The sequence below is a fragment of the Microtus pennsylvanicus genome, chromosome 10, assembly GCF_037038515.1.
Source record: "Microtus pennsylvanicus isolate mMicPen1 chromosome 10, mMicPen1.hap1, whole genome shotgun sequence".
Lineage (NCBI taxonomy): Eukaryota > Metazoa > Chordata > Mammalia > Rodentia > Cricetidae > Microtus > Microtus pennsylvanicus.
In genome coordinates, this window is record NC_134588.1 from 70838699 (window position 1) to 70982084 (window position 143386).

General features: G+C 44.9%; 4 protein-coding genes across 10 annotated transcripts; 1 reads left to right on the forward strand and 3 right to left on the reverse strand.

Moving 5' to 3' along the window:
* Window positions 1–3564: 3564 nt before the first annotated feature.
* Window positions 3565–27795, reverse strand: Nr1d2 (nuclear receptor subfamily 1 group D member 2). 2 transcript variants are annotated; one of them, XM_075988644.1, is made up of 8 exons: window positions 27644–27795; window positions 20231–20497; window positions 18845–18933; window positions 15450–15594; window positions 13309–13937; window positions 9941–10126; window positions 7842–8052; window positions 3565–6089 (listed from the first exon to the last, which is right to left on the reverse strand). In XM_075988644.1, exons 1-8 carry the CDS (start codon window positions 27657–27659, stop codon window positions 5893–5895), a joined length of 1740 nt encoding a protein of 579 aa, XP_075844759.1. In that variant the 5' UTR covers window positions 27660–27795; the 3' UTR covers window positions 3565–5892. The 2 variants fall into 2 exon arrangements, with proteins under 2 accessions (XP_075844759.1, XP_075844760.1); XM_075988645.1 differs by lacking the exons at window positions 18845–18933; window positions 27644–27795 and having other exon boundaries at window positions 20231–20366.
* An 18464-nt stretch (window positions 27796–46259) lies between these two features.
* Rpl15 (ribosomal protein L15) lies at window positions 46260–49377 on the reverse strand. The gene is made up of 4 exons (XM_075988650.1): window positions 49249–49377; window positions 48683–48864; window positions 48430–48566; window positions 46260–47782 (listed from the first exon to the last, which is right to left on the reverse strand). Exons 2-4 carry the CDS (start codon window positions 48852–48854, stop codon window positions 47477–47479), a joined length of 615 nt encoding a protein of 204 aa, XP_075844765.1. The 5' UTR covers window positions 48855–48864; window positions 49249–49377; the 3' UTR covers window positions 46260–47476.
* On the forward strand, window positions 49370–57159 carry Nkiras1 (NFKB inhibitor interacting Ras like 1). Of its 4 annotated transcripts, none has more exons than XM_075988652.1 (4): window positions 49370–49762; window positions 53082–53192; window positions 54664–54905; window positions 55698–57159. In XM_075988652.1, exons 2-4 carry the CDS (start codon window positions 53099–53101, stop codon window positions 55938–55940), a joined length of 579 nt encoding a protein of 192 aa, XP_075844767.1. In that variant the 5' UTR covers window positions 49370–49762; window positions 53082–53098; the 3' UTR covers window positions 55941–57159. The 4 variants fall into 4 exon arrangements, with proteins under 4 accessions (XP_075844767.1, XP_075844768.1, XP_075844766.1 ...); XM_075988653.1 differs by having other exon boundaries at window positions 49370–49572; window positions 55561–57159; XM_075988651.1 differs by having other exon boundaries at window positions 49370–49572.
* Window positions 56535–110601, reverse strand: Ube2e1 (ubiquitin conjugating enzyme E2 E1). 3 transcript variants are annotated; one of them, XM_075988649.1, is made up of 6 exons: window positions 110444–110601; window positions 109676–109860; window positions 105395–105445; window positions 59256–59388; window positions 58248–58395; window positions 56535–57312 (listed from the first exon to the last, which is right to left on the reverse strand). In XM_075988649.1, exons 2-6 carry the CDS (start codon window positions 109825–109827, stop codon window positions 57215–57217), a joined length of 582 nt encoding a protein of 193 aa, XP_075844764.1. In that variant the 5' UTR covers window positions 109828–109860; window positions 110444–110601; the 3' UTR covers window positions 56535–57214. The 3 variants fall into 3 exon arrangements, with proteins under 3 accessions (XP_075844764.1, XP_075844763.1, XP_075844762.1); XM_075988648.1 differs by having other exon boundaries at window positions 57110–57312; window positions 109676–109764; window positions 110444–110566; XM_075988647.1 differs by lacking the exon at window positions 110444–110601 and adding an exon at window positions 109895–110406 and having other exon boundaries at window positions 57174–57312; window positions 109676–109764.
* Between the last annotated feature and the right edge of the window lie 32785 nt (window positions 110602–143386).

Sequence of the window (143386 nt, forward strand, 5' to 3'; positions counted from 1 at the left end):
TATAGGTCTATTTAAAATTATTTATCTGATCTTGAGTTAACTTGGATAAAGTAGTACCTATGGAGTTAATTACTCATTTCTTTTAGATTTCCCAATTTTTGTAGAGAATAGGTTTTTAAAATATGTCCTTATGAGTCTCTGAATTTCCTTGGTCTCTACTGTTACGCTCCCCTTTTAATTTCTGATTTTATCAATTTGTATCTCTTTTAATTAGTCTGAATAGGGTTTATCTTGTTGATCTTCTCAAAGAACCACCTGTTTCATTGATTCCCTGTATTGTTCTGTTTCTATTTTACTGATTTCAGCCCTGCATTTGACCATTTCTTGCCATCTACTCCTCTTGAATATTTACTTTTTTGTTCGAGAGCTTTCAGTTGTGTTACTAGCATGATATCTCATTTTTTTATGTAGGCATAAAGTGCTATGAACTTCGCTCATAGCACCAATTTCATGTGTCCCGTAAGTTTTGGTAAGCTTTGATTCATTTTCATTTAATTCTAGACAGTTTTTAATTTGTCTTGACCCATTTTTCAGTAGAGCTGTTCAGTTTCCATGAGTTGGTAAATTTTCTGTTGTTTCTGTTGTTGATATCCATCCTTAGTCTGCGGTGGTCTGACAGGAGGCAGGGAATTACTTCAAACTTCTTGTGTCTGTTGAGACTTGCTTTGTAACTGAGTATGTGGTCAGTTTTGGACAAAGTTCTATAATGTACTGAGAAGTTATATGTTTTTGTGTTTGGGTCAAATATCTTTTAGGTTCATTTGGTTTAGTCTGCTAGCTCCAGTATGTATGTTCAATTTTTGTCTGGATGACCCGCCCATTGGTGAGAATAGGGTATTAAGGTCTCCCACTATCAGTGTGTGATTTAGGATGTAGTATGTTTCTTTTACAAAAGTGGATGCTCTTGTGTTTGGGGTATAGATACTAAGAAATGAAATGTCACTCTGGTGGAATTTTCCTGATGGGGGAAGAGTCTTCTGGCTTGTGTTAATTTCACTGGTTAAATAAAGAGACTGCCTTGGCCCTTTAATAGGACATAAAATTAGGTAGGCAGAGTAAACAGAACAAAATGCTGGGAGAAAGAAGCTGAGTCAAGGAGTCACCATGATTCTCCCACTCCAGGCAGACACAGGTTAAGATCATTCCTGGTAAGCCAGTTCGTGGGCTACACAGATTATTAGAAATGGATTAGGTCAATATGTAAGAGCTAGCCAATAAGAGGCTGGAACTAATGGGCCAGGCAGTGTTTAAAAGAATACAGTTTCCGTGTAATTATTTCGGGTAAAGCTAGCTGGGTGGTGGGACACAGCCCAGCCTTGCCGCTCCTACTACAACATTTTCCTTTAATTAGTATGTAGTAGCCGGGCGGTGGTGGCGCACGCCTTTAATCCCAGCACTCGGGAGGCAGAGGCAGGCGGATCTCTGTGAGTTCGAGACCAGCCTGGTCTACAAGAGCTAGTTCCAGGACAGGCTCCAAAATCACAGAGAAACCCTGTCTCGAAAAAAACAAAAAAAAAAAATTAGTATGTAGTATCCTTCCCCATCTCTCACTAGTTTTGAAGTCTATTTTCTTAGATATTAAAAATGCTCGCTTCTTAGGTCCACTTGCTTGGGTGATCTTTTTCCAACCCTTCACCCTGTAGTATCCATCCTTGGTGTTGAGGTGTTTCTTGAATGCAACAGGGTGAATGGTTGTTGCATCCACTCTGTTAGTATGAGTCTTTTTACTGGAGAATTGAGACCATTAATATTGAGATACCAAAGATTGTTGATTCCTGTTACTACTTGGTTGTGGTAGTGGTGGGTATGTATATGCTTCTCTTCTTTTGGTTTTGCTAGTGGGAGATTATTTCCGGTGTTATGGGTATAGCTAACCCCCTTAGGTGCAAGTTTACCATCTACCACCTCCTGTATTCATTGATATTGTTTAAAATTGACTTTAACATGGAGTATCTTATTTACCCCATCTATGGTGATTTAAACTTTGGCTGGGTATAGTAGACTGGACTGGCATCTGTGGACTCTGAACACATTTGCACAGACCCTTCTGGCTTATTATAGAGTCTCCATTGAGAAGTATAATTCTAATTGGCCTGCCTTTATGTTACTTGCTCTTTTTCCCTTGCAGCTTTTTGTAATTTTGCTTTGTTCTGTACATTTAACTTTTATTATTGTGTGGCCAGGAGACTTTCTTTTCTGGCCCAATCCACTCAGTGTTCTGTATGCTTCTTGTACCTTTATGAGCATCTCCTTTTTAAGGTTAGGAAAATTTTCTTCTGATTGTGCTGAAAATATTTTCTGAGCTTTGAGCAGGAATTCTCTTTATGCTAATTCTAATAGTCTTAAGTTTGGTCTTTTTATAGTGTACCAGATATGATGCTGGATGTTTTGCATCAGGAAAGTTTTAAATTTAACATTTTCTTTAGTCAATATGATAGTCTTCTATCATATATTTCAATGCCTTAGATTCTCTCTTCTATCTTATATTCAGTTGGTGAAGTTTGCTTCTATAGTTCTTGCTCAAATTCTTAAATTTTTCATTTCCACAAGTCCCTCAGTTTGTGTTTTTTTTTTTTATTGCTTCTATTTCCACTTCCAGGTCTTGAAAGAATTTGTTTTCTTCAACTGTTTTTCTTGGCTTTAAGGTATTTACTCACTTTGTCTAAATGTTGTGTTTTCCCAGCTTTCTTTAAGGGATTTATTCATTTCCTTTTTAAAGACCTCTATCATCTTCATATAGGTGGTTTTAAAGTCTGTGTGTGTGCATGTGTGTGCGCACGCACTTGCACTTGTGCGCTTCAGCTGTTAGGGCCTGCTGTGGCAGAACAGCTGGGTTCTGGTGGAAACTTATCCTTAAGCATCTGGGTTTAGGGAGATTATAGGTGTAGACTTTGATTTCTGGGAGTTCAGGATGGGATGCTATCTGGGATCCACAGGAAGCATAGACAGGGAGGAAGGAAGGCTGCAGCTAGGATGAGCCTGAGGGATTGGGTCTGCTGAGGAAACACAAAGAGCAGAGAAAGTCTACAAGCAGCCTACAGACTGAGCTGTGGGCTAGGATACAATTGAGGGAAGGAGTGTAGGAAAAGATGTTCTGTGAAATCTACAGGAAGTGTGGATGGGGAAAGGGAGGCTGCAGCTGGAGTTCTGTTGCAGCACTAGGGGTGAGCCTGAGGGATTGGGTCTGCTAGGGGAACAGAGAGCAAAACAATAAACTCTTTTCTTATACATTCAGCAAACTTTATATTGCAAAAAGAGAATGAACAATTGAGACAGGTGTTTGCTCCGTGCACAGGAATACATCTATCTGAGCTCCTCTCACAGTTCTGCCTTGCGATGTTCACATAACACACATCAGTTCTGACCCAATCACAACGGTTCTTAGAATTTAGATATAAAATCTATACACTAATCTACTGAAATACTCTTTAAACTTTTTAATCTGCAATTAAACCATCACCATGAGAACAAACTATCCCAAAATGTATCTCCTTTCCCTCAGCTACCACTCTCTGAAAGCTGGAATTCTCTCAGATCACATAAAGACACACTAAAAGCACAGAAAAAAAAAAAAGTTCATCTATAATGCCAGTCAGGTGAGATAATGCCCATATTTTAACCTTGAACCATAAAGTCAGAGTTTACACATCACTTAATTCATACAGTACATTATTAATTATCAACAGTGTCCCACTGACTCAGAAGTTCCCTATATCTGGCCCTTGTCAATTGTTTAACCATGACTCAATCAAAGGGTGTGCTTGTATTAGGCTGCTGGTTTAATTTAGAATTAAAACGCTCGTATTTGGGCAGTTTTCAAATACAGAAATACTACATGTGGCATATGAACTATGGATTTTTGTTTCCCACTACTACAGGAAGAATTTATTAAAATAAAAGTTTACGAGACAAAATGCAAATCTACATGCTTATATTTAGGTGTGCACATGTATATACGAACCCTAACTAAAGCATTACAAGCAATACTAACAGTTCTAGTTACATATTCCCAAAGACTTAACTACTTTAAAGATACATGTTATAAAGACACTTACATCAAAGGCAAAAATGATGAATCAACATAATCTTTGAGGTTTTCAGTATTACTTCAAAAAGCTCTCTATCCCCCACAGAAGAAAACTATGCATTTGTTTATTCTAAAAAAAAAAATATAAAAGGATAATGCTATCATGTAAAGGATTCACAAAACCTAGTTATATATCCCATGAAAGCCATACCCACTGAAGGTAAACAGCAGTTATGGTCCCTACTGTATGACAGACACACCATCAGCTTTCCTCTTTGACAACAAGGGTTTATCTTTTTCAAGCTCTCTTAACTGTGCCACAGAAATTCAGATCCTGTAGCAACAAGTTAAGACTACAAAATAAGGCATTCTGATTACATGTCACAAAAGTAACAGGCTTAAAATAGTAAAGCATACTCTTAACATCTTTACAATTACACAATCCAAACATTATACGGAAAGTCATTTTACCCAAAAAATATGATTAATTGCTATTTTCCAGGAGGGAAAAATGTTCAGAAATCTTCGACTTTGGCTATCCTTCCTACCATGAGCTTTAATCCTGTATGTAGGTCACCCATTTTTCCAATTGTATTATACCTAATTTGACAAAATCCCTATAGTGTTATTTAGGGAAAGGAGAAAAGTGGACTTGGCACAGACATGCCAACAGAGTAATTAAGTTTCCTTAAACAAAACTCCATTCTCCACATAGAATTCCAATCTTCCATCCACCCGCAGCAGGTAAAAGGCAGCAATACCACCTCTATCAACACAGGGACAAAGCTGAAATGCTCAGAAACACTTAGTACCTTCACCTGCAGGCTCTGCACCAAAGATGTACTATTCTACAAGTCCTTTTCTGAAATCTGGATCTGACTGCCCATCACATTTTTACATTAAATGTTGCTTAAACAAAAATAGAGCATAATTTCAGTATTCTACCACCTAAAGATTGTAAAGCAAAGGTTATACATCAGCAGCAGCAGGTAAAACGCACCTAATTTGGGTCCTTGACACCTCTTGTTTAAGTTTATTGTATGATAAAGTTCTTCACAGTTTAAAATATTGTGAAGTAAGATTTTATATATAATTATATTCAACATACACACTATGTACACATACTATCTGAGGTGTTCATAAACCTGGAATATGTGTTTATCGGTAGGGTTCCCCACTTGAGCAGGAACCCTGAACAGATTGGTGTGGACTGTCAAACAAGTTTCCAAGAAATGCTTAGAAATAAGACAAGAATATTATGAGCAATTATAATAAAAACTTTACCTTATTTACATAGTGCCTATCTCCCAAGAGGTAATATTCTTCATGGATATTTTTCAGTATCTCTATGAGACGAGATACTATCAATTATCATTTTCCACAACCCAGCGACTACCAAGACCATGCACTTTGACAGTGGTAAAGCAAAATCCAAACACGTAAGACCTCTTGGCTTTCAATCTCCCTTACCACATTTCAGTCTTGTGGGACAGCAGGATTCTCAGTACACAGAGCTAATGTCTAAGTCCTCCTGTATCTGCAATGTGTGTTAGATTTATACGACAGGGAGATCAAATGGTATTTTGGCTTTGGCAGATGAAAAAGTCTAACATTCAGTGTGATTATAACTCAGTGTTACTTCTCCAATCTAAGTACAACACAGCTGATTGGTCTACAGGGGAGCGAGGGCCAATGTCTACCATGGCAATGAGTTCTCATCCAAACAGCTACTGGTAACTGACTACAGAGACAGCCCAGGACCTGGCACTGTCTAAGGTCTTTTCTAATTCCACATATGGTATACACATATAAATAAGCATCTTTACATAAAATGTACAGTTAGCATCAGTTCACGCCCCAAGGCCTTACGGGTGAACTTTAAAGGCCAAGAGTTCCTCAGAGTGCATGTTGTTTAAAGATCGAAGATCTGGCAACTTTAGAAGTAATTTTGTAAAAATGGAGGCTTCGTTGGGATGGTTTTTCATTATTAAGGTCCTTAGTGCACGGATGAGCGTTTCTTGCAAAGCTTCCACTGAGTTGACATTTTCAATTCCAGACCGATCTAATGGGAAGTAAGGAAAAAAGAAGTGTGAAGGGAAGGACATATTAGCAATAAATAGTCTTACTTACTGATCAGCACCAAATTCAAAATAGGGTTTTATACACTGTCATAAACACAAACTTAAAACTGTAAAAATTCTCAGCCAGGCATGGTAGCACATAACTCCAGCACCTGAGAGGCAGAGGCAAGTGAATCTCTGAGTTCAAGCCTAGGCTAGACTACTAAGCAAGTTCCAGAACAAAGATACCCTACCTCAAATTAAAAAAAAAAAAAGAATTTTCAATGGAATATTTTTGCTTATTCTGCATGTATCTCACATTTGGTAAATCAGAATTCTTTAGTAGTTGGAATTTTGTTCAAACAAGTTTAGAGTTTTGATTTTTCTTTTTTTCTAATGTATGTGGGTTGCTTGCAAGTATGTCTGTGCACCATCTGCATGCGTGACGCTGAGGAATCCAGAAGACCCACTGGATCCCCTTGAACTGGAGTTACAGATGGTTATGAGCCACTGCGTTAATACTAGGAATCAACCTAGTTCTCTGGAAGAGCAGCCATTGCTCTTTACTGCTGAGCCATCTCTCCAATCCAGAGTTTCTCAGCACTTAAACTGGATGCTAACTTCCCTACTTCTAACTGGCAAGATAAAATAATGTAGTGCAGAGATATCCCTTACCACGTATGGACCACATCCCCACCTCCATGCCCAGTAGAGTCCCTACTCTACTATTCACACCTCGTACTGTCCCTTCTTGAGAGGGTGCTGAGGGAATACTCAATCACACTGTGAATTCCAAGTTAGCATTTGTATTAATTAAACAAAATTAACCTTGGGTCTGGAGGCTGAATTAGCAACTAGTTGACAGAAAGTAATCATAGAGCATAGAGGGCACCTGGAAGATAGAGATGCACCAGAAGTAGATGCCAGCAAGGAGAAGAGGTTAGCTAGGTGCTACTCAACCTCTCTGAGCTAGCAGGTTTTCACCCCAGCGTTTGAATCTTGAAACTATTTATAAAAGGATCAATAGAGATTTAGTTAAAGCTATCTTTAGCAGCAGCAGCAGCAGCAGCAGAACTAATGCCTGCAGGGACAGAACTCCCATCAGGCTACAGCCTGATTGGTCAGGACTCTACCAGAAAAGCAGCCCGGTAACAGAGTCATAATTGCTGGATGAAACTGATGAAATAGCAGTAGGTTAAGGTACAGCCACTGTGCTGAAGAGAAAACAGGAGGGCTGGTTGCCAGGCGGTGGTGGCGCACGCCTTTAATCCTAGCACTTGGGAGGCAGAGGCAGGCGGATCTCTGTGGGTTCGAGACCAGCCTGGTCTACAAGAGCTAGTTCCAGGACAGGCTCCAAAGCCAAAGAGAAACCCTGTCTCGAAAAACAAAAAAAGAAAAAGAAAAAAGAAAACAGGAGGGCTAGACTTACTGGTTTCCATATAATAAATAAAATGTGGCCGTGAAGAGGGGCAACCTGCACCTTAATGGCTACTATCTGAATGAGATACCTTGTGAGGAACTTGTTAACCTAAATGCAAGGTGCCAGAGAAACTGGGAACATCACTGTGAGTCATGAAGAAACACCATGTAAGGACTCAGACACCCTGTCACTCAATTCAAACAGCAAGTAACCCCATACTCAGTTCACATTAGACAACACTTTTTTCTGACAGGGTGTAGAATCTGAGGCACAGAGGATGAAATTACCAGTCACTAGTTAAAGGGCTAACCAGACTTTGAGCCAGCCTGCTTACCTGCAGATACCAGAACCACCGCTGTGAACAAGCTCATCTCCTCATCACTGAGCTGGAGGGCATTCAGCTTCTCACTAAACTCAAACATAGAGCTGAGCAGATCCCCTGCTCCCATTGAGTGCAGGTCATCCACACTGTACTTCTTCCCACTTAGAAAGGTGACAGTCCGTTCCTTTGCATCAAATAATGAAGCAAATCGTACCATCAGAACCTGGAAGGCAGAAAATTCAAATGTATTTAGAGAAGTTCATTCAGAAAACTAAGATGTAACTATTCATGTCAGTTAAGAAACATCTACCTATAAAAGAAACTTTATAAAGAAGAAACTGAATTTATATCTAGAACCACTTTAAAGGCAAACTCTCCACAAAAGCAATAAATATCCCAACATCAGAAGAAAGTCTAGATAGCAATGACAAGTTGTTAAAGACTGAACCCCTATAAGCAAACATTCAGAAATGCAAATATAAAATTAAAGTGAACAATGGAGTCTGACCAAAGGTATTCAAGAAACTCTTCAGGGTCCCAAGCATGTTTCAGGTTTCTCTCTATGCCCTGAGGGAAATCCTATTTCAACGGAGTATCATTCAAAATACCAAAGGCAGCCAAGGAAAACAGCACACAAGCTCTACTTAGACCCAGAGTCTACACCTAAGACAGCCATCACAGCAAGTGACTCAAGCCAGTCAATGCCTCTATCTCACAACTAAGGCATTCCCCCCACCCACTCTCTGACACTGTCTATGTCTCTTTTACAACGGAAGATGCACTGCACTTTCTTCTATTAAGGCCCCAAGCAAAGGTGGATTGCTCAATTTAAAAGAAGTGATATCTCCTGTGATAATCGTACCAATTACTTTGGAGAATAGTCAGAAGGTGGAAGAAACATAAATCTTGAAGCCCAGGACCCATGTTGAGGTCCTGGACAACCCAAAAGTCTCTTCACCTCTCTGGGTCACAAGTTCCTCTCCCAAGCCAAATCTGAGTCAACCTCTGACTTCCTTCTGACTTGACAACTTAGGTCTCACTGTATTCCTTTACACTGAAAGGCCCAACCTGTGTTGCTACTCGATTACTCTATGGATGGTTTATTATCAAAATGGTGCTTCTATGTTCTAGTTCAGGCGGCCTAGGAAGCAGAGCCTGACGCAAAAGCTTCTGTGGTCAGCACTTAACACCAAGAGCACCTTACAGTTTAATTCTGTAGGACTCACCAGGGGATAGTCAATATATGTTTGGTCTATTCTCACACTGCTCAGAGTTCAGAAGTGTGGCCACTAGATGTTCACGTCTTACTGTCCCTCAGATTTCAGAGCTCCCACCTAGAAGCCACCAGTTGCCAGCCCACCTACACAACAGGCAGCCATGGCAGTCCAAGTGCAGAAACAAAGCATCTCTGCCAGAGAAGCTGGACTGGAGAGTGAGGAAAGCAGGGCATCATGGCACACCTCTAACTCTACCAAGTAGGAGGCAGAGATGGCACCTACAGCATTTGAGGCATTCTAGGCTACACAGACTCTTCCTCAAAAACAATGATGAAAACAAGCAGTCAAAAACTCTAGAAAGGGCAGCAAAAGGGGTCTACTGAGCCCCTAAAAAGCCTACAATCTCCTCAAAGTAAAACCCTATTCTAGTCTCCTTTCTCAGATTTTGGTGTGTGTGTGTATGTGTGTGTGTTTTGGAGACACGGAGTCTCATTATGTAACCTGGCTTTCCTGGAACTCAAGAGATCCACCTGGTTCTGCCTCTGCCTCCTGAAAGCAGAGACTAAAGGCATGCACCACCAAACCCAGCCCATTCTTCTGTATTGAATGTATTAAACACCAGACTCAGCTTTTAAGCATCTAACACTAAACAAAAAACCAGTAAAACTACACCTAAAACCACCATGAGAATTTGGAACTCACATGCTGGGTGGAGTTCAACACTTCCTGTCCCAAGAAGCTCAATGTACCTATCCTTTCTTCAGAGCCTTTGGAGAGTCATTGCTTTGTTAGAGACTCTGAACTATAAACATTTATTTAGAAAAGAAAACAACAACAAAAAAACAAGGTAGGCAGGTGGGCTTTGGGTCAACAGTCAGAATAAACAAAACCTACCTCAAAAGTGCCAGCTTTTAAAAGGTTGACCTGATCATGTTGAGACAGATCTCGGAACCCGGGAATGCGTTTCGCAAACTCCACCACTTCCTTCACTGCGGGTGTGAAACTCATTGAAAATTCTTCCCAGACTTCGTGCCCAGACTTCTGAGGATCCACATACGGAGACTTGCTCATAGGACAAACCTAATTTACAGGAGACAGAAAAACTCTTCAATTGTGAGGGGTGACAAAGAACTCAAAGTGTCATCTCAATCATGAGAAACCACAACACGAGAAACTCCCTAACTCAAGCAAGGTCTCCAATTACCCGTTCTCTGTGTGCATCTCCTCAACAAAGGAAACCTCACAGCAGTAAATACAGTTACACAAGTCAGGGTAGTAAGGAAATGCGTGAATCCTAAGCAACGTAAGGTGGGTAAACACTTTTAAAACAGAGGCTTTACAGATCACATATTCAGGCTGGAGATGACTTAGCAGTAAATACTGCTCTTCCAAAGACCCAAGTTCAGTTCCCAGCACACATGTCCAAGGCTCATGACTGCCTGTTAGCTGTGGCTTCAGGGGATCTAACATCTCTGGCCTCCTCCAGCACTTTCACACATGTGCACATACCCACACGCATACACACACATCATTAGAAATAAAAATAGCCAGATGTGGTGGCACATGAGTTTAATCCCAGCAAAAGGGAGGCAAGGGCATGAAGATTTTGAGTTGGAGGCCAATTGGTACACACAGTGGGTTTAAGGTCAACCTTAAGAATACAGTGAGAGGCCGGGCGGTGGTGGCGCACGCCTTTAATCCCAGCACTTGGGAGGCAGAGGCAGGCGGATCTTTGTGAGTTCGAGACCAACCTGGTCTACAAGAGCTAGTTCCAGGACAGGCTCCAAAGCCACAGAGAAACCTTGTCTCGAAAAACCAAAAAAAAAAAAAAAAAAAAAAAAAGAATACAGTGAGACCCTGTCTCAAAACAAAAACAATAATAAATGTTTTAAGTAAAATAGAAATCACATATCCTTTAAATTTAAAAAGCCTTGTGCAGGGCATTGGTGGCACATGCTTTTAATCCTAGCACTTGGTAGGCAGAGGCATAAAGAGCTCTGTAAGTTTGAAGCCAGCCTGGTCTATAGAGTGAGTTCCAGGACACCCAGGGCTATTACACAGAGAAACCCTTTCTTGAGTAATAATAATAATAATAATAAATTAAATAAACAAATAGCCTTGTAAAGCTATGAGTAGTGGCTCACACCTTTAATCCCACTACTAGGGAAGCAGAGGCAGGTGCATCTCTACAAGTTGCAGCCTGATTTACACAGTCCCAGACCAGTCAAGGCTCTACACACAACCTTGCCTGAATGAATGAATCAATGAATGAATGGGCAAGCCAGTCAGCCCTGTAAACCAAGTGTGATGACACACACCTTTAATTTTAGCACTAGAAAGGCAGAGGCAGGCAAATCTTTGAGTCCCAGTCCAGCCAGGACCACAGGAGACCCTGTCTCAATTATACTTTAAAAAGTCTTAAGGCAACCTAATTTAAACAGCCATGGATGTTTAAGGGGTAACCTAGGAAAAAGCACTGTCTAAAACAAGCTATTTCAAAACCCTCTTGCAAGGGCCTAAGTGTACTTTACACCACTGCTGCCACCTCACGTAGGCATGAAGTTTTGAGAACAAATCTTCCTGTGTGTTTCTCACCCTGGTTATTATGGCCAAGTGCAATGATCTGGGAATCTGGTATTCAGAGCTGCATCTCAGTCCCTAATTCTTTCCTCAGATGAGTAGGAGCCTCAGAAAGGCTTGGTGCCTTATCCAAACACAAGTGAGGTCATAAATCTCTACTTACTTCCTGCTTCAGAACTCCTCTGTATCTCAGTAAACAAACACACTGCACACTCTAAAAAAAAGGCAGCATAAGGTCCCTCATTTAAGAGGGTCACTGGTCCTTTATCTCACTAACAATAGTGACCAAGGACCTCCACTGCTCAGTTAGGAAACAAAGGGACTGGATACCAGGTACACCTTCCCAACAGGAACTGAGGGAAGCCAAAGTAGTTGTAGAAACATTAAAGCGACATGAAGCATGTATCATATAGTCTATTATTAAAACTAACCTTTATTCCAATTTCCACTAAACACAGGAATCCAGAAATTGAGATGATTCTTAAGCCTGGAGACTGCTATGAAACCAGAACCTAAAAGTCCCCAAGTGTCTGAAGTAAGAAGCTAAGGACGAGCATAACCAAGTGTAAGGGCACCTTCCAGAGTCACACTCAGACACTGGCAAGAGACAAAAGAAAACCGAACACGAACACTGGCATAGAATCAACTATTTTTAAGATGGAAAAAAAAAAAGATAATGTAATTACCTGGCAGTTGAACAATACAAGCACTATCAAAGGATCTCATGGTTTAAACTAGAAGTGGCATAGTACTGCTGCTTTGATGAAATTCTGGCTGAAACACTGTATTTTTGTGGAGAATGTTGAATTTGATGTAAAAAAAATTGAATGATATGAATAACATTACCTTATCTCAGGATAAAATCTTAGAAACTAGGCGATTAAATTATTCTTTAAACCATAAAATAGCTATCTTCAAAGCTCTTTCTACATTGTAACTAAAGAGATTTTAAAAAACCTCTCTGCTAAGCAGTGCTGCACCCTGAAATCCCAATGATCCGTTAGATCACTGGAACCCAAGGGTTCAAGCCAGTCTGGTCAATACAGCAAGACTGTCCTGGCCAGGCGGTGGTGGCGCACGCCTTTAATCCCAGCACTTGGGAGGCAGAGGCAGGCGGATCTCTGTGAGTTCGAGGCCAGCCTGGTCTACAAGAGCTAGTTCCAGGACAGGCTCCAAAATCACAGAGAAACCCTGTCTTGAAAAAGAAAAAAAAGGAGAAGAGAGAATAAGGGAAAAAAAAAAAAAAAAGAAAAAGAAAAAAAAAAAGGGACTGTCCTCACAAAGAACAACAAAACCCTCTCCAAAGAAGCTAAAAGAGATCAACCCTTTTGAGAAAGATCCCAAAGCTAATGAAATACTAATTGATCAGAACACCTAAATTTCCAGAGATTTCCAAGAATTATAGAATTAATTCTGTATAAATTATATTTTATACAAATCTTAATTAACCCTACAGTAGTAATGAAAGCACAAACTTGTACCTATTGCTGTATGAAATTAAGTTACTCCATAAACACTGCTTATTAACATTATTCCACTAAAAAATACTACACAAAGGTTTCTATAAATCCCGCTTGAGCTTTCTGACCCACCTCCCAAGTAGGCATACCACCCCACCCCCAAAAGAAAACCTTCCAAGCTTTCCTTGATACAAGGCGAGCAAAGAATCGATTTCACTATACCAGATGCATCCTCCCTCCAGTGTTGCACAGGTAACTATTCTTGTTCTCATTATGAGAAAATCCATCTACTGGAACTCTATCACAGACTCTGTGAGTATAAGCACTGGAGAAGTTCACACAGTGTCCATTTGCAATACAAATGGCATGCCCACTTGGGTAATGCATTATGTTCCTCCCTTTGTACTGTCCACTGAGATGCTGTTGACTCTCACTACAGGGAAAGTGGCTGTGAAGCCCGCTGCCACAGTGATCATGATTTAAATTATATTGCTCCATGTTCCTAGGGATCCGTTCTCCTCTCTGGGGTGGCATGCTCTCAACTGAGTTTTCTCGATGCTCTTGATTATAGAGAAAGGTATCCTTGTGGGCTCTGGTCACCAGGCCAATCACTTCCTCTTTTGCAAAATCAGAAGAGGGAGGAGGAGAACTTTTGAGGTTTTCTTGCTCCAGCTGGGGCTTGGGCCGTAGCTGTTCCTGAGCTGGTAGGGATGACTGTTCATGACACTCTGCTAAGGTGTCATTTTGCAGGTGGCCACTGAATTGGCTGTTCATCATGGTCTTCATTGCACTTTGCATTTCAATTAGCATTCTCTGCTTTTCACGCTTAGGAATCCGGCCAAATCGAACAGCTATCAAAGAAAAAGATAGTTAGCATCTACATTCTAATTAATAAGCTCTGTTTATCTAAAATAATGACATAAAACTACCTCTGAAAGCCATGGCCTCTTGTTATTTAAGCCACACATATCCTTGGCTTAAGTTTTTCTAGATTTGGTCTTAGGAAGTAGGAAAGAAGAGAAAACTTCCCATTGTTTTCTCTCCCAAAACAACATGGAAGGAAAACATGTACTTCTTGGGTATTTCCAAAGCAAAACCTCTAGAAGCATGGAAATAATAACTAATAAATAATTCACCACAGTGGAGAGTACACCAGGACCTTACGAAAGACAGACACACCACACAGCACTCTAGTCAATCTCTGTGGGTTCCAGAACAACCAGGGCTACACTGCGAGACCCCATCTCAAAAAAATTTTTTTAAAAGACCGAGATAGCTGAGAAGATGACTCAGTAGATAAAAGTACTGTCCCCAAGCTGATGACCTACACAGAAAGGACAACTCCCAAAAGTTGTCTTCTGGCCTTCACATGTATGCGAAGTTACACACATGCCCACATACATACACAAAATAAACATGACGCAAAAAGGAGCTGGAAGGATGGCTCAGCAACTAAGAGCCCTCATTGTTCTTGCAAATGACCTGGATTCAATCTCATCACCCACACGGTGGCTCTTAATCATCTGTAACTCCAGTTCCAGGGACTCTTCTGACACCATCTTCTGTCCTCAGCAAATACTAGGTGCCCACATGGTATGGTATGAATATACACATACACACATACAGCTCAAAAAAAATACATAAAGTAAATAAATCTAAATAAGAAATGGGCTTCTTAATAATACCAAGAGACCAAGAAGACAAAGTCAAAAATTAAATCTTTAAAAAAAATGACGGTGTCTGCCTTAACTCTTAGTACTTGGGGAGGCAAACACAGGTACATCTCTGAGTTTGAAGCCAGCCTGATCTACATAGAGAATTCAAGGTCAACTAGGGCTATACAGTATAACACATAACACATAGTATAATATAGTACATAACATATATATATATATATTATTTTCATGTGTATGAATGCTTTGCCTACATGCATATAAGTATGCCATGTGTGTACAGTGCCAGAGATTACAGAAGAATGCATCAGGCCCCAACACTGGAGTTACAAGCAGTTGTGAGCCATCATGTGAATGCTGGGAACTGAACTAGGTAGGCTCTCTACAAGAGCAGTGAGTGCTTTTACTTACCGAGCAATCATTCTACACCAAATGACCCCTCCCCCCTAGAAAAACTTAAACTCACTTAGGAAAAATGGAAGTCAATTTACAAGAAGCAACATAAAAAGGAGTAATGCCAACAGCTGCCTCTGAGATGGCAGCCCTCACCCCACCATGAGTTTCAATCCATAACATGTCACAATGTGCTTCCCGAAACCTGCACTTACCGACTTACGAGGCTCTGGGAACTGCTGACAGCTCAATGACCAACTTTACACTTTACAAAAACTCTCTGAACTGGGAACATACCGTCTCTGGACATTCCCACTGACAGACACTTCTTGAAGCGGCACTGCTGGCATCGGTTCCTGTTCATCCTCATGATAGAGCAGTTCTCATTCTTCAGGCACTTCTTGTATTGGATGTTTTGCTGAATACTCCTCCGAAAGAATCCCTAAAATAAAGGAAATGTATCCATCCATGTAAAAATAGCTAGCTGCACAAAGTCCCCACAAGAACTATTCCCACATCAATCTACTGTGTGTGAAGCTGGGCCCAGATCAAAGAAAGCAAATACTGACACAGAATTTAACTGGATCATTACTGGTATCATCAGCAGCTACAAAACACAACACACCAAACCCTTCTTCCTGCTGAGTCTCTGTGCCGGCCAGAGTACCTACTTATAAGCACTCCTGCTGCTAGACCTCAGCTGCAGCCACATGCTCTACCTTGAAAGCAACTTCCTCAAAAAAAAAATTTTTTTTTAGAGATGGACCTCTGCAGCCCAAGGTAGCCTTGAACCCACTATATAGATTGGGATGGCCTTGAACTCCTGATCCTCAACCTCTACCTCCCAAGTGCTGGAATGACAAGCATGTGCCACCATACCCAGCTTTCAAAACTTGTGAGACATAAATACTGAGTTTCGGAAAGCTGACAGAGTTTGACAGTCAAAAAGAATTTTGTTTCAATAGCAGAGCTTTGTCATTTCTGGATCATTATGTGCGGACACCAACAAAGTCTACATATACACACACATGCTAGATGCCCTGGCCATATGTCAGCAGTCATGCTAGAGCACATGCCCAAAGAAAGATTCCCAGCTAGAAGACTATAAACAGCTATCTTGACTACACAAATCACATGCTCTATGCCAGGTCTTCAGCCAATGCTCCCAGGGAAAAAAAAAAAAAAAAAAAAAAACTTGAGAAAAACTACAAAATCATTTCAAACAGTATTTCCCCCAATAAGATAAATATCTTTGTTAAACACTGATCAGATATAACACATTTGCTTCTTACTGCTGTGATACAATATACTTGATTTAAACAACGCAAGAACTAAGAATAATGCATTCTTAAGAGGCTATTGAGGGCTAGGAGGTAGTTCAGTGGCAAAGCACCTACCTAGCCTGTGAGACATTGGGTCTCATTCCCAGCACTGCCCCAATGGCATTCACTTGGCAAGATATGGTGGAACACTCCTAAAATCCCCACAATCTGGGAGACTGAGGTGAAATTGGAGTTCTAAACCAGCCTGGGCTACATCACAAGACCTAGTCGCAAACAGATACCACCAAGATATTAATCAATTATTTGTACTTATCAATACAGTGCTGGAGAGATGCCCTAGTAATTAAGAGCACCAGCTGCTCTTCCAGAGGATCAGCACCCACATGGACACTCACAACCATTTGCAATGCTTGTTCCAGAAATCTAACAACTTCTTCTAGCCTTCATGGGCACCAGGCACACAAGGGGTACATAGACACACATGCAGGCAAAACAGTAATGTACATAAAACAGTAACATACTTTTTTTTTTTTTTTGGTTTTTTCGAGACAGGGTTTCTCTGTGGTTTTGGAGCCTGTCCTGGAGCTAGCTCTTGCAGACCAGGCTGGTCTCAAACTCACAGAGATCCGCCTGCCTCTGCCTCCCAAGTGCTGGGATTAAAGGCGTGCGCCACCACCGCCCGGCCAAGTAACATACTTTTTAAAGAGAATATATAAGACATTTTATTTTCTAGCTCTAAAGTGAAAATGAACTTAGCTTAAAAATACTTCATTTCCTTTAAAATATATATACATATGTGTGTGTGTGTGTGTATATATATATATATATATAATTTACACAATTCTTAAAAACAGAAGAGCTACACCTACAGAACACACTTACTAGACTTACTAGTCAATAAAAAGCTCCCAGATTCGTCTCATTCAGAACTGTCCCAGAAGAAACTAGTTTCATCATGAATGTTCCTTATCTTATTCGCCCTGCCAAACTGTATTCCTACTCTAACTGTGCTGGATTTAAGAGACGTTCCTAGATGTAGATAAGGAGGTAGAGCCACTTCAGTGAGGCTACCTAAGGCTCTCTCCTTCAATCACTAGAAATAATCAATTTACAAATTAACTCTTTCCTGAGTGTTCCATTCGAATTCAAGATGATCTGACTCTACTTGTATTACACTGTTTGTTGCTATTATTTACTTTTGCTTATCTTGTGTTTAGGATAAGGTCTTGCTAAGTAGCTCAGACTGGCTTAGCATCAACAATCCTCTTCCCTCAAGCATTACTTCTCAGCACACTACATTTTGGCAAATACTTAGCAGTTATTCCCAGCCCATAGTACCTAACAGGATAAGATCTGGTATAGTTTGAATACATTCCCCAGAGATCATGTTCTAGAAACTTAACTCTCAATGACATGACACTGAGTGGTGGGACTTCATGAGTGGATCACATGTGCTCTGCTTTCTTCAACGGGCTCTTGTTAATATGAATATAAAAAAGTAAGCTGGGAGCCAGGCATGGTGGTACACACCTTTAATCCCGGAAGAAAAAACAAGTGGATTCTGTGAGTATGAAGCCAGCCTGGTCTACATAGTGAGCTCCAAGGCTACAAATAGAAACCTGCCTCAAACAAAACAACAAAAAAAGTTAGCTAGGCTCATTCCTATACACACTCAAGCTCACATTCTTATGCATGAGCATTCTGTTTGCCTTTATTCAATGTCTTCCATCCTCCAACAGTAAGGCCCTCACAAGATACAGTCCCCTAAGTATCCAAAATTCTGAGGCAAATTAACTTTACAAACTACCCCACCTGTGGTACTCTGTTTCAGCAAACAAAATAAACTAAGACTTAACTCAAATCTTGATTTATAGGCATGGTACTCATGCCTGTAATCCCACCCCCTTGGAAGGAAGCAGGATTGCAAGCACTAGCTCATTTTCCATTGCCCTAAACACAGGAAGTACTTAGGTCATCCTCCCATTGCCTTACAGAGCGAGTACTATATTTCCCTCCACTGCTCAACACAGCGAGTACCATATCATCCTCCACAGCTCTACATAACTCCACTACCATACATTGCAAGTTTCAGGCCACCCTAGATCACCCTATAGACCCTGTCTCTAATACACAAAAAGAGTAAAAAGGGAACTGTTCCAACAAAGCAATGCAGCCCCTAACATTCTGGTTCATACCTGTTTCCTGAGCACAAAGACCTGTACCTGACTGAACAGCGAATGAGGCCGAACTGCCACTGCTCCACACCCTGAGTCACTGATCAGACTCTGAAAGCTGAAGAACAGCTGATTCCTCCCTCCCTTCTAAATAAACTGTGGACACTCACAAACTTAACCCACTTTCTTTAGTCCCAGAATTAGATTGGTAGTAAGAAACAAAAGCTTGCGTTACCTTACAGCCTTCACAAGCATGAACTCCATAGTGGAATCCTGACGCCACATCCCCACAGACTTTACACAGTAGAACCATGCCACTAAATTCTAGGGCACAAACAGACAGGAAATAAAAAGCTGGAAAAATCATTCAAGTGCTTTTCCCAATTGAATATTTTATCTCGTTCAATTTGCAAGTGTTTTAAAACAATACATTTATACCTTTGTAGCACAGAAAATAATCTCTATACCAAATTAACAAAGGAAAACCAGTCTTCCTTTCTCCCCTTCCCCCAGTACTGGGCACTGAGCTAGAGGCCCACAGTAGGCAAGTGCACCAAGCTGAACCCAAGCAACAGCTGGCTTTTTCCTTTTTGATTTTAAGTATCCATGGAAATTTTGTAAATCTGTCGTTACCTTACACCATACATGCAACAAGAACTAAGAAAACAATTCTCCTAGATTAAAGAAAAAATTCAAGCAGAGAAATTAATCAATAGAAAATGGAGAGGGGGTCCTGAGAAATGGCTCAATGATTAAAAACACTTGCAGGGGACTGGGGCTCAATTCCCAGCATCCACATGGCAGCTACCAATAGTATGTAACTCAGTCCCATCTTATCAGGAGGGTTGCCCTCTTCTGATCTCTAAGGACATCTACACGCATCTACACACACACACACACTACATGCATCTACATACATACATACATACACACACACACACACACACACACACACGGTGCACATATATTCTTCCAGACTCACTCGTGTGCGCGCACACACACACAAATATAAAAAAGACAATAAATAAGTAAACCTTTTCAAAACAAGAAAATAAAAAGAAGGCTGATAGTATGGTTAGGTGAAGAGTGCTTGCCTAGTGAACATGAGTCCTGAGCTCATTCCCCAGCTTCATAGAAAAAGAAAAATAAATTAAAGGTGCAAAGATTTTGAGTTGTGCTGCTTCAATTCAACAGCAAGAGCTGGGCAAGCCCCATGGCTTCTCTACTAGCCCTGCTAGCCTGGTTCCACCCACACTCACTCAGGTAAGCCGTCTCATTGGTCAGTACAAGCCTGCTTGGTTTCCTAATCCCAAATGTTCCCAACTCTGTCTTTACGAAAGTAAACCCTCCCCACAAGCAGAGACAAGGTTCAATACTAGAAGTCCAGCAGAAAGGTCCCTGCAAGGGTGTAGTAAAGGAAGACGAGATGTAACTGGGCCACACAGATATGACAGCCAGCCCCTGGCTGGAACTTCTAAAACGATCACTGGTGTTTTGTCTAATCACTAACCATGGTTACCAGAGGAAGAATAAACTAGAGTGGCATCCAAATGAAAAGCCTGGGATATAAAACCCATCTGCATCAGTGAGTAGCCACAATATAGAACACTAACAGACTTACTTGTCATACCGCTGTGACTCTTGGTCATGCCAGGAGCACCAGGTTTGCCTGTTTTCACAGGACAATCTGTGTGATCACTCTTCAAGACACTGTCAATGCCAGAGAGATCACTGTTCTTCAGATTGCCGTTGGCATCAGAGTTAGAGCTATTTGGAGAAGATGGAACAGACGAGGACGAGGACTGGAAACTGTTCTCAGAACCCTCACTGTGACAAGAGGCAGGGCTGGAGGCAGAGCTGGAGGAACTGATGTAGGCAATCACACCTCCTAGAAAGCAGTACAAGTAGACAATTAGATACAAGATGATACATGTATTTGATTTTTGTTGGAGAAGGCCACTTGTTTCATTCCTGGCCCCCAAATAATCACACAGAACTGTACTAATTAAATCACTGCCAGCTTCTTATTGGTTAGCTCTTACATATTAATTTAACCCATTTCTATTCATTTGTGTATTGCCATGAGGCTATGACTTACTGGAAAAAGTTCCGGCGTCTATCTCAGGCGGGGCTACATGGCTTTTCTCTGACTCCGCCCTTCTTTCTCCCAGCATTTAGTCCAGTACTCATGTAAATATACTACATTACTAAATCGTTAGAAATGTCACTAACTTCAGAAACACTGATTGACACTATTTCTGTTTACACCAAAAGACTTCTTGTTTCGTATTACTCCTTCCGCAGAGTTCAAAGTTGTGTTAAGTTCCTTTGACTTATTTAACCATGAGAAAGTCTTCAATAGCTTGTTTGTCATAAGCACACAACATACCCAAACCTAACCTCTGAATGCCTTGACGGCTCAAACCAGCAAACTGCTGTAGACAAACCTGCACTGGTCCTCTGCCTGCCTCCCTGGTACTCCAGTGCTTGATTCCCCAGCACTTAGCTGAGACACAAGCTAATGGGAACAGGGGTTCCATTTGGATCTTAACGCAGGGAACCTTTCCCAGCTGCTGCCCTGACACTCCCTGAAGACAGGATCCCCCGAGTCCAGGGCCCACCCCCTTTCTGGGCCTACCCACCACTGCACTAGTGCACTCATCTCTGTGCAGTTGTTAGGGATTCAGACACACTGTGTGTTCTTCTAACACACCATTACAGGCCACATTAAAGAGACGGGCAAAAGATACACTATGCAAGAACAACAGTAAGGCAGAAGCTAATCTTATCCACCAGACATCCTATCCGTTTGCCGAAAACAGGACAGTTAAGTTCATGGAAGTAACCTCCACAACCCCTCAGCAAACTGGCCTGGGTCTCTGCAAAGCTATAATCTGCTCGGGATGAGATAGTGTTTAAAAGTGTTCTTAGGGTATAATTTTAAACTTCTTCCCTCAAAGAGATAAAATACTACAGAAGTAACCTCAAGGCCAAATATATTATTTCCCAATTCCAGACCAAGCAAGTAATTCTCCTGTTCTCTGCCAAGGTCCACCGTGGTTTCTCCTGCCTCCATTATCAAACATTCACTGGCTCCTCGATGTACAGCAGGAACAAGAGTCACCTTTCCCCAGCACCGTACTCCAGTCACACTGCATCAACTGTCTGCCTGTTTCCACGCTTTCACCATGTTTTGACTAGCCGTAAGCATCCAGGTGATGCTATAATCCTCAGGACACTTTACAGAGATGAACCCTGCCGCACACAATTTTGACATTGACTTCTGCCTTTGTGAAATCCATGCTGACTAGCAGATTCCTCACAGTGTAAAATATAAGTGGGTAACAGACATGGGGCTCCTGACAACGGTCTAGATGATATATGCACACAAGGAGATGTAGATTTCAAGTGCAATGGAAGCATTAACTTAAAAATAAAAAACAAAAAATGTATGCTATGGCTCAGTGGTAGCACACTTGCCTAGTATGGATGAGGCCTTGGGTTCAATCATCAGTACTGAGAAAAGAAAAAAGTTTCCTAACGATAACAGCTCTTTGGCCCATCTTTGACCCAATTTTGGTAAAGATGGAATCTGTTTATCAGTTGTTTAAAAAAAAAATGAGGTGAAGGAAGTCTCCACAGGCAACGTGCTTGTGATACACATGGTGAGACAGTTCAGATTCCCAGCTCCCAGATAAAAGACAGGAAAGGCTACAGAGATGCTTGGCCATTAAGAGCACCTTTCTGATCTTGCTGAGAACCTCTGAGTTTAGTTTCCAGCACCTACATCAGGCTGGCCACAATCACCTGTAACTCCAGTCCCAGGAAATCCAACACCCCTCTTTTGGGCTCCAGTTACCCCCTGCGCACACACACCTAAATATACATAAATCTCAAAAACAAATGTCAGAGGGGCACGGTGGTCCACCTGTAACCAAGGTGCACAGGAGGAGAGTGTGAAACCTGGAGTCAGAAAAGCCCAACTGATCAGCAAGAGGGTAGAGAGCAATCAAGGGACACACGCAACACCAATCTCCACATGCATGTGTACCAGTGCACATGCCAACATACACATAGGCACACACACATACATACACAATAATAATACAAATAAATAAACAAACCTTACAGCAAAAGTTGAAGCTCAAACAATCCTCCCAAATTCAGAAACTTTCATTTACAGACAGGAGGAAAAAAACAGCATGAGAATTTAAATCACTTTCAGTCTACTGTTTTGAAGGCAGCTGTCAGCTGTGTACTCAAGCACCAATCATCCACATCCAGATTGGAAACCTGAGGAGCAAAGCGCAACCACAGCTCTCAGGAAGCTGCTACAGCCCAAAAGATGGGAGTGTCTCCTTAGCCGGGGAACTTCTCTGTGTGTGGAAATTCAATTGCACACACTTTACAAGATTTTATGTGCCTATGTTTGTGTTCATGAATATATGCCTAGTGTATGTGGGTATCCACAGAGTCCAGAAGAGGGCATCAGATCCCCTGAAGCTGGAGTTACTGGCAGTTGTGAACAGCCCATATGGATGCTGGGAACCAAATCTGGTCCTCTAAGTAGAGCAGGAAACTCTCTTAAACACTAAGCCACCTCTCCAACCTCTACACTTGAAAGACAAATTTAATAATTCACTAAGCCAGGCATGAAGGTATATGCCTGTAACCCCAACACTAAAGAGGCAGACAAAGGGGTCCTGAGTTATACATAACAAGTTCTTGCATCAAAACCAAAACAAGCAGAAAAAACAAAGCAGAATCAAATTGTCAGTTATATAGGTTAATGTCTACTTACCACAACTGCCCAACTCAGTGAGAACCTGCAAATCTATTCTGTCTGAAGAAAATCATGTGTGAAGAAACTCTCTACTGTCTTTAAAAGCTTAAGAGATCTGCACATTATAAATTCTAGGGTTAGCAAACTGCTCCCGGGTTTACAGGTATCTCTGATCAGAACAGGACACCAAGAGAAACATGTTATTAGTAGAGTATCTCACAGCTCTGTGTCTGTAGGAAATACAGTCGTAGCCATTCAGTATACACCTACTATCTGAAGAGGACAAAAACTAGGCTCTTCCTTGAGATGACCTTCCTAGGACCAACACTGGAAATCATTTATATTCACAAGGCCTTCTGAGTATCTCTCCTTAGAAATAAATATTTAGCCTATAATGCCAAGTCAGGAAGCCAAGGTAAGAAGATTGACAAGTTCAAGGCCAGCCTGAGCTACGTAGTGAGATCTTATCTCAGAACAACCTAAAGGTGCTTAAAGGGGGGGGGGGGAGTGAGGCAGGCTAAGAAGGTACCTCAGTGGCCAAGAACTCTTGCTGTAGCAGCATGAGGATCTGCCATCAGATCTCAAGCACCCACATAGAAAGTCAGCCATGGTTCTGTACAGCTGTGACCCCTACCTGTGAAAATAGGAATATCACTGAGGGTTGTTGTCCAGTCAGCCAGACTAATGAGGAGTACGGGGGTGACAGCACCTGTGTGAGGGGACAAGGGCTCTCTAGGGTCAGTGAAAGGCTGTGTCTCAAGAGAACTGGGTGGACAGCAATGGAGAAAAGCCAGCCCGTCCTCTGACCTAGCACAAGTGCACACATCACACTAAATAAACAAATGCACACACCATACACACTAAATAAATTTTTAGAAATCTGAGTTAATCCAGACTGTTTACCACCAGCCAAATACACTGCTGCCATGATGGTATTAAAACTTGCTTTGTAAAAGCTCCAAAATAAAACATAAGAAAAACTCCTGCACTGACATTAATCCAGCTCATATCTAACTGCAGTTTTTAGGGGATTCAGATGTTTGTAGTCAACACCTTAAAATCACTGGGGCCCATCTAGAAGGAGCATCCTTCTTCCAGTCAGACCTTCAAGATCGATATTTTGTCCTCATCCTCTACACACCAATCCACCAAGCTCAAGGTTAGCAATGCAGAGGTTAAATGTAAACTCCCTAGAAGATAAGGCTTTCCTCATGAAGAAAGGAAAACAAAGCTCTGAAGTCAACCGTGAAATGAACACAATCTCCTGGACACATCTCAGCCTTCTAACTTCCCATTTTGTAAATGAGGCAGCTGGAGCTGAGAAAGATCGAATAAAACAGCTAGGAAGCAGTAGAACCAAATACAAAAGTCACTGAGCTAATGAGCGAGTACACAAGATCATTGAGACCTAACCAAGCAAATTTCTTCCTCACCAACCCTGAGTCATCACATAAAAGAGAAATATCTGGCAGTAATTGCAAGACTAAAATGAAAGTGTTCATAAAAGGGATTATATATACATATTTTTATGCACACAGTTTCTGATGATAAAGCAAGAAACGTAAAATCCCTGATCCAGCAAATCCCAACACTTCCAGAAACAAGCAAAATGCACTTCTTAGAGCCTTGAGCTAAAATTAACCCAGGCAGCAAGCAGTCCTCTCTATTTTTAGCTGAAGGGGAGTGGCGCTGGGCCAGGTTCCCAGTCAGGGCTTACCCAGGAGTCTATGCCCTCCTGCAGGCTAAGGTCGCCTCTCTCCCTTCCTGGGCTTACCCCTCTTGGAAAGGAGGCTTGCGGCCAAGTCAGAGCAATAGTTTCCTGTTTTGTGCCTTGGAACTCAGCACCTTCCCACCAAGGATGCTTACATTCTTATCACAGAGCGATTTATTAGTGAGCCTTCCTCAAAGGAAGGCTAGGTAGATATAACTGAAGCACTGTTTCCACCTGTGCCTGGGCTCTAGGGCACAGCGTGGTCTTGTCCCCAGAAAGCTTTAAAGATGAAGCGGAGAACTGTAAGCAATGGTGCACAAAAAGAACTGAATGCTGGGGACACAAGAGCAGCGAACAGGGTAGAGATCAAGGGCAAAGATCTTAAAGAATGCATCCCTGCTACAAGATGTGGCTGTGAGAGGTTTTTTTTGTTTTTGTTTTTCGAGACAGGGTTTCTCTGTAGCTTTGGAGCCTATCCTGGAACTAGCTCTTGCAGACCAGGCTGGCCTCGAACTCCCAGAGATCCGCCTGCCTCTGCTGGGATTAAAGGCATGCGCCACCGCGGCCCAGCGAGAGGTATTTTTAAGATTACAAAGCAAGGTCTTAAATTATAAAACAAACAAACAAACAAAACAGTATTTTTGTTATGTATGGGGGGGATGTTGACATCAGGGACTGGGACAGGGGTACCTGAACCTTTTCTCAGCCACAACCCTACTCCTCTACAAACTGAGTGGATCCACACTTTATTTTTTTTTTCATACTGTACCTCCTTCAAGCTCCTCTACTTCAAGATTCTGTAAGCCAGTGAGTGGTTCTAGACCTTCCCAATGCTGCAACCCTTTAATACAGTTCCTCATGTGGTGGCTGTAAACTGCAAATCCCTACACTTCAGATCAGGCAAGTTCTGAACAATGGATAATCTAACTTAAAATACTTCCCATGAAAAGGTCCCAGCTGACCCCAAGGTTACTATGAGTCAGCAAAGCAATATGCCAAAAAGAAATAGGTGTGTGTGTGTGTGTGTGTGTGTGTGTGTGTGTGTGTGTGTGTATAGAAGGGCTGCAAATAATTCATTTGCAGCAGGGCCCAAAGCAAGGCACAAACCAGGAACTTGGGAAATGCCCAACCACTTCCACAGTAGTCTATTCACTTCGGGGAGCTACATCCCAGAGGGCAAGGGGGATTAAACAGGAATAGAAAAAACGCTGGACCAAGAGAGAATTGTAAAGGGGGGAGGGGGAGTCATGCTCACAATTTGTGGCACCAAGTCTCCAAAGGCCCAAGCCAGAGAAACATCTACCCACCTGACCCAAATACATCACAGTTAAAACCTGAAGAATTCACGTGGAGGGCAGGGTTAGAAGAGGCTGAATCCACCAACCTCTAAATTGCTAGTGAAAAAAATCTTCACCCCCTGAAAGATTGAGTCTTTCACGCGGCAACGGCTAAGAAAAACCGTATGTAATCAAAACTATTTTACTGTTGGTCTAAAAATTTATAAAACATTCGTTACAATAGGCATGATTTTAAAAGGTGCAGAAAACTCAAAAAAAAAATTTTCAAAACGAAAACATCATTTGCTTCAGGTGTGAGGGCCATCACTGGGGTGCACGAAAATGAAGGGGGTGGGGGGAAAGTGGTATTATTGTGACCATGTTGCAAGAAATGTAGCATCTCTTTTGGGTTCAGGAAAGGTCGGTCCTGAAATAAATGGGGTTTTGTTTGTTCTCTTTTGGCATTTGAGTTAGGATCTTACACTATCCCATGCCTGTAACTTTCGGCGGTCTCCCGCCTAAGCCTCCTGACCGAGGTTAAAATGTTTTTAATACAAATGAAAGTTTTGTAAGGTTCTGAAATCTAGGACCACAGACAGCCCTCGATCACAATGAGCCGCAAGCAGAAAAGTCCCTCCCCTCCAAGCTCGAGGAAGCTTCTGGACGATGTCCTCCGGGAGGCGGGATGCTCAGGGCACGCGGTCTGCCCATTCCGTGGGTACCGCAGGCCTCCGCTCGAGAATGACCCACGCACTCCCGGCCCAGCAAGGTCAGCCCTGCCGAGGTCACCTGGGGACGCGAGGGCCGCAGCGCGCACTGCGGCGGGACGAACGCCCGGCCTGGCGGCAGGGGCGCATGCGCGGCGGACTCCGCAGTGGGCAGCGGCGGGAGCCCCGGGACCGCGGCCACGTCACGGCGGAGGCCCCGGAGGCGGAGCCTCGCGCAGGCTGCGGGCTCCCCGGCGGCACCGCCCCCACGTGTCCCTGCAGCCCCGGGGAATGTGGGTCACCGCGCGGCCTCACGTGTCCCCGCCCGCCGCCGCCCAGCGCGCATTATGTAATGCCGCGTCACGCGCCCGCGCAGCCAACCGGCGCCCGCGCCGCCGAACGTAAACACACCGTGCACGTGGCCCGCGCGGCCGGGCCATGTGAGGGGGGCGGCCGGCGTGCGGGGAGCCCCGGGCTCGGGATCCCGGAGGCCCCACGTGAGAGGCGGCCGCACAGACGCGCGACCCCGCGCCCCGCGCCTTCCGCCCGCTCTTACCCGCGTTCAGTTCCATGGCGCTCGGCGGGGTGCGGCCCTCACCGCGCCGCCCAGGGCTGCCGGCGGTGGGGCTCGCGGGCCCGCCTCATGAGCACCGGGCACGGGCGGCTCCTGCGGGCCACCCGGCAGCAGCGCTGGGCAGCGGCTTCCTGTGGCAGCGCTCGGCGGCGGGCACGGCAGCTGACGGGGGAGGGCGCCTCGACCATGTGACCCGCGCACACCCCCCTCCTCCGCCGCCGCCGGCGGTGCAGCAACTCCGCCCGCTCCTCCTCCTCCTCCAGCCGCCCGCTCCTTTTTTCCGACTCCGCCCACTCCTGCCCCCGGCTCCGCCCGCTCCTCCTCCCCTCGACTCTCCCGCTCCTACTCTTGGCTCCGCCCCCTCCTCGCTTCAGGCTCCGCCCCCATACTCCTCTTCCATTCCTAACACTTCGACTCCGGACGCTCCCTTCGCCAGGCTCCGCCTCCTTGTATTGGCCCCGCCCCTGGCTCTCAGCCCGGTCGGCCCCGCCCTCTCCGGCAGCAACTCTCCAGGCTTCTCCCCCTTCGCCAGGCCCTGGCCGCGCCTTCCTCCAGGCTCTGGCCGCGCCCACTCCACTTCTTCCCTCCCGGGCTCCTCTCGCGGCACCCCCCATCCCCAATCCCCACCCCTGCCTACTGATCTCCCGCTGCTAAAGGTGCTCTCTCCCCTTACCCCTTTGCGGTCTTCTCCGCCGTCCACAAGGTTCACAGCCGCCAAGCTTTCCAGGACTCTGAGCTTGGCTAGCTTGACCTGCCTGTCTCCCTCAATGCCTAGCTTCCGGGGACACCGACCCTTTCTTTTACCGCTATCCCCTTAGATGTTTCCATCCAAGCTCATCGCTTAAATAAATGTGTGTTGTAACGATGCTCGCATTCACATTTTCACATTTCCAGGGAAGACCTCAGCTTTGAATTCCCATGGTCAGCAGCGGCTTGGTTACGGGACCCTTGACCTCTCAGTTTAGGACCATACACAGGTACACGCACACATTCTCACAACTCAGCAAACGTATACTAAAGATTGGTGCATTTCACACTGCATGTAAATTTTCTATCAGACTAAAAACAGAAACAAATTGGCTGCATGCTGAAGTGACTCCAGGAAGGTGTGCTTTGACGTATCCATGCAAATGCGATGCAGAAAAAAGATGGGGTGACATCGGCCCCGACACATAGACAGTAAAACGAAAAGTTTAGGTGGTGGATTTGACCCTTGTAACAAGCATTTCTGTTTGCACTGAAATGATTCGCTGTAGAATGTTGGAGCGTGTCCTAGAATAGACACGTTTACATGTGAATACTCTCCCACCTCCCCACACAGAAGTTCCCTCGCTGTAGCAATTTTTGGTATGCTGGCTAACCAGCCTGAAGTCATCAATTTAAGTTTCTAACATGCCCTCTAGTCGTTTTTTATACTCTATTTAATTCTTAACAAATCTGAGCTGGTCTACTCTCAAAATATCTCTACTGCCCCCCCACGGGGGGTGGAGCATGGCCTGGGATGCTGCAACAGCTTCCTAACTATGGTCTGCTCCTTGGGCCACCCACAGTCTTTTCTCCCCAGCAGAGTGTTATTTTTAAAATAGTCCCTATTGCCCTGCCTCAACAATGAAAAAACCCCACGGTCTTCCCTAAATCTGTACAGCCCTGTTAGGGCCGTGCCTCGCGTCTCAGCAAGGGCTCCGACCTGGACGTCCTCTTCTTCCTTGCCTCTGGGCTGTATCATCCCCGAGTGACATCAATGCAAATTTCCCAGCTTCTATTACAGCTTGCCTTTGCCTTGAGATATTGACTCCCATCTACCTCACAAGTAAAATGTGGTTAATGCAAGCCGTCTAGAGAGACAGAAAATCATGAGTGGCTTCTGCTCTTAAAAGGCTACCTACTGTTTTATAGCTACATGGCGTTCTGGATGGCAAAACTACAAGTAGGGGACAGAAATGATCACTGAGCACCAAGGACTTAGAGGTCATTGACGCTTCCATAGGATACTGTTACACTGAATACATGGGAGTGTGTGTCTGTCAAAAACCTATAGCTGTCTAGTGTCAGAAGTTAACTAGAGCCTCGGTGGTAATGATGCATTCACGTGCCTCTGTGGGGCAGGATGTTGACTGTGGGCAAGTTGTGTCTTGGTGGGGACCGAAGGTACATAGGAACTCTTGGTACTTTCCAAGTTTTTGCTGTGAACTGAAAACAGCTCTGTGTGTGTGTGTGTGTGTGTGCGTGCGTGCGTGCGTGCGTGTGTGTGTGTGTGTGTGTTAGGTCTCAAGCCTGGGACAAATGGCAAACCACCATATCAAAGTAGATCTGGCTGCCAGGTTCTCCCAGCATCCCTCAGTCCCTACCTCATCCAGGGTATGCCTGGCACACCCTGCCCCTATCTTAAACTTCTCCAGCCCAGGAACTAGGCTGCCCTTCCCCCAGCAGCTCTTCCCTACATAATCCAGATATTTTGGTTACCTTATATCAACCCTTAGCAACCCTGACAGTAAATAAAGAACTCTGGAGGAAAGAGGCAGGCTTTTTGGTTGATTGATTGATTGATTAGTGTATGGGTATTGCCTGCTTGGGTGTGTGCACCACAACCATGGAACACATGCAGAGGCCAGAAAAGGGTGTTAGATCACTTGGAACTGAAGTCACGGAAGGTTGGAAGCCACCACTTAGGTGCTGAGATCAAACCTGGGTCCTCTGGAAGCCAGTGCCCTGAAAATGACTCTGCCCTGCCCCCACGACCTTGCTCTCCTCCCTCTGGTAGTTACAGGACTTTGACAGAGTGCACCACCAAGGGCTTCCAGGTCATATTTTGGCCTTGGAGTGTAAAACAGCTATCAGAGCATTCAGGATTCAGGGCAGGTATTCTAGGCTCATCAGAGGCTGCATCAGCTCTTCTGACTAAACCTCTTGGCTAGGACAAGGCGATCACAGCGCACACACGCACACACACACATACACACACACACACACACACACACACACACACAAGAGGGGACACAGACCTTACTCCAAACAAGGATTATCAAGCTCATATTCTGGACAGAGTACGGGAAAGAATATACCACAATCACGGCTATTCAAACAGTACAGCAGTTTTTAAATATTCCTTAAAAGATATGGGGGGGGGGTGGGGGTTGTTATTTTGTTTTGTTTTAAGCAAAGTCTCACTGTGTAGCCCTGAGTGGCCTAGAATTCACTATATAGAGCAGATTGGACTTGAGCTCACAGAGATCCTCTTGCCTCTGCTTCCCAAGTGCTAGGATTAAAGTCATGTGCCACTATATCCAGTTAAACTTTTTTTTGGTTTTTTGAGACAGGGTTGCTCAGTAATAGACTGGCCTCAAACTCAGAGAGATCTACCTTGTCTCCCAAGTGCTGGGAGTAAAGGCATGCAACACCACTGTCTGGCCGAGGCTGCAGTTCTCCAGGTGAGCATTCTCATCCTCTCTGAGAGGCAGCATTCCCCAAGGGAGGAAGTAAGGAGAACAGATGACCCAGAGAAAGTGAAGAATCAAGAAGAAGTAAGAAGCCAGGCGGTGGTGGCGCACGCCTTTAATCCCAGCACTTGGGAGGCAAAGGCAGGCGGATCTCTGTGAGTTCGAGACCAGCCTGGTCTACAAGAGCTAGTTCCAGGACAGGCTCCAAAACTAGAGAGAAACCCTGTCTTGAAAAACCAAAAAAAAAAAAAAAGAAGAAGAAGAAGAAGTAAGGACCCACCCTGAACATTCTGCCCTCCCCACTCCTCGCCTCACACAGTGGCTCCGTGGCCTACAGCCCCGTGTGCTGAATGGCTGTTCTCCCTCATGGCGGTGCTATTTTTGGAGATTCTGGGGAGTTTTGGGCTGTGAGGTATCCACCAGAGAAGATTGCTCAGACATGAGTGCCTTAGTTATGTGCTGTTGCTGTAAAGAGACACCATGACCGCTGTAAGTCTTATGAGGAAGTGTGGAATTTGCTTACAGATTCAGAGGTTTAGTCTGTTGTCGTCCCGGCAGGAAGAATGGTTGCACATAGGCAGCCATGGTGCTAGAGGAGTAGAGAGCTCTACCTCCAGATCCACAGGAGGCAGGAAGAAAGAGCCACCAGGCCTGGCTTAAGCATTTGAAACCCCAAAGCCCACACTCAGTAGTAACATACTTTCCCCAGCAAGGCCACGCCTCCAGTCAAGTAACACCACTCCCTCATGACCAAGCATTCATATAGAAGCCTATGAAGGTCATTTCTATGGTTTTAAGCAAATACAAAGTCTTTATTAACTGACCGGCACCTCCACTGAGTGTTCGGGATCCCAGTGTAGCACTGAGCCTTTCTCAGGGTGAGCTCCTACGCACAAAAACCATATCCTGGGTTGACAATCTTCAGTTAACAAGAAGCGGGACTGTAGAAGCCAAAAGTAAGATTAGTATAATTAGAGCCTCCCCAGGATGTCGGGAGCTATGCAGCCCAGTCTCGGATTAGCATGTGACTACCTGTTGTTCAGTGGGTTTCTGTGGGGCGAGGCATCTGTGGAAACAGACTCTCGCTTGACAAAGCACCAATATAGTTCGTGGGACAGGGTAGGAATTTGCAAAACTCCTGCAGTTTGCAGGCTCTTTTCTCTCATGATATTGTTGATTCTTTCTGCAGTTTTTTTCCCCCTAACTTTTACTTTGTCAGTCACACATGCAATAGCTGTAATTTTCCCCAGAAATTCTGCTCTTTCTTGAATATTTTCCCCCTAAGAGTCAACGGGGGGGGGGGGGGGGGCTAATGCTTCTCAAACCACTTATCTGGAATTACTAACCACAACTCCAAATCCTGGGAAATTTTCTGACTCAATAGAGACCATTAGGTACATATGAGAAAACAACACTTGGAACATAAACCATGGCCCACAGTTCTGGAAAGGGGAGGAAGGTATGCATACATACATAGACTAGGAAAATGTCTCAGGAGTGCGCATGTTGCCATCTGTTGAGAATAAGTTGCCTGGATACCAAACGTAAGAGTTGGGAGGAGGTAGTGGGGCAGGGAATCAACATTTAGTGTCTTTAAATCCTGGTCCAGGTGTGTTGCCCACTGTAACGCCCCTCTGGGTCTGTCCATTTAAAAGCAAAGATGGGTTGACTCACCTCTGTCAATGGGAAGCTGAAGAAAGCATCTTTCAGATCCACGATAGTGCACGCCTGTTTCTCTGGAGAAATCAGACAATCAGAGGTCCCACGCTTCTTCACAGGGAGAAGAGGTATATTCCAGGGTGACTCGAAGTCAAGTGATGTGGCCTGAAATTTTCTTTTTTTGTTTCCAGGGTTATTCTGTATATTTAATCTAGACAAGGGTAGCTGAATTATTAGGTGAACAATTATATGGGATCTGGAACATCTCAGGTTGTGCACAATGTCCATCTGTCATCGTCCCTGTCATGTGTCACCCCCCCCCCCATGGCTGCCAGGAGTTCCTTGGCCACCACACTTTTTCCTGCTCTGAGGCCTCTGGTGTCTCCAGGCCTGGTCTCTGGGACTCTCACTGCCGTCTCCAGAAATGCTGAGGGGTATCCACCATAGAAAACTGCTAAGACACAGGTTTAAGTCAGCAAAGCAGTGTTGGTGCACACCTTTAATTCCAGCACTTGGGAGGCTGAAGCAGGCAGGTCTCTGTGAGTTCGAGGCCAGCCTGGTTCTTTTTGGTCCTGGTCCTTGATCACTTCTCCACTCTGCTTCCTGTGTACCATGAGGTGATCAGCAACCTCCTCCTCCTCCATGGGCTCTCGACACCATGACCAGCTTCCAAGCATCCGGCACTGAGCCCTCTAAAGCTCTGAACTAAAATAAATCTTCCCATTAAGTTGTTTATTGCAGGCATTCTGCCACAGCAATGATAAAACAAATACACACTTATGTACTATTTAGTTATTTATATCTATTTAGCACAGGGTCTCACTGTATAGCTTAGGATGCCCTCAAATGCTACATTCTCCTCCCTCTCCCTCCCAAGTATCACACTCAGTGACCACAGTCCTCCAGGTATAACATGACCCCATCGTCATTTTAAAATCATAACAACTGTGATTATCCACATCAGATTTGCCAAGATTGCACCCATGAATAACAGTCCCTCATGGTTGGGGCTCATGAAGTCCCAGACTTCCCAATGACATGAGATTGGTTGCTAGGGAGTGGAGACTTTTCTTCAGTGGTTAATTTCCCATTCACTGCCTGTGGAGGTAACCCTTCATCCATGCTCATGCAAGCAACCCCAGTTAAACTCATTGGTTCACGGAGCTACACTTGGGTGGAATCAGTTCTGCAGTCTATTGGAGATACTTTCTCTGAGGTGAGTGATATTTCTCCCTGTCTCCTCAGGAAAACTTTACACAGCACCCAGTTCCTTTCTTAGTTTTGTTTTGCTTGTGTGTTTTTGCCTTGTTTTGTCTCAAAAGTAGAACAAAAAAAAAAAAACCAAAATCAAAGAAGGCCAGGCTGGCCTCGGATTCGCAGGGATCCGCCTGCCTCAGTTTCCAAAAGTTGGGATTAAAGGCGTGCAATGGCACGCCTGGCCCTCTTTCTGGTTTTTGGGTTCATACTCTGTGGAGTTGATCAGTGAAATATTTCAGATAGGAGCCCAATTCTTTGTATTGTGAGACATCATTTTCTGGCCAACTCAGACCCTTGCATTCATGTGCACACAGCCTCCCCATCAACTCACATATAATTAAAAGTAAAATCTGGCCCAGTGGTGGTGATGCACGCCTTTGATCCCAGCACTTGGGAGGCAGAAGCAGGCAGGTTTCTGTGAGTTTGAGGCCACTCTAGTCTGCAGAGTGAGTTCCATGACAGGCTCCAAAAGCTATATAGAGAAACCCTGTCTAGGAAAAAAAAAAAAAAGTAAAATCCGGAGAGATGGCTCAGTGGTTAAAAGCACTGGTTACTGGTTGATTTTTCAGAACCTACATAGCAGTTCACAACCCTCTGTAACTCCTTCCAGTTCTGGGATATCAAACATCATCATCTGGTCTCTTTTGATACTGCTGGCCTGTGGTGCACAGACTACATGGAGTTAAAATATCCGTACACATAAAAATAGCAAATACATCTTTAAACTTTTAAAAATAAAATATGTAAACATTGTATGAAAATATAAGACAATTCCTAACCAAAACAAAAAACAGCTGGCCAAGATGCATCATGGGAGGAGAAAACCCACTATCCAGGTCTGAATGCATTTATATCCATAAAGTCTAGGAGACACTCTCCTTCCTGCTTTGTTTTGAAACAAATCACTAAGTAACCTTGGCTAACCTGGAACTCACTAGGTAGACCAGGCTCTGCCTCCTCATAGATTTGTGCTGTGTTAGGCCACTAAATTTTCGGCAATGAGCTAAAGCACAATCGTAAGCGAGTAGAGGCGCCACAGAGTCACTGAGGTAAGACAAGAAAAGGAGAAGCCAGGCCCACAGCTGGTTTATGAATTGGTGTGTGGAGAAAGCGCCAAGCCTCTTGGAGCACTAACTTCACTCAGACCATTGCGTTGTGTATGAATCAACCTGGAACACTGAAGCATCTTTAAGGTTGCCTGAAACAAAGAGAAAAGAGGTGAACTGGAGGGGGTCCTGCTGAGTGACCGCCACATTTTCTAGCCCTTATCCTATTGTCTAGAGATGTTTTTAAAAACCTGTTAGTTGGGGGCTAGAGAGCTGGAGAGATGGCTCAGAGGTTAAGAGCACTGGCTGTTCTTCCACAGGTCCTGGGTTCAATTCCCAGCAACCACTTGGTGGCTCACAACCATCTCTACTGAGATCTGGCACCCTCCTCTGATGTGTGGGCATACATCAAGGCAGAATGTTGTATACATAATAAATAAATAAATCTTAAAAAAAAAAAACCAAAACCTGTTGGTTGCCTGGCAATGGTGGAGCACGCCTTTAATCCCAGCACTTGGAAGGCAGAGGCTGGTGCATTTCCGTGAATTCGTGGACACCTGGTCTACAAAGCAAGTTCCAGTACAGCCAGGTTTCTCTGTTAAACAGAGAAACCATATCTCAAAAAACCAAAACCAAAACAAACAAACAAAGACCTGTTAGTTAAGAAGTCTTCTAATATGTCCTGAAAGAATTTACTTTTTTTTTCTTTCTTTCTTTCTTTCTTTTTTTTTTTTTTTGATTTTCGAGACAGGGTTTCTCCGTAGCTTTGGTGCCAGTCCTGGAACTAGCTCTTGTAGACAAGGCTGGCCTCGAACTCACAAAGATTCGCCTGCCTCTGCCTCCCGAGTGCTGGAATTAAAGGCATGCACCACCACTGCCCGGCCCAAGAATTTACTTTTAAAAGAGAGCAAAAATGGATGCTTTGGGTCAGCGAGGTGGTTCAGTGGGGAGGGTGTTTGCCACCAAGGTTGACCGCCTAACTTTGATCACCAGGACCCATGCAGTGGAAAGCGAATGGACTTCTGAAAGTTGTCTTCTGAGCTCCGGTTGCAACCCATAGTACACCCTTCCCACAAGAAATGTTATTTTAAAAAAATTAAAAATAAGCTGGTGTTGGTGGCACATGTCACCATCACTTGGGAGGCAGAGGCAGGCATATTTCAGGGAATTCAAGGCCAGCCTGGTCTACAGAGCAAGTTCCAGGACAGCCAGGACTACACAGAGAAACCCTGTTTAGAAAAAACAAAAAAACAAAAAATAAAATTAGAAAGATAAAAGAATGATACTTCCATTGCAGGGAGGAAAGCACCCTTTTTTCAGGCTTTCTCAGGAAGACAGGCAAGCTGTGAACAATCACCATTATGGTTAATGCTAATTCTTGCAAAATTGGTCCTTATAGGTCAACCAGATCCCTTTCTTTTGCTTTATAAATTGAACTGAAATCATTCCTGCTGACCCCGGAATGCTGGCTGCCTGCCCAGAAGTGTCACCCTTGTTAGTGCTCAGTGTATAATGAGCCTATACAAAGGGCTGAACTCAGCATAAATAAAAGTTGAAACTGGAACTTAAATTTTTAACACATCTGCAGTATGGAAACAAAATAGCCAAGGGAACTTCAACGCGATGACATCACTAAATTAACCAAACAGTTACTTTAATTGGCCAAAGACCCAGTATCACAGGGGACACGTCATTCCAACAGCTGCCTAACCTGCCAATGCTCTCCCACCACTCCAGAGCATCGGGATGAATAGGCTTCATGTTCAGCTTTGGCTTATGGGGGCGGGGTGGGGGGGAACAAGACATTCCAGTTTTCTGTATGAGATAGAAAAAAGAGAGAAGAAAGAAGAGGAGGAGTAGAAGGACGAGGAGGGGGAGGAGGAGGAGGAGGAGGAGGAGGAGGAAGAAGAAGAAGCACTGAGAAGCACTGGCCATCACAGCACTTGGAGGTGGAGGCAGGAGGATCCCAAGGCCAAGAAGAAAAAGAAAGATAAGTGAAGATCAGAGAAGAAGCAGGAGGCAAGGGGAGTGGGTACAGGGAGTCTTCGCATGTGAGCACTTGCTTCCCAGCCCCGTGTGTAACACGAGACTGCAGACACACAGAGTAGGGTTTCCTGTACAGTGTTATTAGTTTTAGTGTGCACAGCTACTTGTTGGGGTCATTACGATATTTGCCACTTTTTCTTGTTCTTATGAAACAGGATCTCATTATGGAGCCCAGACCGGCCTGGCACTTGGGGTCTTTCTCCTCCCTCGGCCTCCTAAGTGCTCGGATTCCAGGACTGTAACACTGGGCAGAAGCATTTCCGGGTCTTTGGCAGTGTCCACCAGCTCCTACTCACTGGACTTTGGGAGGAAAACACCAGTGTGGTGTGTCATACAAAAACGTCTCCAAACATTGCCAAATGTCCCTGAGGGGCAAGCCCTCCGTCTCAGTGGAGAGCCCCAGGCTTACAGAGGGGAAAGGTTGTTAGAGCGTGTGGGAGGAGAAGAAATGGCAGGTATAGAAGTCAGAACAATATGGAACTCGGTTTTCAATTTGTTCAATAAAATACCACAAACTGTGGTTAACAAAACACAGGTCTATGGTTGCGTGCCGTGATTGTAGGCTGCGGGTTCCAAGGCAGGTCTTGCTGGACAAGAACCCAAACGTGGGCAGGACTGTTCCCGGTGGGTACCTAGGCAGCCTCTGTAGGTGATCCTGTGGTCCCTGGCTCTCTGCAAAGCTGGCACTGCCAGGCTGAGTCGTCATCACGATGCCATCTCTCTGGCTTTCAGCTCTCCTGCCTTTTCACCATTTAGAGACTCCCAGGCCATGGAAAATTTCCCATGTTAAAGTCAGCTGATAGCAGCCTTCATCCTGTTTGTTTTGAAACCCAACATGTTCACAGGTTTCAGGTCTTTGAGTGTGGACAAAGTTAAGAGGACCAATATTATCTTAGCAACTGTTCTGTTGCTGTGAAGAGACACCATGACCAAAATAATTTATAAAAGGAAGGATTTTCCGGGTGGCGGTGGCACATGCCTTTAATCCCAGCACTTGGGAGGCAGAGGCAGGCGAATCTCTGTGAGTTCGAGGCTAGCCTGGTCTACAAGAACTAGTTACAGGCTCCAAAGCTACAGATAAGCCCTGTATTAAAGATCTAAAAAAAAGGCAGGCGGATCTCTGTGAGTTCGAGACCAGCCTGGTCTACAAGAGCTAGTTCCAGGACAGGCTCCAAAACCACAGAGAAACCCTGTCTCGAAAAACAAAAGAAAAAAACAAAAAAACAAAAAAAAAACAAAAAATAAAAATCAAAAAAAAAAAGGAAGCATTTAATTGGGGACTCTTGATTATTTTCTAAGGATGAGTCCATGACCATCAGGGTGAGGAGTGAGGTATCAGGCAGGCAGGTGGGCATGGTTCTGAAGCAGTAGGTAAGAGTTTCCATAGCAAGACCCTGCCTCAACTGAAAACACACACACACACAGCCCTAAATATTAACAAGTTAGAGAACTCTCATATTGAAGTGAGAATAATATTGAAAATGCTTTCGTTGTGGTCATATTAATGGTGGGTGTGCTATCAGTGATGAATTGATTGCAACAGGTTCAACCTACAGATACCAAACGGGGGACCAAGAAATCCATCTTAAATGTAGTTGATCTTTCGAAATACTTTGAGTTATTTATTTTTAACTGCTGAACCATTTCTCCAACCCCAAAGATGATTACTTTTTGAATATTCCTTTCTGATGAGTGAAATAATCCCGCTCAGTTGATAATTAACCTCTGGACCGAAGTAGTAGGCTTATACTCTCACAGACAGTCTAGGGATTAGACAATGCATAAAATGCATAATCACACTCCCCACCGGTGGCTCCTAAACCAGCACGGGCCAATAACGAACCTCCCTGAATAACAAGGAGAGATGCAAGCAAATTAGTTGAGGTGTTTATAATGCCAATTAAAGGAAGTTATTAATTGTGAAGGGATGAGGTGCTCTTTACTGCAGTTTGAAAGTATACTGTATGTGTGCCAGGTACATCTTCAAATGCATGGTTTTTTTTTCTTTCTGGTTTTGGTTTTTTGAGACAGGGTTTCTCTGTGTAACCCTGGCTGTCCTGGAACTCACTCTGTAGACCAGGCTGACCTCGAGATCCGCCTGCCTCTCCCTCCCGAGTGCTAGGATTAAAGGCAAGAGCCACCACAAGTTGCAAAAGCATGCTTTGGAGCGCTTTATGAAACCTAAAGCACAGACCAACTATGATATCTTGGCAGAAGATTTGTTGCTGTGGGTTTTTCTGGGGAGTGGAGGGTGTAGAGGCAGGGTCTTGCTATTGCTATGTAGTTTAGTCTGGGCAGAATCCATGCCAATCTTATTTCAGCCTCCTAAATGTTGGCATTACTTCTGGCATTACCATGATTTTTAAATTTATTTAACTTTTATTTTATGTGCATTGCTGAGAAAGTATCAGGTCTCCTGGAACTGAAGTTGTTGACAGCTGTGAGCTGCCATGTGGGTGCTGGGAATTGAACCGGGGTACTCTGGAAGAGCAGCCAGTGCTCTTAACCACTGAGATATCTCTCCTGCCCGGAGAGGGATGTTTAAAGGAAACAGTCTTTCCTACCAACAGCCCCTATTTGCCCTTATTTCACTGCATGTCTGGTGGCAGTGTTCATTGCGAATCAATAATTAAAATCTTCAAACTGGCCAGCCTTCCCAAAACTGAAACAGGAGTGATGACAGGGGTTGGAGAGAGGACTTCTGGGTAAAAACTGACACTTTGCGTTATTCTCTGTGAGGTGGCTGTTGGTTAAAACATAGCTTGAGCTGGGCAGTCATCCCAGCACTCGGAAGGCAGAGGCAGGTGGATCCCTGTGAGTTTGAGGCCAGTCCAGTCTACAAGGCGAGTTCCAGGACAGGCTCCGAAGCTACATAGAGAAAGCCTGTAAATAACAAATAAAATAAGACATAGCTTGTACCTGTGTATCACCTCACCCAGCTCTCTCAGGCCAGCTTCACTTTGCAGAACAAACTTACAACAACTGTCTCTTCCCCAAGTGAAGAACAGTCAGAACACTGATTTCATGCATCCCAAACCAAAGCCAAGGAGGTCAGTTTGTTTTTTTTTTTTCTCTTTTTGTTTTTGTTTTTCAAGAAAGGATTTCTCTGTATAGCCCTGGCTGTCCTGGAACTCCCTCTGTAAACCAGGCTGGCCTCAGACAAGCGCCATTGCTGGGTTTATAGGCCAGAAGAAGCTCTATCACATAAGAAAGCTGCGCAGTTGTGTGCAGGGGTCCTGCTGGCCTGTAACCCTCCAGGAGGGGTTGAGGGTGGAGTCAAGATCATGGAGGCTTGCTAGCTAGCTCATGAAAATTCACCAAGTAAACCATGCGGTGGTGGCACATGCCTTTAATTCCAGTACAGGCAGGCCAATCTCTGTGAGTTCGAGGCCAGCCTGGTCTACAGAGTGATTCCAGGATAGCCAAAGCTACACAAAGAAACCTGTCTTGAAAAGCAAAAGCAAACCAAAAGGAAAGCAAAACCAACCAATCAAACAAACAAAATCCAGTGACTTCCAGGCTCAGTGAGACTTGGACTTACAAGGAAGATAGAGCACTAACTACATGTGCAGCCCTCCTGTGGGCCTGCTCTGGCATTTGTACATGCTCGCATGAGCACACCCATGCACGTATACACACACACACACACACACACTCTTGACACATAAATTAGATTCTCTTGTCTCTGCTTCTCAAGGTATGCTCCACCATGACCAGTTAAGTCTTTATCACTTTAAGCCCCTGAGAGCCGGGGGCTATAACCTACCCTATTCTAGCACAACAGCTGTACGAATGTGGCTTAGGAATTTCAGAGTTTAACAGTGGAATCTGAATGATGAAGAGTTGAAAGGAACAAAGTTATTGTATAGAATCTTTATTCATCTTTAAGAAACTTTTGAGCAGAAACATGATAAGAAATTAGCTAATAGTAGCAAGTGTTCAATAGAATACAGCATCCCAGGCATGATGGTGTATACCTGTGATCTCAGCACTTCAGAGGTCCAGGATCACGGTGTATACCTGTGATCTCAGCACTTCAGAGGTCCAGGCACCATGGTGTATACCTGTGATCTCAGCACTTCAGAGGTCCAGGACCACGGTGTATACCTGTGATCTCAGCACTTCAGAGGTCCAGGCACCATGGTGTATACCTGTGATCTCAGCACTTCAGAGGTCCAGGACCACGGTGTATACCTGTGATCTCAGCACTTCAGAGGTCCAGGCACCATGGTGTATACCTGTGATCTCAGCACTTCAGAGGTCCAGGACCACGGTGTATACCTGTGATCTCAGCACTTCAGAGGTCCAGGCACCATGGTGTATACCTGTGATCTCAGCACTTCAGAGGTCCAGGCACCATGGTGTATACCTGTGATCTCAGCACTTCAGAGGTCCAGGCAGGAGGGTCAGGAGTTCAAGGCCATCACTGAAGAGCAAGTTCTAAGTAAGCCTGGACTATAGAGGCCCTGTCTCAAAATAAATGAGAGAAAGAAAGAGAGAGACAGGGAGAGGGGGAGAGAGAGGGAGAGAAGATTCTGGGTAGCAGGATTCAAGGAAAAGAGAATTCTCTGATGGGAAAATAGACGAAGGCCCTAGTGTGGCGGTGCACATGTGATCCCAGCACTCAGGAAGCAGAGAACTGTAAAATTGAGGCTAGCCTGGACTACAAAGGAAGACCTTACCAAAACAAAAAGCAAACAAACAAACCAAACAGTAACTGGAGACCAGGGAGATGGTTCAGCATGCTAAAAGTGCTGCTGAGCAAGTCTGATGACCTGAGTTTGACCCCCAGAGACCATGTGAAAGGCCAGATGGTGATGGTATGTACCTCTAATCCCAGCATTCCTATAGCGAGTTTGGAGGCAGACACAGAATTGCCTGCAAGCTCATGGGTCAGCCTGGAGACTCTGTTTCAACAAAGTGGGAGAATTCCCAAAAGTTTTCCTCTGCCATCCACACCTCTGCATATCCATGTCCAAGTACGCATGTCTCTCCTGCCCTCTGAACATACACACTAAGGCAAAACAGAACACACACACACACACACACACAAAGCCCCCAACAAAACCCAGGACTGCATGTAGCTTAATGATGCAGAAGTTGCTTAGCAAAAAAAAAGAAGAAGAAGTTGCTTAGCATGTTCAAGGCCCTGAGTTAGATCCCTAACACCATACACACAAACTAAAGAAAAATTTAGGGGGCTTGAGAGATGGCTCAGCAGTTAAAAACACTTGTTCTTGTGGGATGGTGGTGCAGGTCTTTAGTCCCAGCACTTGGGAGGCAGATTCTGTGAGTTCAAGGCCAGCCTGGTCTACAGAGTGAGTTCCAGGACAGCTAGAGCTGTTACACAGAGAAACCCTGTCTCGACAAACAAACAAAACAAAAAGAATACTTGTTCTTACAGAGAACCAGGTTTGATTCCCAGCACCCACATGGCAGCTCATGGGAATCTGATACCTTTTGCTGGTACCAGGCATACATGAAGAATACATACACACATGCAGGCAAAATACTCATAACTATAAAAAAATAAAAATTAGGCTGGAGAGATGGTTCAGTGATTAGAAGCACTGGCTGCTCTTCCAAAGGAGCTGGGTTCAATTCCTAGCATCAACATGGTTCTCACAGCTGTCTGTAACTCCAGTTCAGGGAATCCGACATCCTCACACATACAGACACGCAGGCAAAACACCAACACACATAAGGCACATGCCTTTAATCCCAGCACACAGGAGGCAGGGACAACCTGGTCTACACAGGACAGCCAGGACCGTGCAGTGAAACACTGTCTTAAATATTTATTTATTTATTTATTATGTATACAATATTCTGTCTGTGTGTATGCCTGCTGGCCAGAAGAGGGCACCAGACCTCATTATAGATGGTTGTGAGCCACCATGTGGTTGCTGGGAATTGAACTCAGGACCTTTGGAAGAGCAGGCACTGCTCTTAACCTCTGAGCCATCTCTCCAGCCCCTGAAACACTGTCTTGAAAATGAAAAATAGATTAATTAAATTAAAAGGTAGTAACAGGTTACTGAAAACATAAGACCCATTGCTTATTTTATTTTATTTATTTATTTTAAATACTTATTTATTATGTATACAATATTCTGTCTGTATGCCTGAAGGCCAGAAGAGGGCGCCAGACCTCTTTACAGATGGTTGTGAGCCCCCATGTGGTTGCTGGGAATTGAACTCAGGACCTTTGGAAGAGCAGGCAATGCTCTTAACCTCTGAGCCATCTCTCCAGCCCCCCATTGCTTATTTTATAATCAGAATCAACATAGGCCATGCTTCCAGGAGAGCAGGGCAAGCGCCAGTCCCTAGCGCAGTGAAATCTTCCTCTGGCTGGCAGGGTTGAGCAGTTCTCAATTTGTAGCTGTGCCTTCTGGAGCTTGGGCTTCTTCTTTTTCTTTCTTTCTTTTCTTTTCTTTTTCTTTCTTTCTTTCTTTTTTCTTTTCTTTTTTTTTTTTTTTCTTTTTTTGAGACAGGGTTTCTCTGTAGCTTTGGTACCTGTCCTGGAACTAATTCTTGTAGACCAGGTTGGCCTCAAACTCACAAAGATCTGCCTGGCTTTGCCTCCCAAGTGCTGGGATTAAAGGCGTGCACCACAACTGCTCGGCTTGGAGCAGGGGCTTCTATGGTTATGTGCAGTTTGGGAAAGCAGGGAAGGAGTGTCTACTCTTGTCCTGAATTGCAGAATAACTCGTAAGACTTCTACCTAAACAAGAGTTTAGCCGTGTATTCTGGTGGCAAGAAGCTTTGGTAGACATGTGGTGTTGTCTTTGCCACACTCAGAGGGCAACAATAAAAGTATCTAACGGCCTTTTCCACAAGACTGAGAGAAATCCCAAAATTTGATAACATGACGGGTATAAAAAACAAAAGTCCCCTCATACATTGCTGGTGGTTTAAATTGGTACAAACTCTGTGGAAAAAATTGGACAATGACTTAAAATTGATTTTTTTTTAAATTTATTTTTGTGTGTGATTTGGTTGCATGCATGTAAGCGCACTATGTACATGCCTGGTGCCCATGAACCCAGAAGAGAGCATCAGATCTCCTGGAACTGGAGTTAAAGACATTGTGAGTTGCTGTGTGGGTGCTGAGAACCAGGGACCTCCAGAACAGCTAGTGCTCTTAATCTGAGTCATCTCTCCAGCCCCTAAATAAAATTGTTATTTTGAGTCTAAGTCCAAGTTTACTTTTATCTTATTTCTGTGTAAGTGTTGGTGTTAGGATGTGGACATAAATGTAAATACTCCTGAAGGCCAGAGGAGGGTGAGGAATCCCCTGGAGCTAGAGTTTCAGGTGGTTGCCAGTTGTCTGATAAGGATGCTGGGAACTGAACTCTGGTCCCCTCAAGAATATTAAGTGTTCTGTGCTGGTTGGTGGCGGCACATGCCTTTAATCCCAGCACTTGGGAGGCAGAGGCAGGCAGATCTCTGTGAGTTCAAGGCCAGCCTGGTCTACCAGAGCTAGTTCCAGGATAGGCTCCAAAAAGCTACAGAGAAACGCTGTTTCAAACCCCTCACACACAAAAAATAGGTGCACTCACTAGCAGAGAACACTGCCTTTCCCTTGGATCTTTTTATAACTGGGCCACTCCGAGGGGGATCTTCTGCAGTTCACGCAGGGTTCTCAACCTCCCTAGTGCTGCAGCCTTCATGTTGTAGTAACCCCAACCATAAAATTATTTTCAGTGCTACTTTACAATTGTGATTTTGCTGCTGTTACAAATCATAATGTAAACATCTGATATTCAGGATGGCTGATATTTGACCTGTATGACAGTATCCTTCAACTCCCAAAGGGGTCTCGAAATGAAGGGAATGAAGCTCTTTGTGGACAAATAAGCTCCTAGATAACGATGCAAGGAACTTATCATGTATAATACACTGCAATTGGGGTAAAAATAACTAATAGACATCTTAATATCTCCTGAGCCAGGTGTGATGGTACATACATGCAATCCCATCACATACAAGGACTGCTGCCTGAGGCCAGCTTGGGATCCATAGCAAGACTCTCTCACCCAGAAGTTATTTCTTCTAGTTGGAAGAGTGCTTGCCTAGCACACACAAGGCACTGACTCTATCCCGAGCACCATATAAACTGGGTAAAGTAGATGTGGCAAACACCAGCAGTCTCCATCCTCCAAAATGTCAGTTCAAGGCCTATTACTATCTCAAAATCTAAAGTCAAATCCAAGAAACTGATCTCACCTAATGCCTTCAGAACAGGAATCTGGGAGGCAGATTTAGAGCTCTCTGTAGACCAGGCTGGACTTGAACTCAGAGATTCACAGCCTCTGCCTTCCAAGCACTGAGATGGAAAGGTGTACAATTAAGGCACTTAATGCAGAGCCTGCTACTCACAGCCTTTTTTGAGACAGGCTTGTACTGCTGATCCCCTTGCCTACCTCCCAAGTGTGTGGATAAAAGGTGTGCTCTCTGGTACACCATTTAAGCATATACTTCAGTGGCAAAATCCATCAGTTATGTACCCGTTCCTTGTTAAGTTGTGAGACCAATTACTAACCTCAGTAATTGAGGTCAACCTGGGTTATACATTAAGACTGTCTCATAAAGAAACCAAGAGTGTGCAGGCAGAGGTAGGTAGATTTGAGTTCCAGTACAGTTTACATAGTTCCAAACCAGGGCAACATTGATCTTTCCTCAAGACAAAAATAATAGCTTGCATGTTGATGCATGCCTATGATCCTGGTCCATGTGAGGTGGAGGCAGGAGTTAAATGACGCCTCAGATAACTGAAATCATCTGAAATAAAACCGAAAGCATTAGCAGTGATCACAGACCATCTGCTAGGATTCCAATTGTCTGGGGAAAGACTGAGGAACTGAGGGGGCAGCACAGGTATTTGCTAAGGATTTTAGTTTGCATAACAAAGACTAGGACAAACTTAGGACCTCTAGCTGCTGTGTGGAGAAATCTCAAGGATGGCAAGGATAAAGGCAAGCTTCTGTAATGCCGACAGGCCTTTAGCAGACAATCTTTCCAGTGCTGAGCCACAGTGCCAGGCCCAAGCAGTTTCCTTAGTATACATTTTCTCTCAAATGATGCTTCCATTTCTACGGTAAGCATCTTGTGCAGGTTTTCATTTGCTTTTACATAAATGATAACATAAGGTACACTTCTTTAATAGACATTTATTACTTTAGTTGAACAACCTCTATACAATTTGTTTTGCCGAATATAAAAGAATTCTAGGTCAAGATTTTTATCTAGTATTTTCTGGAAATCAGTAAAATCCTTTAGAAATCTGAAGAGAAAAAGTTTAAGAAAAGCTTCAATTAGATTGTTAAGCCCACCAGCCCAGATCCCTGACAAGGGCTGTACTGTCTATTCATTCCACACTCATCCTGGGACCTAGTCCAAGGCATGGCACAAACAAAACTTGGTAGTTGTGTGTGGCCTTGGTGAAATGTCAACCTCTGAGAAATATACCTGGGACAAGTACCACCAACCACTACCAAAGGAAAGACTAATGAAATCATATGGCCAACTGCTTTCCTTACCCCCAAGATGAATTGACTGGTCCAGGATTGACCTTTAAGTACCCAACCATCCTTGTTATGTGGCTAGAAGCTTCCTAATGGCTGGATACTTACTATCTTAACCACAACTTTTTGGAGTTCACTTGGCTGGCATTAATTGAAGCCCACGTGGCACCCATCACTGGACTACAAACGCTAAGGGAAATAATCTGCCGAGGGCAACCTCACCATACCATTCCAAAATAGGCCTCACCCCACCCAAAATTCAATCACCACCACCTTTGAAACAGCAAGGTGTCAACACCGATTACTGGACATCAAGCTCATCCTCCTGAGATCCAACAGAATACGGAAGCCTTTTCCAATTTTACCTGGTTCTTCTGAAAATGGGGCACTGGATTCAATCTCAAATTGTGGGTTGTAGCTGAACTCCCTCGTCTAAGCATGTTCACAAAACAAGCTGGAAGCTTCTCTTCCTACATTTCTAAGCAAAATCCCAACTCTAAAGCAAGCAGCCACTTCAGTGACTAGAAGATTTTATCATCCCAAGAAAGCTGCATTTCTATCACATGCACCAAACACTTCTACAGGGCAAGTCCTTCATACATAGGATACCACATGGTGTAAACCATACACCGAACCCCCTAAGCAGGTAATGCAGACAGAAAGGTCACCAGAAACAAGATATACCATCACTGTAATCTTCAAACATCATTGCACTTTAACCGCTATAATCCACAAAACACTCATGACAATCTGCGACAGTCTTAACAGACAAATAACACCTTTAAGCAGACAGGACGGTCCTAAATTGTTTATTGGGTATGAATTGTACAAACATTACGTATATTAGCGGTAACGGTGGAGCTGCAGAGTGTTGCGCCTTCTCCAGGCTGCACGGCGAGAGCCACCAATAGTGTGGTGGAACTTGTGGCCCTTTCCAAGGCCACGGCTCTTGCGGCCTGCAGACGTCAGCCCACGCATCTCTCTGTGCTTGTGGACCGGTTTGGTGATCCATTGGGTGTCAGGGTTTCTTCTGATAGCTTTATGGAATGGATCGATGAGGATAACCTCAAAAAATTTGTATGTGGAATCTTCGCCAACCCAGTAAGAATTCAGGACTCTCAGAGCCCCACAGTGGCGTCCAGCTCTCTCCTAAAACAGAGGGAAAAGCCCAGTCAGTCTTCTGTATTGCCCACAGCAACAACTCAGACAAAAATCCTTCCTCCCAACTCTGCATCACCAGAGACCAAAGCAGGCCAAGTCCCCCCACACTAAAGCCCAGTGTAAAAGACAGGTATCCAGACAGAAACATCATCCTTCTTATTCTCCCGCCCAACAAAACCATACAAACACCGGGCATAAAGTGAGTTCTGTCACAGTCCCCTCCATCAACAAGGGTCAGGGCCATGGCCTTATACAATTGTCAATGAATAAAAAGCTTCCAGCTTTTGGAAAGGGGTCCCTGACCCCAGAACACAACTTAGCAGTCCAGAAGAAAAACATTATATTAGCAACATAACTAAATGTAATATGATAACTGCTCAAAACTTTACCGCCTTCCAAAGCTTAGGCTCTGCCAGGACCTAGCTCACTAAAACAAAAATCTTCTTAGTATAAACCTAAAACCTAAGCACCAAGCAGTAGTAAGAGTTTTGATAATAGCTGCTCTTTGCCAAGGTTAAGTACAAGACACCTCCAAGCCCACCTTGCGCCCAGTCAAATTCCACCGTGGTCCCCATTTCTTCCAGCCCACAACCCCTAACGGGTTGCCAGGACAACCAGTACCCCGATCCGTTTACCTCAGCAACAGACTGAAGGCTTCGGGCAAACTTTAGCTGGTTCACACCATGATGGACAGGCTTGCCGTAGGTCGCACCCTTGGGCACCGGGCGTTTGCGGCCACCACGGCGGACGCGAATCCTGTATATGACGTAACCTGGACAGGGACAAACCCACCGCCGACAGGTGAGACTCAGCACCGAGCTAGAGTGACCGCGGGAGGATGGGGGAACCAGGGATCGCCCACTCGGGACATCTCGGGCCACCACGCACCTTGCTTGGCCTTGTAGCCCAGCCTCCGCGCTTTGTCGGGCCGGGTGGGGCGGGGAGCCCGGTGCAGCGCGGACAGCTGGCGGTACTGCCAGCAGCGGACCCTCAGCAGGAAGCGCATCACGTCCGACTGCTTCTTCCGCCACAGCTCCTGGATGTACTTGTACGCGCCCATCTTGGCTCACCTTCGGGGGGGAGAAGAAGCACATCGCAGGGCGATGGCGGTCAGGAAGGCGGCGACCAGAACCGCTCCGTCCACGGGGAACGGGAACGGCTCGGCGCTAGCGGCTGGTCCGAGGAGCCGGACTTGGGGACGCGATAGTCACCGCCGGCGAGTTTCGCTCCAGCCAGGCCTTCTCTAGGCCCGGGCCCAGCTCGGATCCTGCCGCCATCGCGTCTCCCGCAAGCCTCCCGGACGGCTGCGACTCCGCGCCCGCTCCACCCCGCATCCTGACTGAACGCTCGCGGGAGGACGAAGCTCAGAGGCGGCAGTGCAGCCGGGCCCGGATGGCTGAAGACCGGCGCGATTCGCCACGGATAGAAACGCAAATCCCGCCCGACCTGCCTACCTGATGGCCGCCGTCAGAGGAAAGGAAGAAGCCTTTCTCCCACAATCCCTTTTGTGGCTCCTCCCTCCGCCTCGGCGGTTCTCCTTCCGGTGGGGCGGGAGTGGCCGCGCAGGGCCTCATGGGGCATGTAGTTCCAACATCCAAGCCGGTGGTTTTCCACGCGTGTCCACCCCCCCACCCCCCGCGCACTCTCAGCGTCGCCTCTGAACTGCAAAGGCTGCGGGAGGCGTTGAGCCCTGAGGCGTCACTGCTGCGGTTCCTGAGGAGGCAAGTCGGGGACCGCAGTGACTGGCGTGCCTCTGTCTCACTGCCCCGTGGTGCCAGGTTGGTGTCTCCGCCGGCTCCGCTTCGTGAACCCGGAGCAGCTGACAGCAGGACAGCCACCGGGTGGGCGTAGGCGCAAGTGGCTGCACGCGTAGGCCCCGTGCGTGTCCGTGAATCCCGCCGGGGATCTGCGGGACCAGGCCGCCTCCTCCTGCCCTTCCTGGGGTGTATGGGAGTCGGAGGTGCTAAGGTCAGAACGATGGTTTTAGTATAGCAAATTCTTCATTTGCCAAGCCTCCTTAAGTGCAACTGTTTCAGGAAGAAATGCCCAGGATGCTGGCATTCTGCATTGCGTTCCTTATTAAGAGATAATGGTTTGCTGGCGTTTTTGCAGCTCCAGAATTTTCTTTTTTCATATAGTCGTGTGGTTTTAACAAAGTCTGCTCTTGTTTGTGGCCAAGGTTGGTAGGGGTAGGGCAGAGGGAATGGGAGGAGAGGAGGGAGCGGAAACTCTAGTGGGATGTAAAATAGATTAGTTAAATTTTAAAATATGATTTCTCTTTTAGAAAATTCTTGTTTTCTTTAAGATTTATTTTTAGTTTATGTGTGTTTGCTTGCATGTATGTATGTGCACCCCAGAACTGAACCACACATGTAGGTGCTGGGACCTGAATGAGAAAGTGCTCTAACTACCGAGCCTCCCCAGCCCTCAGGATCAGATTTTATTTTCCTATGTAACGTTAACTGTCCTGGAAACTTGATGGATCGTCTAGACTAGCCTCAAACCTGCACAGACCCTCTATGCTTTCCCCTCAAGTCAGGAGGCTGTGCTCTCCCTGCCTGGCCTCTACAGCAATACGTTTAATGGCTCACATAAAGCACTCATCATTTTATAGATTGTAATCAGAAATAAAGCTAGGTGAAAGTCATGGTGTTGGGGTTGGAGAGATGACTAAGTAGTTAAGAGCATTGACTGTTCTTCCGGAGGACCCGGGTTCAATTCCCAGCACCCACGCAGCTCACAACTCTCTGTAACTTCAGCTCCAGGAGTTCTGATACCCTCACACAGACATACATGCAGACAAAATACCAATGAACATTAAATACAAATAAATTTTAAAAAATTCAGGGTGTCAGAAAGAACAGCAGCCCAAGGCCGCCTGCCTCTCTTGGCTGTTGGCGTCTCTCACCTTGCACTCAATCATTCCCTCTCCTTAAAACTTCTCATAAATACCCCTGTGGAGATCTCCACCTCCATCTTGATTTCTGTGTCTCAAGGCTAATTCAATCCACATGCAAAATTCCTTCTAAAGTAAGGTCTCAAAGGTTTCCAGGATTAGAAGGGGGGGGGCATTTTTGGGAGTCCATTTCTATAAATTGGGGGTGGAGAGCTAGAGAGGTGGTTCACTGGTTTAGGGGACCCTGGTACCCACATTGCAATTTAGCTTCAGTCCCAGGGGATCTGATACCCTCTTCCTGGCTTCCAAGGGTACCAGGCATGAGTATGGCACACACTGCTGGCAAAAAACCCTTATACATTAAGCCACTGTGTAGGTGCTGGGAATCAAACTCAGGTCCTCTGCAAGAACAGTTGGTTGCTCTTAACCATGGAGCTATTGCTATGACCCCTTAAAAGGTGTTTTGTTTTTGGTTTTTTTTTTGGTCACGCAGAGTGGTTCACACCTTTAATCCTAGGATTTGGGATGTAGAGGTAGGAGAATCTCTGAGTCTACATAGTAAGTTCTAGGACAGCCATAGCTACACAGTGAGACCATTTCAAAAATTTTCTTAAATTACACTTATTAATTTGTGCATGCATGGCCGGTTGTGGTGGCGCACGCCGGTAGGATTTGCTGAAGGAGGCAGAGGCAGGAGGATCACGAGTTCGAGGCCAGCCTGGGCTACACATTTAAAAAAAAAAATTTGTGCATGCATGTAAAGGTAGAAGTTGAGAGGACAACCTGTGGGACTGGGTAGCAGGTATTTTTCCCCATTGGTGAGCTGGGTTTTGAGACAGGGTTTTTCTATATACCTCTTGCTATATAGCAAGTCCTGGAACTTGCTATATAGACCAGGCTCTGTCAAACTCACATGCCACAATTAAGGACTGCACCACCATGCCTGCTGGCTTACAATTCGACCTTTTTCTCTTTATTATTTTCATTGGTTTTACATACATTGGTCTTTTGCCTCTATGTATGTTTGTGTGTGTGTGGCGGGCGGGTATTAGATCTCCTGGAACTGGAGTTAGACAGTTTAGAGCTGCCATGTGAGTGCTGAGAATTGAATGAACCTCTGAGGCATCTCTCCGGCCCTACCATATGACTTTTTATTTTCTTTTATTTTTACTAATTTATTTACTTATTTTGTTTTGTTGAGACAAGTGTCTCTGTAGCTTTGGAGCCTGTTCTGGAATTCAGGCTGGCCTTGAACTCAGAGATTCACCTGCCCCTGCCTCCCAAGTACAGAGATTAAAGGCGTGCACCACCACCACCCGGACCATTTGACTTACTTTTTTTAAATATATATTTATTATGTATACAATATTCTGTCTGTGTATATGCCTAAAGGTCAGAAGAGGGCACCAGACCTCATTACAGATGGTTGTGAGTCACCATGTGGTTGCTGGGAATTGAACTCAGGACCTTTGGAAGAGCAGGCAATCCTCTTAACCACTGAGCCATCTCTCCAGCCCCCATTTGACTTTTTTTTTTTTTTAAATATTTATTTATTTATTATACAATATTCTGTCTGTGTGCATGTCTGCAGGCCAGAAGAGGGCACCAGACCTCTTTACAGATGGTTGTGAGCCACATGTGGTTGCTGGGAATTGAACTCAGGACCTTTGGAAGAGCAGGCAATGCTCTTAACCACTGAGCCATCTCTCCAGCCCCCCCATTTGACTTTTTAAAAGTGACTTTTCTGCTGTTCTACTGAACCATTTACCTTAGCTGCCACTATCCTGTCTTTTGGAAAAACAAAAGCCTTAAGGAAAATGGTACCTTATTCATGGTAATCCTCCAGTCTCAGCACTTTTTGCGTCTATTCCAGAGGGTTGGGATTGTAGGCATGAGCAGCCATGCATAGATATCAAAAGCCAAGTTGGTCTCTAACTATGTAGCTGGCACTGGTCCTCCTCTGCCTTTCGAGTGCTGGGATTGCACACATCTCCATTCAGGTGTCTTTAGAGTCTATCCAGACGATTCTGTGGCAATCTATAAGACACTCTTTTTTTTTTTTTTTTTTTTTTTTTGGTTTTTTTCGAGACGGGGTTTCTCTGTGGCTTTGGAGCCTGTCCTGGAACTAGCTCTGTAGACCAGGCTGGTCTCGAACTCACAGAGATCCGCCTGCCTCAGCCTCCCGAGTGCTGGGATTAAAGGCGTGCGCCATATAAGACACTCTTAACAGAGAGCCTGGGGAATGGCATGTGGAAAGATTATCTTATTCTCTATCACCCTTCTACTGTTTGGAGTTTCCCCAGTATTACTGGTTCAACTTAAAACTTTAAGGAAGAGAAAGGGATTTATTTCAGCGTGTCCAGGATAAGGTGCCCTCTCTTTTTTCCACAGTGCTGTCGCAAGAGAAGATGGGAAAGGGCTGCAAGGTTGTCGTTTGTGGGTTGTTGTCTGTTGGGAAAACTGCCATTCTGGAGCAACTCCTTTATGGGAATCATACTATTGGTAAGATCATCCTTCTTCATTTCTCTCTAGATCTGGAACTGGTGCAGGACACGTGTTGGTCACGCTAAGTGGTGTAAAGGAGACCGAGTAGGGACAAGGAAATTGGGTTTTGTTGAAGTCCAGCAGTGCTTCTGCAGGTTATCTAGCAGGTCAGAAACAAGTGGCAGGCAGACATGGATAATATGAAAACGGGCGCTGTGCACCTGCATCAGCAGGGTCTAGGAACCCTAGGGTATCTGCGGTAGCAACACCGATGCCATTCTTCAGTCACAGTGGTCTAGTGCTGTATAGGCTTAAAAATGAAAAAATGGTGTTTGCTACAGTGTGACCCAACTTAGTAACCTGGGACTATCTCATTTATTCCTTCGATGAGCAGTTTCCTGTTTTATCATACTGTATATGACAATGCTTTATAGATCTGCAGAGGTGAAGATAATGTTTCTGGCTTAAGTGAGGTCATGATTTTGGTAGAGAAGTTAAATGAACTTAGGTTTATGTAAAAGAGTAAATACAGATCTTTAAAGCATTTCTTTCTTGGTACATAGCTTAGAGCACATTTTATCTTTTATTATTTTGATGACTTTTTTTGTTTTTTTCTTGAGACAGGTTTTTCTGTAGCCTTGCCTGTCCTGGAACTTGCTATTAGACCAGGCTGGCCTTGAACTCAAGAGATCCGCCTGCCTCTGCCTCCTTGAGTGCTGGGATTAAAGGTGTGTGCCACCACTGCCTGGTTTTTTATTGTCATTTTTATATAGAAGATAAAAATTTACATTTTTTGTAGACCTAATGCTAGGCTAATTCTAATAAGGCCAAAAGAAAGTTTTTGTTTGAGACAAGGTGTCATGGAGCTCAAGCTGGCCTCAGATCCCTACAAGTTGAGGCTGATGTTGACTGGGCCTCCTGTCTACACCACCAGTGCTGGATGCATAAGTGTGTCACTGTAGACCAGGCTAACTTTGAAATCACAGAGATCCCCATGCCTCTGTCTCCCAAGTGTTAGGATTAAAAGTGTACACCACTGGCCGGGTAGTGGTGGCGCATGCCTTTAATCCCAGCACTCTGGAGGCAGAGGCAGGCGGATCTCTGTGAGTTCAAGGCCAGCCTGGTCTACAAGAGCTAGTTCCAGGACAGGAACCAAAAAGCTACAGAGAAACCCTGTCTCGAAAAATCAAAAAAAAAAAAAAAAGGTATGTGTGTGTTTTGGTGGGTCGACGGGGCATGTGTGCCTCTGAAAAGATTAAAGGATGACCCTGTGGAGTCAGTTCTAGCTTTAGTAGGTCCTGGGAATTGAACTCAGGTCACTATGCTTGAGAGCCATCTTGACGGTCCAAAAAATACACTTTTGGATGAATAACTACTTTTCATTTTGAAGAAATCAGTAAAGTGTGATTATTGCATATGGAGACCTAGAAAGTCAGCTCAGTGGGAAAGGGAACTGGTGAATAACTGACCCTGGTGCCTTCTAATGCAGGCATGGAGGACTGCGAGACGATGGAAGACGTGTACATGGCCTCGGTGGAGACGGACCGCGGGGTGAAGGAACAGCTCCACTTATACGACACGCGAGGCCTGCAGGAAGGCGTGGAACTGCCAAAGCATTACTTCTCTTTCGCTGACGGCTTTGTTCTAGTGTACAGTGTGAATAACCTGGAGTCCTTTCAAAGGGTGGAGCTTCTGAAGAAGGAAATCGATAAATTCAAAGACAAGAAAGAGGTGAGTGGCTATTTCAGATCTGTTAGAATTGTAGGGTAGGGTGCACACACTTAGAAACCAGTTGTATTAGCAGTATCTGCAGACACAGGGTGTGGGGACTGGCTGAGCCCATAGCGCAAGCATCACTTTCTGCCTTTTTCTGGGTTACACTGTCCAAGGTGCTTTTCTCACTTCCCAGCTCAGGCCCTACATAGTTTAGCCATGTGTGCCATCATTGCTTCTTAGTCATGTGTGCGATCATTGCTTCTTCAGGCTTTTAGGATGTCTGTGGCAAAATAGGGCTCTTGTCATTTAACACCTCCCCCTGCCCCAAAGCTAATAACCAGTCATCAGCTCCCACCTATTTGCCACTTTCCTTCTGCCTGGAATTCTCTAACCACTGCATACATAGCAAATAAATAAATCTCAAAAAGAGGAAAAAGAAATAATAAACCTAAACCTTTAAAAATTATATACAGACTGTCTGTATGGACTCAGGAAAAAGTGAGGTGATGCCTTCTCTTATTTCTCTCATACCTAAGGACACCAGCACCAGTTTAGTACTGGGATTAATCTGGCCTCATGCTTACTAGTTAAATTCTCTACGTCCCCAGTCTTTTAGTTTTTATACTTTGTTTTTGGCAGGGTCTAACTAAGTTGCCCTTTGAATTTTCAGTCCTCCTGCCTCAACTCCAGAGCAGCTGAGATTACTGGCTCTGTCATTTAAGTAAAGCAGTTTGCCAAGTGGAGGAGCAATCCTTGTTTGTCCCTTTCGCAGTGTCCCAGTGTGGTCTTCCCACCATTTTCCCTCAGGTGGCAATTGTCGTGCTGGGAAACAAAATCGACCTCTCCGAGCAGAGACAAGTAGACGCTGAAGTGGCACAGCGGTGGGCAAAAAGCGAGAAGGTGAAGCTGTGGGAGGTGACGGTGACAGACCGGAGGACGCTGATCGAACCCTTCACTTTACTAGCCAGCAAGCTCTCCCAGCCCCAGAGCAAATCCAGCTTCCCTTTGCCCGGCAGGAAGAACAAAGGGAATTCCAATTCTGAAAACTGAGTCAGATCTTGAAATGTCTGTAGCATGGCACAGTTATGATGTAGCATGGCCCTTTACAAAACCACCTCCGGGCCTAAGTGGTAATTCAATGCACTTTACACTATAATTAACTTATTGTGCTTATTTATTACTGTTAGACATATTTTATCTTTGTTATTTATGTTGTACTTAGTAAAATAAAATATGGAATGTATGCAATGTTCCATGGGAACCTTCCAGCCTGTCAGGAACTGTCATACTCATTGTAATTTCATGCAGATTCCTCACTGTGAACATAATTTCAAAAAGGCTTATTCCTGTATGTCTAGGATGTGTGTGTGCAGCATCTTTCTTCTTCCCTCTATGCCTAAGTTCCAGAGGCTGAACTCAAGCTGCTGGACTTGCATGGCAAGCACCCTTTCAGTAGCAAAGGTTGAATAGGACTGGAAAGATTGGTCAGTAGTTAAGACTGATGCTCTTGCAGAAGACCCAGGTTCAATTGCTAGTACCTACACGGTGGCTCACAACCACCAGTAACTGATTCCATGGGATCCAGTGTCCTCTTTTAGCTTCTTCAGGTACCGCATGCACAGAGAGGAAATGAACACAGCCGGGTCAGGGTTGTTCTTAATATTGTTTATTAGCACAGTAACAAATGCAGACGTAAGAAGTCTAAAACACATAACCAGTCCACTGAGCAGTTCCTATTTCACGCCTACAGTTAACAGCTTAAGGTATTTCACTACAGGGTTCCACAAATCCTGATTCAACCTTTAAAGTAACTTGCATATGAAATAAAATACATTACCTACTCGTTTCCTACATGGTGTCTCATAGCCAGGTGTCCATTTTACATATACGAGGTAACAATCTCTACAAACTGTTAAATACCATTGTTTTCCTCTAAGAAGGAAAAACAAATTCCAACTTTTTAAAAGAAGAAAATAGGACTTTGCATCAATGGCCAAGTGTGTAACCTATACAAATGTAAGCTCATTTAGAAATTACAGTAGACTACACTCAATGAAACCCAAGTGTCTACACGCGCATTCTTTCCTGTTGTACTAAAAGTAAGCTAATCTCGCAAAACTGACAGCTCTAAAAGTCACTATTACCAATTTGTCTACTGTAGCAAGATACCTTAAGTTACAACAAAATCTTAGGAAGTAAGACTGAATAATATCTGTTATAGAAATACCCTACTCTTTACCAATTCCCACCCTCCCCCACCCTTTCAAAATCATAAGCAGCTCTCTTCTGTGACAGACAGATAATGTAAGAACTGAAAACCCAGTTTATGTAGCGTATCTCTTGGTCCACTGTCTGGCCATTCTGTCGTGTTCTGCTCTGTTGGTCATGTACTGAGTGGCAATACTTCCCACCAAAGGGTCAGCTGAAAGAAAAAGGTGTAGACACTTTAGATAGAAACATACAGCAAACAGTTATGACCATGCCCTATGCCTGAAACACTCACCAGGGGGTTTTCTTCTAATTGTTAAAAAACAAATTTAAAAAGATTTGTTTTATGTGTATGGCTACTCTGTCTGCATGCTGTAGATGTGGGCTGCTATGCAGGGGCTGGGAATTGAACCTGGGCTCTCTGCAAGAATAACTGCTCTTAACAGATGGGCCATTTTTCCAGCCCCATCTTCTAATCTTAATATAAAGTAAAACAAGGGAGGATGAGAGGAGTCTTGGTAAAAAATGGAGTGGCCTGGCTGTATTTTCTTATTCTTTTCTCTCCCAACAAGTAACACTCCTGTTCTTCATGTGTATGACCAAACTTAGAAGTCTGGACATCCAGAGCTCCGGGACCAGCTCTGCTCACTGATTAGAGCACTGTGGATGCTGTGAAGTCTTTGTGCCCAGTGCAATTGACACTGTCTACTGTACTCTGTATATATTGTACTCTGTATCCTGGAGAAGGCCAAAGCCCAGACCTCCAAATAGAAGTGCTTCTCTGAAAATGGAATGCCTAATAAATTTGTATGTGAAAGCAGAAAAATAATTTCTTTTTATTTTAAAATGATTAGTCCCAGTAAGATTACAATTCTGCAATCACCACATACTTGGCAGAAAAATACCACTTTCAAAAGTGGGAACTGTCTGTGGAGCAAGTGCTCACTGAACCACTACCCAAACAGGGAGGCAACAGAGTCACCCACCCACCCACCCAGCCTCAGTGCTAACTTAGAATAGTTGCTTTTTCAACTAGTGGGTTAAATTCTCAATTAAAATGTCCTTTGAAAATTTGGGTCTTAATTTATGTGGAAGACAAGTACCTTTTCATTTAGTAAAAAGCAAAGCACTGAAGATGATCAGCCTTACCAGGATTGCAGTCTGTAAGGAGTGAGCAGATAGAGAGGAGAACTTTCGAGATGGTTAGTGCTGGGCTCCAGTTGTCTTTCAATATGTCCAAGCAAATAACTCCTTGACTATTAATATTACAGTGATAAATTCTTGTACGAAATGTAACCTAAAAATAAGGTTATTGTCAAAGAGCATTCAGGTAGGAGACTTTGTACTGTATTTCAGCTGACTAATCCCTAAGATGTATAAGACTTGGCTGTAAGGCTACAGAGCTTGCTCACACCATCTCCTTTCATTTTAAGGCAATGCCAATTGCCAAAGGCAAAGGGAGTCCAACACTTACTCTATTCTTTTTCTTTCTTGCTTTTTTTCAAGACATGGTTTCTCTGTGTAACAGCCCTGGCTGTTCTGGAACTCACTCTGTAGACCAGGCTGGCCTCGAACTCACAGAGATCTGCCTGCCTCTGCTGGGATTAAAGGTGTGTGTCAACACCGTCAAGCAGGGTTTTTCTTTTCTCGATCAGGCTAAGCTCATACTATGTATCCCAGACGAACTGCAAATGTTTGATCCTCCTGCCTGCTGCCATTTCCAGAGTGTTGGGATGACATGTTTAGTTTAATTTTAATGCTTTAAATATGAGTATTTCTAAGTTTGAATTGTTAGTTGTTTACTGACCTCTTGTGTTAGCTGGTAGTAATACACTGTTTTTGAGTAAGCTACACATCTCATAAGACTGACTATGAACAGCACAGGTTTTCAGCACGTACCACTAGACATACCTATTGCCAACTGAGGAGCCAAAATCAGCAGTCACCACATTCACTAAAACTAGCAAACACTGCACACCCAAGAAGCTCAGATCTGGGCCGTACCTAAATCATAGACTTTACTAAAATGGAGTGCCCATGGGTAAGGAGGACACCAACACAAACAGGGAAGAAATCTAGCTTTTGTGACTACATTTTAAAAGTTTTAATGTATCTTTTACAGAAACAGTCAAATCTGGGAATATGTAGATTTCTTACCTTTGGAGGCTTGAAGGGATACTCTGGTGTAAAAGTTATATCGAGGAAGAACACACCACCTTCATACACAGATCCCGGGGGCCCGAGAATGGTTGATCTCCACTCATAGATGTTGTCGCCTTTGGGACCAGCACTGAAAAATAACACCACCAGCAGATAAAGGACAGCGACACCGTCTCAGAAAAGAGCCTCCCCCCATCCTTTTGGTTTAATGTCTGGATACTCTTCATAAAGACTGTGGTATAAACTCATCATCCATCAGAAAGTAAACCATGACAGAATAACATCTGGTCCATGCTAAGCTTACTAGTTATAACCAGACATACTTTCAACTCTCAAACGTCTTTACATGTAAGGTAACAGCAATTAAAGATGTGTCTTGGAAGCTAAGTTGGTGATCTCAAGAAACCCAGAGCAAGTCTCACTCACTCAGTATGTGTGTCTCCTCCTAGCACTTCTCATCCCTCCCCCTCCCCTAAGCCCCTCCTTCCCAGGGGCTGGGCTTCCGCTTCCCTTCCCCCAGCTCCACCACATTATAACTCAGCTGTTCTGACTATGGGCTCTAGGTTCACGAACTCTATTGGCTTTTCTGGTTTCTCTCTTGGTTCGCTTGCCCTTGTCTCTCTTCTTTCTCATCTCCCTCACTCCTGGGCATGGCCCTGTTTGGTCTGCTGGCCAGCTTCAGTCTGGACTCTCCCAGATGCTTCTGCCTGTTCTCCCCCTTCTTCCTACAATAAAGCCTTCTCTTCAACCACGCCTAGGACAGATCATATCCTCATCTGTCATCCAGTGACAAGTTTTCTCAGAGCTGCACCATCTCTTGTAACTATCGCTAGTGCCAAGAGTCTCATTTTCTGACTCACAGACTGACTCTTCCTTGTGTTCTTTCTCCATAATCTTCGCCCTACTAAAGTACTTGGCAGAGTTTAGCCAGGCTAACCTATTAGTGAACTCCAGATTGAGATAAAGACATACACGGTTGACTTCTAGTCTCCACATGCACATTTATGAACATGTACACACACACACACACACACACACACACTACTGGTTTAGCCAACAGATTTAAAAGCTCCTCCACTTTTGGTCCCCCAAGACAGAGTGGTCCAGGCTGGCTTAGAAGTCATGATCCTCTTGACTCAGCTCCCACAAATGCTGGGTCATCTGTAATCCCATCTTGTTGACTAGACTTTTTACTTTATAAACTAATGTGAATGAGAAAGGAGAATGTCAAGTGTGTAATCAGTTTTCACTTTAGTGAAACTTGAATAAGCCATTAACCAAACCCTATTCTTGTTAAATATGTTTGGTTATACCCTCATTTGGCTAGAGTATCTTTCTTAAACATTGCATTGGCTTCCAGAGTGCTTTGTATCCAAGCACCTTAACAAAAGTAGTAAAGCTTCCCCTCTAATTATAAGATCTATGAAGAGTGTAATACAACCTACATCAGTAAGGAAATGACTATGGCAAGGACAAGAGTTGGGAAACAGTACATTCTGCATGCAGCCAGATGGCACCGGAGCAGACAAAACTATTCCTCTCGATCCCCAGACAGATTTCTCTGTGTAGCTTCTCTGGCTATCCTCAAATTCAGGGATCCTTCTGCCTCTGCCTCCTGACTGCTACAATTAAAGGCGTGTGCCACCACCTGGCTCAAAACTGTTCTTCTTAATACACCAGATTTGCTCAAAATTTCAATGAATGCTTACACACAGGGCAGAGTGTCAAATGTCCATGTTTGGGGGCTGGACAAGACAAATGTCCTCAAAATACTTCTCTGTTAACTAATTCAAAGCCAGTCCCCTCCCCCTCAGGGGACAGAGATAAAGTAGAAAGGAAAGGGAACAGAAGACCACTTGTAGAATACTCCTTAAAACTAAACACACATTTTCTTCCTCCTGTTTGACTCAAAGTTAGGATGAGAGAAGGAAGAAAATAACATGACGAGAACAAGCTGGGGGTGAAAACATTTAACACTAGTGACGCTGGGACTGTAAAATATGGGCCTGACCAAACTGGGGTCACCATGTGCAGCAGGAGCCCAGTCACAGCCCTGAACACTTACTCTGTAACCCTGAGCAAGTCACTAAGCCAGTTCAAGCTCTCCTCAGACTCAGCAGCATTCAGGAATGAAAGGAACTGAGGGCAACCCAAGACTGGCTCCCGGGCTTCATTGAAGGTGGTGGTCACCATTAGTGATAACTGGCTCAGACAGTACAACCTTTAAAACCTTTTAGTGGTGGATATGCCCAAGGACTCAAAGCCAGTGTGGTGGATTATAATCCTCCTTAGGCTAAGGCAGGAGGCTAGCATGGGCTGGAGACTTGCTTTAGGTTAGATACCAATAGAAAGTCACTCATCTATGCATACACAGAACTGATATCATTTTCACAAGGTGGGGTGCAGGGAAAGACTTTTTTTTTTTAACTCTTTTTTATTGCTTTACAAATAATACCATTCAAACTTTCTACCTCCTTCCCTGTTGAGGGAGCTGCACGGCTGCGTTCCTGCCATCCAGCTCCTGGCTGCCTGGCTAGCTTATGCCCCAAAATAACGACACACAAACTGTATTCATATAAACACTGCTTGGCCCATTTCTATTAACGTGTGTAGCACCACAAGGTGCGCTTACCAAGAAAATTCTAGCCTATGTCCATCCTGGGTCGGAGCTTCATCGTGTCTGCCCCAGAGAGGAGAGCTAAGATGTATGAGCTCACTTCCTCTTCCTCCCAGCATTCCGTTCTGTTTACTCCACCTACCTAATTTTCTGGCCTATCAGGGCCAAGGCAGTTTCTTTATTTAACCAATGACCTTCCTCCATCACTTCCCTCCTCCCCCATTTGCCCTCCTCTTTCCCCCTCCAGTCCTAAGAAAGGGCAGGGTACCCTGCTCTGTGGGAAAGACTTTTAAAAAAAACTATGTATTTCTACTTATGTATATGTGTCTGAGTGTGTGTGTGTGTGTACACGCGCACACACATGTACACACACACAAGCCTTTAGGTCAGCAGAGGGCATGGGATCCCCTGGAGCTAGAGGTTCTCTGTAGGAGCATCAAGTGCTCTGGCCTGCCGAGCCACCTTTCCAGCTGCACCAGTTGTCTCCTAGAAACATGCTATGACCCCTGGGGTAAAGGTGTTAATTTTACTTCATCTCCCGAGTACAGAAAGGGTTCTAAGTCATAAAAAGCTAACATGTTTGTGTCTCCTACTTAAACTCCAGTGGAATGGTACCTAGGGGGTTGGACTCTTGGCCAGTTAGGTCAAGAATGTGGAAGTCGTTCTATATGAGCTAAAACAGACCTCACCAGCAGAACACTAGTTTTCTATCTGCCACACGAGGGCAGTGCCACAAGACAGCTGTCTGGAAACTAAGAAATAATCTCTTACCATACTAAACCACCAGCACTTAGGTCTTGGGTTTCTTATGTGCCAAACTAACAGGAAAGCTAAGCCCTTTAAAGTTTAATCAACACTATTCCAAATCGTCTTCTAGGAATATTCGCTGTCACAGTGACAACATGGCTCAGCAGGGAAAGATGCTTGCTGCTAAGCCTGACAACCTGAGTTCACTCCATAGAACTAACTTTCCACATACGTGTAGACCAGGCTGTCTGTGAACCTAGAGATCCAGCCTCCTCTGCCTCCAGAGTGCTGGGATTAAAGGCATGTGCCACCACAGTCAACTTTTAACCTTTTTTAAAAAGTAAAAATACTAGGCTGGAGCCAGGCGATGGTGGCACACGATGGAGGCAGAGGCAGGCGGATCTCTGTGAGTTCAAGGCTGGTCTGCTCTATAGCATGAGTTCCAGGACAGGCAGACCTGTTACACAGAGAAACCCTGTCTCAAAAAACCAAAATCAAAACAAACAAAAAAACTAACCACCAGGAGTCATACTTTTAAAAATATCTGGCTTGATAATGCTAAGAAGTCAACCTAGAAAGAAATAAGAAGGCCAGTACCCTAGAATTGACATTGCCTCTTAAAAACAGAGCTTAGCAACACGCAGACTCTAAATGCAACTGATGGTCTCAAACTTGACTGAACATCAGAATAAAACATGGAGCTAAAGGTTCCTTAGCTTCCTTGGCCGGCTGTACTGTACCGAGTGTGTAAAAGATGCTCCAGTTACCCATATGGAGACACCACTGCTTCTCCTATAGGAGGTTCACAAGTGGACTTAAGTACAGGTCACTGGAAGTTGAGCCTGGACCCTACAGTCTACCACCTGGGACACAACTAGAAACGGAATCAAGACTGTTCCTTTGTAAGCTTGAGAAAGGTGTAGAGAAAGAGTTACAAATCCAGGAATCAATACAAACAGTTTTGTGCAAAGAAAAAGCTGTGTTGCACCATTGTGTTATATTTCAAAAAATGAAGACTAAAGGCCGGCCATATATCCTAAGCTGCACAAGGAAAAGGTCTGTTCACACCCTCCCTCCAGTCCTCTTTCCTGAAACAGTATCACTGTGTTGTCTGGGCTGATAGTACTCTGATGGTGACTCTCCTGCCAAGGCCTCCAAACGCGGCTGGCATGATAGATATGTGCCATTGCACCCAGCTGCCTGTCCATTTTCGGCAAAAATGGCTGAGCAGGTTTACACTAAGGCAGCATCTCCACTGAGTCAACAATGACCCCAAGCTGCATGTGACCCCATGGCACATGCTCACCTCATTAATGGTACATTGCTGACTATAGTTATTTATTTAAATATTTATTGGTTTTCAAGACAGAGTTTTTCTGTGTAACAGCTTTCGCTGTCCTGGAACTCACTCTGTAGACCAGTCTGGCCTTGAACTCACAGAGATCTGCCTGCATCTGCAGGGATTAAAGGCATGCGCCACTACCACTCGACTGCTGAATTCTTAAAACTACCATTGGCAGTAACTTCTGCTCAACACATGTGGCTTAAAGAGAATTTAAGTCATTTATGATACAAGCCTAAAAGCAAGCAAGCAAACTGTTGGACAAGGACAAAAAAGCCCTGCCCATGGGAGCAGTCCTAGTAGGACCTGATGCAATGCACTCTCTGGATTGACCCAAACTTGTGCAGTATAAAATTTCCACAAGAAACAACTTTTGTTTTATGGTGACTTCTGAGAGTCCTCCCTCCTGCACGATCCAGCTCTTCCAAGCACAGTCAACCCAGTTACCTAGTTTTCAAAGGAGAAACCCTGAAGCAGGGGGTTACAACCCACTGTAACTGCACTTCTATCTGTCAGCTTTAAACTTTTATTAGGAGACAGCACAAAAGCCCTATATCTGGTATAAACCTTCAGGTTTCATTTTTGAGGCAGTTCCGTTAGTTTACAATCTTTCCTCCTCCATCTCTGAGGGCTAAGATTATAGGTGTAAATCAGTGAATCCAGCTATTTCAAGTACAATTCTAAAGACTTAGTTATCTGCTTAAAAAACAGAGGTCATGGGGTTGGGAAAAGAGGACAACGAGGCTGAGCTAGAAGCAGGGTGACAGACATCAGCAGGAAGTGGGAGGAAATGGCAGCGTGGTCCACTGAGCGAGCGTGTTTCAAACAGATCCCAAGTGATTTCCGGCATCCACGACTGGATGGCTACTCCATAAAATAAAGAACCAACATCCCCAGGGTGCAAGAGGCTGTAAAGACTGCCACCTGGCTGGTTCCTCCATGGGTCTCCTTGATAAGAGTTAAGGTGGCAAGCAAGCCAATTCTATAAAGCACACCATTCACACACAACATGCCACCCAGTCCCACATTTCAAAATAAGTCTCAGTGCAGTAGGTGACAGCCAGAGGCTACCGAAGGCTAAATTCAACCGTGTCACCGTCATTTCACCGTCATTACACCTGAGGGGGAGGACGGCACTCCTAGTGTCTGGCAGATACTAGGATCAGACAGAGTCAGAGGATGTGCTACTCAGCATCCTCAAGTGCAGACAGGGCACCCAACAGAACCATTCCAGGTGCGGACTCCAGCAGTGCCAAGGTCAGGAGAACATGGCTCAAGGTCAAGCCTGGAAAGGAAAGGGTTTTAGCTGGTTACAATAATACCCAACATTATTTTACTCTTCTGTGCCTACTACAGGAAAAGAAATACATACATATTATTACTATTGGGTCTGCACGTACTCTGAATGTCCTACGAACTTGCTACTCAAAGTATAGTCCTAGGCAATCAAGTAACATCAACATCCCTCGGGATCTGCTAGAAACGCACACACCAGTCTTTGTCCTAGATCCAAACCACTTGCTTTTAACAAGATCCTAAATGATTCCTGAATACACTCAAGTTCAGAAGTCAGCTATAGCAGGCATTAGTGGCAATAAAAAGATTTCTAATAAAAAGTTTTACTTTTAAGTTATTGTATTTAGCTCTTTCCTTCCTCAACTCTGCAGTAAGACAGCTCAACCCTCAAAATACTTAGTTCTGTCACATGGCAAATGCTCAAACACTACTCAAAAATCTTTTCTTCCCCTACCCCCTTGAGTCAGGGTCTTTTACTATGTAGATTCTGGAACTCACTAAACCAGGATGACTTAAACTCACAGAGATCTACCTGCTAGGATTCAAGGCATGTGCCATCACCGCCCAACTAACCACCAACTCTTTTATTCAATAACAGTGACTTGCAAGGTAGATTGGGGTGTGTGTGGAAGGAGACTGAAATTCTAGAAAACTTCACCAGAGACAAAGAGGCCTGACATAGTGGCATACAGTCTATAACCTCAGTCATGGAGAAGCTGAGGCAGAATGGATGACCGGAGTGAGTCAGACAGTCTGGTCTAAGAGGCTAAGAGGGGAGAGACATGTTTTAGTGAGCACCGTACAAAAGAGTACAAGATGAGCAGAGAAGAGGAGGATGCTGGGATTGCTAGAGCTGCAGTCAGGCACCATCTAGTGGAAAGAACTTGGAGACCAAAGGCCATTCACAGCAAGACCTTAAGACTGTGTCCAGGGACTCTGAACAGCCTCACTAGCCTCACTAGAACAGAGTGGGCCAAGGCCATGTATCTTCCTCAATAAGGGAAGGAGACTGACCTAGGCACCCAGCCAAAAGTGGCACCCCACTAAGACTTCTAATTCCTGTCACACCAACACTTAATTATCCAGCAGGAGAGTGCCCAAAGGAAGTGAACAAATCTCAATGCATCCAAATTGTGTGGCTTTCAGAGTAGTTAAGCAAAACACTACATGGGAGTCACACCTCAGCGATGTTATTATTATTTTATGTGTATAGGTGCTGCCCCTGCACATATGTCTGTGCCATCACCACATGCATGCAGTGCCTGCACACATCAGAAGAGGGCGTAAGACCCCCTGGAACTGGAGTTAATAATAGTTGGGAACTGTCACGTGGGTGCTGACAGTTGAACCTAGGTCCTCTGGAAGAGCAGTCAGGGCGCTTACTGCTAAGTCATTTCTCTGGCCCTTTCAAGATATTTTTTCTCTTATCTTTTGCAAACTATCTCAAGTAGAACAGGCTGACCTTGGAATCCTTCCTTCCTCTACTTTCTAAGTATAAATAGAGATCATATATATGTTTTTTGAAACAGGATCTCTCTGTAGCTTTGGTGCTTGTCCTGGAACTAGCTCTTGTAGACCAGAGCTGGCCTTGAACTACAGAGATCTACCTGCCTCTGCCTCCCGAGTGCTGGGATTAAAGGCATGCAGCATCACCGCCTGGCTTTTAATATAATTTTTTATAAAGCAGAAGACTGACTTGTAGCCTACAGATGCTGTAAAATAGAGATTTTTACAATGTATTACAAACTAGAAGGAAAAATCTATTTGAGCTATTACACAGGTATGATGCCAGTTATCTGGCTACATATCTGTCTTACATGTCTCTAGAGAGTGGTAATTTCCTCCCACACATACTACAAGACCTGCAATATTAGTGTTCAACAATATTTCATCAAAAGGTCAAATGTGCACTGCTGTTTAGGATACGGCACCACCTTCTCAGTTCTTACCCAACCAGTCCTTTGACTGGCGTTTCACTATATATATATATATGTATGTATGTATGCTCTGCATGATAAAGTAATGACAATATGATGCACCTGGAAATGTCCACTCAATCTGATGTGTCTATGAAGAAAAAAAGTCATATTTTAATTACATTTCAGTTTGTGCGTGCATGTGTAGTGGTCAGAGGACAACCAGCACGTGAACTTCAGGGCTAGAACTCGGGTGCTTAGGCGTGGCTGCAAAACCTCTACTGGGTAAGCTATCAATCTGGTCTGATCAGATTTAAAAAGAAAACAATGTCCAGTGTGATTTGTAAGCAGAGAGGCGGAGAAAGAACGGCTGGACTATCTTCTGGTGACTGAAATAAGCACTGTGGTTTCCTCTCTGGTCTGGCAGCACATACTGTGGGCATGGAGAAAGCAAATGAAAGGACAACCAGTTCCTGACCAAAGGCTTGAAATGGAACTGGTCAGAGAGTCAGGAGAGGATTCCGGACACGAGCACACCTGCAGCACCGAGCACGAGGTGATGTCACATGTTCTCTTTTCTGGGACAGCCGAGGACAGTGTGGTACCTGGGGTCCTGCATCAGCCTCCGAGTGCTGGGATGCAGGTATGTCCTCCTGCGCCCAGCTTTGTTCAGACTTTTGGTGTTGTGCTGAGATGTCCAGTGTCTTGCTCTATTGTTCCCCACCTTATTTTCTGAGCATTCTCTGCCCAAACCCGAAGCTCACTGCTTTAGCTCTAGGCTGGCTATCCAGCAAAGTCTGGAACCAGTCTATCTCTGCTCCCCAACACGGGAATTAAAGGCACACACGGAGAGCTGGGTATTTGAATGCAGGCTCCCCTGCTTTCACAGCAAGAGCTCCCCCTCACTAAGCTGCGTCCCCAGCACAGCCGCACTTTCTGGCACACTATGACCGTGTCTTTGGCTAGTGCTGCCTTAGGGCAGCCGTGCCTGCCACAAGGAAAGCTGATAAAGAAACTTCGAAACCCTCACAAAGGAACCGACCAAGGCTTGGTTTGTGGGATGATTTAGAAACATCTTTGATTATTCCTCCTCACTGCCCGTGCAGGTTCCACGCTGCAAATGTTGCCAATATCAGAATGCAAGTGGGGACCGAGCTGGGGTTGGAACCTTACTACATAATTTTTAGTCACTGACAGTGTGACATAAAACTGATTTTTAAGCCGGGCAGTGGTGGCGCAGGCCTTTAATCCCAGCACTTGGGAGACAGAGGCAGGCGGATCTCTGTGAGTTCGAGGCCAGCCTTCAAGGCCAGCCTGGTCTATAAGAGCTAGTTCCAGGATAGGCTCCAAAGCTACAAAAAACCCTGTCTCGAAAAACCAAAACAAACAAATAAAAACTGATTTTTATTGTTCAGCAAGATTTTTATTAATAGTAGCAACAATTTTAAGTGACTTTGCAGTCCCTGTCGCTCTAAAAAATATCATTTATATGAAATTGTCTACTTTGGGAGGGGATTTCAGAACACTTCCATACTTTGCAGTCAAGCCTAGAACTTTCTTGCCTTCCCCTCCAACCTGCACGCCACCCTTGCAGGATATGCAGATCCGGTCCACGTAACATCCAGAACTCAACTGGACTTCTTTGGAGGACAGACATTCTTTAGGGAAAGCTGGCATTTATAAGGTCAGCGGAAAAAAAAGCCCTGCAGAGCTCCTACAATCCCATTCAAGAAACTCACAAGGTCAAGACTTTTCACAAGTGCAAAACGCTCTTTGTCATTTTCACTCAGAACTTCCAGGGATTTTCCAGCGCTGCAGCTGTGCAGGGAAGGAAACGAGGCAAAGAACCCAGCTGTCTTCTATTACGACATTAAAGAAACTTGCAAATGTGTAAAACAGCACCGCTCTGTTAAGGTTTTTTAATTTTGGAAAATAGTTATTTTCATTTAAAAGGCTGTTTATATTAATTGTTATTTTAAAATTAGATTTTAATGTTTGTTTGAATTTGGAATACAGCAAAGTTCCATAATTATTAGCTATACAATCATATTATTGGGTCTAATGGAATGGTCTAATAGTGTTACGGAATATTTGTTTTAGTGGTACTAACGCTTAAACCCTGGGACCTGGTTACTCTACCCATTACCACACAGCCCCAGCATTTACAGAAGACTTTCTTTTGCCAGAGATGGGATACTGCTGTATAGCCCAGGAGGGCCTGGAGATCTGTAATAGTCATGAGACACCATGTCTAGCTCTTGTCAGTCTCTGCTGGGGTCTTGAAACCAAACCATTTGAGAACAAACTAAGTAAATTATTTTAAATGTTAGTGAAATTAGCTAAAACAACTGGGCATCAAACATGGTGGTGAACCTGCAATTCCAGCATCAGACGATAGGCAGGCACAGTGATGTATCTCAGATTAGGCCAGTCTGAACTAGACAATGAGCCCTCTCAGAAAGCAAGGACTCTTTGTCTCCTCATATTATACTGTCAGAGAGCAGAGGTCCGGCTCTGGAGACAGACCACAAATGCTACAACAGATAAACCAAAGGCAAATGTACTCCAAATCAGCTTTCAAACCCAAACAAGCAAACAAATAACCCAAACAACCAGCAGCAGCAGAGACTCTGAAAGCCAGAGGGGAGCCCATATACCAGAAGAGGGCGATCTTTTCTGCTCCAATGCACAAGCAACAAATGGGCCAGTCGATGCTCAGTTAATTAGATGAACAAAAGCAGTACACAAAATTGAAGACGAAAACTACATCTCCAAATAAAAGCAAATTAAGTTTGGAATTCGGTCCTCCAAAATTTATTAGTTTGTTCTGGTCTAATATTTGTGTTTAAAAAACCATTTTTAAGAACCAAATTAAACAAATAAGTAGCCTACTATTATCAGAAAAGTAGATATTTTTAAGTTATTTTCTTAACATTAAATTCTTTTGATCTCTATCAGACTCTACATATCAGGAAAGGTAACATTACTGCTACTTAAAAAACACGGACCTCCACTTATATGGGGTTAAGTTATGTTTCTGAACCACAACTGGCCCCCAATTCCAGCAGCGCCTCCCCCCACACTCCCTACTACGCTCAACCAGAGGCCACACCAGCTGCCAGAACTCCACATCCAGAGCCTAGCCCAATCCTCATCTGAGAGGCTTCATCCAGCAAGTGATGGGAACAGATGCAGAGACTCACAGCCAAACATTAGGAGGAGTTAGGGGATTGGAGGGTTAAAAAGAATTGTAGGAGCCAGAGGGGTCAAAGATACCAGTAGAACATGGCCCACAGAATCAACTAAGCAGCGCTCACAGGGGCTCAGAGACTGAAGTGATAACTGGGGAACCTGCATGGGTCTACATTAGGTTCCTCTACATACATGTTATGGTTGTTAGCTTGGTGTTCTTGTGAGACTCCTAACAGCAGGAGTGGGGTAGCTTCTGACTCTTTTGCCTGCTCTTGGGACCCTTTTCCTCCTACTAGTTTGCTTTGTCCAGCGGTGACATGAGGGTTTGTGTCTAGTCATGTTGCAACTCGTTATGTTGTATCAGGTTGATATCCCTGAGAGGCCTGCTTGCTCTTTTCTGAAGGGAAACAGTAGATCTGGCAGGGGTAGGGGTGGGGTGTGTGCTCGACATGACAGATTAGAGGACTGGAGAGGGGAAACTGTGGCAAGGATGTAATGCATGAAAGAATAAATCTCTCCATTTCTCTCTCCTCTCCCCCAACACACACACACACACACACACACACACACACACCCCACTATAGAATGAGCTGAGGGTATGTAGCACAACAATGAATGACCAGCATGAGTGAAGTAGTGGGTTCCATCTCTAGTACCACCAATTATGTGTTATGGATTGAATTATGATTCTTGAAAGAATTGTATGTTGAAGTCCTAGCCAGGCAGTGGTGGGCGCACACCTTTAATCACCTTGAATCCCTGTGAGTTTGAGGCCAGCTTGGTCTACAAGAGCTAGTTCCAGGACAGCTAGGGCTGTTACACAGGAAAACCCTGTCTCGAAACAAACAAGCAAACAAACAAAAAACGACAATAGCAACAAAAAAATGCATGAAGTCCTAAATTCCAGTGCTTCATCTTGTAACTTTATTTGGAAATAGGGTTACTGCAATAACACAATTGATTAGAATGAAATCCCTTCAGTAGGTTAGGCCCCAAATCCACAGTAATGTTCTTATAAAAAGGAACTTTAGATTCTAGGCATGCATGCACACATGCACACACAGCCAGGGGTTGGGGAGGAACGACACCAGGTGAAGAGAGCAAGTTGATAGGATAAAATTATTAGAAGCCAGGCCAAAGTGAGGAAACAGATTCTAACAATCCTCAAAGGAACTACCCCTGCCAATACCTTGATTGAGCAGGTCAGGCAGAACACAGGATGTGCAGGCCACACTGTCTCCAAAGGGTGGATGCTACTTATGTGGAATAAAGTCAGATGGACACAGTGGTGGGTTGGCTTATGGATATGCGTTCCGGTCCAGGTCTGGAGTTTTAGGATAGATCTGGACATCAGGGAGGGTGGTGGGGAGTAACAGTCAAACTTCCTGGGCAAGACCCTGGACCCAAACGTGCAGGACTGCGCTGAGTGGAAAGCCAGTATTCAGTGCACAAAGGGCCTCTCACCTTTTCCTTGAATTTGGTTTTCAAACCGTGGATTGTCATTTCTCCTAGCCTTGTTTGTATTTTTCTGGACATTGCTCAGGTAGTATTTATTCTAAGTTCACTTGGGCATGAGTTACTAGTTTTCTTAGTTCTTTGTCAGATACAGACACAGCTGGTTGCCAAAGAACACAAGAGATGCAAGACAAGTTGTGTCTGAAGGGTGGGTATGGTGGATGGGATGAAATCAGGTAGACACAGCAGGCTTGGCTGCTGCACGAGATGTGCATCCTGGCCCAAGCCTGGAGGTCAGTGGTAGTGTGGAATGGGCTCTATCTAGGGGCTGCTGAGGGTGTGTGAAGGGGAGGATGGTACAGTCGCCACACTGCTACAAGATGTGAGTCAGGACTATGATCGATGGTGCTAGCTGGAGGGGTTGGAATAGAGTTGAGGAGTCTAGGTTCCCTTGCTAGGAATGGGGAGCAGGCAGGGACTGTCAGAAAGGATGGCTGGGGCTAGTGATACAAGTTGGAATTCCCCATCTGAAGAGTTGTGTGGGAAATGGCACAAGGTCACAGGTAGGGCTTGTGTTTTTAAGGGCATGAACCAAAGGTGGGTCTGGAGTCCTCCCTTACAGGTAGGTGTCCTATGGAAGGGAGGGCATGGCTGGGGTGCAAATCACTGGTGTTTCTGTTTAAAAACTTAGAACCTGGAGACTTAGAGAAAAAATTATGGTGCATGTATTCTGTACAGAAGTATATATATGAAACATGAACCCTGAGCCAACTCATTGGCTCCTGAAAAAAATATTAAATTACCCTTAATTCTACCACCTAGTTGAGAAAAGAAGGAAAAAGAAAGGAAGGGAGGGGGGGGAGTAAGAGAGTTAAAGCCAGTAAAGCCAGGAACTCTGGCTCAACATTCTGCTTTCTGCCTACAGAGATAGTTCTCTCCCCAATAGTTACCTGTGCTGAGGTTCACCTAACATTGTCAGTCACATTGACCTTTGCTTCTCCAACCCTGCTTAAACAATTTCATGTTAGGATTAAGCAAAGATTATTTTGTGATCTGCTAAAAGGCGTTACTAAAATTCCCTAAATAAACAATTCAGTGCTGGTCATGCAACCATGAGAAGTGGGGTTCAGATCCCTAGCACCCACATGAATGCCAGGCCCTATAAGCCCAGTGTTTAGGAGGTGGAGACAGGAATCCTGGATCATGCTAGTAAGCTGTACTGGCTGAATTTAAGAACTTTGGGTTCAAAAGAAAGAAATTCTACCATGAAATACAAGGTTGAGATTGATCCTGGAAGACACTTACAAATTTACACACACACTTACACACATCCATACACACATTTTATTTGTAGAAATGCAATGGGTGAACTACACATGCTCCACAAGGAACTGTGTGGAGAAGTTTCTACAACCCTGTGACAATGTGAAAAGGAAGGCCCACCTTCATGGAGATCACAAACAGCTGGAGGCTTTAAGAGTTCAAATATTATGTATGAGTTGCAAAGAGAAGAAAAAAACACCGTCTACTCTCATCTCCAAGGTCAAAGGGGAGACAACACCTGCTTGCCCCATCACAAACGTCAGGGGGTCTCAGATGCAGCCTGAGAATACTGCCACTTTCCTCTGTTGTGTTCCAGCTTGTAGGCAGGGACTGAGAACTCTGACCCTTGCTGAGGATACAGTGTCACACACTGCTGCAGCAACCTCAGGGAAGATGGGGCCTGGACCTCTTTGTTTTCTCCTACTCTACTCCACTCCACTGCTGAACCCACAAACACAGAAATATTTACTGCACGTGAAATGCTATCTTGTGTCTGCCTGCCTTGGCTTCAGATGGCCAGAGGGAAAAAGGGAAGTAGGCAAAGAGACCAAATGAGTAAAAAAGGAAATGCCCTGTAAAAGTCAGGGCTGGCTTGGGGCTGGCTTCAGTGGTTCCACCCTGCTGTCTTCACACAGCCGCTAGCTGTGCCCCAACACAATCTAGGTGCTACAGCACCTCCTGGAGGCCTTCATGTGAAACACCGCCATGGAACACTTTATAGGTGCTCAGGTTTACTCTTACAGAGACAATCAATTAAATTTAATACCAAAAGAATACAAAGCAGGGTCCTGACTAACAAGAATGTTCTAGTATATGACTTTCCACTATGAAGCATGGTTGGTCTGGAACTTCCTAATTAGACTGGGCTGGCCTTGGACACATAGACAGCCTGTCCCGGTCTCCTGGGTGCTGGGATTAAAGGCCTGCCACCAAGCTTGGCTTGTTTTTTCATGAAGCATAGTCTCAAGAGAACTAATGGTTTAGATATGTGAGTATTCCATAAAGGTTCATAGAAAATGCCAAAAAGTAAAGCAAAAAAGATTTGATGGAAAGGAGACAATTACTCTCACTCCTGTTGCGGGAGGTCCTTCTGCTCCTCCAGCCAATAGCGGCTGAGATACCAGCCCATTGGGGCGTGGTCTCTCTCCCTTTAAAAAAGGGGCTACTTCCCTTGCTCTCTTTGCTTCCTGCTCCGGTTCCGGCAACTAGACTTCTACCTGATTGCGCAGAGGGATGTTGTCTGGGACGGTTATCTGTAAGTTTTTTCCCCTTTAAATAAATACCATCCTATTAATCATAATTCCAAACTGGTGTGCATTGTTTGTGACTTACGCCTTCATCTGGCGCCCAACGTTTGGTTTTAGGACCCCTCCTTCTCCCCCCATCGGCTGCCGGCTGCGAGTTCGGCTTGGCGCAAGCCCTCCCTTCCTCAGCCGCAGCCTGTGCCTTGCGGCCTGTGCCTTGTGCATGGCTTTAGGGTACGCTGTGGGGTTAGGGGCACAAACGCATCCCTAAAGAAAACAAAAACTCAAGAGTAAAAGGAGATAAAAATAAAGCACAGGAAGAATTTTTTTCCTCCTTAAAAGGAAGTAAAATAAGGATGGCATAATGAACACAGGCGGCAACTGTTACTCCTCCAATATCCACCAGCATTGCAGTAAGGGTTTTTAGGAAGCCGTATACCGCCAAAGACTAGACTGGGCAAGAAGACAACAGCAACAGGCTTGGAAGTTAGGAAGCAGACAATGACAAAGGTTGCCAGGAACCAGGACAGGTTCAAGTCCATGCAGTCAACACAGCCTCCAAAGACTTAGGAATGACGGTGCCTCTGGAGGCTGGGAGTGCTGCAGAATGTTAAGATCAACTGGCGTCCAGTGGTAAGGGGCAGTCACAAGAGCCTCTGTGACAGGTGGAGTTCCAATTCCAAGATGGGCTGCTTGAACTTCCTTTTAGCCAAAGCCACATCAGAGACTGGGCTGTGCTTAACTCACACAGACTGTCTTTACTGATAGCAGAGCCGCCTGCTAACTTTGCTGTGATACAAACTCCCCACAGAGGCCAGAGAATTACAAGTGGCTGCTATAAACTCCAGGCCTCAGTCTCACAGCAGTGAGGAACCAGACTCTGCCAGTGACTGTATAAGCCTGGCTTCTATCGAGGACATATGACAACCAGCTCTGGACTGCAGACTTAGAGACCCTGAGCAGGAGGCCGAGCTAAATGGACTTAATGTGCACAGTTTGCAATTGCTACATTTGCAGTAAGCTGTTAGGGAGCAACAGAAATTTTGCTAGATTGGCTGTATTTTCTAGAGATGAGGGAAGAAAATCAAGAGTCTCTACACTAGGGTCATTAATATGGATGAGGGCAGAGGTGCCACGCTTAACAGGAGCTTAAACAATCTGGACAATAAGACCCCCAGCTTCCTTCAGCTCCCAGAAGGCAGTCTAGCTCTTTCCCCAGGCAGTCTCTGTTAGGAAGCAAGAGCAGACAAGATGAAGCTCTCAATACAGGCATTACATCTGCAGTAGACAACGAGAAGCACAGGGCCTCTCTAAAATAGAATTCAATGATCAAAACTAGAAAGCAGCCAGCAACATGAAACTGAAATTGTAGACAAAAGAAAATTTCAAGACAAAAATATTTCTTTCCTTTTGGAAATTAAAAGTGCAGGCAAACAGATCTCAAAAACTCCAGGGAGAGTCGGCTGAGGTCTCATAACAAAGGTAAAAGTTTCAAAAGAAGCTTCAAGAAAGACAGAAAAAAATGTTCCCTAGAGGATAAATACAGGCCTGGAGGTCAAAAAGTGGTAAGAAACCCCTTGAATTGGGTGTGGTGGTTCATTTCTATAATCCCAGGAAAAGTACTGGAAACTGAAAGCCAGTATGAGTTACAAAGTGAGGGAGTGGGAGTATCTCAAACAAAACAAAATACTCCCTCCCCACAAACACACAGCAGGCGGGGGGATGGCTCAGTGAGTAAGGTGCCTCCCATGTGTATGAGCTTGAGTTCAAAGCCAGATATGGTGGTGTACATACACAATCCCAGCAATGTGGGGCCCAGACAGGTAAATCCACAGGAGCTTGCTGGCCAATTAGCTAAAATGACAAGATTCAGCAGGTTCAGTCCCTGTCTCAAAAAATAAGGGTTGGAGCGTGACTAGAAGACACCACACATGGCCGTCTGACAGCACAAAGGCATGGTGAGGTAAGATGCTCACTCGCAGGGTGGATACTAAGCTGCCGTTCCCCTCCTGTATACCTTTCTCTGGACAGTGAACTAAAGGCAGCAGCAACGTTCGCCACTTTGGTTTGTTAATGGTGTTTACGCTGACAATGACCACGAGAGGACACAGGAGGGCAGACACTGCTAAAGTGATAAAATCAGAGCACCCAAGACTCTCTTGGCAAGATGTCTGTCATGAGGTGTGGCTGCCAGCACTGGGGCAGCAGCTGCAGCACTAGTCCCCAGTCCCCAGAAACCTGAACAGGGGACAGAATGTTCATCTCCAGCCAGCCAGGGCAGGCAGAAAGGAGCACAGGCCTTTGTCCTTGGGCTGCTCCACCAGTGACAGCAGCTAGAACCAGTCTCCACTCTAAGGCACACAGTGGTCTTTCCACAGAGCACAAAGCCCAGATCAGCAAGTATAAAGTACATTCTTGTGTGTTGATAGCAGTGCAGTAAGCTAGCTGTCCAGAAACACCCACGCAGACCTTACTATCTGGCTCTGGTTAGATAGTTCTAGGCTAGACACTAAAGTCTGATTGCAGGGTGGACAGCTAAGGACAAATCATAAAGGGCCTTTAAAGAGCCAAGAAGTTTTTGGATAAAGCAAATCCATAGTAGGTTCTTTATAAAATATCACTCTGGAGAGAATTTTCCCACATTTTGTATCAAAGAATCAGGCCTTTTGGTAAGTAACCTTTACCTACCTATAGCCACTCGGCTATTAACTGGAAGAGGCTAGATGCAACTCTATATCCTGAACCTTCTTCTCTTACACACAGCATCCTACTGCTCAAGGTAGGAGAAGCTTTACCTCAGCTAATGTTCAAGTGAGGAGCCTAGTGTAATCCCAGGAAATTATGATATCAAAGCCAGGAAGATGGGTCAGGTAATGCAGAGTCAAGAGGCATATTTTCTTTGTGCTCTAACAAATAAACCTTGCCTGAAGATCGGAGGGCAGAGCTAGCCACTAGTTAACCATAGAGCCTTGGCAATGGTGGCACATGCGTTTAATCCTAGCACTTAGGAGGTGGAAGCAGGAAGATCAGGAGTTCAAGGCAACACTGGGCTACAGGAGATTTAACCAGACTAAAAGAAAAACAGAGCTCACATCTTTGATCTCAGCATTTGGGAGGTGGACACAGAAAGTGTTCGGCTGGGCAGAGAGAGGACTATAAGATATAGGAGGAGACATGAGCTCAGCCTTTTCAATCTGATGAATTTGTAGAGGTAAGTAAGAACTCCAGTGGCTGGCTGTTCTGCTTCTCTGATTTTTCAGCTTTTACCCCCTAATATCTGACTCTGGGTTGCTGCTGTTATTATTATTTGTTTTGCTTTTAGAGGCAGAGTTTCTCTGTAGCGTTGGAGACTGTCCTGGAACTAGCTCTGTAGACCAGGTTGATCTCAAATGCCTTCCAAGTGCCACCACCAGACCGGATTTTTATTATTAAGACCAATTAGAATTCATGCTACAGGCATGTGCTCAGAAGGGGGATGGGGTGGGACCTATGCCTCTCTTAGCTTTCCTTAAGGAAAAGAAGCAAGATTTAATGAGAATGAAAGGACAGCCACGAGCCCATTTATCTGGGAAAGATGGAAAGTAGGCCAAGGAGTAAGCGCTGCCTTTCTGGAGCAACCAGGCTTCCTTTGGACAGGGAGCAGAAGGTGAGCTGAGGCTATGAACCTGACACAAGAAACGCTTGACCAGGAGTGTTTGGAAGTGACTAGGAACAAGAGCGGACTAAGAGTCACTTTCACTTCCGATCAATACCTAAGGCCCAATTTAAACACAAAAGTGGTAAGTGAGAGCCCGCTCACAGACAAGCAGTAAGAGTCTCTAGTAACCAGGAGAAGACGCTTCATGCACGTGGTGTTGCTTAAGTAAATGTGAGGTCACAGAGAAAGGTTCCCAAATACACAATGACCAGAACCTAACTCAAACACATAAGGAAACGAAGGTATTTCAGGGATCGCAAGCCTTCACCGAAGCCTTCACTTGGAGCACACAACACATGCACGTTATTGCAAACAGGCACACAATGCTAGTTAACACCGTCTCCGACCCTTTGGCTGGGGCGCCAGGATTGAGACTACTGTAGTTCATGACTGCACTTTCTATTGTACAGGGAAAGTTCTGTGCTGTAACAGAAACAATGCTTTAGTTAGGGAAAACGTATTTTTTATATTTTCCCATCATTCCTTAGCATGTAAGTATAAAATTATTACTGTCTAGGAATTGAACTGCACTACAATGTTTAGGTTTTTAAAAATACTTAATTCTCCAAGAATTTCATATAATGTATTTTGATCATATTCACCCCCATTCCTCCAAAATCCACTCTTACCTCCCTGTGCCAACTTTCTGTATTCTGTTTTTATAATGTTTGATTTTAAAAACTGTTGTTGAGTTGCTAACCTGAATCCCACAATAAATAGATTAAGAAAAAAACCTGTTTAATGAATGTTAGCTGGAAACAAGGAAAGAATTTCTGACGTTCTGAAATGGTCTTAAATATAATTCTGCCATTCTGTATGATGTAATTATGGAAAGTATTTTCTTTCTTTCCTTTTTTTTGTTTTGTTTTTCAAGACAGGGTTTTGCTGTAGTTTTAGAGCCTGACCTGCTCTTGTAGACCAGGCTGGCCTCGAACTCACAGAGATCCACCTGCCTCTCCCTCCTGAGTGCTGGGATTAAAGGAGTGCACCACCACCGCCTGGCGAGAAATATTTTCCTTTTTTTTTTTTTTTGGTTTTTTTCGAGACAGGGTTTCTCTGTGGTTTTGGAGCCTGTCCTGGGACTAGCTCTTGTAGACCAGGTTGGACTCGAACTCAGGGATCTGCCTGCCTCTGCCTCCCAAGTGCTGGGATTAAAGGCATGCACCACCACCGCCCAGCTTAAAGGCTAGGCTCACAACCAAAAATATAGGCGAGAAATATTTTCAATGACGATTATAAAATCAATCTATGTTCTAGATCCCACAAAATCCAATATTCATCTAAGATATAATTCTTAATCTAAAATAAACCAGCACATCCATCTCATTAGTTTATGCATTTGCTTTGTCTTTAGGAAGTGGTAAAAGTATATCTATATCAGAGAGCTGCTTTAAAATACATTTATGATTTATTCTCAGCAAATATTTGATTTTATATCTATTTTATACACCTATATATTCACCCAATGATTCTGTTAAAAAAAATCTTGAAGAAAGGGGTTGTATAAGTGAAAAAAAAAAAAAAACCTTGAGTCCTGCTTTAGAGGATGGGTCAAAGGGAGTGGAGTAGTTGTGAGCTCAAGCGAGGGGATGGATTTTGACCTGAGCCCAACACAGACTTCTCACATCAACAATTTAGCTGATAAGAGTGAGAAAAGGGATTTTTCAACTTAGTTTCACAGACTAGTTGTTTCAAGTTTGTATCTATAGAGATAGGTGTGTGCACATGCATGCGCATTTTACATGAGCGGTCAGACATGGATGCTGGGAAAGGAACTCAGGGTCCTCTACAAGAACAGCAAGCTCTCTCAATTGTTGAGCCCTCTCTCCTGCAGGGACTTGCCATCTTAATATGCTAATCAAGTGACTGACTTGCCTCTTGTACTAGACTGAAGTACTTCATAGCCTACTATTTAACAGACAGAAGGAAGAGCAGCCCAGTGCGAACTTGGTAGGCACGGTGGAGGCAGGGTCCTGTCACCTGCCCTGGGCTAGTGAAAAGCCAGCAGAGCAGTGTGTGCTGCTCCAGCCGCACTGTCTGCTGTGTGCCCTTAGAGGCAGCCACACTTCTCTAGTTTGTGTGTCCTCATCTGTAAAATGAGGAATCAAACTAAATCTACTCCTCTTTCCATTTTAAAGCTTCTAAGAAAAGTCAGCATCTCTTGGAAAAAGTACTAAAATTTTAGTTGAAACACTGTACGTTTGTACAGAACAGTTAGAGGCTTTTTGGTTTTTTGGTTGTATAATGTGACCTCTATTCCTTCCTTAGACTGAAGCTCCAACACAGCCAGGCCCTAACTTTTCTGCTATGTATTCCTAACACCGCACACAATTCTGGGGAAGGCTTGTGGACAATAAGAAACCAAGAAAACATTTATATAGTGCTGATTGCTTATTTCCCACATCCCACAGGCAGGCAGTTCATTTTATCCACTGGTTATTTATTCTAGATATTCCTGTAGTGAGGAGCAGCGGAGCTGCGTCCCGCCACCGAGCTCCCACACGGCTAGCTTATGCCCCGAAATAATTACACGGAAACTGTATTCTTTTAAACACTGCTTGGCCAACCTCTTATTGGCTAGCTCTTACATATTGATCTAACCCATTTCTAATATTCTGTGTAGCACCACAAGCTGGCTTACCAGGAAAGATCTTAACCTACATCTGTGTTGGGTGGGAGAATGATGGCGACTGCCTGACTCGGCTTTCTTTCTCCCAGAATTCTGTTCTGTCTACTCTGCCTATCTAAGCTGCTGTCCTATCAAAAGGGCCAAGGCAGTTTCTTTATTAACCAATAGACACATGACCATCCTCCATCATATTCCTACTTTAGTCACAAAGTCAGACTGTGAAGACCTCTGCAATAAGCCTCTTGATGATACTACAATTTCAACCTCTCCAACCTCCATCCAATGGGTCATGTTCCAAAACCCTACTTTAAAAAACAAAACAAAACAAAAACCCCTCCCACTTGTACAGGAAGAAGGGGAAGGGAAGGAAGCGTTTACATGAGGAAGTGGAAGAAAAAAACTGAGGAGAGGAGAGGGAGATCAGAAAGAAAAAGCAGGAAGGAAGACATACCATTCTTAAAACTTAATAACCCTTTTTACCTGCACTGCAACCCAACAGCAAAAGCTCAGACTATTAGCAATAGCTAACACTGGTATGGGACAATTCTGTATTCTGTCAATTATGTTTTAAATAAACGCTGATTGGCCAGTAGACAAGCAGGAAGTATAGGCGGGACAACCAGACAGGAACTAGAGGCGGGACAAGGAGAACAGGAGTATTCTGGGAAGAAGGAAGCTCTTTCTGCAGTCCTGTCCAGACACAGCAGAAGCAAGATGTCACCTGCCCTGCCTAAAAAGGTACTGAGCCATGTGGCTAACATAGATAAGAGTAATGGGTTAATATAAGTTATAAGAGCTAATGCGAAGCCTGAGCTAATGGGCCAATCAGTTTTATAACTTATGTAGCCCTTCTGTGTGATTCTTTGGGACCTAACAACTGTGGGAACCAGGCAGGACAGAAACCCCAACAAGCAAACCCTCACGTTACATAACACCTGGGAAAAAATAGAAGTTAGCCCTTTTCCCCCTTTCTCTAATGCCTTTTATTTCAATGCTTATTTATGTAGATTAACTACAGACAAACCAAAATTTAATGTCACCTCAATTCACAAGAGCTCTTCAAACAATAGCTTACAAATTGATGCAGCTGTATCCTTTACCCTAAGGCTTTCTTTTCTCTTTGTTCTGTGGCAAGGTCTTCACATGCTCTTGCAGGACTAGGCCTCTGCCTCTTGAGTGTGCCATCGCACTTGACTTGGCAGTGGCTTCTAATAGCTAAAGTAGGATGGAGCTGGGATGGAACTCAGAGGTACAAGCATATGCCTAGCATGTGTGTAGGATCCTGGGCTTACACATACACACACACACACACACACACACACACACACACACACACACAGAGAGAGAGAGAGAGAGAGAGAGAGAGAGAGAGAGAGAGAGAGAGAGAGAGACAGAGAGAGAGAGAGAGAGAGAGAGAGAGACAGAGACAGAGAAAGAGAAAGGGAGGGAGGGAGGGAGAAGAATAACACAAACTTTAAAAAATAAAGAGAATTTTATAAAATTGAATTTCTTTTAGCTTAGGATGCTTTAAGGACAGGTGCCACCACTCCTGGCCCTAAAACCACTTTTATTTATTTACTTTGTACGTGTGCCCCTGAGCTTAGGTTGGGTTCCAGGAACTGAACTCAGGAAGCAGGGTTTGGTAGTAAGCTCACTTCCCACTGAGTCATCTTCTTTGGCCTGTGCCTTGGTTCTTAACCCTGGCTTCTGAGTTTTCTTTTGGTGTCCATGGGTGAGCTTGCCCTGGCTAGTGGAGTTGGGTCCCTGACCTGTTTTTATTAAAGCATTCCATAACACAGACAGCAGCCCAGGCCGAGCCCGCAGTGCTGACACAGACTGTTAGGCCAGAGCTCACCATGGAAAGAAAACCCAAACATAATGATTCACTATCTGTTCTTTTCCTCAACTGTGAAGGAACTCAAGTTCTGAGTTATTTGTTTTTTCTCTGTTCCAGGGACTATCACCAAGCCATAAAAAAAAAAAAAAAATCCAGTGTTAGTTCACTTTAATCTTAAAAGAAATCCCTTACCTTCAGGGGCAGAAGAGTGCAGTGTCTCATTTTCAGAGCTTCCCAGCACAATTCTGTTCTCAACTACCTACCGTGGCCCAGTAGCCTCCACACTCACGCGTGAAGCATGCCCTCCCCAAGAGATAACAAACCCTGAAAAAGGACTAACGCTGCACCCTCTAGGAAGGCTCCTCATGCTGTGGTGACCAACCACAAAGCTACTTTGTTGTACTTTGTAATGTAATTGTGCTACTGTTGTAAATCACAATGTAAATATATGGTATGCAGGATATCTGATATGTGACTGCTGTGTAAAGGGCATCGCCCCCCCCAAAGGGGTCGCGACTCACAGGTTGAGAACTGCTGGACTGCATACTGGCTGGGCTTTACACATCGGCAAAGACACGTTGGCTGGCACCCAGCAAGTTATGGACATTATAGCTGATATGGTTAAAGGAAAACTTCCCAAGTAACTATTCCCTTTATAAAAATACTCTAGGCTGGGCATGGTGGCACATGCCTTTAATCCCAGCACCGAATGGTAGATCTCTGTGAGTTCGAGGTCAGCCTGGTCTATAGAGTGAGTTCCAGGACAGTCAGAGATACACAGAGAAACCTGTCTGGGGGAGGGGGGGCGCAAACAAACAAACAAACAAACAAAAACGGGTAAATAAACAAATAAAAATACTCTATTGCAAAACAAAACAAAATTGTAAGAAAATATTATCCCAAAGAGCTTTTCTAGCATTGAAGAGGACGTGGGACTGAAACTGGAGGGCGAGGGCAGCAGGCTAGGGAGACAGGGCAGGTTCTGGATCTGTGAGGACAGTGAGTCATGCAGTGTCTGCAGGGAGACAGTATCCACACAGGGTTCCAGACCCACAGCAGAGACTTGAGCCCATACTCTAAGGCCCTAAACCAAAAGGGATGATTCTATGATAATAAGCCATGGGCAGCTTACACCTAAAGACATTCCAAACAACATTCTGAATAGTGAAGCAAGCATTAGCCTGTTAAGTCATCTTATGAAAAGCTCTCGTTTTCTGATGTGAAGCTTTTGGCATCTTAAATCAACCTCAATTATCTCTAAATACAGAACACAATTTGTGTAAAATGTAAGAAATTATTCTCCCTCTAGCTTTGCCAACACAGCCCATTTCCAAAAACCTTTCTTTTCCCATCTGCATAAGATTTACAGTGTTAAGGATTGCTGAGGGGAGCCTCTAGACACCCTGAGGCTTTCTCAGTCGGAAGTTATTTGTGTCTTCCAGCCTGGCTGGACTAATTTTCTAAGAATGAGAGAACACAATTTACCTAAAATTTAAAAATCAATATAGTTTCTCATCAAACACTTTGATTCAGCTAAGGTTCACAGCACACAGTTCATTTAGGTTAGGAATAAGCAACATAAAGCTTATGTTCACAAAATACAAAATATCTCCATTGTACCCACTGCTAGAGGGATAAAAACATTTGGGAGAATAAAAGAAAACCACTGGACATGGAGAAAGGCGTGTATGTGTGTGTATGACTTAGCAGGACAACAGCCAACCACTGTCCACAGGCATGTTGACTACTGTAGCCTTTGCAGGTCTTCATCACTAGAGCCATCAAGAGATGGAGGCCACTAGCAGTATAATAAGCAATGGCCGAGACCCTGTATCACCCTGCAGTCTCATCAGGAGTACTGGAGGACTTCTTAACCACCATTCTGAAGAAGGCTCCTTAGAGGCCAGCATGGCTCAAGGGAACCTGCATTTAACAACTGGAGACATAAAGAACCTCAAGCAGTTTTTTAAAATGTCATGATTTTAGACCTATTGTTTGGCTAGAAATGTTTCACGGGGCCTCTCTACAGTGATGAGCACATCTACGCCCACAGACACACTATCAACAGCTTCCTTTTCCTCTTCTTTCTCTGCCTACCTTCCAGATCTAGGTTCTTGTTCCCTGCCTCTCATGAGCTCACTTCAGACCTTTCAAAAGCCTATTGAACAGAAGAGATAGGGGAAATCTTCCCAGCTGGTGTTAGCCCTCCCCATGGTGAGCTTATGATAGTGGTTATTATTTCCCTAATTCATCTCCTCTAGACCCCATTACTGAAGACCCGTGAAGTCTTGGACTGGGACCGGAGTAAGACTAAAAGTCACTACACCAGACACCTACGGGTAAGATGAAAGAGACTTAAACTCACACCCTTCTCTGGTCACTAGTCTCGGGCTGAGAGCATCTGAACACTTTTTGTCTTCTACACAGACACACTCAATACCCAGTTTATAGTTTTACTTCAACAAACTGTTGTTTCCCAATGGTGCCTGTTACCCTCATCTACCTACCAGTGTCTACAAACAGCCAGATGAGCTGCCTCCATGCACAATCTGACCTACACAGGGTTCATCACTGGGCAAACTGTATTTTCTTAAAAATCAGGACAATAAGCCAAATATATGTCTATAATCCTAGTGCTTGCATGGTGGAGACAGAAGTATCACAAATTCAAGCACAACCTAGGCTATAATAGTAAGATTGTCTCAAAAACCTAACAAACAAAAACCCCTATTTAAAATGTACAAGATTTGTGTCATGGTGGACGCCTTTAAGCCCACTACCTGGGAGGCAGAGGCAGGCAGATCTCTGTGAGATCCAGGACAGCCAGGGCTACACAGTGAGACCAGGATTCACTTGTAAGCACCCACATGGCAGGTCACAACCATCTGGAGCTCCAGCTCCAGGGGATCTGACACCCTCTTGGCCTCCTCAGGAGCCAGGCACACATATGGTGCTCATATATATTCTCTGGCAAAACACTCATATACTAAAATAAAACTAAATCAATCTTTAGAAGAGCTCAAATCATTTCTAGACGATAAGACTAAAACTAAAGATCCAAGTTTGGATCACTTTCAACTTGACATTAAATAAATGACAACTACTACAAGTTATTTTCATAATTCCAATTTTCTTTAGTATCTTCAGATGGTAGGTACAATAAAAACGTAAAAACCAAATCAAACCAGAGAGGCACATGTTTTTAATCCAAGCACTTGGGAGGGTAGAGGCAGGCAGACCTATGTGATCCATAGTTCATTCTAGGCCAGCCAGGGTTACACAGTTGGACCCGTCTAAAAATAAAAAAAGAATTGTATGAAATTCTCAAAAAGTAAGAACATTCTATCTATACTGTTTTAAGGATTTGTTTTTGTTCTTTCATGTATGACTGCTTTGCTTCATGTATGCACGTGCACCATGTTTGCCTGGTGCACGAGAGGCCAGAGGAGGCATGGGATCTGAAGCTACAGATGGTGTGAGACAACAGGGCACTGAGATTTTAACTTAGGTTCTCGGCAAGAGCAGCGAGTGCTCTTAATCACTGAGCCATCTCTTCAGTCTCAAAATGTTGTTGTTTAGAAATAAAAATAATCAGATTTGAGGCCTGCAGGGTGACCTAGAGACTAAAGGCACTTGCCACGAAGTTACATGATGCCTAAAAAATATAAAACTACTTAGAACTTTTTAAAATAAAAAAGCCCAAAACAAAAGAACCCAATCCAAAACAAACAACCCATAAAACTTGGTCTAGCTGAGCTTTTATGCCTGCAGTCCCAGCACTTGGGAGGTAGAGGGAGGCAGAGTTAAGATGCCAGGCTACTCTAGATAGCAAAGCCTAGTGAGTCACTCTCAGAAACCCTCCCCAAATAAACCTCAAACACTCAGGTTGGTTAGAATGACAAAAATAATTATAACCTCATGTGATTCTAGATACATATATAGTGCATATACATATGTGTATATACACAGTACATGTATATACGCACATGTGTGTGCAAATGTGTTTGTGTACACATAAACTGCCCCAGGACACAGACAAGCTGTGTGGATAGAGTAAGAACACCTCTTTTGATATTGAACCCAGGGTCTACTACAACCTAGCACCAGTGAGGACCATTTTCCTGTAAACTCTAGAGGATGATGGTAGGGGTTGGGAAAGGGAGCTCTGCAGGGAACAGATGAGCACCATGCAAGTGGAGAGGGAGAACGGGGCGGGGCGGGGCAGGGTTTGCTATTATAGAAAGAATTCTGAGGACTTGGGTTTTTATTTTTGAGACAGCATCTCATGTAACCCAGAACAGCTTCTAATTTACTGTTACCAAAGGTGACTTGAACTTCTAATCCTCCTGCCTCTGCATCCTGAGTGCTGGGTGATCTAACCCAGGGTCTTGTTCATACTCAACATTCTTTCTACCTTCTGAGCTACAGCCCCAGCCTTTGAGGACAATTTTAAAGAGAGATGGGGCCCTACATTTTTATTCTTATGCATTTACTTACTGTGTATATACGTGTGTGTTGGGATTGGTGGTGCACGTGTATTGATCAGATGACAAACTTTCACGTACAAATTCTCTTCTTCTCCATACAGGTTCCAGGATTTTTACTCAGGCTGTCAGGCTAAACAACAAGCAGCTGTCTTTCCCCACTGAGCCATCTCATCAACCCCAAACCCTAGGTTTTTAATTAAAAGACTAACAGCTGCACATGTCAGCACTTAGGAGGTAGAGTCTGACAGAACTGTGAGTTCCAAGACAACCTGGTACATGTTGTGAGTTCTAGGCCAGCGTGGTCCATATCGTGACTTCCAAGCCAGTCAGGGCAACATGGTGAGACTGTCTAAAAACAGAAAACCACTATGATAACTAAACCTACACTAGAGAACACCAGAGGCATATGATGAAAACCCATCAGTGGCTCTAAATTTACATACAGTTCTGTATGAGTAAAGCTGAACACAGCAACTTCAAGTGAGGTTGACAACTCAGAACCACAAACACCCCAATAGAGCACAATGGTAAGGCACAAGTCTTTGAAAGGTAGAGATCAAATCTGTAAACATCCCCACTTGGGAGCCCAGGGACTTGGGTCACTTAATACTTCTATGAAATGAGAATGACAACCACATTGGCAAAGCTCATAAGGCTTACTGCTAGCATGAGTTCAGTTTTATTCTATTTTTATTTGTTTGTTTTATTTCTTTGTCTGTTTTGAGGCAGCCCTGGCTGTCCTGAAACTCAGACCTGCCTGCCTCTGCCTCCCACAGCACTGTAATTAAAGGCGTGCTTCACCAAGCCAAGCTACTAGTTTTGTTCTCACAACACAAACTATGAAGCTAAGATAACTTAAGTCTCTGGGTTGTCTAGAATATAACAAATCAGGCCTTCTGTTGCCCCTGCATTCTGTATAAAGAAACTTGCAGAAGTATGTACACACGAATTACTTCCAATCCCCTCTACAGTCAAGGACAAGCTCACAATCCTGTTGCTTTGGTTGCATTATTACTGAGGTTGTTTCTGAGTAAACATTTCTGTTTATACTTGAGTTTTGTCCCCTTAACTGACACACAACCTGTCTGTATTAGCTAAGTGAAAAGTTTTCACTATAGTCCTTTCCTTAATTGCTTAGTAGCTCAGAGAGTGGACAAACAAACCAAAAACAATGAGAAACCATTCCTGCCTGGAAGTGTGACACACCTGTGAGGCCAGCACTTGGGAGACAGAGATAGGAGGATCATCAGTTAAAGGCTGTCCTTGGCTACACAGAAATCAAAGGCTAGTTGGGCTACATGAGACCCTGTTCCAAAATAAAGCACCACCACGAACAAAAATGAACATGATTTTATTACTCTGTGTATGTGTGTGTGTGCATGCGCTGGAGTTCTGGGAGTTGTGAGCCACAAATGTGCTGGGAACTGAACTCAGGTCCTCTGGAAGGGCAAACACCCTAAACATGGAACTCTCTCTCCAGTCACAAGAAATATCATTTCATATCAATGCAACACTAAGATGCACTGCAATCACACTGCATGTTGTCATTTCTACAGCCCAGAATGGTACAGCTAGGGGGTTGGAGAGATGGCTCAGTAGTTAAGAGCACTACCTGCTCTTGACTTGGGTTCAATTCCCAGCACGCACATGGCAGCTCACGACTGTCTGTAACTCCCAGTTCCAGGGAATCTGGCACCCTCACAGATAAACCTGCAGGTAAAACACCAATACCCATGAAATAAAAACCGGAACAGTTAGTACCTGAAGTTTCAGATACACAGAGACGGCACTGCTACTCCACCACTACATCTTCTCACATGGTTCCAACCTCCTCTAGGTCTGAGGCTTATCAACTGGGAATCAGCTGTTGGTTTTGTGCTTGCCTAGCATAGAAATGAGGCTGAGCTCGATCCCAACACTACATAAAGCAGGCTGCACTACTGTAGCCCCAGAACACGGTGCATGTTGTACAGACATGCACACTCACGCACACTGCACACCCTCCATCTGAGAGTTCCCACTGAGCAATTCAATTTGTCCATGTCACAAGTAAGCATGTTAGGATTAGTGGGCATTGTGGCCGTTGTCTCACAGTTTTCAAGCTCTTCACGTTTCTTGGTCCCTACAGTCCTTGGTCCAGATGGGTAGGATCACGTTTGCTGCTCTAGCCTCACTTCTTCCTACTCTAGGGGTAGAAGGCCAACTGCGGGATACTTTTCAACTGCTGGACTCCAGCTGCCAAAATCTTTAATATATAAATAAGCAAATAAATAAGGATTTGTATGTGGCTTTCTTCAAATGTAGGCCAATGGTAGTAAGGGTTATTGAGCACTCCTCCATGCAGGACTCTGCCCATGGGCTTCCAGATGAAGCTATGAGAACACCCTGCCCTGCCCATCTCAACCCCACTTTTCTAGCTGTTGCCAGTTGGCCTAAAATGCCCTTCTCATAGCTGGATTTTTGTCATCCAGTGTCATTTCCCCCGCAGTGGCACTAGCCAACGCCCTAACTAGCCTGCTAATACCCACCTTAGGCTCCCAGTGCAGTCACTTTGCACAGTATAGAATGTGCTTCCACATATGAACAGGCCACAGTGAAATAAAGGAGAAACTGTTTATATCAGACACAGGTTTCTCTTACTGCCCTTCTTCTGTGTGAATAAATGCTCTCCGAGAACAAGAACACCACCTTCTCTAGCACATCACAGCAACCACTCAGTAAATGCTAGAAAACGTTAGGAGTGGGAATATACTTGAAGGAGTCACTGTCCTTAGTTGTGACTTACTTACTCAAAGCAAAAGGGCACAGGAAGAAGTGAGCTAAGGCAGCAAGTACCAAAGTAGTAACAGAGCTGCAACAATGCAAACCTCTCAGATCAGGTCATGAAGACACAGGCAAAGGTTACAGGTGGGGCAAGTAGCAGACTGCTGGCCACTCCAGCCCAGTCACTGACAGTCACGCAACCTCAAAACAATGTCAAAAGCAGTAATGACGTAACTGAGTGAGCATCAAGCTGCTGCTTCACAGACAAGTCTCATGATGCAATGTAAGTATTTTGTATGCTACACATTTTAAAAACTCTTTCAAAATTCACTAGCCCTGCTTAGTGTGGCACATTCTTGTTGCCCTCCATGGGTAGGCTCCTGAGAATTAATATTCACGGTCTGGTACATAAATATTCTGTTGTACTGTTTTTTAAGCCTCATGTCCCAGGCTGATCTTGAACTTGCTACATAGCCAGCAATGACCTAATTTGGATACTCCTGATTCTCCTGTGGTGGGATTTCAGGCATGTACCATTTCATCCATTTTATTTGGTGCTCACGATCAAACCCATGCTCGGCAAGCACTCTAGCCACTTAACTATTACTTGGATTCATGCCGTGTTTTTGGTTTTGGTGGTGCTGGGAATTGAACCTAGGGATTACAAGCACTCTGCTGCAGAGCTATAATCAAAGGCAGATACATCAAGTTTTATCTACTTCATGAAAATTCAAGCAACAAAATATATTCTGGTTAAGTGAACAGGTTAACAAAAAATTCCTTTTGAGAAAGCTGGGTGTGGTGGCACACACCTTTAATCCCAGCCCCAGCACTCAAAGGCAGGGGCAGGTGGATCTTTGAGACCAGCCGGGTCTACAAATTGAGTTAAAGGACAGCCAGAGCTGTTAGACAGAGAAACCCTGTGTGTGGGGTGGAGATTGGCCACAGTTTTCTTAAAAGAAGGGAGCAGACCAGAATAGAGAAAGAAATGAAACAAGAACTGTCAGATTCCAAGCACGAAGGAAAAGGATACTATATATATGGAGACTAGACTCGGCCCCTGAAGCAACAGGATAGTAAATATTTTTTAAAATGCATCTTCCTGAAACTGAAAAGCTTCTGTAAAGCAAAGGACATGGTCAACAAGACAAAACGACAGCCTAAAGAATGGGAAAAGATCTTCACAGACCTAAGCAGAGAACTCTTAACAGAGAAATCTAAAATGGCTGAAAGACACTTAAGGAAATGTTCAACATCCTTAGTCATCAGAGAAATGCAAATCAAAACAACTCTGAGATTCCATCTTATACCTGTAAGAATGGCAAGATCAAAAACACTGTTGACAATTTATGCTGGAGAGGTTGTGGGGGAAAGGGAACACTTCTGCATTGCTGGTCAGAGTGCAAGCTAGTACAACCCCATTGGATGTCTGATGTAGAAGGGTCTTTATCTATCTGTTGTTTCATTGGTTAATTAATTAAGAAAACTGCTTGGCCTGATAGGTCAGAACATAGGTGGGTGGAGTAGACAGAACAGAATGCTGGGAAGAAGGGAAGTGAGGTCAGACGCCATGGAGCCAGTAACCAGGTCAGACATGCTGAATCTTTCCCAGTAAGCCACCACCTCGTGGTGCTACACACATTATTAGAAATGGGCTAGTCAAGATGTGAGTTAGCCAATAAGAGGCTGAAACTAATGGGTCAGGCAGTGTTTAAATGAATACAGTTTGTGTGTTGTTATTTCGGGTGTAAAGCTAACCATGCGGGAGTCGGGTGGGATGAAAAGCAGGCCTGCTCGCCTCATCTCTACAGATAGAAAATTAGGAAACAACCTTCCTCAAGACCCAGTAATACCACTTTTGGGTATATATCCAAAGATGCTTAATCGTGCCACAAGGACATGTGCTCAACTAGGTTTATAGCAGCTTTGTCTGTCATAGCCAGAACCTGTGGTACATTTACACAATGGAGTACTACACGGCAGAAAAAATTAACGGCAGCTTGAATTTTGCAGCCAAATGGATGGAGCTAGAAAACATTATTTTGAGTGAGGGAACCCAGACACAGAAAGACAATTATCACATGTACTCACTCATTGGTGGTTTTTAAACATAAAGCAAAAAAAGCCAGCCTACAAACCACAATCCCAGAGAACTTAGACAACAATGTAGATACTAAGAGAGACTTACATAGATCTAATCTACATGGGAAGTAGAAAGTAGAAAAAGACAAGATCTCCTGAGTAAATTGGGAGCATGGGAACCTCGGGGGAGGGTTGAAGGGGGGAGGAGAGAGACAAGGAGGGGAGCAGAGAAAAATGTAGAGCTCAATAAAAAGATATAAGGTCAAATGGCAATAAGCAAATGTGACCATCTCACACCTAGTGTTCCCGCAGAGGCCTGAAGGGCACTGTGAGGCTTCAGAGGTGGAAGAGGACAGCTCTAGAGGGGCCATCAGCCCAGAAGCACAAACCTGTGGAACGCAATGACAGCTGGATTGCAGCAAGTCACTAAATGTAGAAAGGTTTTAGCAGTGGCTCTGGGAAAATAAAAATAAGACAGCACCAGCCACCAGGAGACAGAGGATAAAATGACCACGACCCTCCTGTGTGGTTAAGTCGACAGTAAAGAACGCTTCTCCACAACTCCCTGCTAATGCACAGCTCAGAGGGAAGCTGGGAGGCAAAGAAGGCAGGGGAGAGTTGGTCCTTCCCACCTGAGAATACTTGGCTGGAGGTCGGAATACCTTCACCTTTGCCCACAAACATGTTTCAACATGCAGGCAACACACTACAGAAAGCACATCCACATCTGTCGGTGGGCAACAGTGAACTAAAGGAGGAACTCCCTCAGGGACACAGACACCATCCGTGGAGAGGATGGACACCAGGTCCAGGTTCCGGTGAACAGGAAGCACGTCCTCAGGAGGTTTCCTTAGAGGACCTTCATCAGTCCACTGCACTCACCCTGCATGTGAGAACACCCCAGGAAACTGTGCCAGCCTCACTGCAGAATGATGCTCTTCAAGAGGGCTATGCAGACATGGCAAAGGGCAATGCAGCACAAAGTGCAGCTGCAGCCCACTGCCAGGCTCCGGGCACACACATAAGCACTAAACAAACATTCTGAAGTATTTACTTAGGTTAGAGGAAAGTTATCAGTCATGTTTTAGAAATCCTCTTGGGTGCTAACAATAAAACAAACGTCTTCTTTGAGGGTCTTTTATGTAAACCAATTGAATGATCTTCTATTAGGATAAATGTGCACCAGTAAAGTCTGCCAAGAAATAAATTTTTATAACACCAATTCCAGAAAATTATGTTTAAAAGCGAAATGTATTCCCACAGAGAAGGTGAGGTTATGGTAATGGAGAAATTTAAATTACTTCTGTAGAGAAACCCCTCTGCAGACTGACACTTGTGCCTCACCTGTCTACCTGTTTTCCTCAGGCAGCACCAAAGGCTTTAGTGACCAACTCCCATTCCCAAATATTTCCAAGTGTTACCCAAATTAATGAGGTTAAGCAAGACCAAGAGAACCTGCATAATCTAAAATTGGTATGGCTGGCTCAGCTGTTTTAGGATCATGGGAAGCCGGGCATGATGGCACAAACCTTTAATCCCAGTGTTTGGAAGACAGAAGCAGGAGGCTATCTTTTTTTTATGTTTTGTTTTGTTTTTCGAGACAGGGTTTCTCTGTAGCTTTGGAGCCTATCCCAGAAATAGCTCTTGTAGACCAGGCTGGTCTTGAACTCACAAAGATGTGTGTGCCTGCCTCTGCCTCCCGAGTGCTGGGATTAAAGGCATGCACCACCACTGCCCAGCAGGAGACTATATTTAAGTTCCGGGCTACCCTGGTCTACACAGCAAGCTCCAGGCCAGTCAGGGTTGCATAGTGAAACCCTCTCTCGAAAATAAATTCTCGGGGGGCTGGAGAGATGGCTCAGTGGTTAGGAGTGTGTACTTACTGCTCTTTCAGAGGACCTGGGTTTAGTTCCTGGCACCTGAACTGGGAGGCTGAAAACCACCCATAAAACTTGAGCTGCAGGGGTTTCAACACTTTCTGAACATTTTTTGGGTGAGTACCTGCTTATGTGACATACGGATTCATTCATTCTTATTCTCTCTCACATACAAGTCAAAATAAATCTTAAATAATTCTTGGAATTAGTTAATTTTAAAGGACATATGAAATAATTAATCACTTTTCTGGATAAACACAATGAAATCTTTAACTGAGAAGAACAGAAATATCTTTCTGTTTTAATTGAAAACCATCCCCTTTCATTTTGTTACCTAGCGTGGACCTGTGTAAGGTGGTCACCACCAAACCTGAAGTTGTGCAGAGATGACTTGCTGACCTTCCTGTGTGCCTGCTTGGGCGTCATTTCAGATTTGACGATCGATCACTCTGCTCGGAACACTTTCCGGTCACCACTTCTGATCCCCGTCACCCTCTTCTCGGCTTCTACTATCAGTATCTAAATGTGAGCAAGATGCCCCAGCTCTACCCAAAGTTCTTTTATCCCTTTTGTTCAGGGTAAGCCACAGGCTTTTCCTACTTGCGAGACTCACAGTGAGCTCTCCCAGATGGCTCTAAACTAGTCCTGAGTTCCAATCCCTCATATCTAACTTCTATTTGACATCTTAGTTTGGATGGCTGGTGGAAATCAATCTCACACCTACTCTGAGCAGCCATTTCCAGTCTGACCGCCTCCCTGCACACACAGCCGGGCTCTACGCCAGGTTTCTCACTATCAGCCAAAAGTCACACCGTCTAGCTAACAGCAAAACCACAAACTGGAGGAGCCCTTTATGCTCCTGTCTCCCAAGTGCAACCCAAAGAGGTGTAGGTCTTCTACTCCCATCTCCACTGTCACCCTGAACACAGCCCCACCTTCTCCACTCCTGCCTTTCCCAACTCTGCTCCACATATGTGACGGGTAAGAAAAGTCCTTTCGACCACTCCTAACTTCAAAACCAAGAAGGCTCTTCCCAACTCCTTACTGGACCTGATTCTCATGGCTTCCCTAGCTGGACCCCTACTAGAATACTCTTACAGGACTTTCCCTAGCTTCTTCCTTTGCCTCATCTGTAAGGTCTTTGCAGGTCCCCCACCCACCCTACAGCCCTGTCACTGCTCCATGACCTTCCTTCCCACCAGTCATCACAGCGTACAACTCCTTTGACTTGCTGTGCTGGCTAGGTTTCTGTCCACTTGATACAAGAGCCTTCTGGGAGGAGGGAACCCCAAAGAAGAAAGAGCCCCTGACAGACTGCCCTGCAGGCAAGTTGTGGAGCATATCTTGACTAATGGCTGGTGTGTGAAGACCCAGCTCACTGCAGGTGGTGCCATCTCTGAGCATGTGTTCTAAGCTGTGTAAGGAAGCAGTCTGAGCAAGCCAGAGAGAAGTATTCCTTCAGGGCTTCTATTTCAGTTCCCGCCCTGACTTCCCTCAGTAATGGAGTGTGACTCCAAGCTGCATGGTCTCTATCACAGCAATGAACACCTACTAAAATCAAGTTTCACAGCAGACAGCAGCTCTGTTTAGCTCCTACAGAACAATGCCAGTCCCCAGCACACTTGACTGATTTCATCACCTGCTGCCACTCTCTACAACGGTCAGATGTCAGATGTAACACACCCATCTATCCCAAGCTACTTTTTTTCTTGTTTTTTATTTTATTTTATTTATTTATTTTTTGAAACAGAGTTTCTCTGTATATAGCTTTGGAGCCTGTCCTGAAACTTGAGCTGTAGACCAGGCTGGCCTCAAAATCACAAAGATGCCCGTGCCTCTGCCTCCCAAGTGCTGGGATTAAAGGCCACCACTGCCCAGCCCAAACTACCTTTTTTCTAGTTTTTTTGTTTGTTTTAGAGGAAGAGTCTTACTCACTCTGTAGCCCAGGCTACACCCCAATTCAAGGCAGTCCTCCTGCCTCAGACTCCCAAGTGCTGAATTACAGTCATGCTAAGCCTAATGTCTTTTTTTATAAGACTTACTAGGGGTACACCCCACATCAAATTTCCATCTATCAGTTAGAAAAGACACAAATCCCTAAGGTCCTGACAATGCTAAGAGCCCTACTGAGGCCACAACATTGGTTATTATTGCTTGAAACAGTACTGACTGAGGTCAGACTGGAGAATTCTGCTGTGATTCCAGAGGTCAAGCTGCTTCTGAACACTACACAAAGCTAGATGACATCAGTCTCATCTGCCAGTTTACCAACTTGTTCATGTGGGCAGCACATTCTCTGACAAGCAGACAGAACTGGGTTTTTAACAACCCTGGGCAGGACACTGCCCAAGACAGCACAGTGAGGAGCAACTGCCAGTTATCTGCTTCTCAGGACAGTCTCTGATACTGTCTCTGCAGGGCAGGAGACATCACCCTGGCCTTCCGCAAAGGGTGCAGGGATTCTGGAGAGCGTATGCTCTGAACAGAGCAGCTCCTGGACTGGTCTCTCAAGCAGAGGCTTGGTGAGCTTCTCACCTCCCAGAGGAGGAGGTGGTCCAGAGGGTGAGAGGACACCTGCCTCAGTGGTTAGGCCTTTTGTTTCACTGAGAGCATGGCTAAGTAAGAATGGGCTTCTTATGAAAGCCCTGTTTCACTTTACTGGTGAAAGGGAGCACATCAGATGTCTTAGGAGGACTGGTTCCTGTCCTTCTAGCCATGTGGACCAGTGTTAAGATACAGGATGGCATCCTACATTAATGCTCTTTGCAGGGACTTTGTAAGATGAACACATGCACCAGAGACAAATGATTTTCTTTATCACAAACCAGTCTGGTCTGAAGAACAGAACACATCTTTTGTTGTTGTTTTAAATCACCCTGGCTGATGTGATTCTGGAAGGGCCCAAACTGCCAACAATGCTTGGGGCCCTGGAGAGCTGTGAAATCATTTGTGACAGCAATTTCCCCAGTTCTTCCAGCCGTTTCTTAAAAGAATGTAATAAGATGTTCTGGAAACCCATCAGGTCTTTTAAGGTGTGTTGCTTTTGTTTATGCTGCATTTGTTTAACTCTGTGAAGTTGTGTTACTGTGCCTGTCTAAAACACCTGATGGTCTAATAAAGAGCTGAACGGCCAATAGCAAGGTAGAAGCAAGAATAGGCAGGCTGGCAGGCAGAGAATAGGAGAAACAAGGAAAAGGAGGCAGAAGAGAACAAGGAGAGGATGCCAGGGACCAGCCACGGGAACAAGAGTGAAAGTAAGATACACAGAAGAAAAGGAAAAGCCCAGAGGCAAAAGGTACTTGGGGATAATTTAAGGAAAGCTGGCTAGAAAAAAGCCAAGGCCAGGCATTTACAATTAAGAATAAGCCTCTAAGTGACTTATTTGGAGGAGGGTGGTGGGCCCCTCAAAAAGCCAAAAGAGTAAAACATCATACAAACTACACTGTCATTTAATGCACACTGTGCGACATTTTGTTTGTGTTCTGACAAAGCTTGCCTGGAGATCAGAGGGTGGAACTAGTCATAGTTAACAATAGAGACTAGGCACAAAACTTTAATCCCAGCACTTGGAGAAGGAATCAGGCAGATTAGGAGTTAAAGGCCATCCTAGGCTACATAAGACTAAGCCAGTCTAAACGAGAAACAGAGCCAGGCTGTGGTGGTGCAAGCCTTTAATTCCAGCATTAGTGAGGTGGAGACAGTAATATAAGGTGTATGGAGACAGCATCTTGGCCACCCATTTAGTCCGAGGATCTGTAGAGACAGGATGCCCCCCCCTCCGCCCCTTTCGGTCTGCGATTTTGTAGAGATAAGAAGTTTCTGGTGGCTGGTTGTTCTGCTTGTCTGATCTTTCAGCTTCACCCTCAATATCTGACTCCAGGTTTTGATTGCTAAGACTAATTAGAATAGAGCTTCAAACGCACAATGATGATTGACCATTTCTTGGGCACCATGGGGATGCTGAGACAGAACAGCCCCTTTTCTCAAGTAGCTTAAAGTCTCCCAGGAAGGAACAAGCAGGAGGCGGATGCTATTGCCTTAGCTCTATACGGGGCTGGAGGGCTCCTCACACAGCAGAGATGCTTCCAAGCCAGTAGAGAGCTGTCCCGCTTTTCAAAAGAAATGCTCTCTGCCAATAGGCTCAATTTTATTACACATTCTACCATCTTCTTTAGAACTCTGAAAAATATTCCATCTCCTTCTTGTTCCTCCATCCTTCTGTTTGCTTTCCCCTCTGGTCTGTAAAAACCTAAAAGGTTGAAGTTCCTTCTCTTCTCCCACAGCCTTGGTGGCTCCTCCTGCTTCTTTGCTTCCTCTTTTTTCCAGATCTGCTCTTTCTACCTGTCCTTCATTTGCAAATGCCCCTCAGTTCACAGTTCTGTTTGGAACTTGCTATGTAGTCCTGGATTGCTACAAATACATGATTTCCCTGCTTCAGCCTTCCCTGTGCTGTTACTATGGTGTGTGACCAGCTTTTAAAACACATCCTAGCCCTCTTCTTCCCAGCTAATTTCATCCCCTTTATCATCACAAACCTTTCAACTTACACAGATCTGCAAAGCCACCTCCAGTCTGGCACCTCTGCCAAGGCCCTTAGATTTGACTCTGGCACACTTAACCACTTCATGGAAGCAGCTTTCATTCACACTCTGCAACAGGTAAACAAGGAAACCAAGTGTCCTGGTTAACTTTAACTGACAACCTCAAGTCATCTGAGTCTCAAGTGAGGGATTGCCTAGATTGGCCTGCCCCATCTGTAGGGGATTGTTTTGTTGATTGATACAGGAGGGCCATCCCCACTGTAGGTGGCTACATTCCCTAGGCAGGTGGTCCTGGGTAGTCTAAGAAAGATAACTAAGCATTAGGCTGCATAAGGCAGCAGCAGAATTCCTCTATGGCTTCTGCGGTTCCCTTGGTTAGAGATAATGCAGCGGGAACAGCAGGCAGGCGCCCGAGTTCCTGCTGACGTGTTTAGTGACAATTGTAGCAGACCCTTTCTTACTCTAAGCTGGTTTTGGTCACGGTATGTCACAGCAACAACAGCACTAACTGTACAGACATAAAGTTTTCAGACAGTGCACCACCTCACTTTCCCCGGGTTATCTGTGCCTCTGAAACATTCAAACTGGAAAGTCAGGGAAACATGCAGGGTCAGAATTAGAGACTTAAGTCATTGTCTTTGCCTCTCAGGGAATTTTTAATCTACTTCATTTCCCTAATCTTACCTAAAAGCAGGCAGATTTGAGACTTCGATAATTGATTAATAATAAATACAAATATACAACCAAACTACAAACATTTACTGATAGCCTACTCAGAAGCAGCAACATGCTGGACATTGTATATGACCAACAGCACGAATAACTGTGGAGAGAGACCTTGCCTCCCCTAAGCAACTTTTCCTGTTCTCCTTGATATTTAGTCACCAGAGCCCCCAAACCGAGACTTCAGCATCCAAGTTTCCTAGTTCTACTGCTGTCTCCTCTCCTCTACTCTCAAAGCTACTGTCTGTTTCCCAAGCTCTCTTCAATCCCTACCCGCAGTTCAGCAGCCAACTAAGTCTGCTGCTTCTTACTCAACTTTACGCTACCCTTGTCTCTGTCCAAATTGTTCCACAAAAATTTCATTTCCCACTCAAAAGTTTTGAAGATTCTCTAATGTAATAAAATTCAAAGGCCTAGTCTGACATAACAACTTAAATTTTATCTTTACAATTATATCCTCCCACTTGTTTTGCACTCTGGAGCCAAAGGTTTAGACAACCCTCCCACCCTGCCCTCTGCCGTGTGGGCAGGCAGTTTCCTCCACTGAGCCTAGGCTTCATTCTTCACCCAATTCCTATCCCCTCTTGAAACCTTCCCAGATGACTAAGTGTTCCAGCCATGACCCTCACAGCCAGGGCAAAGTCATCTCTCATTTTTCTGAACCTCCACAGCATGGCACTGGCAGTTATTACCTCAACATTCACATTTCCATACTTCTTAGAACCTTTACAGATCATGAACCACTTGAACACAGTTCCTTTTCCTATAGAGTAAGCACTGTAATGGGGAGTATCAGCACCTTTACAAGCATCTCTAAAACCAGCATCACCCTTTAAAGGCTATAAGAATTAACAAAACCCGGCATCTTAACAACAATATTGTTTTCACTGTGTCATAAAATAGTTTGTAAAGGTTGTATTTATGTGTGTTTCTGTGGAGGCCACAAGAAAACACTGGATCGATCACCTAGAGCAGAAATGACAGGTGGTTTTGAATCCTCCCATATAGGTGCTGGGAACAAACTCCATCCAGTCCTCTAAAGGACAGCAAGACCTCTTAAGCTCTGAGTCATCATCTCTCCAGTCCCTAGCATTTTAACCATTATAAGTATACAATTCAATGACATTAATTACATCTACAGTATTGTACCCCTACTGATACTATCCATCTCCAATAAGTTCATTATTCAATACAGCAATTAATGACTCCTCACCAGGAGGCAAGGCAGGAGCGTCACGAATTCAAAGCTAGAATTTTGAGACAGCAAGAACTTGTCTCAAAAACAAGGGTGTGCTAGCACGAACCAGTAATCCCAGCATTGGAAGGTGGAAGCAGGAAGATTAAAAGTTCAAAATCATCCTCCACTAAACAGCAAGTTCAAGGTCAGCCTGAGCTACTGTGAGACCGCCTCAAAATAAAGGCTGGGCTTTCCAACACTGTAAGGTAGGCAAGCTAGGCATTGGGCCTTTCAGCAGAGAAGGATATGTAGCAGGATTAATAAAAACCCAGACAGAAATTGTAATTCAACCCGACGGTCAGAAAAGCAAAACAGTTAGCCACTGGCTCTTACCTCTACCTCAGTCTGAAATTGCAATCCTGCCTCTAGGTATCTCAGAAGGAGACAGTGCCTGAGAGCTGTCTCCTCTTGTCTTATATTCCTCTCTAGAGCTAGGATTAAAGGCGTGCACTGCCCAGTTTCTATGGCAACTACTGTGGCTATTGGGATTAAAGGTGTGTGTCACCACTACCTGGTTTGTCTGTAAGGCTGACCAGTGTGGCTGGCTGTTTTACTCTCTGATCTTTAGGCAAACTTTATTTATTAAAACACAAATGCAGCATCACTGCAGGGATAAGAGGGCTGAGAATTACAAGAAAGACGAACTGCTTGTTTTCTTTTCTTCACCTCAAATCATCTTAAAAGGAACTTGGTAGAGAAGGTCCTAACTTAACTTTACATACTTAAATAAAGTAAAATAAAAACATTGGTCAAATATAATAAAATTATATAAAGAAAAATTTATTTTTATTAACCTCTTCTCGTGCTTAAAATGCTTAATGTCTCAAAAATACTTTTACCTAAAATAACATCAATCAAAATTCTGAATTTTAGACTTCCATTTACACTAGCTACAGACTTACTTATAATACAGGTATTCCCATTAAATAAAACTAAAGTAGAAAAAAAAAACTAAAGTAGAAAGGACTTAGCAAAACATGCCAGCTATGATGAGTAAACATGCTGTCTAAAGACACCCATGCTTAGAATTTAAATTATAATTTAATTGACCATAGCTAGTCAGTTTAGCAAAGTATGCGCCGTGAATTGCAAATAACAGCTACAGAACTGACCCTGTGGCCGAAGTTCACGAGCTGTCTAGAACACATGATCTTTCTATCCCAAAAAAGTCAAGCTTTACGGAATCATTACAAGATTCACATCCCACTTTTCTCCTAAAAGAATAGAGTCAATGATAGAGAAAAAACTTGAACAATGCATGGTAAGTTGCAGAAATATTTCATTCACTATGTACACAGAGAGAAAGAGTGGTAGAGAGAGAGAGTCACACATACACAATACTAAATAGCTTGATGTTTGAAAGTAAGAATTTCATATACATGGCAATACAAAGAAATTTGTATTTTAAAAAGTCTCCGGGGCTGGAGATGGCTCAGAGACTCAGGAGAGTCTCGCTGATCTGAAGGGACCCAAATTCCATTTCCAGAGCCTATGACAGGCAGCCCAGAATCATCTCTAATTCCAGCTCCAGGAGATCAATGATTTCTCTGGACTCCATCAACCACATGCACATACACAAACCCATACTTATAAACACACATAATTTATAAAATTAATCTACTCAATACAAAACACAGCATTAGTTATTAGCTTTTTTAAGACAACATCTTTAGCAAATGAAATTCACACAATTTTAAAGTTCAGTAACTTTGAATTCCAAACTTTGTGTGCTACCTCATGTTTAAGAAAGTGATGTGCCTAAATTTAAAACTGAATGCTGCCTGAAAGAAGTTCTAGAAAGGGTAAACTATATCTAGAAAGGGTAAGCTATATCTAAAAAGGGCAAGCTATATCAGAAATTCATAAAATGAAAGCCAATTATTCAGCTTATCCAATATAATTTATAATTGATGAAATTACAATTTCACTAGGAACTACACTTAGTTCTTATCTGGAAAAAAAATTATACCAGAAAAAAATTTAATGTACACATTTAATATATCATTTAATTCATGTATCTTAATTGGAAGCTAACTTCAAAAAACATCTAAACTAAACTATCTATTCTGTCTCCAACAATAAAGTCCATCAATGTGGTGATATTTTGTTTGTGATCTAACAAATAAAGCTTGCCTGAGGATCAGAGTGTGGAGAGAGCCACTAATTAGCCATAGAGGTTAGGCAGTGGTGGCACACACCTCTAAACCCAGCACTAGGGAGACGAGGCAGTTGAATCAATCTCTGAGAGGTCAAGGCCACCCTGAGCTACAATAGATTGATTCAGTCTCAAAGAGAAACACAGCCCAGTGGTGGTGGCTCATACCTTTAATCCCAGTATTTGGTTATCATACGCCTTTTATCCCAACAGGAAGGGATATGGTTGGGCAGAGAGAGGAATATAAGGCATTCAGTCTGAGCACTTGTAAAGACAGGATAACCCATTTGGTCTAAGGTAAGAACTAGTGGCTGGCACCTCAGATTCTCTAATCTTTCAGCTTTTACCCCCTAATATCTGGGTTTTTATTATTAAGACCAATTAGATTCATGCCACACATCAAGATATTAAATACTTAACTCTTACAGAGGGGCAGGTGAGATGGCTCAACAGGTAAAGGCACTTGCCCCAAACCTGATAACCCGAGTTCAATCCCTAAGCTCTACAAGGTAGGATTACTGCAAATTATCCTTTGACATCCATACATATGCTGTGGCCCATGTGCACCCTCATGTATAAACACACGAATAAATGTTATTTTAAAAAGTGGTTTTAAATCCCATACAGGTAGCATCACAAAATATAAGACCAAACTTAGACAAGAGCCCAGGACAGAAAGTAAAGCACAACACAGGGTGTAAAGACAGGAAAGCAATAACAGAAACCCAAACTGAGACCACTGAAAACAGCAGTTCTCAACCTGTGGGTCAAGACTCCTGGGGGGGGGGATCAAACAAACCTTTTACAGGGATTGCATAGCAGATATTTAAATTATTATAACAGTGGCAAAACTACAGTTATTAAGTAACAACAAAAATAATTTTATGGCTGGGGGGGTCACTCACCACAACATGGAGAACTGTGCAGAATTAAGGAGCTTGAGAACCACGGAGCTGAAAGCCTAGTAAGAATATCTCCAGGAAGTAAAGCAGTTGTGATTTTTAAAAGACTGCATGTATGTATGTGTGTGTGTGTGTGTATATATTTTTTTTCTCAAAATAAAGATACCTAGTATGTTCTTGGAAATTGTACTCTTCCCAAAATGTTAAGTGCTGTAAGAGTTGTCACTCACCACCCAGGGGACTGCCCCAGCCGCGGCAGAGGGCTAGCTGGAAGGGGTGATGATGAGGAATTTACAAAGAGAAAACGTCCTTTAGGCTTCAGAAGCACAAGCCTCTCATAGATGACCCCTGCCGCTATGACAAGAGCTCAAGTGCCTACCCTGCTTCCGCAAAGCAATCTCAGGAGATCTCCAAACTGTTTGCAGGTTTCAATTTGATAGCACTGGTTCACAAGAAAGCCATTTGCGTTTTAGTAAATGATGCTAGCTTTGAAGCCATGATTTCTAACTTGATCTTGTGTGAACTCACAAGAGACACGCACACGGGAGACAACAGCAGCAGCAGCGGCAGCCACAGCCCAGGCCTACCGCAGGGAACATCCATGACTCCACACAAACCACCTAGGGACGTTCAGGCCTTCATCTAAACAGCTCTTACTGTTTCTCCACTTTCTCAACCATTGAAAAGATTATTAGCTACAAAAGAAATCCTAGAGAATAATTAGCAGCTCAGTTAAAGAACACAGTTTAAAATCTTACTGAGGATGTAGCTCCGTTGCTAGAGTGCACGCGTGAAGCGCAGAGTTCAGCCTGGCATAAAGCCAGTTCAGTAGCTCACACATGTAATGCCAGCACTGGGGACAAGGTAGACAGGAGGATCAGAAACTTGAGGTCATCCTCATCAAGTTTGAGACAATGTCTCAAGGGAAACACCAAGAAGAACCTGACACTCAAAATGACTTTCTTACAAATCAGAACAAAATTTTAAAAAGTATTACAAATCTGATCAACACTAAGAACAAATTCATACAAAATAGAATCACTAGGGTGGGCCAGACAGCTCAGTGGGGAAGATGCTCACAGCTCAAGCCTGGCAACCCGAAGAGAGACGAACTCCACAAAGTTGTCTTTAAGCTCCACATGCACACGTCATGCAGTCACACACACAGAATAAGTCAACAAAACAGCAACACGAAATTTGTTTTTAAGTCACCAATCACGGTTTTAAAACACTCATGTTTTAAAAGCAAAATACTTTACTTAGCTTCCATCCTGAATGTCTGCGCATGCTCACTGTATATATCTAGCAAGTATTCGCCAGTAACTCCTACCAGTAAATTGAAAGCCCAATGAAAGCATGCCTTCCATTCAAGGATGATCCTGGTTTTACTAAAGTTTTTGGTTCTTCATGATTCACTACCAATTTACACAAAGCATCACAACTTCCTTCCACCTTGACTCAACGACGCAAAAAGAAAGCCAAGTGGTCAGCACACCCTTTGGAAGCTGGCTAGTTTTCACACTGAAATGTACACAAATATACTCAGTCTGTGTTACACAATAGCCAAAAAAAACCACCATATTTTAAGGGTTTAAATTTATAATTTAAAACAAAAATTATTCTGTTAAAGCCACAAGTTATTTCCTGAATTGCTTTGCCAAAAGTCCAACACAAAATTACAACAGAGTAAGTCTGAGGATCTCGTGTTTCTTTTCATGCCAAGTTCTAGCATATCACACCTGTAATGAGGTTATTCCAGCAGAGCAATTTCTAAACCAAATTTCTAAAGGCTGACATCACCCATAGCCAGCTTACAAAAAGGGTACTCCTTCACCTTAACTTTGCAGTTTGTTTCATACACATAAGCGCCCACATCGTGGAACTCTAGTACTTCTCAACAGTCCTGAGCTTGCTGCACACTACACCCACAGCATACGCATACATTTCCTCGGATATTTGGTGTTAGCACCAAACACGCACAGACCACAGAAGAGAAGCAAAATTCTATAACAGAAAAGAAAATACAAGACAGAAGCTAGGAGAATTTTAAGACAATACTCCATAGGCAGCTCACCTGCAGTTTGGCGGAGGGTCTAAAGTGATGTCTGCCAGCTCCTTCTGGATCCTGGGAGATCAGGAAAAAGAAAGTTAGTTGGAGGCCCCTCCCAGAACCAGGTCTGCAGCCCACCTTCTATCCACTGAGGGAGAGGCAACCCAGGGCTCCCAGGCTGGGGAGACTTTCCAGTGCAGGGCACAACTCTAGATCTCTCCCACCCTCGACAGCATCGGGCTTTCAATACTGCCAAGCATACTAGGGCAGTTGTGCTGGGTGTTTTCTACCTAAGAATAGTTGTCGTCCCCCCTCCACTCTGGCCAGGACCATCGGTATGTAGTACCAGGCCACTTGGTCCCCTAAACTCGGTGACTCTGCACGCAGGCCCACAACTGAGTCTCCCAGCAGACCCTGACCAGCACCCCCTCCTCAGGTAGGGACACCTCTCCTAGGCCTGGACCTCGCAGACGAGCACAGCGCCCCCCGCAGGCCGGCACCCGCACACCAGCGCCCCCGCAGGCCGGTACCTCTCAGGCCCGGACCTGCACTGCACAGGAGCAGTGACCTCCCAGCACAGCCAATATGGCCGCTCGGGCCCTAGTGACCGCCACCGGCGAGGGTCGAGAGGTCCAGGAAGTGGAGCTGAGGGCGGCGGGACTCCGGCCGCCCCGCACAGGTGCACTGCCACCTGCGCCCACGGCGCGCCTGCCCGCTGCCCGCCGCCAGCCCCGAACTTCCCGGTACCCGGCCGCGGGCTCGCCCGGCCTTCGGCACCTCGGCACCTCACAAAGAGCCCATCCCCCAGCCTGAGGCCGAAGCCACTGACAGTTCACACCGAGCCGGCCTTTGTCTTCTGCTTACCTAGGCGCTTAGGGCACCAATGGAAACGACAAACTTTGGGCCTTAAGCTGCTTCTCCTAAAGGGAAACTATTTTTATAACTTCTCCTCCTACCAGGCTGTTACAACTTAAAAAAAAAAATCCACCAAGGCAGCTCGGTAGTAAAAATAAGGCCAACACACTCAGCAATCTGAATGACAATGGATGTTTTTCCCTTTCCCAAGAAAGTTCTCCGAGAGTAGGAAGAGGCCAGCTATAACGCGCTGACATTTTTAGCAAGCACTTCTTCCACGTGAAAAGGAAAAATAAATTGAGTAGTGACTGGGGAAGTTCTTCAAACTTTCCTATTGAGGGGACTTCCGGTCTCTACAAGTGGGGTCCAGTTTAGAACACCCAGTCTCTATGACATCTATCAGTGCCCTGCTGAATTCTACGGCTCCCAGTAGGCATTTCAGTCCCTAGACATCTGCATCTGTTTCGTTCACATCAGGATGTCAGACTCAAGTCCGGAGCGCCAGTTTCCTAACTCTTGCACCTATTGGAATTGACCATTTTCAGATCTGTCAGAAAGCAAACATGTCCTCCTTTGTAGCTGTAAAGACAGCTGCTCCTTTAGAACTTAGACGCTGATGAGATGGCTCAGCAGCCGAAGGTGCCTGTCAGCACACGCGCTGACTCCTGTTCAATCCCTGGAACCTACACATGGAAGGAGGGCTGATTCCAGCAATTTGGCCTCTGACCTCCACATGTGCTTTGACATGCCTGAACACACATACCACACGAATACACACAAAATAAAATTACGATGCCACACGATTGCACGCAAAACTAAAATTATGATGTGATTTTTAACGAGGGCAATACCAGGCAGTTTTACCCATTCAATCTTAACCACTACCTTGTGCACCGTTCCCAGAGTGGGAATCAAAGGCCTGTCCCAGAGTGAAGCGAGATCCACACTTCCCACTGGGGCTTTCCTCTGCCCCTGGTTTAGAAACCACTTTCCACAGTGAGTGAAATTCCTAAATCTGGGACTCTGGTTTCATTTTTACACCACCTCCTGGTCCACAAGCCCCTTCCAAACCAGTGTATTTAGATTCTACATCTACCAATGATGTAGGGCAGGCTCGTCAAACACCGGTCCTGATCCTCCTGTTCATTCTTTCCTAGACACATTTTTTGTCTTTTGATGCTAACCTTAGCTTTGTTTAACACAGATAGCTACTGTGTCAGCACGGTGTCTAGGAAGCTAAATATGCTTCATTAAAAGATACATGAAACATGTTCGTGTACAGGCAAAATTATTATTTACTATTTCCCGCTTCAATTTCTACTTCCCACATTTCTTTACCAGCTGCTCCCAAATAAGGTCTAGGCTGGCAATCAGAACGACAATGGATGTCTTCTGACAGTAGAACTTCCCTTAGTCACCATTCAATTTGTTTTCCCTTTTACTGGGGAAGAAATGCCATCTAAAAATGGCAGTGCTTGGTACATTATAGCTGGCTTCTTCCTACCCTCCAAAAACATCTATTGCCATTCAGATTGCTGAGCCTGGACTACATGAGACCCTGATTACAGGAGACCCTGTCTCCAGCTCAAGTATGCATAGCCAAGGATGACTGTGAATTGCTCCTCCTGCCTGGCGGAGCCCTGGGATTACAAGTCCGTGTGTGCTACCATGCCTGAAGGTGCTGGGGACTGAGTCCAGGGCTTCATGCACGCTAGGCCAGCACACTGCCATCTCAGCTACTAAATAGTTTATTTTGTTTTTTTATGAGATGGTCTTCCTATCTATACCCAGACCTCATGGAACTCTCTATGTAGAACAGGCTGACTCTGAACTCACCTGAGATCTACCTGCCTGCTTGTGTTTCCAAGGGCTTGTGTTGACAAAAGGCCTGGATTACCATGCCCAGAACTAAGTTTTTAACTTTGTTAAAATAGGCAAACTGTATCCACGGGGAAATCTAATTATACTGACAAAGCAAATGACGTTTAACACCTGTCCATTTCCCTTCCAGTGTAGTCACAAGCACACCAAGGGCCTCCTAACACAGTACAAAAGCTCCACTGACCTAAGGGGCAGCTCAGAAGCAGAATGAGAGAGGATGGAGAGCTTCGAAGTGCTGGGGGAGAGAAGGACCATCCTTAGCAATAAGGGCAGAACTCTGGCTCCTAGAGGTTTCCCCTGGGTTAAATCAAAAGAGCCAGTCAAGACTCTGAAGAGCCAGAGATACAATCAAACCAACCCTCTAAAAAACGCCAACACTTTTACCAAGGCATCTCAATCCTCTCTCAAGACCTGAACACTAACTATTTAGATGGGCTAAAGTCACCCCACCAGCCAGTCAGATCACTAAAACAGCACACCAAGCCTGTGAGTTTCAGGGAGAATGACAGAACCAACTGTCAATCTCTGAGTTCCAGGCACACTACTCAACAGACAGAGCCAAAACCACTTAGATACCCCATTTCATCTTAAACTCTTTAAAGAATGATATCCCCCAAGCTAGCCCACAGCTTCCGTTCTTGACTGTGGTCAGCTATCTCAATGAAAAGAGATGGATTAATGAAAGGCTGTCAGGGGATTCCTGGGTACCTGCTATAGATGATTCACACTACAGGGATCAGAGAGTGTTACTTAAGGTGGGCAGAGGTGAAGCATCCACCTGTCTTTTTACATAAGAGACTAACCCTGGGTGTAGTGTCCTAGCCATCAGGAAGGCTGAGGCAGGAGCTGTGCTGTGAGTTCAAGGCCAGCCTTGGCTATGGAATAAGACCCTGTCTGAAAACACGACAACAAAGTCTCCCTGAAAACTATCGAACGGAAGTTCTTAAACAGAAAAAAAAATAAACAACAATAAAAAAAACCCTATCCCCGCCCCCCAAAATAGCTGAAATAATCATTTTACATTTACTGATCCATTCATTTGCCCCAAACTGGAAAAGGCTCTTCAAATTCCACCAGAAAACACCACCTCAATTTCTTAACCACTAATGGGAGCTGGTTATTCCTTAAGCAAGTTACAAAGGAGAAAACTCTATTCAGAAAACATCACCCCTGCAACAGGTGAGGAGCAGCCATGGTCAGAATGCATTGAGAGTTCCCAGGAAGGTCTCCTTAATCATGAAGGAGGATGCCAGCCTCCGGGAAGTCGCAGATTCGTGATTACTGGGAAGAGGACTCTGAAATCACAATCAGACTCACTCATAAAAGTAATGAGGATTCTTGAAACTTCAACGAGGCATGGACGAGGCCAGCCAGAACTCCTGCATATGGACAAGGAAGGGTACTAACAAAACCAGAAACAGCAAGCAGCAGAGAAAACAGGTGGGATTCCCATGCCCCATTTTCCTGCCAGAGAACACAGGAGAACGTTGTCGTTGAAGCCACCCTCCCTGACATGCAGCACGAGGCAACTGGGAAGCCAGGACGCCTGAGGGGAAGGGAATGGGGTACCTCTTGGCGCTGGTGGAGAGGAGCTTCGAGTTTTTGCTCATGCTGACTTTACTCTCCTTCTTCTTGGGGGTGCTGGCTTCTTTCTCGGTCTGCTGGTTGGAGGACGAAGATGAAGAGGAGCTGGTGCTGGCCCTCGAATCGTCATCCGACATAGCGAACCCCCCACCCCACCCCGCGAACGGCCCCTGCAGGGGGAGGAAACAAAACAGAAACACAGACCATGCAGGCGCCGCAAAGAGGGAACTCCGCTGTCAGGAGGGCGAGGGCCGGGCCGCCCCTGCCGCCCTGCAGAGGATCGGGGCCCACCGCCACACCGGCCGAAGGGACGCGGGGGCCGCGATCGCGCGGGGGGGGGGGGGACGGGCGGCCCGGGGAGGGCCGGGAGCCGCCGCCGCGGTCCCCGAGGCCTCCCGGCGTCCGCTCGAGTTCGGCGAGGTCGGGACTAGCCGAGCCGGGAGAGTGGGTGAGGAAGCCGAGCGTGGGCCGCGTGGGCCGCGGGGGACACGGCGCCCGGCCAGGCCCGGCCACGCGGGGCTGCGCTCGCACAATGCGCCCCGGGCGGGCGGGTCCCCGCGGGGGGACCGGGCCGCGCTGACAGTTCGCGCGGTCCCCGCCGCCCCAGCCCCGCCGCCTCATCCCCGCCGCCCGGGCCCTCGGCGCCCCCGGCCCGGCCCTTGCTGCCCCGCGGCCCGCCCGTGCCCGCCCGCCCCCGGCCCCGCGGCCCCAGGCCCCGCTCGCCCGCCCGCCCGCCCCGGGGGCCCCCCGCACCTCTCTTTGTGTCTGGCTGCTCCGTGCCGCCGCGGCGGCTGCTGCTGCGGCTGCGGCTGGGCCTGGCCACTCGTGTCTCGCTCTCGCTGGGAGAGAAGCGGAAGTGCAGCAACAGCAACTATTAACCAGGCAATGGCTTCCCCGGCCGCACACGCTCCGCGCCACTCCTCCTCTCCGCCCCGCCCCGCGCCCCTCCCCCGCCGCACCTGGGGGCCGCGGCCCGGAGCCCCGAGCGACCCCGGCGGCGGGGCCTGGGGGACCCGGAGCCGGGCAGAGCCGCGGGAGCCGGGCGGGATGGGGGGTACCGGGGAGGGGGGACGTTCTCCCCCAGTGGGGCTTTAGGAAAGGGCTGGGGGGTGGGGATGAGGTGGCCGGTGTGGGGGGGAAAAGATGGTACTCTCCTGGCGAGGACTTTGACTCCTCCTCAAAAGTGATCGGTTTAAAGAAAAAGAAAGAAAAAAATTTTTTAAATCCCCTAACAGGGTTTTCCTTCGGGCTGACACTTGTTTCTCCCTCTAGCAATTTACTTGCTAGGAGCAGAGGTCACGCCTATGAGAAAAATCCCAGACTAGGTTTCTGTTCAGGACACTAGGCGTGAGCAATTTACAACATTAGATACACCCCTTCACTTGTTATAGAAAAGGATGTTTTTTTTTTCTTTTTTTCCACTGTATGCGATTGGAGTTCGTGACAGGTAGCTGCGATCTGTAACCGGGCTTGGGAATTGTAAAGTCACTGGGAATAAACCTTAAACCGCTGGTTTTGACAGGACTTGGAATTCTTAAATTAGGCATAAAGTCTGTGTTTTAGAAATTGGGGAGAAAGTTCTAGAAAGCACCTTACGCACTTTTTGCTCCAATACGATGCTATTCAAACAATGTTTTTAGAATAATCACACAGTAATGTCACTAAAGGTTTCCTTTCCTGGCACTGTACCAAAACTTATTTTTTAAAAACATTCCACCATTAAATTAGGACTTAGTTTCTTACCCGTTTGTCGTTTGCCCTGAAGGTAAAAACAGATCCCTACAGTCCAAGTATAAGGTGCCATAGACACAAGAGCCTGGGCACTGCCCAGATATCACACTCAGATTTTCACGGTCCACTTTAAATGATCTCATTCAAAGTGTCATTGCTTCCCAAGGCAATAGTGTCTTCAGGTCCCGTAACTCAGGATATAAAGAAACCTCGTGGCATATCCAGTATCCAGGAGAGCAGACAGTCTCACTATCCGGCTAAACCCCTCTAGCCTTCAATTTGAAACTCCAGCTGTTTCATAAAGTAATAGTGTACTTTATTTACCCAGACTTTAAGGAAACCTGTATCCCATAGGAGTCGTCTTCAAACTGTGTGTAAAATCACCTGTGAGACTTCTACAGGTCATCGTTTGAGCCTCCTGTCTGCAGAAAGAGCTGTTCCTCCACTACCCAAAGCGTATGAATTTTGAAGAAATCCTTACTTGTGTTTGCTTTTGTATGTGCTGGTAGAGTTTATAGATGATGATAACATTGGCAGGTCATGGTGGTTCAAGTGACCCTGCACTTGGCAGGGAGACGCAAGCAGACCTCTTTGAGTTTAAGGTCAGTCTAGTCTATATAGTAAGTTCCAGGCCATCCATAGGTACATATTGAGATCTTGTCTCCAAAAACATCACAGAAAGCTAGAAATTAGTAAAAGAAGATAGCTATGTACTCAGAATATTCTGAAGTAAAGATTATTATTTTTTTAAAAAAATTTAATTTAAAAACTGTTCTGTGTACGTAGCCAGGCTGACCTTGAACTCACAAAGATCTTCCTGCCACTTCCCCTGTGTTGGAATTAAAGGCAAGCACCACCATATCCAGCTTCTAGCTTTTCTGCTTTTTCTTTCAACAGTTTTGTAAACTTAGCCCAGAGCCTTAACACAAGTTGGACAAGTTCTCTACACCCTGCCTAGGTTGACTGATGTACTTAGCTACAAGGCCTGAGGACCTAAACTGACCTCCCTGGCCTCAGTTTCATCATGTATAGAAGGCAAGAATACCCACATCATATTGACTGATGGGATTAAATGTCTATCTATAACCAACATGGTCGATTAATTATTCTGCAAAGTAAATGAGTAATTCCACCCTGGGCCTGCTTCTAGGATCTTTCAGACCTAGAATTGATGATGAGTAGTTTGAAAAAAAAAAAAACCCTCATAGTCAGAAGGTCAAGGCCGTGTCTTGAGTTTAAGGACACCCTGGGTTACAGGTGCCCAGGCTGTCACAAAATAAATAGATGAAGTTTAGAAAGAAAGAAAGAAACCATTTCGGAGAAAAGCAGAGCTGAGGAATGAGGATGTTCACTCCCAGAGGGGCCGAGACTACATTCTAGCTTACACTCATGTTTCTGTTGAAGAAATGAAGGTGGAGAAAGCTTATGAATTTTTTTTAAACCTTTGTTTTTGTTTTTGTGTTTTTGATTTTTAGTTTCTCGAGATAGAGTTTCTTCATGTAGCCTTGGCTATACTGGAACTAGCTCTGTAGACCAGGCTTGCCTTGATCTCCTAGAGATCTACCTGTCTCTGCCTGCAGAGTGCTGAGATTAAAGATGTGTACCACCACGGCCCAGCTAAGCCCGTGGGTCTCCTTCAAGATGATGCAGTAAATACAAAGCTGATGGTTCGCCATCCACTCGTGACCTTGTCAGTTCCCGCAGTATTGGTGTGGAAGAAAGACCTCAGTGACAGTAAAGAGAAAGTATTAAATAAAACAGAGCTCTGGGAATATTATCAAGAATGCACTAGCTGGGCAGTGGTGGCGCACGCCTTTAATCCCAGCACTCGGGAGGCAGAGGCAGGCAGATCTTTGTGAGTTTGAGGCCAGCCTGGTCTACAAGAGCTAGTTCCAGGACAGGCTCCAAAGCTACAGAGAAACCTCGAAAAAAAAAAAAAAGAATGCACTAATGCACTTAGTGGATATGAAGTACTATGTACTATATGCAGTAGGTATGGTGGCGTGCATATGTCTGTAATCCCAGCACTTGAGAGGTGGAAGCAGGAAGATCAAGAATTCAAGAGTAGGCAGGTCAGGAGGAGTTCAAGACCAGGCTCTGATACAAAGCAAGTTCAAGGCAAACCTGGACTACATGAGACTGTTTAAAAAAAAAAAGAAAAAAGAAAATTAATTCATTAGCAATACCAACCAAGAGATCTGAGAAAGTGGGGAGATGGGAGCACAGTGTCCTCTGTTCACATTATTCATTCTACATTTATGGATATGTTTCCATGTTTTCTTTGTAAAAGAATAATAACCATTATCTCCCTACTTCCCCATTCCCAGTTTCCCCAGAGGTAGCTGCTTCCTGTTGTAGGCTCTGGGAGTGCAAGCAAATGTTACAACCCCATTAAATGCCATGATTGGGCTGCCCCATTTACACTAAAAAAACAAACAAGTTTATGTAACTGGGAGCTGACGTCCCAAAGGCATAGTGAGCCCAACTCTGCATTTTACCAAATTCAAGGCCAGACTGAGCAATATAGAGAGAACCGTCTGGAAATATGAGCAAGCGCATGTGCGCACGCACACACACACACACACACACACACACAACTGGCAAGGACATTACATTTGATAATATATCTAGGGATGGTAACTCAAGTCTGTAATTCAACACTCACAAGGCTGAGACAGAAGGATCACCCCAGGCCATCCTGTGCTACAATAGTGAGTTCCGCTGCAGTCTGGGCTTGAGACCCTGTTTCAAAAACAAAAACGAACAATAATTGGATATGTAGGTATATAGGTAGTTAGATAGATGATAGGTAGGTGGTAGATAGATAGGTACATAGAGACAGACAACTAGAAGGTAGACAGGCAGATAGATGATAGGCAGGTAGATAGACAGGTAGATAGTTAGATGATAAGTAGATAATGCCTGTTTTCTTTTCCTTTTTGACTGCTTTGTGGTTTGGGTGTGTTTTGTTTTCTATTGCTTGAGACTAGGCCTCCCTATGGAGCCCAGAGTGGCCTGTAACTTGCTATCTTCTTACCTCAGCATCTCAAGGTCAGGGATTAGAGGAGTATATCACCACACCAGGCTCTCTTAACATAGTTTCTAAAACTTCTTTGTAACCAGATAGAAAAGATTTCCTTTTCCAGTCAAACAAACAAAACCATCTTGTGTTTGGAATTTTACAAGTGTTTCTTCAAAGAGGAACTCACTGCGGGCTTCACTTATGGTCTCCTGTGGTCGAACATCGTGGACTTTTTTGTTTATTTTCATTTTTTAAAAATTTTTTTATCTATGTTGTGAGTTCATGTATGTATGTGTGTGTATGCACTCGCGTGAGTGCGTGTGTGCATTGCATGGTGTGAACATGTGGAAGAAAGAGGACAAGCTGTGGAATCCGTCCTTCTATCCTTCTTGAGGGTAAGGTCTTTCTGCCGAATGGAATGCCCTGCACACTTCCTGCCGAATAGAATGCCCTGCACACTTCCTGCCGAATAGAATGCCCTGCATACTTCCTGCCGAATAGAATGCCCTGCACACTTCCTGCCGAATAGAATGCCCTGCACACTTCCTGCCGAATGGAATGCCCTGCACACTTCCTGCCGAATGGAATGCCCTGCACACTTCCTGCCGGACGGAATGCCCTGCACACTTCCTGCCGAACGGAATGCCCTGCACACTTCCTGCCGGACGGAATGCCCTGCACACTTCCTGCCGGATGGAATGCCCTGCACACTTCCTGCCGAATGGAATGCCCTGCACACTTCCTGCCAAATGGAATGCCCTGCACACTTCCTGCCAAATGGAATGCCCTGCACACTTCCGTCACAGGACATAGTTAAATCAAGCTGCGGCTGACCTGGAAACTTCCTTGCTGATGGCCAGTTTTCGTAGTACCAAGGAATGTGATGTAGGTTGCTGGCAGTGAAGGGCATTGGTGGTATTACCCAGCTCTGTACCCTGTGAGATACAACAACTACCAGCCTGGAAAGACGTAGTTAATGTGGCATGAATGCTATGGCAGGGGGAGCGGAGGTGGGGAGGGTGAGGGAAGCTGGGGGGAGTAACCAACTGCTCTTTGGTTAGCTTTAAAACCTGCTCCACGGAGGAAACTCATGCATGATACTGTAAACCTTGTCATAGGTCTAAAGAGAACCTACTACTATTATTTTGCTAAATGGACTTCGTATCAAACTGCCTTCTCTATGGGCACACTTGTCTTTTACCTATAGATGGCGTGCCTTTTGCCGGGCGATGGTGGCACGCGCCTTTAATCCCAGCACTCGGGAGGCAGAGGCAGGCGGATCTCTGTGAGTTCGAGACCAGCCTGGGTCTACAGAGCTAGTTCCAGGACAGGCTCCAAAGCCACAGAGAAATCCTGTCTCAAAAAAAAAAAAAAAGATTGCGTGCCTTTAAGACTTAATCAGAGATGCTTCTTTTTGCAGGAGACCCACAACTGGCTGATGTCAGAGGAAAAGAGACTGAAGAGCTAGGATCTAAATAGCATTTCTACACCCCTCACCCCCGAAGCTCAAGGAACATTACGGAAGAAGAAGCAGAAAAGTGAGAGTCAGAGAGGCGGGCTGGATTGCTGTGAAGCAGCATCTTCGGACGTGACATAGTCAGTGCACCTAGGAACTCACCGCACCTGCAGAAGAGCTTCCCAAGATGACACATGATTGGCCCTGTCGACATTTCATCGTGAAAGGGTTCGTGAGGCCCCACAGCATCCTGAGCGAGTTTTGACAGTTAACGGGGTGCAGGGAATGGGGTCTTACTTTCCTCAAGGGAGCCACCACGGCTAAGTGCCCATTCTTCAGTAAGTAACCTCTCCCTCGTGTAGATCTTTGTAAACCTGGTGGGACACATACACACACTCCCCAAAACAAAACCAAAAATCAAAAGTAGGGCCTGGAGAGACGGCCCAGTGGTTCAGAGCACTGGTTGCTCTTCCAGAGGTCCTGAGTTCATTTCCCAGCAACCGCGTGGTGGCTCACAACCATCTCTAGTGGGATCTGATGCCTTCTTCTGGCATAAAGTTGTAAATGCAGATAGAGCACTCACATAAATAAATAAATCTTGGGTAGTCCTTTTTAAAAAATGTAAAAGTCGGAAGGAGATCTGTTAGGAAAAGAAGGGTTTCAGCGGGAGACTGATGAGAAGGACTAAAACTCGTGTGGACATGTCACTAAAATAAACTCTGATTTAAAAAGGAAAAGAAAAAAAACAATTGATAGAAAAATCCAGAAAGGAGGAACCAAGGAAGAAGCCATCAGTGAAGTGTGGCTCAGGGAGCAGCTCAGGATTCGAATAGCTTTACATTATTTTAATTGATTACTATTTGAGGCCGAAGTTCTAGGGATCAGGTTCCAAGATAGCAGAGAATTTATCTACTGAAGACTGGTTTGGAACTCAGTAGGTATGCAATAAAAGCTTAATGAAGGTCACACATGATGGTGGGCACCTCTGATCTTATCTCTGAGGAAGCTAAAGCAGGAGGACCTCCATGAGTTCAAGACCAGCCTGGACTACATAGTAGTTTCAAGCCTGGCCTGGCCTATGTAGTGACCCTATCAAAAATAAATAAAGAAATAAACAAACAGTCCATCAAGGAATGAAGATGGAGAATGCAAGCCGCGGCTCAGTAGCTTTCCACAGAAGTGATTGGACTGTCAGGCCACAGACAAGGAATTCATAGAGCTCTTGCTGTTGTTCCCTGGGGGAAGAGGACAGAGGTGACTCCAGTGATTCCCCAATGTGAAAAGAAGTCCCAGCCTCGATGCCAGAATTTCTGAGTTCTCAACTGGAAGTACCCGGAGATCAGAGATGCACCCCATTCTGCAGACAGACAAGATGCTGGAATGTCTTCTCTTAGGGGGACCGAAAGGACTAATGGATTTTGCGAATCCAGACCTCTAGATCTGGAATGTGAGGCAGAGGCCAGAGATTGCAGAAGCAGAATAGGACCTTCTTGTTGCAGGGGAGCTGGGCTGTCTCCCAAGGCTGACACACCCTCGCCTGAGCACTAGGCTGGGCACAGGTTCATCACACATGTGTGTACACACAAATGCATATGCACTCAGTCACACGCATGTGCAAGAATGTATGTGTATATACTGCACACCCTCATGTGCCCACACATGCAAATATACACACACCTGCATTCATAAACACATGACTAGAAACACACATACAAATACAATTGGAAATTATATTATGTCTCACAACGAAGCACAGACAGCTATTGCCTCATGTGGATGAGCGAACAGACTCTGAAATACCCTTTCTCACCCTTGATTTTAGCCCATCTTGAGACGTCTTTTCCTATCTCTGTGAACTAGTACTGAGAAAGGAAATAGTGGACTTGAACACTTTGCTTTGTGACTGACTTCCCCTCGGGGTGTCAGGTGCTGACAGTGGAGGGGTGACCTTGTCACTTGTCCCCTATGCTCCCTGTTTTAGACTCTGTCATCTTAGAGATGGGCAGCGTAGGGAGGCTAGAGAGCACAGGCCTTGACTTCCCACAGTTCTCTAGCTCTTCCTGGTTTTAATCCACTGCATCACTGTGACTTATTCCTGAAGGGGTTTCTGAGGTTCAGTGAGAAATGAAATGCTTAGTTGAACCCACAGAATAGACCAAGAGAACCCAAAAGCTACTATCATCACTGGAGTGATATTACACCCTAACACCCTAGCACTGATCATGTTTTGCACCCTGACACTTTTTAAAATTGACTTGGGATAGGTCCAAAACAGGAGCAGAAGGAGAGAGAGCACGAGCAAGGAACTCAGGACCGCGAGGGGTGCACCCACACACTGAGACAATGGGGATGTTCTATTGGGAACTCACCTGGCCTGGGTCTGAAAAGGCCTAGGATAAAACCGGACTCGCTGAACATAGCGGACAATGAGGACTACTGAGAACTCAAGAACAATGGCATTGGGTTTTGATCCTACTGCATGTACTGGCTTTGTGGGAGCCTAGGCAGTTTGGATGCTCACCTTACTAGACCTGGATGGAGGTGGGTGGTCCTTGGACTTCCCACAGGGCAGGGAACCCTGATTGCTCTTTGGGCTGATGAGGGAGGGGGACTTGATTGGGGGAGGGGGAGGGAAATGGGAGGCGGTGGCGGGGAAGAGACAGAAATCTTTAATAAATAAATAAATAAATAAATAAATAAATAAATAAATAAATTCCTTTGGCTATCCTGGAGTCAAATTAGATGCTTACATGCAGCTAAATCTTACCCAGACACTGCTTCGTTCTGTTCACTAGTGGTTGAAAAATAGTACGGAGTAGCAGGTGGATCTCTGAGTTCAAGGTCACCCTGGTCTACAGAGTGAGTCCCAGGACAGGGAAAGTCTGTCTTGAAAAACCAAAAAAGGAAGAAAAAGAAAATTCCTCACAGAATTGCCCAGCAGCTTGGATTCTAGTTGATTCCACACAAAGGCAAGCTGATAACAAAGAGGAGCAACATGAACGTGTGTGAGGCGGGACACTTCTGTCAGCGCATGCATGTGGAGGTCCTAATGGAGCTGATTTTCTTTTAACATCTTTACCTGGGATCTGGGAATTGAACTCAGCTTGCCAGGTCTGGGTGGCAAAGCCTTCACCTGCCGAGCCACCTCGCTGGCAGTCCAGCTCCCATTACAGTCTAGGGAGAGATTTAGAAATGGCTAATTGGTTGAAATGGTCTTCTTTGGATTATAGATTACAGATTTTTTTAACTGAATTAAGAGGCTTAGAGCCATTGCTTTGCTTTGCAAACAGATTTTCTCCTATGAGGAGTGTAGATTTCCATCCAGCAGCTCTGGCCTGTGCCTTGGCACCATGGGGTCCTTGGCTGTGCTAGGACAGATCAGAAAGAGTCCTTCTGCGTTGAGATTTGTGGTACGACACTGAGAGTTTACTTAGGTCTAGTCATGTCCTAGCTGAAAATAAACCTTACAGTGGAGGGTTGGCCTATAGAGGCATATATTTGAGATGTTATTTTTGGAAATTGTTAAAAAATGAAATGAAAACTCGTGATTCCCCGTGAATTTGGCTTGGAAATAAAATGAAGATTTTATGAACTTGCAGGTGGATGTGGTTACTGCCCTCAGATGTTCTTGTTTGCAAGTTACTGTGGCCTTGGAGTTAGGAATTCAGATTTTCCAGCATTCACCCCCACCCCTTGCAAGCTGTATCCCAGCTTGTGGGTCAGTCTCTACTGACATCATCAACTCTCCTTCTACAAAACAGGAAAAGAAAAGTCAAGAATGGTGGCTCTTGCCTATAATCCCAGCATTTTGGGGAACAAAGGGAGGAACATTACCGGAAGTTTAAGGTCAGCCTGGTCTACAAAGGGTGTTTGGGGCCATCCTGGAATACATAGCAAAACCTTGTCTACATAGGAAAGATGGGAGCATGGAGGGAGAGAAGAAAGGAAGGAAGGAAGGAAGGAAGGAAGGAAGGAAGGAAGGAAGGAAGGAAGGAGGAAGGAAGGAAGGAAGGAAGGCAAGAAGAGAGTGAGTGACAGAGGGAGGGAGGGGCAAACGGAGGGGGGAGAAGGAAGTGCCAGGTGTAATGGCACAGACCTGTTGGACTATACAGGAAGCACCAAGGCTATGTAGCAAGACCGGATCTCAAAAACACAACAGAACTGCAGGGTATGACAGCTTATGCGCTGCCACAACCCTGACCCCTGGGAAGCTGAAGCAGAAGCATCGCAAGTTCAAGTCCAGCCTGGGCTACAAGGCCCTCTAGTGAAAATCAGCAAACCAAACAATGAAATAGTACTTCTGTTTCTGGAACGTTTTCATCATAAACATGTGTTATTCTGAGCCGCAGAGTCCAGGGGAGTGATTTGTGTCTCTGGATTGGAGATTTATAAGTAATGGCAAAGCTGGCCACATCCCGCCCCATCCGTTCCTTGTAGATCTGGACACCATACCGATCCAAATGAGATGGTTTAGGTTTCGGCTTCCACAGGAATGATGGAGAAGGTTCTCTCTGTGGGTTTGAGGGAATTTTTTTCCTCCACTGAACAAAGGACTTCTGTGTCCCTCCTCATGAAATGACACACAAAACAACTCTTAATTGTGTAAGATGCAGAAGGCACGGCTGGTCTCTCACAGCCATTTGGACGTGGAGATTGCCACTGAGGAGTGTGCCACCCCACACCCCAAACCTCTCTTCAGGCTACTGCCGTCTGAGAAAATAAATGCATGTTTACTTTTTATTAGGAAAATTTCCGAACGCTAATTAGGGCGTTACAAAGCACAGTGCAAGGGTATCAGGCTGGCCTCAGCACCTCTCTTTAGGAGTTGGTGCTGCTTTGCTGTATTTGCTTTAGTTTTCAAATGCTACTGTCACGTAAAAGTAAATTTCCTGGCAGCCGGTAAGGTGGCTCAGAGGTTAGAGCATGTACTACTCATCCAGGGGACCTGATTTCTAGAATCCAGAGTTTGGTTTCTTGCACCCACACTAGGTAGCTCACAAGTGTCTATAACTCTGGCTCAGCGACACCCTCTTCTAGCCCCCAAAGGCACTTGCACCCGCATGCATATATATATATACATGTACACATAACTTAAAAATTTTAAAATAATCTTTAAATTATAGCCATTGAGAAAAAATTATTCTTAAAATTTTTCAATGTGGTTCTTCAAAAAAGAATAACCATACACTATGCCCACATCTGACAACACTACCAATATTTCCTTTGTCCTTTTATTGGCATTCTGCTCATATTTAGTTGTGTAGCGTACAGTACAGATCAGCATCCTGCTATAGGCCAGGCACACCGCTTTTGCCTGACCTGTCTCTTTCAACCTGGACCAATTTCACACTGCTTGCTTTGCTCTACCGCCCTCCTCCCGTCTCTCTTTTGATTGCAGCATTGACCTCTTGAAAAGATTTGACCAGTTCATATTACAGAGGGCTCTGAGTTTGCCGGATTGTTCTGCTTAAAGTGAGCCCTCTGTCCCTTCGACGCCTTAGACATTTGAGATTTCATAGAAAAATCATGATTCAGCTGCAGGTATGTTCTGTGGCAAGGCAGTCAAGCCAAGGGTGACAGGATGCACCTTCTTTTGCATCACACCAGGAAAGACTGACTGTGCGTCCCTTCAAAGGCATGAGAAACAGAAATAGCTACCACTTTATACTGGTTTTTAGTAAAAAAGAAAGAAGAGAAAAGAAAAAGAGAAAGGAAAGAAAAAGAAGAAAGCAATTCATTCTGCCAGGCCCCTCACAAGAGCTTCCCATTCTCCATCCAGCTAATGCTCACAGAACCACGACAATATGGTGCTATCGTACCTTACAGACAGAGGACACTGGGGTAGAGATACTAAGCAATTTGACCAAGGTGAAACAGCTATGAAGGGGCGCAGGTCGCAAACAAACAAGGGCAACAGTAATGGGGATGTACTGTGTGTGTCAAATTGTCAAAAGATTGATGAAAGGAAACAATTAGAGATGTGTCTTCTTCTTCTTCTTCTTCTTCTTCTTCTTCTTCTTCTTCTTCTTCTTCTTCTTCTTCTCCTTCTCCTTCTCCTTCTCCTTCTCCTTCTCCTTCTCCTTCTCCTTCTTCTTCTTCTTCTGGCTTTTGAATTAGTAAGGTCGTTGGTTAATCACATCTAAACACCCCAGCATGCAGTGCTCTTGGAAAGGTTGTGGTCAAGGCATCTAAAGAAGCAGAGCCGCTACTGGAACTCAATGGCCCAGCTCTGACATGAACATCTGCCTGCACCGGTGTGAAAGCACACGTGACCAACAGCTTCTCTGGAGCCCTTGAAACCATTATACTACACAGTTGGTTTCCTTAAGAGACCTTTGATAGCTGGGGTTGTTGGTAGAATGCTTGCCTCGAGCCCTGGTTACAACCCCTGGAGCTCATAAAAATGGACGTGGTGGCCTTCCCTTGTAATCCCAGCCCTTGAGAGGTGGCAGCAGGAAGGTCAGACATTAGAAGATCATCCTCATGATACACAGTAAGTTTGTGGCCATCCTGGGTTGTCTTGTCTCAATAAACAAGTGTGGTAACTACATCAAAAATTATAAATTACAAATGCATTGCTTTGTTTATTATTATTATTATTATTATTACAAGGTTTCTTTATGTAACCCTGGTTATCCTGGAACTCACTGTGTAGAGCAGGCTATCCTCAAACTCATAGAGACCCATTTGGCTCTGCTTCCCAAGTGCTGCAATTAAAAGTGAGCACCAACAATGTCTAGGTCATCTTACTTAATGGTAATACAAAGACAAATGGTTTCATAAAAATGTCCACTTCAAAGCCGGGCGGTGGTGGCGCACGCCTTTAATCCCAGCACTTGGGGGGCAGAGGCAGGCGGATCTCTGTGAGTTCGAGACCAGCCTGGTCTACAAGAGCTAGTTCCAGGACAGGCTCCAAAACCACAGAGAAACCCTGTCTCGAAAAACCAAAAAAAAAAAATGTCCACTTTGAAGGCCCCCCCCAAAAAAATCTTTTTTCAAATAGAGGGCTTAAATCTTTGTGATATGGATGGGTATGAATATGGACGCCTTTAGCACTTAGGAATTAAAAGCAGGAAAGGGGCAGGAGAGATGGCTTGGTTCAGAGGACCTAGCACCCATATGGGGACTCACAACCAGTTCCAGGTGGTCTGATACCCTCTTCTGACCACCAAGGGTATCAGGCAGGCAGAGGATGCATGCACATCTGTGCAGGCAGAACAGTCACATGAAATACAATACAATAAATGAATATAAAAATCAAATCATTCAAAGCAGGAAGACTCAAGTTCAAGGCTAGCCTAGACCTCACAGATGGTTTTGCAATAAAGAAAGGAAATAGAACATTCTCTGCTGTATGTGGATTGCTTAGTATATTCTTTTTTTTAAAAAAAAGATATTTTATTTATTATATATACAGGGTTCTTCCTGCATGTATCCTACAGTACAGAAAAGGGCACCAGATCTCATTACAGATGGTTGTGAGCCACCATGTGGTTACTGGGAATTGAACTCAGGACCTCTGGAAGAAAGCCCGTGCTCTTTACCTCTGAGCCATCTCTCCAGTCCCTGCTTAGTATATTCTAAACATCTCTGTATTAGTTCCTTTAATTTTGACACCAATCTTTAAGGCAGCTGGAATGTATTAAACCTAATTCGTAAATGGGCAAATTGAGGCTTAGAGAGGTTTAGCCAAGTCAAAGTCATGAGGCAGTTAGGTGACAGAGCCAGATCCCAGTTTTTCTGGTTTCCCTTGGATATCATGGAAAACAATTCCAATGCCTGTTGACTAAACTCCAAACCCAAAGCCTATATGAATGGAGAACTTAGTAGAATGTCTTTTATTAGTGTTGAAGGTTAGCATAAAAAAACATGAGATTCATGGTGACATTTTCATACATATTGTCATTGTATACATTTGCATCTGTCTCTCCTGAACTTGAGCCTGAACATTTGAAAAAGCCTCAGCCCAACCAGAACAGCAACTCCCCTGAACTTTAAGTGAGGCTGGAGGACACCCAGTCTGTGTGAGACTTTCTGTTCCTGCTCGGTTTTCCTCCTCATCACTTCAAGTGTGATGTGCTGGAGTCTATGTCTCAGGTCTGTGTTTTCTTGTTATAATGGCACTGGGAGGTCCTATCTCAGGACCACGGGAAGTCCCAAGGCATTTGCTCTGTAAACTAGACACCACCTTTGGAAGTTGCTACCGTGTGCAGCTATTGCTCTCCTGCTATTTGTGGCCTTTGTACCTAGTTGAAAGGACCTTTGTGCTTTCTCCAGAAGGGCAGTGGTGGGAGAGGATTTAGAAATCTCTGCTGCTCTCTCTGGAACAAACAAACTCTCATCAGAGAAGGGCTTCCAAGAATCCAGGCTGCTCTGGCAGCCCGGACTCGTCTTCTGAGAAGACGACAGGTTTCAGAAATCACTTTGTTCTTTTCATATTTTTATCTCTCCTCTTCCTCCTGTGTGTGTGTGTGTGTGTGTGTGTGTGTGTGTGTGTGTGTGTGTGTAGGCTCAACCACTTCAGGTGTCATTCCTCAGGTGTTCACCTCTTTGTGTGTGTGTGTGTGTCTGTGTGTGAGAAAGAGAGAGAGAAAGAGAGAGAGAGAGACAGAGAGAGAGTGTGTTTTTTTTTTTTTGACAGGGTTTCTCTGTATAACAGCCCTAGCTCCTGGAACTATCTCTTGTAGACCAGGCTGACCTTGAACTCACTTTGCCTCTGAGTCCTGGGAATAAAGGTGTGCTCCACCACTCCCTGGCTGTTCACCTTTTAAAAATGAGGTTTCATTGCATAGTTCTGGCTGGCCTGGAATTCTATTTATTATTATTTTTAAAGACTACTCTTATTTTTTTTTAAGACAAAGTCTTTAAGATCTGCTGTCATCTTCCCTTCCTTTCTAGCCCCATCCCCAACTGATCACAAAGATCTTCTCCTTCTTTCTCCCACTCATCCCGTTATCCCAGCCTCCAACACCAACAGGCATTCTTGGGAACACACCAGCTGAGCAGGCCAGGAAAAGACTCTGAAATTGGAAACAACCTAGATGTTCCTCAACAGAAGAATGGATAAAGAAAATGTGGCACATTTATATAATGAAGTATTACTCAACTATTAAAAAATGACATCATGCAATTTGCAAGCAAATGGATGGAATTAGAAAAAAAATTATCAGGAGTGAGGTAAACCAGACCCAGAAAGACAAACATGGTATGTATTCACTCATATGTGGGCACTAGCTGTTAAGTAAATGATAACCAAGCTACAATCCACAGATTCAGAGTGGCTAGGTATAGAGGAAAGAACTGGGGGGACACAAGGATCTCCTTGAGATTGGGAAGTAGAATAGATTTTATGGGTGGACTAGGAGTAGTATGTGAGGGAACAGTAGGATCAGGTAAGAAGGGAGAGAGGAAGAGGGAATGTAGGGAAAGACAGCTAGAATTGAGGACATTTGAGTGGTGCAGTGGAAATTTCCTAAAATATATGAAGACATTCCTAATACGAAGTCTTCAAACAGTGGGCAAGACGGAATCCCAACTGACCATCTCTTGTCACCAAATGAAGCTTCTGATACTGGGATTGGGTTGCGTCCAATTGAGTTGTTGGCCAAAGGGGGTCCCGTGGAAATTCCGAAAAAAATAGGCTGTTGTCAGGACAGTAGGTTGTTCTCCACAAACTGACAGTAAGGCCCCATTGCTGAAGACAACACCCATGCAACTCATCAAACATGGATAAGTCAAGCTGGTGCCTACATAGAACCGTCACCCCCATGTTCTGGTATGGGAAGGTACTCTGCAGGTTACCCACAAATCCAACCACAAAACCTTCGCTCTATAATGCTGTCCTCTCTGAAAAATATGTGAGGGTAATGGTGGCACAAAACTCTTGGGAGTAACCAACCAACACCTGATTTGACTGCCACAAGATGGAATCTATACTGCTTGGGTGACCAAGAACTAGAGAGTAGAGAGCCCAGAGACCTAGGGTGAAACCAAATACTACTGGTCTTATAAAGAATATAGGGCAGTGTCTTGCTCAGCTGTTATCAGCTATTATCTCCTGCAGCAGATAGGAACAAGTCTAGAGACTCACAACCAGACATTACACACACACACACACACACACACACACACAGAGAGAGAGAGAGAGAGAGAGAGAGAGAGAGAGAGAGAGAGCGCACATTGAACATACAGTTCTAAATGGGATGTCTCCATCAAATCCTTCCCCTTGGAGCTCAAGGAACCCCACAGAAGAGGAGGCAGAAAGAGTGTAAAAGCTGGAGGGGATGGAGGACACCAGGAGAACAAGGACCTCTAAGTCAAGATGAGCAAAGCTCCTATCAACTCACAGAGAAGGAAGCAGCAGGCACGGGACTGACACAGGGCTGCATCACGTCCTCTGCATATTTACTGTAGCTTTCAGCTTAGTTAGTGTCTTTATGAGAGCCCTGCACATGAGAACAAGTGGGTCTCTGGTTCTTGTACCTGCCCTCGGGGCTATTTTCCTTCTGTTAATTTGCTTTGTCCAACTTCGATGTGGCGATTCTGGTTTTATCTTATTACATTTTATTTTGTCATGTTTAGTTGTTATCTTTTAGAAGCCTTTTTTTTTTTCTAAAAGACAGAAAGGGAATGTGTCTGGATGGATGAAATTGAGGGAGGGGAACCTGTAGTCAGGATATATAAGAAAGGAGCCTTTTCAATAAAAGGTGAGAAAAAGAACAAGGCTTCATGTGCCTGGGTTTCCTTGATTATTTTAAGGAGGTCAAAATGGTGTGCGTGTGTGTGTGTGTCTGTGTGGTAAGTATATGTATGTGTCTGGTGTGTGTGTATGTGGTTTGTGTGGTATGTATATTGTGCTGTGTGTATGTGATTTGTGTATGTATGTGTGTGTGGTGTGTATTTGTGTGGTGCATGTGTGTGTTTGGTTTGTGTATAGTATTTGTGTATGCGTGTGTGTGTGGTGTGTGTGTGGTGTGTATGTGGTATATGTCTGTTGTGCGTTCTTTTTCTTGTTCTTTTTCTCACAGTCAAAGTCAGTATATTTTGAGGTTAAAAACAAAAACAAAAACCAAGCTGTCTAACTGGCCCGACTCTTACCAAGTAGGCTAGACTGGCTAGCAAGCTTCCACCATCCTCCTATTTTCCCAGCGCTAGGATTGGGAGCTGGTGCCACAGTTTTCAGCTCCTATTGTAAATCCTGGGGATTGAATTCAGGTGTTGATGCTTGAAGGCAAGACCTTATCGACTGATTATCTCTCCGCCCTCCCCTTTTAGTGGAGATAGGCATATACACAGACAGAATATTATATACATAATAAATAAATAAATATTTTAAAAAAGGTACTACCTTAGGACAAACTCAGAAATAGTTATATTTCCTTTCCATAGTTGCTCCCCACACATGTATGTACTTGTATACACACACACACACACCATTGTAGGTATGGTCTAGAGTCCTTCTTTCTTGTCCCGATTGCCCCGTTCTTGGTGTGTCTAGCACTCAGGTGACATCTGATAAGTGTAGTAGACAGAAAATGAATGCATTGATAAAGTAGTAAACTAATGAATCAGGGAAGGTGGTAACTGCCTCATGATGTTCGTTCAGCATCTTCTCCCAATCCCGCCTGGTACTATGTAGCTCCTCTCTAGGCCTGTTTTTATATTTATTTATTTATGCAAATTGATTACTTTGTGGCATAGCTTCCTCTGGCCCAGGATGGTCTCAACTTGCATGTGTATACCGGGAAGATCTTCAATTTCTTATCCTCCTGTCTCTGCCTCCTGACTACTTATGTGTGCTGCCATGACTATTTCATGTCATCCCGGGGATGGACATAGGGTCTGTGCAAGCTGGACAAGCCCAGGATCAGCTGAGTAACTTCTCCAGCCTAAGGGACTTGTTCTGAAGAACGAGTGTCCCTGGTCCAGCTGCCTGCTGCAGATAAGCTGACCCTGAGGCCATAGTCCTGAAGGTGAGCACAGTCAGAGTCATTGGAAGGAAACCAGCTTTCTGAACCAAACTTGGTCTTTTTTTTTTTTCAACATTCAGCCATGAGCTCATCAAGGCTGCTTTCCAGGGAGTCAGGAGGCATCACCCTGCCTAGCTGCAGGGGTGTAGAGCAAAGGGTTGGGGTGTCTGCGGTATGCTCTGCCCTCCAGTGGGAAGAAAAGACTCTGTTCAAGCGTAGGACCTCATATGTTGCAGACTCTCTCAGGAAGGCTAGGGAGGTGAACAAGGACTAGGGAGGCTTGGCCAGGAAGGTGACACAGGAAACAGAGCCTTGCCTGGGTCCTCTTTTGGAAGATTACTCTTAGCCTTTCAGCTGAAAGCCAAGATGAAACTAGGAAGGGGTCAAGTATGCACACGGCAGTCCATACCGTTTCCGTCTCTGGCTTCTGCCAGTCCTGTGTGGAGAGGTCACAGGTCAGACCTGGCCACTTCCCCGCTGGGAAACGTCTATGGCTTTCTCAGCTCCGAGCAAAGCCCAAGGGACACCTGTACAGTTCCATACAGCTGTCATCTGTCCCTCCGTCCTTGCCTCCTCCAGGGCCATCCTCAGCCCCAGTCACTTCTCCTCCTCAAGCCATTTGCTCCTGTTTGCTGGTCGCTCTGCCTTGAACCGGTTTCTCTGCTCCTCTCCTGCTCTTTCCTCTAACCCTCCAGCGCCCTTAGCCTCCCTGAAGGCTCGTCTAGAATAGCATGACCTCTCCCATAAAAACCCTTGCTCTGATTTTGCACCCGCAATCCTGATTTTGCTTTATCTTTCTTCAGAGCATCTCTCATCACATTGATAACCCGTGCCCGTTTCCTTCTCAACTAGACTGAAAACACCATGAGAATAGGGGGCTTTGGTACCTTGTCCTCTGCTATTCCAGACGCCTATGATGTTGCCCAAACTTTATTTTCAGTGACTATTGAGTAACTATGAAAAACAACAGTAGTATAATTTATTTTTAATTTCTTTTATAGTTCTATTACTATTCTCAAAGTAGTTAATACCTTCCCATTATTATTATTATTATCACTATTACTACTACTACAGGTTTTTTCATTTCAAGGGAAAATTTAAAGTTTAAATGACTGGTCAGTTGTGAATAGATTATGAAGTGTGATGAAACATGATAATGTTTTATTTCCTCCACAAATGATGTTATACAACTGCTGGGATCTTTTTCTGATTCATTCGCCTGGGTTTCCTGGATTATTTTAAGGAGGTCAAAATGGTTTGCGTGCGTGCGTGTGTGTGTGTGTGTCTGTGTAGTATGTATATGTATATGTCTGGTGTGTGTGTATGTGGTGTGTGTGGTATGTGCAGTGTGCTGTGTGTATGTGGTTTGTGTATGTATGTGTGGGTGTGTGTGTGGTGTGTATTTGTGTGGTACATGTGTGTGTGTGGTTTGTGTATAGTATTTGTGTATGTGTGTGTGTGTGTGTGTGTGTGTGTGGTATGTGTGTGGTGTGTATGTGGTATATGTCTGTTGTGTGTTGTGTGGAATATGTGTGTGATGTGTGGTATGCATGTGTGTGTGGTATGTGTATGGTGTGTGTATTTGTGTGGGTGTGTTTGATGTGTATATGTGGTTTGTGTATAGTATATGTGTATGTGTGTGTAAGATGGATCACCTGATTCTTTCAGGTTCAGACATGGATGTGGCCACAGGGAAGCATTATTTAGAGGTGAATATAGAGTTCAGAGCACTCAGAGATTTGGGAGGTGTCTTTATGTCTTTCTTTGCCTTCCCCTCCTCCCTTTTTTGGACAAGGTCTCATTGTGTAATAAGCCCTGACAGCCCTAGAGCTCACAGAGATTCTCCTGGCTCTCCAGTGCTGGGATAAAAGTATGTAACATTTAATGAGAGCTCTATGCTGGTAGAGGGCTCCTTGGCGACATCTGTCACTAATTCTTTCTTTTGAAAAGTTCTCCTGAATTCCAAAAAAAGGAATCTCCGCCGTGGAGGAAGAGAGACAGGTGACATCGGGAAAGCCAACAGTTCAAACTAACGGCTTTGGGTGGTTAATATCAGAGATCTTTTTCTCTTTTTCTCTTCTTCTTCTTCTTCTTCTTCTTCTTCTTCTTCTTCTTCTTCTTCTTCTTCTTCTTCTTCTTCTTCTTCTTCCTCTTCTCCTTCTCCTCTTCCTCCTCCTCCTTCGTCATCATGGTCTTCTTCTTCTTCTTCCTCTTCCTCTTCCTCTTCCTCTCCTCCTCCTCCTCCTTCATCGTTATGGTCTTCTTTTTCTTCTTTGTCTTCTTCCTCTTCTTCTTCCTCCTCTTCTCTCCTTCTTAGTTGGCTAGGGATTAATCAAGAGCCTCTAGCATGCTAGGTAAGTGCTCTACCGTAGACCTCCAATTCTTAAAATTTTTTTCCTTATGTATTTATCTAGAGTCAGATTTCACTGTGCAGCATTGTCTGGCCTGGAACTTGCTATGTAGATTAGGCTGGCCTTGAACTCAGAGATTTACCTGCCTCTTTCATGCTGGGATTAAAGGTCTATACCATCACATTCAGAAAAATTTCTTTTTTTTTTTAGAGATTTATTTATTTATTTATTATGTATACAGTGTTTTGTCTGTATGTATGCTTGCTGACCAGAAGGGGCACCAGATCTCATTATAGATGGCTGTGAGCCACCATGTGGTTGCTGCTAATTGAACTCAGGACCTAAGTGTCTGGATACACCTCGGAGGTATTTTTCTTAACTAAATAATTTGAAGTGGGAGGACCTACTTTTACCCTAGATCTTCTGAGGTAGGAAGAGACACCTTCAACCTGGCCACATTTTCTGTGGGCAGCCCGCGCAAAGGAGATGGAAGACGGAAGCTCGCTCTCTGCCTGCTTGCTCTTGCTGACCAGAGTTTCCTGAAGGCTAGCTGACACCTTCAGCCTTGTGGCTTGAATCTTTGGACTTTCTGCTGGTAGACAGTCATTTTTGGATTAGCTGGACCACAGCCTGTAAGTCATTCTAATGAATCCCAAGTATGTGTTCATTTTGTCCATTCTCTTCCTCCAGAGCAAAGGTTCTCACCCTCCTGCCACCCTGTAATACAGTTCCTTTGTGGTGGCCCCCAACCATACAATTATTGTCATGGCTACTTCATAACTGTCATTTTGCTACTATCATGAATTGTAAGGTGAATATCTACGTTGTCTGATGGTCTTAGGTGACCCACGTGAAAGAGCTGTTCTAACAGGGTCATGACCCACAGGTTGAGAACCGCTGATCTAGAGACCCCTGGCTAATACAGGTGGAGGGGCGTGTACAGCTTTGCTGCTCATCTCACCTGACTGGCTTCACTTTCTGTAGTGCCCACCACGCTTCCAGTGCTGTCATCTTCCTTCCGACACTTCTGAGGGATGAACATACATGTTTAGTCAGCTGACAGCCCCTGAAGAATGGTGAACGAAGCATTTCAACCTAAAGGAGAATAGAATGTGTTCAGAAGTTAGCTTTTTTTTTTTTTCTTTTTTGGGGAGGATTTTTTGAGACAGGGTTTCTCTGTAGCTCTGGAGCCTGTCCTAGAACCCGCTCTGTAGATTAGGCTGGCCTTGAACTCACAGAGATCCACCTGCCACTGCCTCCCGAGCGCTGGGATTAAAGGCGTGCACCACCACTGCCCTCAGAAGTTAGTTCTGGGAAAGTGTAACCCCAGTAAAGTTTTTTTTTTTTTTTTTGGATTCTTTGAGACAGGGTTTCTCCGTAGCTTTTTGGTTCCTGTCCTGGAACTAGCTCTTGTAGACCAGGCTGGCCTCGAACTCACAGAGATCCGCCTGCCTCTGCCTCCCGAGTGCTGGGATTAGAGGCATGTGCCACCACCACCCGGCAACCCCAGTAAAGTTTTAAAGGTTAGAAATAAAAGTCCAGATTCAGGAGTAAAGTGCAATTACTTAGTAGGGGCACTTTCTGGTACATTCCCAAAGTGCTGTCCCGCGCAAACTTTTGTCCAGGCTGTGGCCCTCCCTGCCTCACCCTGGTCTCTGGTCTTCCAGCATTCATGAAGAAGTCCTCTGGGAGCTGACTTTTCAAGATCCTCATGGCCGGCACCTGCCAGGGAAGAAATAAAGAAGCCGCTGCCTCAGTGGTCTCCTTAGCACCAAGATGCCTCTTGAGCAACGCTTTGGCACTGGGTAAAGCGGCATGAAAATATTTCCATCACTCAGGACCTGGAAGCTTCAAAAGCTTTCCTCCCTCCCTTGGATAACATTCTACAGAAACGATTCTTTCTGTTATGTGTTAATAGAGACTGTGCTCTGTTTATACGTTCAAGATGCAGATTCTGATTCCCCCTGTTAGGGGACAGAGTGGCCGTCTCGGCATGAGTCACTCCTCACAGAAGAGTCACATGCTTGTCTTGGGAAATTTGCAGCCTCACGCTCACTCCCAGAGGGACAAAGGATAATGATTTCATGTCGTCTGGCTGCTCGCTCTCTCTGCTCCTCAAGCACAGGTTTTCTTTTGAAGGGAAAGCTGCCTCCTCTTTTTAAAGGATGTCACAAGACTGGTGGTGACACGATTCAGCTCTGGCATCCGCCACAAAGGCATGTGTGTGTCCTTCCGGGGCTTGGAGCCAGGTCTCCAGACTGCACAAACTTTCTGCCCGTCTGCCACACGGAGGGCAGAGCTCCTGCTTCTGCCAGGCCTCTCGCTGAGAAGCTAGGTCAGGAATGAAGATGACCACTACTGCTGTCCCCAGCCTGCACAGCTGCTAGGGAAGGGCTCAGGCCTGCCTGTGCCCCTCCACGACCATTTGTGGATGGTACATACAGTGAGACGAGAGAGGTCTCCACAGCCAGCCTGCTTTGGAAGACAAAGGGACAGTGTGTTTTCCTTTGCTGGGGTAGTTAGGAGGGAGGAGGTGACCTCTGTGCTGAGCAGAGGTACCTTGGTTATCCTTGGTTATCACACGGGAGAAGTCCCCTCCTCCCCCACTACCACTTTGAGACGGCCAGCTAAAAGTGCAGGTCTATCACAGGGGGCCCCAAATCAGGGAGGTAATCCATCCTTGTCTAGGAGATTGGCTCTGGTGGGAGACTCCTCATTTCTGACCTTAGCTCTGTGTTTGCATCCTTCTTGACCGAACTGCAAGCTGCAGGCTGCCTGGCCTTTCAGTAGCTTGAGTTCCTGACAGATGCTAACCCTACAAAGAGATGTCTGTCCAGTACCTGGGAGGTGAAGGGACAGGCAGAGGGAGGGAGGGAAGCTTTGTCAAGCAAGCCAGCTGCAAAGCAGGCTGCTGCAGCTTGGGCCTGCAGAGAGCCCCCTAACTCACCCCAGGAAACAGAGTAGGAAGTTAGACATGAAGAGACATGAAGAGCTTCCAGGGACAGGCCACTCACAGGAATGTCTAGTCTGTCATGGTCACAGGCAAGGTGGACATAGATGCGGGGGCTGGCTACTGGGAACCAGGCTGCATACAGCCAAATGGAAGGGGGACTTGGCAGGGCAATAGGAGCCTTGGCTATGGCTTCAGTGCCTTGTTGATCAGAGGGGTTTCTTGTTTGGTTGGTTTGTGAGAGGCAGGGTATGTGTGTATGAGATGTGTATGGTGTGTGTGTATATGGTGTGTGTGGTGTATGTGTATGGTGTGTGTGTATATGGTGTGTGTGGTGTATGTGTATGGTGTGTGTGTATATGGTGTGTGTGGTGTATGTGTATGGTGTGTGTGTATATGGTGTGTGTGGTGTATGTGTATGGTGTGTGTGTATATGGTGTGTGTGTATATGGTGTGTGTGTGGTGTATGTGTGGTGTGTGTGTATATGGTGTGTGTGGTGTATGTGTATGGTGTGTGTGTGCTGCGTAGCTCAGGTTAGCCTCAAAGCCTAACTCTGAAGTGCTGGGTTACAGGTGAGCAATGCCGTAACTGGCTTCCCGTGTATGATCTGAGAGCTGGTGAGATGACTCGGGGAGTAGAGATGCTCATGGGGCAGACCAGTGACCTGAGGTGGAAGGAAAGAGCTGACTCTTGAAAGCTGCCCTCAAATATACCCAAGAGATGCCCTATCATAAAACAAAAGCATATGCTCAACTATGTTCATAGCAGCATTGTTTGTAATAGCCAGAATCTGGAAACAATCTAGATGCCCTTCAATGGAAGAATGGATGAAGAAAGTGTGGAATATATACATATTAGAGTACTACTCAGCAGTAAAAAACAATGACTTCTTGAATTTTGCATGCAAATGGATGGAAATAGAAAACACTATCCTGAGTGAGGTAAGCCAGACCCAAAAAGAGGAACATGGGATGTACTACTCACAATTGGTTTCTAGCCATAAATAAAGGACATTGAGCCTATAATTCGTGATCCTAGAGAAGCTAAATAAGAAGGTGAACCCAAAGAAAAACATATAGTCATCCTCCTGGATATTAACCTTCATCAGGCGATGAAAGGAGACAGAGACAGAGACCCACATTGGAGCACCGGACAGAAATCTCAAGGTCCAAATCAGGAGCAGAAGGAGAGAGAGCACGAGCAAGGAACTCAGGACCAGGAGGGGTGCACCCACACACTGAGACAATGGGGACGTTCTATTGGGAATTCACCAAGGCCAGCTGGCCTGGGTCTGAAAAGGCCTGGGATAAAACCGGACTCGCTGAACATAGCGGACAATGAGGACTACTGAGAACTCAAGAACAATGGCATTGGGTTTTGATCCTACTGCATGTACTGGCTTTGTATGAGCCTAGGCTGTTTGGTTGTTCACCTTACTAGACCTGGAAGGAGGTGGGAGGTCCTTGGACTTCCCACAGGGCAGGGAACCCTGATTGCTCTTTGGGCTGAGGAGGGGGGACTTAACTGGGGGAGGGGGAGGGAAATGGGAGGCGGTGGCGGGGAAGAGACAGAAATCTTTAATAAATAAATAAATTTTAAAAAAAAGAAAGCTGCTCTCAAATTTCCACACTATGCCTCTGTGTGCGTGCACACACACACCATACACACACACCATATAGACACACATACACATGAACACCACACACGCAACATACATGCCAAACATACACCATACATACATCACACACAAACATACACCATACGCCCACCATACCTACACCACACAATACACCATACACACACATCACACACATATACCATACACAACATCACACATACAACACACATTCATTCACCATGCACACACACCATACACACCTCATACATACATACATATCATACACATACAAACACATCATACATACACACCATATACACACATCATACATACACCACAATACCATACACACTATACACATATATCACACACATCATACATACATACCATAGAACCACACACACACACTGCACACATACCATACACATGTATCACATACACATATCATTCACACACGCACCACACACACACACATACCGTACACACATACCACACACGGATGCCGTACATGCATCACATTCCCCTTACCCCCACATACACACAAATAGTAATAATTTTTTTTTTTTAAAAAGTGAAACTCCTCTTAGCTGTTCCCTTAGAAAGGGTATAAGAAACCAAGGCCTTGAGATCCTCAGCAAACCTCCTCCAGCAGCGGCTCCTTACGATACTGCCGTGATTTCTGGGAACCTCAACTCAGCAGTCTGGGTCCTGGGATTCTCTCCACCAGCTCTTTATGTCCTGTAGCATCCTGTGCCTTCACAGTAGAGCTCCGTGTCTCATTTGCCCAGAGCACATTGAAGACCGTGAGTCTTCTCTTCTTTAAGGTTTGTTTTTAATCCAGGTGTGGTGGCGCACACCTTTAATCCCACACTCGGGAGGCAGGGACAAGCGCTCTGTGAGTTTGAGGCCAGCCTGGTCTACAGAACCAGTTCTAGGACAGCCAGGGCTGTTACACAGAGACTGAGTGGTTGTGTGAACGTAGGCCGCACATACATGGGTGTCTTCGAAGGCTGGAAGAGGGTGTTAGATCCCTTGGAACTAGAATTACAGTCGGTCGTGAGTTTCCTGTCGCGGGTGCTGGGACCCAAACAAATCCTCGGCAAATACTCTCTTTTTTTTTTTCTGCAATCACACAGGCTTTAATGATGGAGATGAGACGGGAACCCGTGCACTGGGGCCGAGATTCATAACCCACGCAGGGCGAGAGTTCGATCCCGAGTGACCAGGAGAAGCGATTTTTTTTTGGGTTTTTTTTTTTTTGAGACAGGGTTTCTCTGAGGCTTTGGAGCCTGTCCTGGAACTAGCTCTGTAGACCAGGCTGGTCTCGAACTCACAGAGATCCGCCTGCCTCTGCCTCCCGAGTGCTGGGATTAAAGGCGTGCGCCACCACCGCGATTTTTAAGGGAAGACACCACAGCCCAGTGATCCGGAATTGGCAGGGAGTGTGTAGCAGAAAATTCCGAAGATACCAGTGAAAATCACCCCCCGCCTCTCAGGACCACTCCCAAGGTCATTATCAGTTAGTTCTTAAAACAATGACAATCACAAGGGGGAAACTCCCTGTTTCTCAAGATTATTCTCAAGATTACAACCTAACTTTATCTTCAACTAGTTCCTGAAACATAGTCACTAAACTGGCTAATCCTAGATTTTTGATTCTTCTCTTCCTGCTTGGATTTTTGGCTATTTTCTTCCTGCTGGGGAGGTCTGGATTTATCCAGGTCTTTCATCTCCCCACTTCTTAATCGTTGAGCCACGTCTCCGGTCCTGGTTTTTTTTTTCCCCCAGAGCCACAGTCTACCTATGGTGCTATGTGCTATGGTACAATGGTGCTGTGGTCTGAATGTTCCTCTCCAAATTCAAATTGACATTGAACTTCAATTGCAGCAGTGTGGAGAGGTTAGGTCTTTTAAATTTAATTAATTAACTAATTAATAACTAATTTATTGTGCGTATGTGTGTGTCATGTAGTGTATGTGGAGGACCACTGTGTGGGTTCCGGGGATGGAACTTGGGTGGTCATCAGCATCTTTACCATCTGTACCACTGCACCAGCTCAAAGCCAGGTCTCAGGGCTGATGCAGCTATGTGGGTGCCACCCTTCCGCAGAAATTAATGGTGTGTTCGGGAATGTGCTAGTTAGGAAATGGAGGGCTCCCCCTCATTTTCTTTTGCTTTTTTCCTTTTGTTCTTTCATTCATCTTTTATTTAAATCTTATTTTTATATTTATTTATTTATTTATTTATTTTGATTTTCGAGACAGGGTTTCTCTGTAGCTTTTGGCTTTTGGTTCCTGTCCTGGAACTAGCTCTTGTAGACCAGGCTGGCCTCGAACTCACAGAGATCCGCCTGCCTCTGCCCCCGCCTCCCGAGTGCTGGGATTAAAGGCGTGCACCACCACCGCCCGGCTAAATCTCATTATTTATTTTTTTGTTTGCACGTGAGCGCAGCGCCTGCGAGGCCTGAAGCTCGCTCGTTGGATCCTCTGGAGCTGGAGTTACAGGTGGTGGGGTCGTGAGCTGCCTGACAGGGGTGCTGGGAACGGGACCAGGTCCTCTGCGTGAGCACTGTGTGCTCTTAACTGCTGAGCCGCCTCTCCAGCCTTGTTCTTTTTTCTTTATTTATTTTGAGATTGGGTCTCATTCTGGAGCTTTCTCTGCAGCTAAGGCCAACCTTGAGTTCATGGAACTCCCTTCGCCTCAGCCTCGTGTTGAAAGACCTGGATAAATCCAGACCTCAGGAAGAAAATAGCCAAAAATCCAAGCAGGAAGAGAAGAATCAAAAATCTAGGATTAGCCAGTTTAGTGACTGTGTTTCAGGAACTAGCTGAAGATAAAGTTAGGTTGTAATATTGAGAATAATCTTGAGAAACAGGGAGTTTCCCCCTTGTGATTGTCATTGTAATGTGTTTTAAGAACTAGCTGATAATGACCTTGGGAGTGGTCCTGAGAGGCAGGGGGTAATATTCACTGGTATCTTCGGAATTTTCTGCGACACACTCCCTGCCAATTCCGGATCACTGGGCTGTGGTTTCTTCCCTTAAAAATAGCTTCTCTTGGTCACTGGGGTCGAACTCTCGCCCTGCGTGGGTTATGAGTCTCGGCCCCAGTGCACTGGTTCCCGTCTCATCTCATCATTAAAGCCTGTGTGATTGCAGCAAGGACGGTCTCTTGTGAGTTACTGGGGGAAGGGGGTCGTGTTATCCCAAGACTTGAGTGAGAGTCTCCCCAGCACTGGGGGTCTTTCAGTGTGAGCTGGAATCTCAGGTGTTTGCCACTCTCTCCAGCTTGTTTTCGCGTCACGTGATCCCCTTTGCCACGTTGTGACAAACTAAGGAAGGATGGCTGGGATTCAAGGCTGCACCTCTGCCAGGTCCAAAGGCAACTCCGCTGCCCAGGTTCCGGTACCTGTTCCCCTCCACCAAAGGCGGTATTTCCTCACTACCCTCTCTGGTGCCTATTAACTACCCAATCACCTGCTGGCCTCTAGGCTCTCTCCTTATCCCAGGTACCTGTGGCTCCTCGCAGCTCTTCTGGTCCCATCCCCTACCCTAAACTTCCCCAGCTCATAGGCTTTCTTCCCCAGCTTCTGTTCCCTTATAATCCCCCTATTTTTGGGGGGAGGGTTTGGTTTTGTGCTCTCTTTCACTTCCCTCTTTCTGTCCCCTCTCTCTTGCCTCTCTCTTCGTCTCTTTCTTTGACCCTCCATCTCTCTCTCATCTCATGGCCTGGTCCTGCTAGCCATGTTTCATTTACTACTTTCTCTCCCTGCTCTGAACACCTATAATTGACTCTGGCTGTGTTTGTCCTCATATCTGTAAAAGCAGCAGCAGCAGTAGTAATGATGATGATATTGATAAACGTTCCTCTCAAACATACCATAGAGCAGTCATGCCTTTGATTTATAATCTGGTGCTGAAACCTCCTTGTGGGGCATAAATGGACCTCTTCCATGGGCTCTGGTCCCTCCTAGTCAAAACCAAGCTGCTGACTCAATTCTCCTAAAGTGTGTGAGCAGTTGTTTCCACCGGTTTCTGCCACCCACCGCGTTTGACTCCAAATTCTAGAGTCTGCCTCTCCGGCCACGCCTCCCTCCACCTGCTGGGCTCCTCCACTCTGATGCTGGGCATCTCTTGGTCTTTCTGACTCCTGGAGCCTGCTATACCATCCTGGGTGCCTGGAGCGCGAGGCCAGCCTGGGTGTCAGGTGGGAGGGCTCCGGCTCCCCCTCCTTATCTATCGAGTGTCACCCTGGAGCTGTCTGTTGGCTCTCTGGAGCCTATTATTACTTTAAATGTCACAGTAGTGTGCGGGGGGTGGGAGGGAGCACCACTCGCCCTACGGGGCCCCCATTACTTGGAAAGCGATGACTCTTCTCTGTGACAGGGGACATTTCTCTGTGCCAAGTCTCTCAGTCGGCTTGGATTGAAATTCTTGTCACCAGGAATTCCAGCTTCCACCTTTCCCTCCCAGAGCTTCCTCCCGCCCCCTAGGGGCTGCCTGCTCTGTCTGTGTTCCCCTCATTGGCTGACTGGAGCTAGCTCCAGGGCTGCTCACAACGCTATTGAAACCCACCCTCTGGGGGTGGGAGTGGGGAGCTCCAGTTCAAACCTTTCCCTCCTTCTCTAAGGTTTTTTCCTCCTCGATTCAGAGATTTCATCAAAGCCTCGATGTCTTACTGCAAATGTCTTGGCTTCGGGACAGCTCAGTGGCTAAAACGGGACCCGTGAGTCCCAAATTCACCCAGGTTGTCCCAAAAGTCTCTTATCTGTAAGCCTTTTCTACTTCCCATTTGAAAATCTTTTATCTCGTTGTTTTCTTTGCTTTCTGCTCTCAAAAAATTTCTTAAGAGGTCCTGCCTGGAGACAGTCACAGGGCAGCCGCGGTCCACATCCTGCCTGAAGCATCCAACGGGCCCACCAGGGGGTGCCATTAGAATGAACAAGTTCGTGAAAGGTGGAATGGTTCTTGTACTGCGGTAAAGGCAGTTCTGAAGAAGTGAGGGCGGAGAAGCACAAGCTGACGTGGTTGGCCTGCTCCACTCCCCCGCCCCTCCCGCCCTACCCCCCCCCCCCCCCCCGCGCGCTCTCGCGGGCCATGGTGATAAGGTGCAGGCTGATGGGAGCGGCCTGCTTGCCACCCAGGGCCATCGCCAGGGTGGCGTCTGGGCCCCTAGCTGCTGTCTAGGGCCTTGTCTCCGTCAGGGGTCTTACCGCAGCCAGGGTCTGTGTTGATGTCCATGACACATGTTTCCACCAAGGTTACAGGGATGCCACTTGTGGCCATTTTAATGTTTAAGGGCCTTGCCGCCTGCGGGGCCATGCTGATCTGAGTGACCTGTATTGCCACCAGGGGACATGATGACATCCAGGCCCGAGCTGCTGCCAGGGGGGCCTTGATTGGGTCCAGGACCCTGCAGCAGCTGGAGTCTGTGTTGATGTCTATGGCTTGAATAACCACTGAAGGCCGTGCAGATGGCAGGGATCTGGTCAGGTACCTGAGTCCATGTTGGTATCCGAGGGCCGTGCTAATCGGGGCGGCCTATGCTAACACCCGGGGCCATGGTGACACCCAAGTCCAGGCTGCTGCTGAGGATCATGACTGGATCCGTGGGAGCTGCCCCCCTCCCTGTTATGCAGGAGACATGATTCCATGTCTCCCTCTCTACAGGTACGGGAGAGCATGGGCTTAGGAAAGCTGGCTTTGTCCCTCGCCTGAAGGGGTAGAACCTGGAGTGACCAGCTCAGCTACCACCTAGACCCACATCCTGGATCTTGGGTTGGTCCACCTGAACATCTGCCTCATCTGTGACCTGCGGGGGTTGATACTGTGGAACAATAGCCACAGCATCTTCGGGCAACAGCAGCAGGATATCCAAGAGGACTTTTGGTGAGGGCGAAAAGTGTGCTAGAGTCCTTGAACTAGACCAACGACTCCTTGCGATGAAGATTTTGTGGGTGGGGCCGATTGGACAAAAGGGAACACCGTGTGACACACCACAGCTCCTGACGCCACTAGGATGAAGGAAGAGGTGTTGGAAAGACAGAAGAGTGAGGGGGGTTCTTTTGTTTGTTTTGTCTTTAATTAATTTTGGGGGGCATCCTACAGGGGTGAGGGGTAGATATAGAGGGGCTGGGAGGTGAGTGGGATTGAGATGCATTATGTGAAATTCCTGAAGAATCAATAAGGAATTATGTTAAAAACCCCAAGAAGCAAAAAAAAATTAACGAAAAAAATCCCAACAAATTAGGAAAGCATAATAAATATGCATTAGATTTAAAAATAAAACTCTTAAGACCTTTGTGTAAATCCCTTATTTGAGGATTTGCAAGTTTAATGGTGTGGTTCAGAATCTCTAAGATCTATAACAAAAGTTAGATTATAATTTGTAACAAAAATCTGATAGCTAAAAACAAATCTATACATAGTTCATCTTAATTTCCTACAACATACTTGTATGTAACTTGCATTAAACTCTTATTTAGGAGAATCGATTTTTAAATAACAGCCATGTGGCTTGCCTTCCTCTTGATTGATATCCTCATCAGGATGGAGGCAACCATGTGATTCACAGCCATCTTTACTAAAGTTAATAAAGGAACACACCATGCAGTTTCACCCCAACCTTGACTAAGATGATCACGTGGTATAAACCGACTAAGCAGCAGCTATAAAACCTTTTATTCCTAGTAAGTCCTCTGCTTCTCAGTATCTCCTTTTAGACTAAGGCGGTAACGGCCATTCTCCAAGGTATTTTTGGATTAGAATGGATTTTGTGTGAGGATTTTGTCCTCAGAGTAAAAACTTTAATAGTGTATGTTTGATAAATAAGGTTTATAAGTCCCTAAGGTTATAAAAGTCTACTCATGTTAACAAAATCTGACTTGGGTATGTATGTCTAACCACTATGTCTTTGTAATTGTGTTCAAAACTAGACTTTTGAGAAATTTTAGATAAGGAGCAATATATGTTTGATGAATAAGGTATATTTGATAAATAAGGTTTATCAATTCCTAAGGTCTCTTCAGGCTAGCAGACACTGGCTTGGATATATGCGTCTAGCCTCTTGTCTTTGCTAACTTTGTTAAGCTTTAGCTGTTCGGAGAACTGAGTCATAAAAAACCCCCGTGATATTCTGTAGTAGCGCAGTATGACAGGACCAAGACAGTTCCCAAGCTCTCTAAGGATTTATTTATGGTTTTAAGTTTTATAATCCTAAAGGATCTTCAATTAAGTATTCAATTCAAAAATTTTAAGGGTCAAACTACACATGGATAAAACTGTGAAATGCTTATCTTATAAAAGACATTAAGTTGTAGATTGTTAAAGATAATTAAGACATGAAAGTTAATGGTCAGTCACCTTATACGTGATCAGATTTTCCAGTGTGCTCAGAACTACGCTAGCAGTCATGCCAAGTGCAAACGGAGTTCATTTATAGTGACAACCTTTAGTCTTCTGTAAATGCTGTCGGATTTAGTCACTCGCAAATGCCCCAAGCTAGTAACTAAAGAAGTGAGTTTGCTTAAAATCAGGTATACTTAATAGATGATGGCCCTCAAACTCTTCAGAAACCTGCTGAACATGGCATTTAGAGTATTTAATGAAAAAATCTTTCCCTGTTAGACAGAAAAATGACAGATCCTCACAGGCGCCATTAGGTCCTTCAAAGAAGATGATGCAACTCTACCTGCATTGTGGTAACACTGGCCATTGGCCAAAGAACTGCCCCGCGCCTCACCTGCCACCAGGGCCCTTGCCCAAACCGGGGATACTTCTTAATTGACTGCCCTACACTGCCTTGCAAAGATAGGCCAGGTGTCCTAAGTTCCTCTTCCATAGGAAAGTCTCTCAGACCTTTTGGGTCTGGCCTCTGAAGACTGTCACCCCCTTGTGGAGCAGTGGAAGACTTAATGCTCCAAACAAGTCATTGAAATCACCACAGAGGAGCCCAGGGCAATCATTTAAGGAATCGATACAGAGGTCATTTGGGTTATTCTTCCTGCTCAGATTTGTCCTCAGCTCTCTGGTGATGTTGGTGACTAGCTGTAGTTTTATCAATTGAACAACGGCAAGCGATCAACCCCTGGGATTGTTTTCTAAGTAAAGACTTAAAAGTGTGCGGAGGCCACTGCTGTTGAGTCTGTCTACCCAGCCCTCTAGACAGAGGAAGGAGTGTTCATGCTTTAAACCCCAAACCACAGCTTTTGCTCTGACTCAAAGGCGTGAGGCTACTCCAGCTCTCTGCAGACACTTGTTAACAGCTTTTCCACAGTGTGGATCTGAGTGCAGGTTACAGACAGTGGTTGTACCCAGCTATTGAAAACGGTGTCTCTTTTTGTAAACTTAAAAAAAAATTCACACAAATTCTAGGGACTCTTCGCTTGGATCCGTTTGTAACATGTCAAATGGACTCCAGATAAGTACACCAATCAACAGTTTAAGTTTTCTCACCGACTGCCTACCCCTGAGGTTGGGGTCTCTCCTTTCCCTGGTCCTGGAACCCCCCCCCCCCCCCCCGACTAACTACCAGCCTGGAAGTTTCAGGTGCACACCGAGGATAAAGATTTCCCCCTCTTCTGTCCCAGCAGATTTCCAG

Bases quoted from the DNA above. Each gene is read 5' to 3' on its own strand.
- Ube2e1 (XM_075988647.1), bottom strand. From the start codon at position 110,311: ATGAGGCGGCGGGGCTGGGGCGGCGGGGACCGCGCGAACTGTCAGCGC. The intron at 105,446-109,675 runs GTACCCCATTCC...CTGATCTCCCAG, and splicing joins CTCTCCACCAGCGCCAAGAG to GATCCAGAAGGAGCTGGCAG. The intron at 57,313-58,247 runs GTAAGGCTGATC...TTTTTCTTTCAG, and splicing joins CCTTACAGACTGCAATCCTG to CTGACCCTTTGGTGGGAAGT.
- Nkiras1 (XM_075988652.1), top strand. From the start codon at position 53,099: ATGGGAAAGGGCTGCAAGGTTGTCGTTTGTGGGTTGTTGTCTGTTGGG. The intron at 53,193-54,663 runs GTAAGATCATCC...CTTCTAATGCAG, and splicing joins TTATGGGAATCATACTATTG to GCATGGAGGACTGCGAGACG. The intron at 54,906-55,697 runs GTGAGTGGCTAT...ATTTTCCCTCAG, and splicing joins AATTCAAAGACAAGAAAGAG to GTGGCAATTGTCGTGCTGGG.
- Nr1d2 (XM_075988644.1), bottom strand. The intron at 18,934-20,230 runs GTAAGTCTGTTA...TTTGTGCCCTAG, and splicing joins GAGTCACAGCGGTATGACAA to AATTTAGTGGCATGGTTCTA. The intron at 13,938-15,449 runs GTATGTTCCCAG...TTTCTTTGATAG, and splicing joins AGTGGGAATGTCCAGAGACG to CTGTTCGATTTGGCCGGATT.
- Rpl15 (XM_075988650.1), bottom strand. From the start codon at position 48,854: ATGGGCGCGTACAAGTACATCCAGGAGCTGTGGCGGAAGAAGCAGTCG. The intron at 48,567-48,682 runs GTGCGTGGTGGC...GTCCCTGTCCAG, and splicing joins GGGCTACAAGGCCAAGCAAG to GTTACGTCATATACAGGATT. The intron at 47,783-48,429 runs GTAAACGGATCG...CCTCTGTTTTAG, and splicing joins GCCTTCAGTCTGTTGCTGAG to GAGAGAGCTGGACGCCACTG.